We start from the raw sequence: 144,179 nt of genomic DNA on the forward strand, positions 1-144,179 counted from the left end.
CTGACAATTATAACCAGGTACCTCCATTGGGTTAACAGTTTTGGGTTGGGTTTGTGCTGTGGAGAAGGGTGGCTGAGTTCATATGGTGGCCATTGTGTAATGCTTTTGACTTAACTGCTCACACTTGTTTACAAGCCTCCCTTTGGAGGGCTCAATGTCTCTTAACAACCTTATCAGCATTTGCTTGGGTGGGGGAAGAGTTCCACCCTTCCTTTCTTTATTTTTTTTACAGTTATTTATCTGCAGTGCTAATTGCACTTAGTGGCTGGTATGCTGCAGTAATTGCTACTAAGATTGAAACTAGTCAAGATTTGTGGGTGAAGGAGGGGTCATTTAATCACTGGATAGAGGCAGATGCCTGTATTGCTAATTGAATTGTGTTTCATTGTTCTGTATGTGAACCAAGCCCTAAAGATGTTTATCTCCCCATTTTCTGTGGAGGGAATTCTGCTGCATTTAGAAATAGTTACCAGTGCTCTCTGTAAGCACATAACACTAGCTGCACTTTCTCTATCCCTCCCATGTATCCTTGGGACTTCAGCTATTTCTTAACCTTGGGAGAAAGAGGGGGGTGTTGTGGGTGCGGGGCAGAGAGAAAAGTGTTTGCAGTAGGAAAGGGACCACACAGTTACACCATTCCAGCTCCTGTACTGTGAATCCTGGGGTATAATCCTGAACCTGAAACCATCTTAGGCTCATCATACTTAGGAAGGAGAGTCCACACAGAAGTCAAGGAAATGCTAACATTGATTAAAAGTACTATATTAGGCAGGTAAGTAAAATATTTTTAAAAAGAGAGGGAAACCAACAAAACCTAATGTGACTGAATCCCTGAATGGCCAAATATTAATGCCTCTGCACCCATTTCCTTGTCCTCCAACTTGCAAGGAGCAGGGGACAATGAAGGATAATTGTTCTTGGGGACAAACCAGGATGTCTCTTGCATGGAATTTGGGGAACAAGCCCTCAGTTGGCTTCAGGGACTCCTGCAGGCTCATCATTCCCCTTCTGGATGCTCAGGGGGTTTCCCCTGGGAGGGATTTCAGGTGTCATTGTGTTTAGACCAGAACTTTCTAAATCCGCCCTCTTCCTTCCCCCAGTCTGTGTGGCCCTAGGAGCACCATTGCCTGAGAGCTAGCCAAAAACCGCACAGATATGGGAGCACAATGATTGTTCATTAATAATCTGCTTTATAGCTTCTGCCAAATGCATAACAGTGGCTCATCAACAATCAATAAAATCATTTATTTATAGAAGAAGCAAAGGGTCCTGTGGCACATTATAGACTAACAGACGTTTTGGAGCATGAGCATTCGTGGGTGAATACCCACTTCGTCTAAGTGGGTATTCACCCACGAAAGTTCATGCTCCAAAATGTCTGTTAGTCTATAAGGTGCCACAGGACTCTTTGCTGCTTTTACAGATCCAGACTAACATGGCTACCCCTCTGATACATTTATTTATAGCTGTGTCTTGCATGGGGCTAGGCTTAAAATTTAGAATGAGGCAACCAGAGCAAGAGGAGATATTGACAGGAAGCGTGGGTGTCCACTGTAACTTACCAGCCTCAAGTTCCAGCTCCTGTCATGGCTCAGACTCCTATTCAGGGGGCTTCCTCAACTGGTTCCTTTGGTAGAGATGCAGAATCACATGTTCCTCATCCTCCAGGTCATCATCCTCTGTGCCCCCTCATCGGCATCCCTTCAGACAAAGAGGCTGGTGAGGTTGTGGAGAGGGTCATGAGCCACTTCAGGATCTGACAACACCAGTCCCACTCATCAGAGAAAGGGAACGTATGAGGAGCCCTCTTTGAGCAACTCTTGAAGTCTTTTGCCCTCTAGTACAGGAGCCTCAGATGCATGATGCATTCCCACACGGGGCTGGAGTTCACACAATACTGACCTGCTCCAGCCTCTGAAATTTCCCTGTAGAGAGGAAGGTTCCCGCTGCTCCACGCAAAGCCATGAAGGACAATGTACTCCAACCACACACTGATCAGCACCCAGTGTGGTCAGCAGACCAGGCAGCTGCTCTCAGAGCAGGATCCATGTTCACCTGTATTGATCAGAAGAGTGCAGCAGAAAGCTGGTTTAATATGGTCAGGGCAGCTCGCTATCATCAGTGAAAATGGGGGATAGGGACCTTTGTAGATTGGAAAGGGTCAGGCAGAAAAGGGTTCAGTGCATTCTGGCAATGGGGTGGAGGCAGGGCCGGTGCAACCATTTAGGCGGACTAGGCGGTTGCGTAGGGCGCCGAGATTTGATGGCGCCAAAAAGCACCCCCAAATATTTTTTAAATGGTTGAGCAGCCGCTGCTGCTGGGACAGAGAGGGAGTCTGAGCTGCCGGCGGCAGCCGGCAGCCCAGGGTGTCCCCTGGGTCAGGGCACCTCAGCGGCAGCCAGCACTCCAGGGTGTCCCCAGGTCAGTGCGCCGCCGTGGCAGCCGGCAGCCCAGGTTATCCCCAGGGTCAGGGCGCCTCTGCGGCAGCTGGCAATCCAGGGTGTCCCCCGGGTCAAGGCGCCGCCGTGGCAGCCGGCAGCCCAGGTTATCCCCCAGGTCAGGGCACCTCAGCGGCAGCCCGCAATCCAGGGTGTCCCCTGGGTCAAGGCGCCGCCGCTGCAGCCGGCAGCCCAGGTTATCCCCCGGGTCAGGGCGCCTCTGCGGCAGCCCGCAATCCAGGGTGTCCCCTGGGTCAAGGCGCCGCCGCTGCAGCCGGCAGCCCAGGTTATCCCCCGGGTCAGGGCGCCTCTGCGGCAGCCGGCAGCCCAGGGTGTCCTCTGGGTCAGGGCGCCTCCGCGGCAGCCAGCAGTCCAGGGTGTCCCCTGGGTGAGGGCACCTCCATGGCAGCCGGCAGCCCAGGGTGTCCCCTGGGTCAGTGCGCCGCCCCGGCAGCCAGCAGCCCAGGGGCGGGGGTCCCCTGGCCCAGGGAAACCCCGGGCTGCCGGCTGCCACGGAGGTGCACTGACCCTGGGTCAGGGCGCCGCTGCGGCAGCCAGCAGTCCAGGGTGTCCGGAGAGGGCAGCAGGCAGCTCCCGTGGAGCTGCCGCAGTCGAGCCTGTGGACGGTCGGTTGCTCGCGCGGCTCCGATGGACCTCCCGCAGACATGACTGCGGCAGCTCCACTGGAGCCGCGGGACCAGTGCGTGGGGCGGCGAAATTGCCGTCCACCTAGGGCGCTCAAAACTCTAGCGCCGGTCCTGGGTGGAGGACTACTAAAACTTGAAACCTGGTACACACTCCTTACCCCCATCCACATTGCACACTGGTATGGGTATAGGGCCATGCCACAGCCTGAGAATGTACTTACCTACACCCCTGAGGTGTACTAGCTCACTCCCCCTCTACTCAGTGGTGTAGCCAGGTTCTAAGTGTAGGGGGAGCAAACATAAAAAAGGTGCCCCCCCCCCTGGCTCCTTCTCTGGCCGTGCCCTTCTTGGCTCCTCCTCTGGCCACGCCCCTGGATCCTTCTCTGGCCATGCCCCCCTTGGCTCCTCCTCTGGCCATGTCCCCTGGCTCCTCCCATTTCCCCCCAGATTAACCCCAAGGCCTGACTCAGGACTCCTGCAGGCTTCCTGGGAGTGTGGATACCCCCATCCCCCCATGGTCCCAGGAGAGTCTCTCCTGCCCAGCGCACTCTGCAGGTGTCCCCCGCGAGGCTGCGCCACCCGGTCCCACCTGTGGGGCCCCGTCCCCCCCGCCCTGGGCTCCAGGCTCCTGCACTGCACCAGGGCCCCCTGTCCAGACAGCGCAGCCTGTGCCCGTGCCCTGTGGGCCCGGTCCTGGGGAGCCCCCCGCCCAGACCCTCCAGTGCAAGGAACAGGACCCCCCCCCCCGCTTGCCTTCCATCCTGCGCCGCTGTCTGTCCCCTGCCTGCTCCCAGCGCTCGGTGCCCTCCCTCGCCAGCCAGGAGGCATTAAAGGTGCAGGGGCCCTTTCGCCTCCCTCTGCCTCCCTCCACCCACCGCATTAGCAAGGGGCAAGGAACGTTTGACCACCAAGCCCTGAGCCGCCGCAGGAGGTGGCTGCGGCGATGTTGGGGTCACTCTGAGCGTGGGGCGCGATGGCCGAGGAGCTGGCCCCCTTGCTCCTCCAGCCGCCTGCCACCCCACCCATGGCTCCTCCGGCCGTGCTGCCGCCACAAAAAATTCTAGTAGATTGCTGAGGCATGATTTCCCTTTACAAAAAACTTGTTGACTCTTCCCCAACTAATTATGTTAATCTATGTGTCTGACAATTCTTTGTGGGGATCAACAAGCATGTAGAAAAGGGGGATCGAGTGGATATAGTGTATTTAGATTGTCAGAAAGCCTTTGACAAGATCTCTCACCAAAGGCTCTTAAGCAAAGTAAGCTGTCATGGCATAAGAGGGAAGGTTCTCTCATGGACTGGTAACTGGTTAAAAGATAGGAAACAAAGGGTAGGAATAAATGGTTACTTTTCAGAATGGAGAGAAGTAAATAGTGGTGTCCCCCAGCGGTCTCTACTGGGCCCAGTCCTATTCAACATATTCATAAATGATCTGGGAAAAGGGGTAAATGGTGAGGTGGCAAAATTTGCAGATGATACAAAACTACTCAAGATAGTTAAGTCCCAGACAGACTGCGAAGAGCTACAAAAGGATCTCACAAAACTGGGTAACTGGGCAACAAAATGGCAGATGAAATTCAACGTTGCTAAAGGCAAAGTAATACACATGGAAAACATAATCTCAACTATACATATAAAATGATGGGGCCTAACTAGCTGTTACCACTGAAGAAAGAGCTCTTGGAGTCATTGTGAATAGTTCTCTGAAAACATCTACTCCCGCAGCAGTCAAAAAAGCTAAGAGAATGCTGGGAATCATTGAGGAAGGGATAGATAATAAGAAAACACCATAGTGCCTCTATATAAATCCATGGTACATCCATATCTTGAATACTACGTGCAGATGTGGTTGCTCTATCTCAAAATATGATAGAGGTCTATAAAATCATGACTGGTGTGGAGAAAGTAAATAAGGAAGTGTTATTTACTCCTTCTCATAACACAAGAACTAGGGGTCACCAAATGAAATTAATAGACAGCAGGTTTAAAACACAAAAGGAAGTGTTTTTTTCACACAATGCATAGTCAATCTGTGGAACTCCTTGCCAGAGGATGTTGTGAAGGCCAAGACTATAATAGGGTTCAAAAAAGAACTAGATAAGTTCATGGAGAATAGGTCCATCAATGGCTGTTAGCCAGGATGGGCAGCGATGGTGTCTCTAGCCTCTGTTTGCCAGAAGCTGGGAATGGGCGACAGGGGATGGATCACTTAATGGTTACCTGTTCTGTTCATTCCTTCTGGGGCACCTGGCATTGGTAACTGTCAGAAGAAAGGATACTAGGCTAGATGGACCTTTGGTCTGACCCAGTATGGCTGTTCTTATGTTCTTATGGACACACATACAGTTGCTAATGTACATGTAGCCTGCCGGAGTCCACAGTACAGCCTTAAAAGGGTTTGCTGGTAGGAGGTAGAGATACACCAGTAAAGCTCTATCAGAAAACCCTCCTTGAGGAAACACAGTTTTTACTGGCAAAAGAGTTTCCCAAGTGGGACATGCTATATAAGCAAAAGGACTTGTTGCCAGTATAGCTGCATCTACAATAGGGATTTTGCTAGCATAGCTGTGTTGGTAAGGGGTGTGATTTTTTCACACTTCTAACCAACTTGACTATGCTGGTAAAACTTTTAGGTATACACAAAGCTGGATGGAGGGGGGCGGGAGGGGTAAGGGTAGGGGTGTGGGGGGTGGATATAATAGGCCCGGCACTGCCGCAGCTGCTGGAACCCCGGTTGAGGAATTTTGGGGGGAAGTTTTTGTTTTATTATGCCCATGCAGGTTCTGGGGCAGCTGAGGAGGCAGTATGTGCTGTTCAGCTTCCTGGGTTCATCAATAATCTCCATGGATTCCAGAGAGATTATTGGTGAACCCAGGAAGTTGAGTAGCAAACAGGGGCTGCTCTATGTATTTTGCCGCCCCAAGCACAGCAGTCAGGCGGCTTTCGGTGGTGCGCCTGCGGGAGGTCCGCTGGTAACATGGATTCGGCAGCATGCCTGCAGGAGGTCCACTAGTCCTGTGCCTTTGGTGTACCCGCCACCGAATTGCCGCCGAAGCTGAAGGACCAGCGGACCTCCTGCAGGCATGCCGCCGAAGGCAGCCTGACTGCCGCCCTCATGGTGACTGGCAGGCTGCCTCCCCTCGGCTTGCCACCCCAGGCACGCGCTTGGTGTGCTGGTGCCTGGAACCGTCCCGGTAGCAAACATCACCTCCTTAGCTGCCCCAGAACCTGCATGGAGCATAGCAAAAGCTTCTTCTGGAGAGAGTCCAAGACACTTTTCCCTATGTGGTTTAGGGTCCTGAGAGGGCTCTGTTTGAGGATGTGGATGGGGATGCTCAGGCTTCCAGCCAGCCCAAGGCTCCTCTGGCCAAGGTGGGGGCACTCTGGCCAGGCTGAGGGCGGGGGTACTCGTGGCTCCTCTGGGTGGGGGGGCTTATGGCTTTCTGACCACAGGGGGCAGAAGAGGCAGAGCAGTGGGCTAGCCTCCACAAAACGGGGCTCCACCCGCTACCTATCGGTAGGAGTTGTTCCACTTTTGCTATATTCGTATAGATAAAGTGAAACAATTGTGGGTTGACAAGTCCTAGTTAAAACATTCCCACAATATCTCCTTATAACTCACAGTAATGTGTGTGATCCCCTGCTAATTTAAAGCCCAATCCTGCAAGCTTTCACTACCAGACTAAGGCCTGGTCTATGCTACCAAGTTAGGTCGACTTGTCTTGACCTATCTGTGAATGTGTCTACACTAAAATTTGTCGCCAGGCAATGTAAGCACTTCATTACAGTAATGCAGTAAAACAACCTCCCCAAACAGTGTTGAGCAAGGATCAATCTAAGGTCGATGTAGTATAATGCAAGTATAGACACTGTATGACCTCTGTTGACCCTAACAGTCCTAGTCCAGCAGCCATCCTGATTTTTAAGCTGACAGAGCCTCCTTAACAAAGCTTACTATATGTTAAAGAGATGAGGTGGGTGAAGTAATATCCTTTATTGGATCAACTTCTGCTGGTGAGAGAGACAAGCTTTTGAGTTTACACAGAGCAACTCAGCTGAATACAAGATGGAACATATTGTTTAGCATAAATAGTTAACACATATTTCAATCTGTCTCACCTTGCGTTTAGCTGTGATGCTCTGAGTAAGTCTCCCACACCTGGAGAGTTCTGTGTAGCTGGAAAGCTTCTCTCTCAGGTCCAATAAAAGATATTACCTCACCCTCCTTGTCTCTAACATTCTGGATTGACAAGGCAACAACACTGCATACTGTATGTTAAATACATTAATTTCACCTTTTATATTTTAAGGTTTCCCAACATAGTGTTTAAAGGAACTCCCATGTATTCCTGTTGGTAGACTGAAGGTTCTCCCGCTCTCGCCTTGTGTTTTGGCTTGACAAACAGGGTTCCCTGCTGTGAACTTTAGTGTGGCATGATAGAAAGGGCCAAATGCCAACAAATCAAGGATTGATGCAAGCTGCCCTGAGGCTGTCCCTGTGTACACACGCACAGTACTTAAATATAGCAAAGGCCCTTTCCCTTTCTAAATCTGCACTGGATTCTTACAACATCTACCAGAACCATTTTTTGAATAACATCTTATTGACAATGAGAAGATAGTGTTATGCTGAGGCACTGGTGACTGCATTGATCACAAACCTTTCTGATATACACACCCTTCACTTAACATACCTCTCAGGATGAAGTTAATCAGAAGCCTCCCCCTCCCACCTAAAACAAAAGCAGGTTGTAAACCTACTCAGGAGTTTAGGCTGAGTGGATGAAGGGCTTTTGTTGAGTTATGTGTGTGGGCTCATGTCTATCTATGAAGACAGAAAACACACAAAAACTGAGAACAGACCAGAACAGAGTGAACCCCTGGAATGGGTTACCTACGGAGGTGGTGGAATCTCCATTCTTAGAGGTTTTTAAGGTCATACTTGACAAAGCCCTGGCTGGGATGATTTAGTTGGGAATTGGTCCTGCTTTGAGCAGGGGATTGGACTAGATGACCTCCTGAGGTCCCTTCCAACCCTGATATTCTATGATTCTATGAAAGAGAGAGAGGCAGAGCAGAGGGAAAAGCCAAGACAGCCAAGCAGAAGCCTGTGAGCATAGTGTGACCCTCAAAACGGGGGGTCCTTTGGGAGCTGTAAGCTAGGAAACTGCTCCTCTTGATCAGCCTATTGATTGAATCAAAGTTACAATGTTTGCAGAGTCTGTAGTGACTGTTTCCTTTATCCACTTGACAACAACAACAACAAAAGCCATTACAGAATCTCTGTATTTTTCAGCTGTTCAGATTTTTTTTCCCAATTATCCATTAGGTGAAGATGACAACCTTCATTCAGTGCTGCTGTCATGAGTAATTGAGTAACAACAAATGTCACCAGAAGGCTACTGAACATTGATTTGTTGACTTCCCAATATGATTAGCAATGCGAAATTTATTAGGAGTCCTTGTTTGGGACAGCACCAAATTGGTGAGCCAGCTACTCAGTGAGCCAGCTACTCACTGGCTCACCAATCTGGACTTGGGTATTTGAATATTGTTAATCACCTCTTTTGCCATACAAAAGAAGAAGTTTTCCACCCAGGATAGTTCAATACTATTGTTACTGTTTCTAATACAATAGACCATAGAAACCTTACTAGGATTGGGGCCCCATTGTGCTAGATCTTTGAGTGTAAGTAAGATCTTAGAACATTTCCTTGAACCCTTATGCAATGCAATATATTTAGAGTTCTCAGATCAACCCAATTTGGAATTCTGAGTAATGCAATACTTAAAAAAATGTATCAGACTCTTTCAAAAATGGATATTTGTTATTTTTTGGAAGTTGCATAGTTCAAAAATAGCTGGTCCAAATAATCAAACACTTGGCAGCATGATCATTCTCTGGCAGGAGACCACACATGCGAAGTGTTTGTTAGAAAGAATATTTTGTGTGTGTGTGTGTAAACTATATAGTGGAGGAACCGTAATACTGCTTTGCACTTCTATATTAATTTGATTGGAGGATATCAAAGTGCTTTACAAACCAATGAATTAAGCCTCTAACTCTGTGGTGCGATAGAGGAGTAATATTATCCCCATTTTATAGCTGAGGAAACTGAAAACAGAGAGGTAAGTAACTCACAGCAGCAGAGATGGGAAAGGAACCCATTCGTCTTGATTTTCAGTTCTCAGGACACAATGCTCCTCCATTATGGATTCAGCAACACTTTAGCTGATAAACCATGGAACCATAGAATCGCAGGACTGGAAGGGACCTCAAGAGGTCATCTAGTCCAGTCCCCTGCACTCATGGCAGAACTAAGTATTATCTAGACCATCCCTGACAGGTTTTTGTCTAACTTGCTCTTAAAAATCTCCAGTGTCAGAGATTCCACAACCTCCCTAGGCAATTAATTCCAGTGCTTAACCTCACTTACAGGAAGTTTATCCCAATGTGCAGTCTAATCTGTCCTTGCTGTAATTTAAACCCATTGCTTCTTGTCCTATTCTCAGAGGTTAAGAAAAACAATTTTTCTCCCTTCTTGTAACAACCTTTTATGTATTTGAAAACTATGTCCCCTCTCAGTCTTCTCTTCTCCCAGTTTTTTCAATCTTCCCTCAAAAATCATGTTTTCTAAGCCTTTAATCATTTTTGTTGCTCTCCTCCACACTCTCTCCAATTTGTCCACATCTTTCGTGAAACGTGAACACAATATTCCAGTTGAGGCCTAAGCAGCACGGAGTAAAGCAGAAGAATTACAACACATCTGCTAATACAGCCCAGAATGATGTTTGCTTTTTTTCTTTTTTTTTTTTGCAACAGTGTTACAATGTTGACTCATATTTAGCTTGTAGTACACTATGACCCCCAGATCCCTTTCCACAGTGCTCCTTCTTAGGCAGTCATTTCCCATTTTGTATGTGTGCAACTGATTGTTCCTTCCAAGGTAGAATACTTTGCATTTGGCCTTACTGAATTTCAGGCTATTTACTTCAGACCATTTCTCCAGTTTGTCCAGATCATTTTGAATTTTAATCCTATCCTCCAAAGCACTTGCAACCCCTCCCAGCTTGGTATCATCCACAAACTTTGTAAGTGTACTTTCTACGCCATTATCTAAATAATTGATGAAGATATTGAACAGAATTGGATCCATAACTGATCTCTGTGGGACTCCACTTGTTATGCCCTTCCAGCTTGACTGTGAACCACTGATAGCTAGTCTCTGGGAATGATTTTCCAATCAGTTATGCACCGACCTTATAGTAGCTCCATCTAGGTTGTATTTCCCTAGTTTGTTTATGAGAAGGTATGGGAGACAGTATCAAAAGCTTTACTAAAGTCAAGATATACCAGGTCTATCATTTGCCCCCCATCCACAAGGCTTGTTATCCTGGCAAAGAAAACTATCAGGTTGGTTTGACATGATTTGTTCTTAGCAAATCCATGCTGACTGTTACTTATCACCTTATTATTGACTAGATGGTCACAAATTGGTTGCTTAATTATTTGCTGCATTATCATTCCTGGTACTGAAGTTAAGCTGACTGGTCTGTAATTCCCCTAGTTGTCTTTATTTCCCTTTTTATAGGTCAGCACTATATTTACCCTTTTCCAGTTCTCTGGAATCTCACCCTTCTTCCATGATTTTTCAAATCAGTAATGGCTCAGATAGCTCCTCAGTCAGCTCCTTGGGTGTTCTAGGATATATTTCATGAGGTCCTGGTGACTTCAAGACATTTAACTTGTCTGGCTAGTCTACACTGGCACCTCAATGAGGGGCGTAGCTCCCAGTGCTGGGGCACTGTTTACACTGGTGCTTTACAGAGCTGCAACTTGCTGTGCTATGGGGTGTGTTTTTTCACACCCCTGATTGAGAAAGTTGCAGCACTATTAATTGCCAGTGTAGACAAGCCCTATTTTTTAACTTGTTCTTTCCCTATTTTAGCCTCTAATCCTACCTCATTTTCACTGGCATTCACTATGTTAGATATCCAATCACCAACAACCTTTTTACTGAAAATTGAAACAAAAATGTTATTTAGCACTTCTGCTATTTCCACATTTTATGTTATTGTCTTCCCCCACTCAAACTGAGTAACAGGCCTACCCTGTCCTTGGTCTTCCTCTTGCTTCTAATTTATTTGTAGAATGTTTTCTCATTAACCATTATGTCTCTAGCTAGTTTGATCTCGTTTTGTGCCTTGGCCTTTCTAATTTTGTCCTTATATACTTGTGTTATTTGTTTATATTCATCCTTTGTTATTTGACCTAGTTTCCACTTTTTGTAGGACTCTTTTTTGAATTTCAGATCACTGAAGATCTGAAAGATAAAGTGAGAGGATCAGACAGTACACAACAAAACCTATAAGCCTGATTCTCCTCTCATGCCATTGTCTGCAATGGAGATACTCCTGATTCATACACCAGTGTAAGGGAGAGGAGAATCAAGCCATGTGAGGGGAAAAAAGATACAGATCAAAACTGAATTGAAGATGGAGCATTAAGGGCCTGATGCTGGTCTCCCTTATGCCTGTTTTACATCAGTGTAACACCACTGATTTTCATAAATGGAGTTACTCTTAATATATTATTTGGATTATTTTATTGTCTGGACCCATTGTGCCTAGAGACCCCAGCCAAGGACAGGGTTGCATTGTGCTGGATGCTGTACAAACACACAGTGAGAAAAAGTCAAGCTGGAAAGGGAAACAGCAGCCCAGAGAGCTGAGGTGACCTAAAGTCACAGTAAGTCAGTGGCAGAGCACAAACTGGAACCCAGGTGCCTTGACTTCCAGGCCATTGCCTGACTCACTAGACTGCCTTTCTGCTTACCTCTGTCCCAAGTGAGTGAAAACAGAACCAATCTTTAGGGCTAGATAAGGGATCAGATGATAAAGACATCAAAATGAGGCATTTTCTAGACTAAGAGACACCTTGTATGAGGAGACTCAGGTACCTGGGGAGGAGATGGGAAATTGCTTTTTCTGCTATGTGATTCCATTGTTAGAATAATCATTCAGCCCACTATTCTTTGTATGTCCCCCCTTTTCCACTGCTCCTAGCCTTCCAGCTCTCCCTGGGTACAGAGAGAGTATGGATTAGACATGCATTCTGGAAAACAGACTGTTCTTTGGTACAGTGTACTCTGAACCCACTACTGAGAAAAAGAGAATTACTCCGAGAAGGACTGGAATAGCTATTTATCCACAGCGAGGAACTGGTATTTGGGGGCAAAGGGAAGTTTTAATGTTTCCTTGGTACTGTAGTTGGCAGTATTTCTCTATATCCAACACTTCTTTTTTAATGGACTCTTTACTCATTTCTGTAGCTGTAATAGAGGGAGACAATTACAAAAACCAATGTTGGGATTAAAAGGAAATACAATTAAAATAAGAATGTTTTAAACCCTTGAATTTTAAGAAGCCCTCCAGCAATGGAGCAAGATAAGGACAGAATGAGTGTCCCAAATCCGGGAGGTTGATCTGAGTAGGAGGCAGTGGCTAAGTATTGGGAAGTATTTGTATTTGTGTTTAGCATTTTTCAGAGGGCAGACTGTTTGGAATCGTAACGATGGGGACATTAGCTTGTATCTCTTTCTGAGTTCAGTGAGTGCTCAACTTAATAAAGTGGAGTGACTGTATGGATGTTGAACAAGCTGGGGGAGTTAGCTGAGGTAATTGAATTGATTGGGCCCATCAAGAAAGTTGAGAGTGTGGAGAGGAGTTGAGTGATTTACTGCATGTACTTAATAAAGCCAGACAGTGATTAGCCTCTCTTAAAGATGTGATTTTAGGCCCCAGTGCCAGAAACCACCTCTTAACCCTGAACTCGCCAATTATCAATTTGTCTCTAATCGTCCTTTTTTCAGGGAAGGCTATTGAGAACATTATGTTGAGTTATCTCTGGCAGTACCTGCCATCACATGTAGCTTGGTTTTATGGTGGCTGGGTTAACCAGACATTGGCCACAAATGAATTCTTCATTAAATACATTAACAGTCCTATTCTGCAAGAAAAATCACAAAAGGGTTGTTGAGTAAGTGATTTAAGTCATCTAGACTTGGGAGAATCTTTCTCCTCTAAAAAGTCAATAGCCCAGCTTGTGACATCAATGACTGATACAATGAGAGTACAAACAGCTCATACAGCATCATATAAACATGATACGGTAGGTGCTAGTATTAACACATATTTTGCAATGCACATTTCCAGCATGGTAACAGAGAAGCCATTGTGCATATTGCTTGTTTGATAAGATATTACAAATCTTTGCCCTAAGTGCTATGTAAAAAAACAGCTCATTTAAATGTCTGTTTGTCCTGTAGCATCATTCCCAAGCAGATGGTTGTCAAACACCCCATCTGTATTTTCAAAAGAATTATGGGAGCTCCTGGATAATTACCCAGGGCAAGTTTCCGCCCTAAGTGCCCACACATATGCTGTTGGGGGAAGCAAGAGCCAAATGTATCTGGAGTTCACTCAGTCAAAATTGCTCTTGGTTGGGGGCTTCCAAGGAATAATTTTAAGACAAATGAAGTCTGAGACAAATGAAGAAGACATCATAGTAACAGCTCCCCAACTCTTTGAGAGAGTCCCGCATGCTCTGTGCCTGCCTCTAGTGAACAGGCATCAGGTAGTGTCCCTTTACATTTAAAGAGCAGCCCTCAATGTCTACTATATTTCCAAAGCCATAAGAACAGCAGTGTGTATACGTAGCTAGGCCTTGCATATTATACACAGTTATCTAGACCCCAGCTTGCCCATGTCTTTCCTTTGTGTTATGGTTGGTGTGTACACAGCAGAAGACACAACACTGGCCACTTCCGTAGGACAGTGGGGATATGGAAGGGGGACCATGATCTTGCCCCCCTTTCAGGCAGCTAACACCCACTGGGGCATTAGCTGAGTGCAAGCAGCATATGCCCCAAAGAGATTCTTGCCTGCCCCTGTGCAAGGAAGGGGTGGCTCCTGGCACTATCCCTGTCTCTTGTGAATATATGCAGGGAATGGCCTGAAATAAAGTCTGCAAATGACTCAAAAATTGTTCTTCTTTTCATCCCGGAGCTTCTTTGCAGACACGAGGAGTAGTACAGTGTCACCATTCATTCCTGTCCATGGCTTGTTCCTCCATTAAGCCCAGCCTGGTTATGTCCCCCCATAAGATGTCCATGTCTCACCATCTAGCTGGTGGTCAGCTTCAGGGGCGGCTCCAGGCCCCAGCACGCCAAGCTCATGCTTGGGGCGGCAAGCCGCGGAGGGGCGCTCTGGTGGCGCCGCGAGGGCGGCTGGCAGGCTGCCTCCGGCTGCTTGCCTGCGGAGGGTCCGCTGGTCCAGCGGCTTCGGTGGACCTCCAGCAGGCTTGCCTGCTGAGGGTCCGCTGGTCCCTGCAAGCCTGCGGGAGGTCCACCAAAGCCGCGGGACCAGTGGACCCTCTGCAGGCTAACCGCCGGAGGCAGCCTGCTTGCCATGCTTGGGGCGGCACAATCCCTTGAGCCGCCCCTGGTCAGCTTCTAGGTCAGACTGACCTTGGTTGTATTTGCATTATCTTCTTTGCCATATCATCTGCTTGTCTTCTACAGTGTCCCCACCATAAGAATCTTTCTGATTGCAGCCAATCCTATAACTACTCTCCTTCTAACTTCTTCATTTATCTTAAAATCATTCCATTTTACACCTGCCATCTTTTGAAGAACTTTCATCTCTACTATCTCCAACTTTCTGCTCTCTGTTTCATTTAATGCAGTTGCTTCCAGACCATAGAGCAATACTTTTAGTACGCTGGTTTGATATATTTTCACTTTGATACCAGACGTAATGTTTTTATCAATCCATAATTTCATTTTTTAAGCTCATCCTTAATGGAGCCATCAGTACTGGGAGGGATAGTTCAGTGGTTTGAGCATTGGCCTGCTAAATCCAGGGTTGTGAGTCAATCCTTGAGGGGGCCATTTAGGGATCTGGGGCAAAAATCTGTCTGGGGATTGGTCCTGCTTTGAGCAGGGGGTTGGACTAGATGACCTCCTGAGGTCCCTTCCAACCATGATATTCTATGTTTCCTAGGTACACATAAGATTCTACTTGTTCTACAATCTCCACTGTTGCTACATTTCAACACTTTATCCCCTAACCCTTTTCATAAGGCAACCATTTTGTCTTCTTGGCATTTACTGCAAGTCGACACAGATTTTGCAAAGTAGAGAAAAGTATCATCATTAATACAAGCACATCTGCCAACAAAGGTTGCGAGAATGGTAAATAATTAAAGGGGAAAGTCACTGATACAGAGTGATTTGGGTCACCAGGGCCGGCTTTAGGAAGTGCGGGGCCCAATTCGAACATTTTCGGCGGGGCCCTGGCAGGGATGACTAAAAAAAAAAAATGTAAAAAAAAGCCTTTCATTTCTTCCATGTATTATTTACTTTCCATAACTATATAAATAATACAATTATATATTATGTACATTGCATCATATATGCTGTTGATTGCTTATTAATGACCGCCATTTCACTTGTGTGGGTCCCTGCCACTCCCTGCAGGTGTGCATATGTGTGGGTCCCAGCTGCTCCCTGTCCCCCTCATTGAAGCAGGTGTGCAGGGTTACTGCCCTGGGAACTGCAGGGGAGCAGTGGACATGGGGCTGGCTGGAGGTAGAGCAGGGGCTGACTGGAGGTAGGGTCTAGCTGCAGGCAGGGCAAGGGATGCAGGGCTGGCTGGAGATGGGGGTGTGGGGTGGACTGGCTTCAGGCAGGGCCGCAAGGGGATGCAGCAGGGATTGAGAGGGCTGGATACAGAGGAGTGCAGAATTGGCTGGCTTCAGGCAGGGGAGTGCAGCGGGGTTGGCTGGAGATAGGGCAGGGGGTTTGGGGCTGGGTGTGGGCAGGGTGTGCAGGGCTGGTGCGGGCAGGGGTGTGTGGGGGCTGGCTGGCTTTGGGCAGGGCCACAGGGGTGTGTGGAAGGGAGTGGCTGGAGACAGGGCAGGGGGTTTGGCAGAGGCTGGCTGTGGGCACGGAGTGCAGAGCTGGCTGGGGGCAGGGCAGGGGATGCAGCAGAGACAGCTGGAGCCCCGGCCCTTTAAATGGCCCCCAAGCCTCCCGCTATCCCAGGGCTCTGGGGGTTATTTAAAGGGCCCAGGGCTCCCCTGCTTTTACCCTGCCCTGGACCTTTTAAATAGCGGCGAAAGCCCTAGAGAATACATGGGGGTGGCGGGGCTCCGGCGGCTATTTAAAGGACAGGGTGGCAGAGGCAGCTGGAGCCCTGGCCCTTTAAATAGCCCCTGGAGCCCCCTGCTATCCCAGGGCTATGGGGGCTATTTAAAGGGCCCGGAGCTCCAGCAGGGAGAGAGAGGCTGCGGGGCAGCTTGCCGCTCTCCGGCTGTGGCTGCGGCCGGAAGAGCAGGGCTGCAGGGCGGCTTGCCGCGCTCCGGCCAGGAGAGCGGGGCTGCTTACTGCGCTCCTGCCAGGAGAGCGGGGCTGCTTGCTGCGCTCCAGCTGGGGCTCCAGCCGGGAGAGCAGGGCTGCGGGGCGGCTTGCCGCGCTCCGGCCGTGGCTCTGGCCAGGGCTCTGGCTGGGAGAGTGGGGCTGCAGGGTGGCTTGCCGCGCTCCAGCTGGGGCTCCGGCTGGGAGAGCGGGGCTGCGAGGCGGCTTGCCGCACTCCGGCCAGGACAGTGGGGCTGATTGCTGCGCTTCGGCCAGGGCTCCTGCCGGGAGAGCGGGGCTGCAGGGTGGCTTGCTGCGCTCCAGCCGGGGCTCCGGCCGGGAGAGCGGGGCTGCGGGGCGGCTTGCCGCGCTCCGGCCGGGACAGAAGGGCTGCTTACTGCGCTTCGGCCAGAGCTCCTGCCGGGAGAGCGGGGCTGCTTGCTGCGCTCCGGCCGGGGCTCCGGCTCTCGGCGCGGGGCCCTCTTAGGCGCGGGGCCCAATTCCTGGGAATCGGTTGAATCGGCCTAAAGCTGGCCCTGTAGGTCACTTGGTAAGCTGGGCGAAAGCAATGTGTTTTCATATGGCCAATGTAAAGTCATACATCTAGGAACAAAGAATGTAGGATACACTTGTAAGATGGGGGACTCTGTCCAAGAAAGCAGTGAGTCTAAAAAAGACTTGGGGGTCATGGTGGATAATCAGTTTAACATGAGCTCCCAGTGCGATGCTGTGGCCAAAATGGAAAATGTGATCCTTGGATGCATATAGGGGAATCTCAGGTAGGAGTTAGGAAGTTATATTACCTCTATATTTTGCACTGGTGTGACTGCTGCTGCTGGAACAGTGTATGTAGTTCTGGTGCCCACAGTCAAGAAGGATGTTGATATATTAGAGAGGTTTCAAGCTTCAGAGAAGGGCCATGAGGATGATTAAGGGATGGAAAACATTCCTTCTAGCAATAAACTCAAGGAGTTCAATCTATTTAGCTGAACAAAGAGAAGGTTAAAGAGTGACATGATCACAGTTTCTAAGTGCCTACATGGGGAACAAATATTTAATAATAGGCTCTTCAATCTAGCAGAGAAAAGTACCACACAATCCAATGGCTGGAAGTTGAAACTAGACAAATTCAGCCTTGAAATAAAGTGTAAATCTTTACCCGTGACAATCATTAACCACTGGAACAACTTACCATGGCTTGTGGTGGATTCTCCATCTAGGGTAACCAGATGTCCCGATTTTATAGAGATGGTCCCATTTTTGGGGTCTTTTTCTTATAGAGACTCCTATTACTCCCATCACTGTCCTGATTTTTCACATTTGTTGTCTGGTATCAGAGGGTAGCCGTGTTAGTCTGGATCTGTAAAAGCAGCAAAGCTAGCACACATATATATACCTGCCCCTGGATATTTCCATTACATGCATCTGAGGAAGTGGGTATTCACCCACGAAAGCTCATGCTCCAAAACGTATGTTAGTCTATAAGGTGCCACAGGATTCTTTGCTGCATTTGTTGTCTGGTCACCCTATCTCCATCACTGATCATTTTAAAATCAAGATTGGATGTTTTTTCCAAAAAATATGCTCTAATTCATACCTGCACAACTTGTAAAGCGGCGAGGGCCACATTACTCCAAAGAAAACAGCTGAAACCCAAAACCTCCCGGCCACGCAGAAACACCCCGCCCCATGGCCGCCCAGCCCTGCAGAAACAAACCCTCCTTCCCCAGCGCCGCCCCACCAAAACAGCTGCGGGCCAAAAAGGAAGGTTGGGGGTGGGGAGGTGATACTTTATTTTAAATCAACCGGGGGCTCCCAACTAAAGAGGTGGCTGGGACCCCTCAGGGTCAAATTATAGGGCCCGGGGCTCCGGCGGCCGGGGGAACCCGGCAGGGCCGGTTCTAGGATTTTTGCTGCCCCAAGCAAAAAAAATTTGGCTGCCCCTTGTCCCAGCCCTGGGCTCCCCCCCGTACCCTCCTGCTGCCCCAGTCCTGGGCTCTCCCCCCACCAACCCACACCCCCTGCCACCCCAGCACTGGGCTTTCCCCTTTCCTCCAAACCAGTGTCCTCTTCCAACCTCGCTGCTGTCCCAGCCCTGGGAACCCCCCCACCAGTGCCCCACCACACACACCTCCTGCCGCCCCAGCCCTGGGTCACTGGTAACGCTCCCAGGGTGGGTCATTCAGCAGGAATTTTGGATGTGCACAAAACACAGACAGGACTAGTTCCCATATGGTTAGAGAGCTGCAGTAAAATGGAACAATTTTCAGCTTGCGTGATTGGAGGATATCTGGATGCATATTATAAGACTGTTCTCCATAAATGAGGAAAAATTGAGGTGCCTTTATTATTCTTCTGTTCCACTCTTTTTTTCTATAGGGAATTTACCAATGCAATATCACTGTCTTCCTTTTAAACAAACAAAAAGGCAATGGCTGTTGAAAACAGCAATTCCAGTCCTAATAAGAGTTTCTTGCTCAATTTTATCCTACTTTTTCTACAGCAAGTTACAGTGAATCAGTATATTTGATCTGGGAGAAATGAAGTAACAGCTGCCCAAACTGAGCTTGAGCACTCCTGAATTTTGAGGTGTTCAAATCTGGAAGGCAAGTGCTGGGGGAGGTGGGCGGGGGGGGGGGCTGTGGGCTCTGCAGGGGAGCATGGCAGCAACATGTCTGGAGCTGCATGGAGCCAGACACGCTGGTCTGAGTAGCACGGTAAGGGGGCTGGGGGTTGGAAAAGGGGTAGGAGGTTCCGGGGGGCAGTCAAGGGACAGGGAGCAGTGGGGGTTGGATGGGGCAGAGGTTCAGGGGGACAGTAAGGGGACAGGCAGCGGTTGGATAGGCATGGGAGTCCCAGGGGTTTATCTGGGGACAGGTAGGGGATGGGGTCCTGGGGGAAAGTTGGGGGGGTCTCAGGAGGGGGCAGTTGGGGACAAGGAGAAGGGAGGCTTAGATAGGGGCTGGGGTCTCAAGGGGCAATTAGGGGCAGGGGTCTCAGGAGGTGACAATCGGGGGACAAGGAGCAGCGGCATTTAGAGAGGGGGTGGGGTCTGTGAAAGTAGAATAAATTATATAGTAAGAATAGAAAGGATTAAAGAAATGTTGTCTGTACCTTTAAGCAAAATTGTTGGAATGTTGCAACCAGGTGTCAGGAATACAGACATTAACGTAGAACAATTGCACCGTTTAAGGGCAATTGGTGAAGCATTAGCCTTAGATCGATAACAGTTAGTAAGGAAATGGGATATGCATGCTGTGCCCCAGGTGAATTTTACTGTTTTGCTTTCTTTGTCCCTTTGTCTAATTCCTGCTCTTTTATCTGTATAAATAAGATTGTTTGGGCCTTGCATGGCCACTCACATATTCTGAATGTTATTGGCGGAGCGCTGTGCTAATAAACAGAGTGGTATGACAAATTGTAAGTCCTGATTCTAACTTTGACAATTTGGAGGTTCCACCAAGATGGCAACCGTCTTCACTGGGGCTGTGTGATTCCTGACCGTTTTTGTAGGACGACTGTGGCAGCCGGCACCTGGGCACTTGGCCCAAGCGGTCCTCCACTAGAGCAGAAAGGCGCACAGCCACAGTGAGGTCTACACCATTGAACCTGTTGGTTCCCACTCTGTTCTGGTAGGGATCCTGGGATCTGACATCAGGAAACTGGTCAGGTAATTATTTCTGTGTTTTGTCCCGACTGAGGACTGTCCTGTCTCTGTGTCTATCCGTCCTCCCTGTGGAGTGTTTGAATCTGGGTGCCGTCTCCGTCTGGGGATCGGCCGACCAAGGGGTTCCTGTCCCCGCAGTCTGAGTGAGTGAAACCTGCACAATCGCAGCACCGCACCTTGGGTAAAACCCTTAGTGTAAAAGCAAGGGCGATTGAGGCAGTAGCCTGTAGGCTCCTTTTGTGTGTTGCACTGGGCATCGCTCTGATGAACCCTAATTTCCTTCTTGTGTAATTGGTGTGTGAAGTCCTCCTGTATGGGTAACCAGACGTCTAAGCCGGGGCAGTTCCCTAAAGGAACTCCGGCTCATTTTATGTATTTTAGAAAGGGTCTGGACTCCTGTAAGTTTCTGGAAAAATGGTCTAGGCTAACTCAGGGAGATCCCAAAACTCAGTGGCCACTATTAGGATCTTGGGATAAGGATTGAGTAGATGTCTTAAAAGACAAACTTGGCCAATCTAAAACTAAATTGGCAAAAGGAGAGGTCAATTGTTTCATGCAATGGTGGGAAGAGGCAAATCGTAGATGGACAGAATCGAAACTTGCCTCTCTCAAAGATTCAAATGATAAGTTAAAATCTTTATTGAAAACCTCCTCTCCCACCACTAGACCGAGCGCTCCCCTTTACCCTGTTCTCCAAGCAGACCCCCCTTCATACTCCTGTCTCTGGGTGGAAAAAGACGAAAAAAACCCCTTGCTAGATTCCGGGGATGAGGATAAAGAAAACGCATTAATTGGCCTGACAGCCTTGCGTCAAATCAATAGACGGCCACCCACGCCCCCAGCTCAGGAACAACTGTCACCAGATCTCCCAGATCAGGAACAATTCCCAGAGATCTCCAGTTCAGACCCGTCCTGATCATCCGGTACTGCTGAGGCCCATTCCTCTGGACTCACTCTGCCTCGTAAAAGCTTGCGCTTGGGCCTTAAAAATATCCAGGCTCCCCTCCGAATCCTGCATACTGGGGGCCAGGACGGGGGTCCCACTTGGAACTATAAACCCTGGACTCGAACTAAGCTCCTTTCAATTATAAAAGGCTTTCCAAAGCCCCGAAAAAATCCTACCAAATTTGCAGAGGACTTTTTGTTAGTGTGTAATACCTATAAACCCTCTGAGGCAGACCTCCTGCAGTTGTGCAAGCTACTTGTAAGAGCCCCTAGTAAGCATGAAAAATGGCTCACAGCAGCAGATTGGCTCGCTGCTGACCGCCACTCTACTTTGCCAAACACTGGTCCTAATGCTGAATACAAAAAAAAAGTGTAAGGAATGAGCTAAAAATCTATTTGAAGCCATCCCTCGGGTATGGACTCCTAAAACCAACTGGACGGCCATAAATAGCTGTAAGCAAAGACAGGAAGAAAACCCGGGCGACTATCGCACTCAGCTAACTGACATTTTTCTGCAACATTCTAGTATACAGCAACCAGATACAAATGGACAGGGCGCCCTGGCTAGTGCATTTGTTAATGGCCTCTTGCCTGCTATTGGCAATTTGCTAAAACGAATAAATGTTGGATGGAAGACCGAAACCATGAACAAATTGCAAACAGTGGCAGAGCACTGCCAACGTACTTTAAAAGGAAAGGAAAAGCAATCAGCTCAGCAGTTAATGGCCTTGCAAATACAGCATTATTCAGGGCAGGGCAAACAGTACTGGGGACTGGGAAAATACCAGGGACGGGACGTGGTCGTGGGAGGGGACAGGGAACTGGATTTTCGGGTTATGGAAATGTTTGTAATTACTGTAAACAGCCGGGACATTGGAAAAATAAGTGTCCAAGCCAGCCTGGTAACTCTGTAAACAACTAGTTAAACTCCCTGCCAGCACAGCCAGTCAGCCCCCAGCCTTACTTTGTCCCACAACAATGACGGGACACCGGGGAACCTCAGGAAATTTTAGCCCCTTTACTACCTCTCACTCCCACGGGTGAGTGTGTGTTAACTATCAATGATCTTTCTCTCCCTTTCCTTGTTGATATGGGAGCTTCGCTCTCTGCAGTTCATACTACTGACCTGCCTGAGGTTCCCCGCTCTGGAAAAACCGTGTCCACTGTGGGCATTACGGGAGTCCCAACACCTTATCCCCTTTCAAAACCTCTACCGGTCCAGGTTGGTTCCCCTTTCTGTGAATCATGCCTTCCTTCTCTCTAATTCCACTCCGGTAAACCTTTTGGGTCGGGATCTGTTATGTAAGCTTGGCTGCACCATATACTGTTCCCCGGATGGGGTCTATTTACAAATTCCCCAGTCTTCCCTGAGTGATTCTGTAGCCTCCCTGCTGTCTGAAACGTCCCTTTCTATTCCAGTCCCTTGTTGCCCAATGGTCCCATCCCTTAAGCACCTAATTTCGCAGGTCCCATCCTCTCTGTGGCCAACCCATCCCTCTGAGGTGGGCTGCTTAAATACTGATCCAGTTTGCATTACTGTTAACTCTTCCAAATCCCTGCCTCGCCTATCCCAGTACCCTTTAAACCCTGAGGCAGAGGCTGGCATTGCTCCGGTCATAACTGCCCGGCAGGAGCAAGGCATTATTGTTCCCTGCTCCAGTCCCTGTAACGCTCCTATCCTCCCCGTTCAAAAAGCTGATGGCAAATCATGGCGATTTGTTCAGGACCTTTGTGCCATTAATCATATTGTCAGACCCGTTTTTCCTGTTGTCCCAAACCCAGCAACGATCCTGGCTTCTATCCCACCAGCTGCAATTCATTTTACTGTTGTTGATTTGTGTTCTGCTTTCTTTTCTGTTCCGGTTCACCCTGATTCCCAGTACCTCTTTGCCTTTTCTTACAGGGGACAGTAATATACATGGACCACGCTCCCTCAGGGGTATAGGAAAAGTCCATCTTATTTCTCCCAGGCATTAGCCCCAGACGTAGCTGACCTTGTTTTCCCATCTGGGTCCACTCTAGTCCAATATATAGATAATCTGCTCCTCTGTTCCCCCTCGTTATCTGCCTCATAAACTGATTCTTTAGTACTCCTTACTGCCCTAGCAAACAAAGGTCACAAGGCTTCTCGCTCTAAATTACAGCTCTGTCAAACCTCTGTCACATACATTGGTTTTCTCCTCTCCCAGGTTCCCGTACGCTTTCTCCCACCCGCGTCCAGGCTATCCTTAGCTTTCCCCGACCCTGCACTCCACCCCAGGTCCGAAAATTTTTGGGCATAGCTGAATTTTGCAGGCAATGGATTCCCCAATATGCCTCCCTTGCAAAACCTCTACAGGCACTCACTCGACTCTCTGTGCCTAATCCCATGCCATGGCCACCTGAAGCAGACTCTGCCTTTGTTTTCCTCAAACAAGGTTTGGCTTCTGCCCCCGCTTTAGGGCTGCCAGACTATTCTAAGCCTTTTACCCTTTTCTGCCATGAACAATCTGGATGTGCACTTGCAGTTCTCACTCAGGTGCACAGAGGCAAGAATCTCCCAGTAGCTTATTTCTCTGCCACTTTGAACCCTGTGGCCCAAGGCCTTCCCCACTGCCTGCGTGCTGTGGCTGCCGCAGCACGCTTAGTCAAAATGTCTGAATCCCTTGTCCTTCGCTCCCCCCTTACTCTCATGGTCCCTCACTATGTAAAAACTCTGCTGTTACAACGCAATACAAGCCACCTCTCCTCCGCTCGCCTTACCGGGTATGAACTTCTACTGCTGTCGGCCTCATGTATCACTATAAAGCGCTTTTCTCAGTTAAATCTTGCCACTCTCCTTCCTTTGTCTAATAACGGTGATCCTCATGACTGCCTTGCAACTGTCTCTGCTATCACCGTCCCGCGCTCTGACCTTTCTGATGTCCCTCTCCCTAACTCTGACCTTGTTTTATTTACTGATGGTTCCTGTTTTCGAGACAACCAAAGTCGTCTCCTTGCAGGATACGCTGTAGTGTCACTCTCTAAAACCCTAGAAGCTGCACCTTTACCTTCTGTAACCTCAGCACAAGTTGCTGAATTAGTTGCCCTCACCCATGCCTGCTTTTTGGCGAAGGGACGCTCTGCCACCATTTACACTGACTCTCGCTATGCTTTTGGGGTTGTACATGACTTTGGTACCCTCTGGCAAGCTCGGGATTTCTTTACCTCTGCCGGTACCCCTGTTAAGAACAGCCCCTATATCGCTGCTCTCCTGTATGCAGTTTTACTTCCCTCTGCCCTGGCTATTGTTAAGTGCCCTGGCCACTCAATAGCAGACACTGATGTTGCTAAGGGCAACGCATTTGCTGATGCCTCTGCTAAACATGCTGCAGCCATAGAACCTTCTCCAGATGCATTTCTAGGTTCCCTCTCTGTTTCTATACCACCACCGTCCCTCACTAACCTCACCCTGCTCCAGAACTCTGCCCCAGAAACCAAAAAAGATACCTGGACTGCCCAGGGTTGCTCTCTTCATCCTGATTCCCTTTGGCGTTCGCCCACTGGTACCTTTGTAGCCCCCTTTTCATTCTACCCATCGCTGGCAGCCCTGTTACACGGTGTTTCGCATGGCGGAAAGGAGGGAATGGTCTCTGCTCTAACTAAGGCAGGATGGTGGGCTCCCCATTTCAGCTCTTTTGCACCCCGCCACTTTGCTGCCTGCACCACTTGCCAAAGCCACAATATTGGTAAACCTGTAATAGTGGTTCAGGGATTCCGGGGCTTGCCCCAAGCACCCTTCTTGCATTGGCAACTTGATTTTGTACAAATGCCTAGGTGTCAACAATTTGAATTTATTTTGGCTATGGTATGTTTATTTTCTGGTTGGATTGAAGCCTTTCCTTGTCTCAAGGCTGACTCACTGTCAGTTGCTAAATGTTTGTTAAACCATATTATGCCTGCCAAGGGAATTCCTGCCACTCTGTCCAGTGACAGGGGTACACACTTTACGAGACAAATTGTTCAACACCTGGATTGTATATTACATGTCACACACCTGCTGCACAGTCCCTACCACCCACAAAGTGCAGGTGCGGTGGAAAGGCGAAATGGTGTATTAAAGAATAAACTTGCTAAGAATTGTGACTCCACAGGGTTAAGCTGGCCAGCAGCTTTACCGCTAGCCCTTATGGAAATGTGATCCACTCCATCCCAAAGGCATAAACTGAGTCCTTTTGAAATCATTATGGGACGCCCTATGCGAACTGTGCCTACCATTACTCCAGTCCCAGACTTAAACTTGACTCACAGTATGCTCCTTCAATATTGCAAGGGATTAATGCAAGCTGTAAGTCACTTCCATTCACAGGTTCGAGCCGCCTGGCCGACGGAACCCACCTCTGACGCCTGCCACAACCTTGAGCCAGGTGACTGGGTCTATGTACGGCATCACCATCGAAAACATGCCTTGGAACCTCGGTGGAAGGGTCCTCATCAGGTACTGCTTACTACCCAGACAGCTGTTAAGCTATCTGGCATTGCAGCGTGGATACATGCTTCACAGTGTAAGAAGACACCCTCCCCGGCGAACCAATCAACACCTCAGGACTGCGCAGAGTCAGTTTTGACTCCAGAAGAAGACATAAAGGAACAGCCTGCAATACCTTACAATCTACGCTCTCAAAAGGGTTGCCAGAAGCAGATGACGACCTAAAGCAAGGCCCAAGAAGCAGCAGTAGTGAGCCTACCACCTGGTGCCTGGTGGACATAAAACTGTGACTGCAGTTCTCTCAATTGAGGTTGTCAGAACCAGAAAGGCCTTGCCTCCAACATGCACCTCTGGTGGTGCCTATTCCTTGGCTGCTGGTATCTTAAGATCTGGGGAGCCCACAATGACAATTCTTTTATCCAGCAGCAAGTGTGGATAGCTCAGACCCTTAATATTTCTAAATGCTGGGTCTGCAGCCACATCCCAGCCCACTCTCAAGCTGCTGTTCCTGTCCTGGCTACCCATTCAATTCCCCAGACCTTACTGGAGGACCTCGTCCAATTACAAAACATGGAACAGCAATGACACTTGGGAAGCAGTGGGAATAAATGTATCTAAATGGATAAGTGTGGTGGGGGGAATAGGTCATTGGTGTTGGGTGTGTAATGGGACAGGGCTGGATCTGGGAAAAAGCTGTTGCCTTCAGCATATTGTGGCAAATGGTGTATGGGATTATTCAAACAAAACTAAAGAGTGGCGGGCTGGGTATGGGGATATGATTTTTTTCTCAACCTGGGATCAAACAGAAAAATCAATCTCATGTTCCTCCTACAGTAATCTCAGTAAAAATAATACAATCTTCCAATGCCATACAAATACTATCACTCCTCGTAAGGAGGATTACCCTGTGTCCTTTGGAGAATATTACTCCTCATTTGCAGATACCTATGTAACAAATGGATGCAATCGACCCTTCCCGGCCTTAATAGGCCATCATTGGGTTTGTGGAACCAAAGCTTATACTGTATTACCAGCTAACTGGTCAGGTATCTGTTATCCCGCCCAACTCTTCCCACAATTCCGGGTACTAAAGTCCCTCCCACGAGAACGCCTCCATTATTTCAGGTGAAAAAGAAGGGACTTACTAGATGCTGAATGGTATATACATAACATAAGCCCCTTAACTTGGGAAGAGGCCATTGGCACTTCCTTTATCCCACTTGGGGGAGTAATACACCACGCAAAAAGACTCCTAAGGTTACAAGCAGTGGTTAAAATAATGGCAAATGAAACCGGAGAAAGTTTAAAAACCCTGGCCAAAGAAACAGGGTGATCAGACAGGTGGCCCTTCAAAACCATCAAGCATTAGACATAGCACTGGCGGCCAAAGGAGGGACCTGTGCTCTCATTGGAAAAGAATGTTGTGTGTTTATATCTGACAATACCAATGAGGTAATAGATCGCGCTAGCCACTTAGAACAAATTGCATATCTTCCTCATGAAGAGCTGAGTTCTTTATGAAAGTGGCTAAGTAACCTGTTCAATTTCTCTGGCATAGGAAACTGGTTGTTTCAGGGAGCCCTAACTATCCTGTTTGGAATCTTAGTGATTTTTGTATGCTTTCAGTTAATCTCCTGTTGTATCCAGAATTGTGTCACCCAAATGACTGCCCCAAAACAGAGTGCTAATATGATGATTTTGAATATCACTGATGAACAAAAAGATAAGGAAGGGTTAATTTGTGGAACCCAGTAAGGGTTGGTCATGGCGTATGCCTGACCAAAAGGAGGGATTGTGAAAGTAGAATAAATTATATAGTAAGAATAGAAAGGATTAAAGAAATGTTGTCTGTACCTTTAAGCAAAATTGTTGGAAAGTTGCAACCAGGTGTCAGGAATACAGACATTAACATAGAACAATTGCACCGTTTAAGGGCAATTGGTGAAGCATTAGTCTTAGATCGATAACAGTTAGTAAGGAAATAGGATATGCATGCTGTGCCCCAGGTGAATTTTACTGTTTTGCTTTCTTTGTCCCTTTGTCTATTTCCCGCTCTTTTATCTGTATAAATAAGACTGTTTGGGCCTTGCATGGCCACTCACATATTCTGAATGTTATTGGCAGAGCGCTGCGCTAATAAACAGAGTGGTCTGACAAATTGTGAGTCCTAATTCTAACTTTGATAGGTCCTGGGGGGCAGTTAGGGGCAGGGGTCCCAGGAGAGAGGTATCAGGGGACAAGGACCAGCGGTGTTAGATAGGGAGTGGGAGTCCTGGAGGGCAGTTGTGGCAGGGGTCCGGGGAGGGGGCAATCAGTGGCTGCAGGCCGGGATTCAAAGGGCTCTGGGCTACCCACAGCCGCGGGGAGCCCTGAGTCCTTTAAATCCCAGCTACGGCTGGGAATCTCAGCGGGCAGCCCAGAGCCCTTTGACTCCCGGCCACGGCTGGAATTTAAAGGGCTTTCGGCTCCCCTCCGCTGCGGGCTGCTCAAAGCCCTTTGATTCCCAGCCGCTGCTGGGATTTAAAGGGCTCTGGGTTCCCTGCGGCTGCAGGCAGCCCAGAGCCTTTTGATTCCCGGCCGCAGCTGAGATTTAAAGGGCTCTATGCTCCCCGCCGCTGTAGGCAACCCAGAGCCTTCTGACTCCTGGCTGCGGCTGGGGTTTAAAGGGCTCAGGGCTCCCTGCAGTTGCGGGAAGCCTACAACTCTTTGATTCCCAGCCGTGGCCAGGATTCAAAGGGCTCTGGGCTGCCCGCAGAGCGCCATGTGCAGGGGATTTAGAATCCCCCCGTGCGCCGCACAGTGAGGCTCCGCAGGCCGCATGGCGCCCCACAGGCCATATGTTCTGCAGGCCTGCTCTAATTCAAACAGGAGATGTTTGAGGGAAGTTCTGTGGCGTGTGTTACAGAGGAGGTCAGACTAGATGATCACAGTGGTCCCTTCTGATGTTGGAATCTATGACTCTATGAAAATTTAGATCTGTGTCTTCATGTTGTTAACGTATGTTACAGCAACACAGAAACTTCAGACCAAATTCAGCCTAACTATAGCTTTCACTTTTTAACTTTCCACTACAATTCATAGTTGTGTGCCACCTACTGATACAACCAAGAATTGCTGTTCACTTATTAAATTTAAGTTATCTGCAGCAAGCAACAAACAGAAGAACAAAAGCTTACAATACTGGAGTGGAAAGTAGGTTATTTTTCAACATATAAAAGGCACTTGTTTTTAAAATAGAACTATGATCACATTTCCCAGTGCAAGAGACTAGCACAAGCTTGTGCACGATGGGGCACTTGTCTGGGGCACAGTGATTTGATAGATACCTGTGAAGCAAGCCAGATCTTAGGAAAGAAATTGCTTAGCACGACAAGAAAGGCTACTGAAAACCTCAGAAGTGCTTGTAATGGAGAAAGTAAACTTTTTCCATAAAGGTAGCTATGGTTAGTTAGAAAGCAATGTTGCCAACTCTCATGATCTTGTCATTAGCCTCATGATAATTATTGTTTTTTTAAAGCCCCAGCTCCTGGGATCAAGTGGATATGTGATGATTTTAGCTTTAATTTAAAAAAAAAAAATTTCTAGCCCTTGTGGCTGTGGAGAAAGCTTCAAAATGTGATCCCAGTACACCCTGAAGGCTCAAAAAGCAGAAGGCAAATAAAAAGAACTCCAAATCTATTAGTTTTACATGAACACATGATTTTAAAGTCAATCTCATGAGTTTTGGTGAGCCTGACTCATGATTTTTGAACATTTGGGGTTGGTGATACTGCAAAACACAGCTCTGTAACCACCTTTGTCTTATTCCATATTAATTCTCCATCAATGACTTCCAAAATAGAACTGCAAGCTTTGCAAGGCAAAACTGGATTTCTCTTAACTGACGGCAGTACAATCGCCACTTGGCAGCTGAAAAAAATCCATCTAAATTCCTCCTGCTCTAGTGTACACCATCTGCTCTGTACACAAGCTAAGGATTGTGTTGCTACTGTGGGAGGCACAACTGAATATAGGCTCAGTTCCCTCTTCCTGTGCTTCATTGACCTTGCCATATTGACAGTAGTAAACCCATCTCATTGTCAGTGAACTAAGCAGATAGCATGAGACTCAAAAGACTTATAGGTTTAACACCTCAATGTTCTGCACTTGGTTTTACCCTCACTCAACTCCTGTTTACTTTAATAGGAGTCATGCAGATAATACCCTGTGCAATGCTTTGAAAATTTACCTCATGGGGAGTGGATAATATGTGAAGTAACAAGGTGCCATTTCCCACAGAATGAGTTTTCTGACCATAACCACCCTGTAATGGTACAATTTAGGGCTTCACTGGATTGATGTATCTATTTACCAATTAATCTAACACTAAATCAGTTAAACTATTCAATCAAGCTATCCCAAAGGGTTCCATTTGCAGTGGTGCTGCTGTAACCTATTGACCCAAGATGTCTGTTGCTGTATAGTTTGGATATTTCCAGTAATTATCCCACTTTCTTCTGTTTCCATGTCTGCCAAAAAGTCATTTATTCTTTTTATGCACTTTTATTAGCCACTAGTATGTCTGATTAGGTTCTTTCATTATGTCCTAAAATAATTTCCTTGCCATACTCCTGGTGAGACTCAATTCAAGGAAGAGAAGGAGTGTTTAAAAAGGCACGTTCTGTTTCTAAATCAAACAGCTTGAGGATGTGCATTCCAAACTCGAAGGTTCAAGTGCGACCTCACTTAAAAACATCTCCAAAATCACTAGCCACCTGGCAAAGGGAGATGATATCTTTAAAATCAGAAGTCAAAGTACACATCAGACTCATTTTTCAGATGAAAAAAAAGAGAGAGGTAAGATACAAAAGTGACAACGTTACAGTGTGATTCTCCTTTCTGTCCAAAACAAGGTCAGAATTTTATGCTGGTGGTGCTAGACTCAAAGGTCCAGTAGATCTTACCTAGGGTGACCAGATGTACCAATTTTATAAGGACAGTCCTGATTTTTGGGTCTCTTTCCAGGCTCCTATTACACCCCACCCCCATCCCAGTTTTCACACTTGCTGTCTGGTCATCCTAATCTTACCAGTTGTCTGGTCTTCCACATAATTAGCTAGTGCCATGGGACAAGATAGCTCCAGAGACCGCATTATCCATGACATGGCAGAAATCATGTCTTCTATGTAGGGAGTTGCATAATGTTACCAAACCCCATTTCCCCCACCCCACCCCCAGAGTTTTGCCCATTCTGACATTTGTGTCAGAGGATTGAAATCTAGCCTTGACAACTTCAAGATGGAACATCAGGAATGGCAGGAGCTGAGTTCTGCCCGAATACCATCTACTCTTTGCTCAACTCCCAAAATGGAAATGGAATGGCAAAATATCACATTAAAAAACCTCCGAACAAGACACACAAGCAACAAAGCAAAGTAATTCTCTTGATACATCTCCCTGGAATCCTTCCCCTTCCCTTTCCCAGTTGCAGCTACCACTCCACCAACTCTGATAATCACTGTATTGGGGCTGATTCTCCACTGCCTTGCAAGTTGGGTAATGTTTTACCCCTTTTCAAAGCAAGTGCAAAATGCTACCATCCATTGGCCATTTACACCCATGTTGCACAGGTGTAAATGACTAAGCAAGTAAAAAGAAATGGAGGATCAAATCCACTCTGTCTAACTCAGGGCCTGAGCCTGCTTTCATTCAAATAAATGGCACCTCTCACCCCCTTGATTTAATAAAACAGGATCAGGCCCTTCATACTGTATTTCCTCATGGCAAAGGACTATGTAAAGTTTATACACAGTGCAATGCACAGCTGTGTGACCACATGGATAATAACAGTAATGGAGTCCTTCAGACTTGATGCAGGACTTTAGCTGAGAATCTGCCATAGCATCCATCTAAAGGAAGCAGTTCATTCAGATCACAAATTGGCCAAGCTTGCAGGGCCTTGCACTCAACTTGCCAGCATTTGTCTGTCTGTCTGTAGCAGGATAACTTTTGAACACCACATCCAATCAATTCCAAAATCTCAGGGAACATTCTAGGCATCAGTGAGCGGAATTCTATTGATCTGGGGGTGGGGGGAATAGAATACTGAGGAAAATACTGTAAATGGGGGATGCATGGAGTTGTCAGCTGTTCAGCAGAGCCACAGCTTCAAATACTCGAGCAATTGTCTGGAGATCAAATCATCAGTTGATGGCACCCATTAAACACCTTCATGCATAACAAGACCTCCTATTTCAACTCTGCCCATCCTCCCACTAGTGTGTAACATGTCCATGCCCTGAATGACTTATCTTCCAGATAGAAAACAAATAATTATGTTGGGGGAAGGGAAGAATGGAGCTCTGCACACATCCCCTGGCTTGGAGAGGCAGGGAAGAAGGGGAGGCTATGGTGTGGAGGGAGATTGGGGGACCCTAATGTGATGAATTGAGGGCACTGGCTGTACTACTCCTGAATCAAGAATTATTTTATGATCTTTTCTTCTTCACGCAGCGCACAGTCAACTTGTGGAACTCCTTACCTGAGGAGGTTGTGAAGGCTAGGACTATAACAGTGTTTAAAAGAGAACTGGATAAATTCATGGTGGCTAAGTCCATAAATGGCTATTAGCCAGGATGGGTAAGGAATGGTGTCCCTAGCCTCTGTTTGTCAGAGGACAGAGATGGATGGCAGGAGAGAGATCACTTGATCATTGCCTGTTAGCTTCACTCTCTCTGGGGCACCTGGCATTGGCCACTGTCAGTAGACAGATACTGGGCTAGATGGACCTTTGGTCTGACCCAGTATGGCCATTCTTATGTTGTATCATGAAATTACTGTGGCATGGAATGCCTATATGGATGTGAGCCACCATGAATTAACAGGGTTGTGTCATGTGTCTGCCAGGCTGGAGACAATGGTGAGCGATCAGCTCTCATCTAGTCAAAGTAAAATACCTTGGGACAGTGGATTTGCTTTGCCTGGGAGAAGACACACCTTGTCTGAAAGGCGAGGGGGTTGGAAGTACTGGAAAGTAACCAAAAGAGAGAAGAAGAAGAAGCAGGTGACTCTACCAGCAGTCTAGAAAGGGCTCGGGAGAGGGGAGAAACACCACAGTGTGGGGAGAGCCATTTTGCAGCAGATTAAGATGAGGGAGGCTGCTGGGGCAGGGTAGTCAATGGGGCAGAGGGCCTTACCTGCCTGACAGAAAAAAAACAAAAACAAAACATACAGAGGGTCTCACAAGGACTCACAAGGGAAGGGTGATCTAGTGACGGACATAGCGCTTAGGGTGTTCTATTGTTTTGTGTGATCTGTGCGTTATCTGTTAAGCGTGTGTATTGTCAGCTTCACAACTGTAGCACGCCCCCGAGAGAGTTAAGCTGGAAACCAGATGCTTCGCAAATCGTACCTCTGGGAGAGTGGTGTGTTTAGGCGGTTTGCCAGAGGATTCTGAAACTCAGCTGGGGGTGCCAGATAGAAAGTCTGCAGCATCCTGAGAGTGCCTGGGAACCCAAGATTGGGGCAAGGGCTAATGGGGCACACACAGCTCCTACTGGGAGGGAAGGAGGAAATGGTGGTACACAGCACTCCTGCCAGGGGGGTAGAAGGAATAGGCAATGTGAGGGGGAAGGGAGATGTACACAGAGCCACTGACTTGAGGGAGAAAATGGGGGACCTGGCATGTGGTGGAAGGGGATAGGCGTACATAGAGCCTCTGCCATGGGGTGGGAGGAATGGGGGACACACAGAGCCCTTGGCATGAAGGAGATGCTAAGCAGAGTTGCAGAGAGGCTCTGAAATAGAAGGGGAGGGGAGGGTGGCACACAGGGAGCTTGGGGGGTGGGGGAAATGGAGGCTGCAAGGGGCCAGCGGTGGATGCAATGAGCTCAGCCCACTGATGCTATGAAGTGCCTGGCTTCTCAACAGTGTCCTCAAACCACTAGAGATAATCTTGTAGGTTTAGAAAAGTTAATTTTCATGTGGTACAGCAGGTACCATCCAGGTAAAGGGCTTTATAGAGGGCTGAGTGGGGTGTCATCTTTCACCCATTTTGTATCCTTCATCCATTTTGTGGCTGCCAACACAGCAGCAGAAACCGCTCGCTGATGCAACATCTGAACAGCTGCATTAAACAGTTGTTGGTTTAGAGGAAGGAATTCTCTCACTTTGAAACCCTCTTGTACAAATATGACAGTGCAGAGGCTCAAAGTGCAGCTTGAGGGAGCTGACAGCACAGACACATCACTTCTTTAGGAGCCCAGACCTCTTTCTGCGTACCACGGGGAAGGAGCGGGTTTGGGTTCTTCCACTCAGACACGGCCCCAGACTTACCACTAAAAACAGATGTCTCTGTAAAAAGGCTTCACACCTGCCAAACCACCAGCCTCAAGCTTCCTTCCTTGTTTCTTCAGGCCTCAGAATAACGAGAGCATTTGAGCAACGTGCAGCATGCTCTGTGGTTTTCCCTGAAGACATGCTATCTAATCTGCTCAGAGCAAGAAATCCTACTGCAAGCCTGCTGTGATAGGAGAAAAAGAGGTCAATTGTGCAGGAATGTGCACTTTGTTCAGAGGGTTTCGCTTTTCAACTCAAAATGCTTAGAACAAGAGAAGTGTAGGTCAGTGTTACAAACCTTGCAGGAGCGGAGCTCAAATTCTACAAAATCAAAGTGGTTCTCCTCAGTCTTTTTCTATGGAGTGGCCTGCAAACCACGAAGACAGAACAACTGTGCTTACTGAAAGCTGTCAAGAGTCAGAATGTTATAACCGTGATTCTTTTTAAAAGCAACGGCATGAATTTTGAATTGTAGTGCTGGTTTGCTTTGAGTTCCTGTTTTTGTTAACATTGAGAAATGAGGGGCTGCAGCAGAAAGCCAAGTAATGTGCAACATACAGAATACAAAAGAAGGAAAATGGTGTAGCAGGACCATGTTGTACAGTGAGTTGACGAAAAGTAATCCAGAACAGACTAGAGAGCCAGAGAGAAAGGAAAGGAAACAGAATAAAGGAAATAAAACCCAAACTATAGCAAACACTGATTGTGCACAAAAGTCTAATAGGTCACAGTGAAACCTTGTAAAAATATTGCTTGTTTTTCTCTTTCTATATTTCATCATGATTAACTGGAAAAACACCCCAAACCCACCTTTGGTACTTCTTTTCTTCTATATAAATGCCCAGTCCTGTAACTGTTGGAAATCTTCCAGTAATTCCAGCGGTAGTTATGTCTGCACTGGACTGACAAACCAGAAACAAAGTTTTCCAAGAATGATTCCTACAACTTTTTATCCCAAAGATGCTGACTTTCAGGGCCTTATTCTAGAGAACCTAGAATTTACAGCTGTGATTACTGAAGATATGAAAAAAGCCTCCTTCTACCTTATTTTTCATAGAATAATTACATGTTTTCAGGAGCTTCAGTTCTTGATTTATATTTGGCCTTTCCCAAAGTTTGTCATGCTTCATTTCTAATACAGTGAAACTCTTTGCCTGAAATTTTTTTGCATTCCAGATTATGTACAGTTATGTCAGCCTATTTCAAAATGAGTCCATTTTAAATCATCTCTCTAACCATCTCTAGAATACAGTTTTAGTTAAACACACGAGTTCAATGTCATATAAAACAACCTTGCAATGGAGTGTCTTGTCTCTGCAATGGGAAAATCATGTACTGCATAATCTGCATGATGCTGCAGAATTGTTTCTTCAGAACTGTTTCAAGCAGTGTATGGTCAAATTTAGCAGCCATACATATACAGAGGAAGATGCTCGCAGCCAAATACAAGTGCACATAGTTCCTTTTTATTTGTGCACAACGTTCCTGGGTGAGTGTAAGTATCTGATGTGTAATATCATGACCAGCCTTCCTGGAGCAGTACATCACAAAAGTCCCTTCTTAACTACATTGGTTATTACAGTTAACTATTTATTAGAGTCAAAGAAGGCGTGTAATGCATGCAGTTCCTTTGTATTCTGGAGCGTAGTATCATGGTGATTATCCCAGATTAATTTGTTAGCTTACTTCAGCAACTGCTCCAATGGTCCATTGATTTTAAACAAGTTTGGCACAAACTTGGACAGGGAGGTAAACATGCCAAAGATTGTATTTAGCGACAGTTTATGGGGTAGTTCCATGTTCTTCACTTTAGTGACTTTAGATGAGCCCATCTACAGCAAGGCATTGTGCAAAATATCTTCCCTCTGGACTTATTATTTGTATTATGGTAGCACCCAGACGTCCCAGCAGAGATCAGAGTCCCATTGTGCTAGCCATTGTGTACATATGTGGTAAGAGACAATCCCTGCCCCAAAGAATTTCTAATCTAAGTAGACAACACTGACAGGAAAACAGATGCAGGGAAGTGAAGTGACTTTCAGATGATGCCATTCTCTGGGTTCAAACATCCCTGTTTTATCATGTGACTTCTGGAGGACAGTATGAACATTTGCATCATGTTCTTCCTTTGAACAGTCAGAGACAAGGAGATCATCAACAGTGACTGCAACTCCATTGAGTTCCATATGAAGCACCTAGGTATTATGGTGATTGGTGCAATATGAACAGATGATTGATAAATCTTGGCACAGTTTCAGGTAACTCCAGCTGCATCCCCCCCATGTGGTCCATTCCAGGCGTGCCCAGTCTGGTCTCAGGTCTCCATCAGTCACCTGTCTTGGGGTGGGGACACAGCCCAGAGCCCCAGAGCCCCTTGCTCTGACTGGAGGTGTTAATGCTCCACAGGCTCCTGCCATCTACTGTGATAGCTGTAGCCAGCCAGTCTACCTAAAGGAATCGCCTATCAGTCTTATGGGGCCCTAGCAGGCTAAAGTCATTCCAACCCTTCCTCAAGGACTGAGACCCCCTAGGACTGGAGGTCCCATCCCTTTGCTGGATTAGAAAGAAGGCTCTGTGTCTGTTCCAGCTCATCCTTATATACCAAAAGCCCTAATCTCTGGAGAATCCAGCTTGCTCTATGGTATATGCAAACCTCTCCAGGGGGTGGTACCTCGGCAGTTGTTAAGTCACCTTATCATCCCCTAGTGTTTTGAATTCCTAAAGAAGCCATTGTGACCCTTCCATGGAGCAGAACACAATCACACACAAGCAATTCATCATTTGAATACACAGGTCCCCAGAGATACTGCATGGGGTTGCAATGTCTGCCACAGATGTGTCTCATGAATCTGGCATTGGAATTTCCCTGGTGCTGAGATGTTGCATTAAAGATGGGCAAGAAGCTGTATCAGCCAAAATCTGATGAAAGTGCTAAGGGCTTGTCTACACACAAACCACTACAGCAGAACCGCTGCAGGGCTTCAGTGAAGAAGCTACCTACACACATGGGAGAACCCCTCCTGTCAGCATAGCCAGTGGTTCCCAAACTGGGGTTCGTGAAATATTACAGGGGGTTCTCAGAGAAAAATTCCCTAATGGTGGACAGAGCTGTCCCTAGGAACCCTGGGTGTAGCTAGCGGAGTTCAGTGGGAGCAGCTGCTTCCCCTCAGGGTGGCAGGTGCCGAAGTGGCACCTGCTGGCCGGCGCTGCCAGCAGCATGGCCAGAGGAGCAGTGAGGCGGCAGGCTGGCGCTGCCAGCAGCATGGCTGGAGGATCCGTGGGGCGGCAGCGGCAGGCAGGCATGGAAGCGGTGCCTGCCAGCCGGCTCTGGCAACAGCACAGCCAGAGGAGTCATGCGGGGGCAGCAGACGCGGCTGGAGGAGCGAAGGAGCAGGCTCCTTGGTTCAGGGCTTGGCAGCCAAGCACTCCCCCCGCCTCTTGATAATGCGGCAGGCAGGGAGAGGCAAAAGGGCCCTTATGCCTTTAAGGCCACTTGGCTGGTGAGCCCCACATGGAGCACGCCGAGTGCTGGGAGCAGGCCAGGGACAGGCGGCTGGGCAGGACGGAAGGTGAGCCAGGGGTGGAGGGGTCCAGTTGGGGGTGTGGCCAGAGGAGAAGCCAAGGGAGGGTGTATTTTTTATGTTTGCTTCCCTTACACTGAAAACCTGGCTACGCCACTAAGCACAGGGCCAGCAGCCCAGAGCCCCTGGACTTCCCAGAGTTAAGCAGATCAAAGCAAGCATATCTATCACACTGAGGATATTTAAACTTTAAGACTCCTTAGAAGAAATGGAAAGGGATGTGGGTATTTTTTGCTGTTTTTTAAAATTAAATAGGCAGCTAGTATTGTTTTTAAAATTATTATGAAGAACAAATTTAAGCTTTATTGTAACATGCGTTGTTTTCCTGGACTGCTCAAGACCTGAATGCTTGTGTAGGAGGAACTCATTGAGTTGGCTTCTTAAATACCTTCATGCTGTTTCACATCTGATACTCCTTGATGAAACATAAGAGCCTTGTCTTATAACAGGCTTATTCAAAGTGATACAAGATACAAAAGTGAGATCCTGGAAGAGTGTTGCTGTTTTCATAATATAATAAAAATACTGTAATGATAAATAATAATTAATAATAAATAGTGTGTAATAAGCATGTCATAAAAACAAATTTTATATTTCCAAGACCACTGCTTTTATAATTTATGCTCCGGTAAAAGAGAAAATCCCTTGAAATATTTATTTTTAGGAGGGGGTTTGCGAGACTTGACATTTTAGTGAAAGGGGTTCATAGGTTGTTAAAGTTTGGGAACCACGGGCATAGGCAATCAACCTCCCTGAGAGGTGGAATTCTCCTATTGACCTAGAACTGTCTGTACCAGAGGCTAGATAGGTTTAACTGCATTGCTCTGGGGGGTGTTAGATTTTTCACACCCTCTAAATGACATAGTTATACCAACTTAATTTCCTAGTATAGATCAGGCCTAAGTTATGATGATTTTTTCCACCCAAGTGATGTATTTATACAGACATGGATCTGCAGTATAGCCCTGGCCTTACAGTCTAATATGACAAGGAGCCACCTGCAACTGAAAGCCTGCAAAGCAGTCTTAGGGCATGGCTACACTTGTAAGTTAGAGCGCATTAAAGCAGCCCCGTGTGCTCTAACTCAGGACGCATCCACACTGGGAAGGCATGTAAAGCCCCTGGACTCAGCGGCTACAGCACTCCTGGTACTCCACCTCGGCGAGTGGAATAATGTTTGATGCGCCCCCGCTGGAGCACTGCAGCACCAGTGTGGACGCCCTCGTCTGTTAATGCGCTCTGATTGGCCTCCAGAAGTGTCCCACAATGCTTGTTCTAGCCACTCTGGTCATCACTTTGAACTCTACTGCCGTGCCCTCAGGTGACCAACCGTCAGACCCACCCTTTAAATTCTCTGATTTTGAAAATCCCTTCCTGTTTGCTCAGCCAGGTGTGGCATGCTGTCATTGAATCTTTCCAGGTAACCATGCCTCTACGCACCAGGCGAACCCCAGTATGGAGCAATGGCGAGGTGCTGGACCACATCAGTGTTTGCGGGGAGGAAGCTGTCCAGTCCCAGCTGTACTCCAGCCATAAGAATTACGATACCTTCTGGCAGATATCAAGGAACATGATGTAAAGAGGCCATGACTGGGACGTATTGCAGTGCAGGGTTAAAGTGAAGGAGCTGCAGAGTGCCTATTGCAAAGCCAACAATGCAAACTGCTGCTCCGGTGCTGCCCCCGTGACCTGCTGTTTCTACAAAGACCTGGATGTGATACTTGGAGGCGACTCCACCTCCACTCCAAGGACCACCATGGACAGTTCAGAGCCCAGTTCAGCAACGCAGGAGGAGAAGGAAGAGGAAAGCAGGAATGAGGTGCTGAGGAGGAGGAAGAAACCCCTGAATCCCTAGATGCATGCAGCCAGGAGCTTTTCTCAAGCCAGGAGCAAGGTAGCCAGTTGCGACAGCCAGTGCTTGGGGAAGGTCAAACACCTGAGGAGGTTCCCAGTAAGTGGCTTTTATTTTGGGAAGGAAATTATTCAGTGCGGGCTTTTGGGGTGAGGAGAGTTTGGGTTGCAGGCATGCCCAGATGCGGAATAGGGCGTTGATGTGCTCTCTCACACTGTGGTAATTAGCCTCAGTGAACTCTTCAAAGGTCTCATCCAGGAGTTGGGCAAGGTACTTGCGCAGGTTTCTTGGGAGAGTCACTGCGGTTCTTGTCCCAATCAGGCTAACGTGTCCGCACCACTGTGCTGGGAGAGGTTGGGAGACCATTGCTGCACACATGAAAGCTGCATATGGGCCAGGGTGGAAGCCGCATTGCAGTAGAAGACCCTCCCTTGCTTCCCAGGTCACCCTCAGCAATGAGATAGCTTCCAGGATGAACTCCTGTGGAAAATGTGGGGACAGTGGTCAGTATGGGGGCCCCCTGCAGTTGTTGGCTCTCCCCAGGGCACAGAAACCCAGAGGATAGTACGGCCGTGAAATAATCAGTCCCCCTTGACCCTGTGCTTACTCACCATTTTGGGGTTATGTGCGCTCGTTTTAGGATGGGCAAATTATGCTATTGTGTAGACTGTGCTTGCCCTTAAGTATGGGGGAATCATTGCTCTGTCTAGTGTGAACAATGCTGCCTCTGTTAAGTGTTGCATTTTGCCTTTACAGATGCAACCTTGAGATTTCAGCCGCCCGTGTTATCACCGCCGAAAGACTCCAAAGAATTAGGAAGAGGCTACGTAGAAGCAAAGAAGACATGGTGCATGAAGTAATGCAGCAGTCACTTAGTGAGAATCTAAAAGTGCAGGAGTGGAAGGAGAGCGAAAGGAGGATCTGCCAGCAGAATGAGGAGCACCGGCACAAAAGTGCAGTACTCTGGCAGCAAAGCACAGATAAGCATCACGGAGTGCCAAGCAGACTCGATCTAGGTGCTCGTAGCCATGCAGGCAGAGCATTACCATGCCTCCACTCCTCCCCTCCCCCATAGTCCTTGCCCCAAAACTCTTTCCCTTGTGCCCCCATGTCACCTCCAACCCACTTTCCCCAACTTCTGGGTTTTTACAGTCACCAGCTGCCTCCAACACTTGTAGCTTCACCACCCAGCCCTGAAAACTACAAACCTTACCCACTGCACTCAACCCCCATCACCATGCAGTATAGCCATCCTGAAGTGCAGCAGTCATTGTGCAGCACTCCAGACAGGAAGACTGAGTATGATAACAGGACATATGCAAATCTGTGATTGTACTGATCCCCATCCCATCCCCTTACCCTTTCTGTTTTCCAAGCAGTTGTATTTCTTTTCAATAAATGGATTTTTTGGCTTTGAAAACATTCTTTATTATTGCATAAAGTAAAAGATACCTTATCCCAGGAAAGCAACAGGCACTACAAGTCAGCGTAGCAAACACAGATTCCTACTAACATTGGAACTACTGCACTTCACTCCTGTGCAGGGCACCAGACATTACTGGTGGCTTTCAGCCTCAAATTGCTCCCTCAAGACATCCCTAGTCTTTGCAGCCCCATGCTGGGCTCCTCTGCTCTCTGTTCAAATTCAGCCTCCAGGTGTTGAACCTCCAAGTTCCATGCCTGAGTGAATCTTTCACTCTTCCCTTCACAAATGTTATGGAGGGTACAGCACGCGGATATAACCTCGGGGATGTTGTCATCGGCCAGGTCCAGTTTCCCTTATAGAGAGCACCAGCAGCCCTTTAAATGGCCAAAAACACACTCCAGTCATTCTGCCCTGGCTCAGCCTGTTGTTGAACTGCTCCTTGCTGCTGTCAAGGCCCCCTGGGTAGGGTTTCATGAGCCATGGTATTAAAGGGTAAGCGGGGCCTACAAGGATCACAATGGGGGCATTTCGACTTCTCCTACGGTGATCTTCTCATCTGTGAAAAAAGTACCGGTTTGCAGCTTCCTGAAGAAGGCCAGCATTCCGAAAGATGTGTGCGTCATGTACCTTTCTGGGCCAGCCTGCATTAATGTCAATGAAATGCCCACGGTGATCCACAGGCGCCTGGAGAACCATAGAGAAATGCCCCTTCCGATTAACATACTCGGAGGCTAGGTGGGCTGGTGCCAGAATTGGAATATGCGTCCCACAGAATCATAGAATATCGGGGTTGGAAGGGACCTCAGGAGGTCATCTAGTCCAACCCCCTGCTCAAAGCAGGACCAATCCTCAACTAAATCATCCCAGCCAGGGCTTTGTCAGGCCTGACCTTAAAAACCTCTAGGAAAGGAGATTCCACCACCTCCCTAGGTATTGGTAACCCATCTCTCGCCCCTCTGCAGTTAGGGAAACCCATTTGTGCAAAGCCTGCCACAATGTCATGCACGTTACCCAGAGTCACGGTTCTTCTGAGCAGGATGCGATTAATGGCCCTGCAAACTTGCATCAACATGATTCCAATGGTTGTCTTTTCCACTCCAAACTGGTTAGCAATCGATGGGTAGCCGTCTGGAGTTGCCAGCTTCCAGATAGCCACCATCAAGGCAGCTCTCAATCTCATGTCCTTGTGCCGCAGGATGGGTGCGAGCTCCTCACACAGTCCCATGAAAGTGGCTTTTCTCATCTGAAAGTTCTGCAGCCACTGCTCATCATCCCAGACTTTCAGGACAATGTGATCCCACCACTCAATGCTTGTGTCCCAAGCCCAAAAGTGGTGTGCCATGTCAGTGAGCATGTCCGTGAATGCCACAAGCAATCTCGTGTCATATGCGTTACTCGAGTCCATATCATTGTCGGAGTCTTCACTGTCATTTTGGATCTTAAGGAGTAACTCGAATGCCAAATGTGACGTGCTGGTGAGACTCGTCAGCATATTCCTCAGCAGTTTGGGTTCCATTCCTGCAGACCAAAAGGGAAGACAGAGCACACAGTACAAAAAAAGTTGAAAGATGGTGCCAAATATGGACTGAAGCATAGGGATTGCTGGGATGCAAACCGATGCATCACAGGAAATTGGGACATCCCCCGTCCTCTTCTCACAAGCCACAGTGCCCAAATGGGAAGAGATGCTCTGTGGGATAGCTGCCCATAATGCACCACTCCTAATGCCAGTGCAAGTGCTGCAGATGTGGCCACGCCAGTGTGCTTGCAGCTGTCAGTGTGGACAGACTGCAGCGCTTTCCCTACTCAGCTGTATGAAGGCTGGTCTAACTCAAAGTGCTCTACATCTGCAAGTGCAGCCATCCCCTTAACATTAGCAGTATCATCATCCAATAATGGGGTGTGGTTTTCTGGCAGCCTGTGATGTTTCCTTGCAAGGTTGTTAAGGAATAATAATAATATGAAATAAGAGAGTGTAAATGTGTGTTACTGATAGGTAGCAGATATGAGATTTGCCAGAACCAAAGTTGCAAATCTGAAGATTCCCAACCTTTGAGAAAATCCAGGTGTGACGCTGAATTGTGCAGCTCAGGCCAATCTGTAAGAAAGACAGCTAGATTGATGAACTACATGAACATGTACATTGCTTCCAAATATCATTTCAAATCTGGATTCCTAGATGTTCTTTAGCCTTTTCTTTAGTTTTACTCTATGGCTGTTGCATGTTAGTGCTGTCATAGGTGCTGACTTTACTTTTCCCCAGGGAAAAGGACTTTTACTCTACCCCTGCTCTGCCCAGAGCCCCAATCCCAATCCATCCCTTCCCCTAAGGCCCCACCTTCACTCTGCCTCTTCCCAGCCCCACTCTGCCCCCTCCCCAAGGCCTCACTGCTCTCCGCCCTCCCCCAAGCCCCTTCCCAAGCCACCAAACAGCTGATCAGCAGTGCCACCAAATAGCTGTGGCTGTTGGGTGCTGAGCACCCCCGGAATCAGCACCTACAAGGGCTATTGTCTCTTGCCTTGTCATGTTGAAGTATGTACAAAATACTAAATATTTCTAGGACATTAATTTTAGATTCAGCAGGAGGGATGTTCCCTGTTCTCTTTGAGAATTAGAGTGAATGGGGAGCTGGGTGAGTTTTCCCCAGAACATGGTGAGAAGGAGGGGACAGAGGGATGTTGATATTCAGATCACTCCACAGACTTATGGAGAGAGCAGGCATATCTATCCCACTGGAAGATGGAGAAGGATGGAAAAAGGAGATTCATGTGGCTCTGCTACTGGATCTATTGTTGTTATGGTAGTTCTGTGCTAATAGCAGGAGAGTTACAGCACTAGAATGGGACTATGGACAATATAATCTCAATTCATTATTTATATCCCGATGCTTCAGGCTGACATTTCTTTCCTCAGTATCCTCTGCTGTAATATGGGCCTTTGCGTTTCGCAGCCTTAGGATGCTCTCTCTAGCTGATTGAATCAAAAGTTTTTGAAGTTAAACAAGGATAAAAGTTAAATGTAGTTGCTTGGTTCAGCCAATCCGTTTTTCACATCTGAATCCCATTTCTTGGTGCTAATTCCTCTTGCTCATTCTTTATTTCAACTGTGTGGAATTCTCAAGACCTTTTTGACCCTGGTTTATCATTTCCTGCTGTTTTATTGCAAAGTCATATAGGATTCATTGGGCTGACATTTCCAAATCGCGTACACCTTTGATTGTATCAGTGACCAAAATATGCTTTCACATATGCCCTGGCTAGATCATTATAACCAAAGTCCTGTGCGCTTTGCAGTTTCACAGCTCCAGGCACCTGTCCTCTGACCCAGCAAGTCTCCCTTCAAATTTGTTAATTATTTACGTTTTTTTCAAAACATAACCTTTCTGTACTCATAAAACTTGCTCTGAGCAAGTGTCCCCTCTCATAAAATCATATTCATGCTCCCTTCATATGTTTCCTTTTTGCTCTCTCCTTGTCAGTTGGCACATCCACATCACATGCTGTTCCTCATTTGCTCCTGAAGGGTGGAATAGTCTCAATGAGGCCATCTATAAAGGTGAGTTACTCTTCTCAAAACGTGTAAGCTCAAAACATGTTTCTATTTTAATTAACATTAGAGTTTTACTTGTTTTGTAAGGCCAGATCTTCAAAAGTGTGTGTATGTGCACATTTGCTCACCCCCACAATACATGTATCATTGAGGTATTTGTGCTTCTAAACTAGGTCTGCATAAACGGCATATACATTTTTTGCACACGCTTTTGAAAATATGGCTCTGAATGTTTTATTGTGCCTCATGTTTAAAGCAATTTTTATGTACTTATAATGATTTTGTTTATTGCCACATTAGTAGAATATAGTATTACTAAAACTGGGGGATTGGATCCTCAGTGGCAACTATTTTGTGATCTACAATAACTTTCTGATCTTGCAACCCTGGGGCTGAACCAGCTCCTGGCATAATTTATAGCATCTTAATGACTGCTCCAAACTGTGCCAGCAGGAGTAGTCCTGGTCTCATAGGTAGGGCCCTACCAAATTCACAGTCTGTTTTGGTCAATTTCACGGTCACAGGATTTTAAAAATTGTAAATTTCATGATTTTAGCTATTTAAATCTGCCATTTCATGGTGATGTAATTGTCGAGGTCCTGACCCAAAAAGGAGATGGGTGTGTGTGTGGGTGGGGTGATACTGCTACCCTTACTTCTGCACTGCTGCTGGTGGCACTGCTGCCTTCAGAGCTGAGAAGCTGGACAGCAGCAGTTGCTGGCCAGGAGCCTAGCTTTGAAGACAGAGCCGCTGCCAGCAGCAGCTCAGAAGTAAGGATGGCATGGTCTGGTATTGCCACTGTTACTTCTATGCTGCTGTCTTCAGAGCTGGGCCCTCAGTCAGCAGCCACGACTCTCCAGTCACCCAGTTCTGCAGGCAGCAGCGCAGAAGTAAGGGTGCATGGTATGATGTTGTCACCCTTACTTCTATGCCACTGCTGGCAGGGCGCTGCCTTCAAAGCTGGACCCCCGGCCAACAAGTGCCACTGTCTGGCCGCCCAGCTCTGAAAGCAGCACAGAAGTAGGAGTGGCAATACCATGACTCCCCTAAAATAACTTTGTGACCCCCTGCAACTCCCGTTTGGGTCAGGACCCCCAATTTGAGAATCACTGGTCTCCCCCATGAAATCTGTATAGTATAGGGGAAAAGCACACAAAAGACCAGATTTCACGATGAGAGACTAGATTTTATGGTCCATGACATGTTTTTCATGGCCATGAATTTGGCAGGGCCCTACCCATAGGGATTGCTCCAGTCATGGAGCATTGGCTGGAGCACTGTACACTCTGTGGTCCTGCCTCCAAGACACCGCCAGCATGAGGGGAGTGAGAGGAGCCAAATCTGAATTCTGCAGCTGGGCTAAACTTTCCCCCCAGTATCTGGGCTCAGCCCTGGGACTTCCATGAGATCCCCTCTCCTAGGGTATGTCCACACTACCCGCCAGATCGGCGGGTAGCGATCGATCTATCAGGGATCGATTTATCGTGTCTCGTCTTGATGCGATAAATTGATCCCCGAAAGCTCTGACATTGACTCCGGAACTTCACCAGGGTGAGAGGCAGAAGCAGAGTTGACGGGGGAGCCACGGCCATCGATCCTGCACCCTGAGGACGGGAGGTAAGTCGATCTAAGATACGCAACTTCAGCTATGAGAATAGTGTAGCTGAAGTTGATGTATCTTAGATCCATCCGCACCCTCCAGTGTAGACCAGGCCCTAGGATGCTGCAGTATCAGAACTGTCTCACAGTCATTACTTCAGGCTTAGAGCTGGGTAGCCAGCAGGGTCTGAACACTCCCGGTCAGGGTAGGGTTATGGCAGGTGGATTTGTCCAGAGGCACATTCAGTGGAGCCATTTCAGAGCTTTCCCATCAACCCTTGTTACATCTCTGCAGGGAGACAGTAGTATGCCATGGTAAGTTGTATCAAATGCTGCAACAGGTCTACGAGGACTAGGATCGATGTCCTTCACATGCACCACTAGTGTTAAACTCTATACCATGACCTGGCCCGAACCCCAGCCGGGAGAAGGCTAAGATATGGGCACTTAATATGTGTGCTTGGACATGGTTCTTCACTAGTTTCTCAAGTAACTTGTTCAAAAATTGGAGGCTTGAGACAGGGAGGTGGTTTATGAGGTCTGCTGAGTCCACAGAGGTAAAATTGGCTGGGCTATGGCTTCCTTTAGGGGGGGATGGTAGGTTTCCCTCTTTAAAGCTGGAGCCAGAGCCCCAGATTCTGCAAACTCTGCTTAGTGCACTTCCCTAATCCTGGAGCCATCCATCAATACAACTTAGAGCAGCCTGAGGGTTTCTCCATAGCCTTTAAGGAATTGTTACACCAACTGAGGAATGTGGGGGAACACCCAATATGGTTCCTACACTGAGGTGTCTGTGGAAGGGGTATAGAGCAGTTACACTGGCTTTATGCTACACAGAGATTCCTCTATATCAGAGGAAATCGGCAGCTGGCCTGATCCCCTGGCTTTCCAGATGCAGGGGCCAATGATCTTGGTGTTGGTGTTGGTAATCTCTGTCAGTAGGGATGCTAAGGGCCCCTGAGTGCCAGTCATAAAGGACATAGGCCCAATTTCTTTCAGAAGTTCATTTGGATGAAGGTTATTTCCTCGCCAAGGGGAGTGCTTACTTCTCAACAGCTGCTAATTTTAGCATTACATAGTCAATCCTTCCCTGGTCCCATGCCCAGAGCCAAAAGCCCCAACTGGCATACTCACTATGCAACCAAACTGTCTCAACAGAATGAATCAGGGTTCCCTACAGCTAACTGACAGGCAAGAAACTCAAAAGGTGCTGCATAGCCCTAAGGAAACATCTCTCAGGCTGAAACTTCATTCTGGAGCTCAGCCAGGAGCCCATAAAGCCAAAGATTCCCACCCTCTCGCAAAAAAAATCACTTCCTCTTAAGATTGGAGGCAAAGCTCAAGGAGAAAGAGGACCCCATCTGACCCCACCCTCCCCGATTCTCCTCCAACACGCTGTTCTTCCTAGTGACTGGGGGCAGAGGGGAGGGGAACCAGGGTTTCTCCTTTCCCAGAAACAGCAGGGAGGAGAGACCAGGTTTTACTAGCATTGAAGAATGTTTCTTTCTTGGATACCGATGCGCTAAGAACAGCTGCTGACACTGTATATTCAAACTCCCAACCTATTAATTATTTGCTGAATGCCAACAGTGTGCTCACTGGCATGCAGTGCATGGGCCGGGCCCAAAAAGTTTCCATTTTAAGAAGGCACATGTAGGCAACAATTAAAGTGTTCAAAGCACAACTGGCTTTGGCTTTCGGTTTGGTTTCATACTTCTTGAACCATTCCGTCTCTAAGGGTGAGGCCACTGGTGGGCCCCAGGGGAGAAGGGGGCTTGGGGAGGGATTTGAGAGAGAAGAGGGTTGGGAAGAGCCTGTAGTGAAGCAAACTATTCCAGATAAATACTGGGGGACGGTGGGAACAGACATGACAATCTTGCTCTAAACAGTTACCCAGAAAAGACAGAGCCTTAGGGTGTGTCTGCTGGAGCTGGTGGTGTCATTTCCAGCTCAGGTAGAGATACATACTCTAGCTTTGACCGAGCCTGTGTGCTAAAAATAGCAGCTTAGCCAGGGCTGCACAGGCAGCAGGAAGAACTAGCCCCTTTAAGTATGTACCTGGAGTTTCAGATGGGGTTTGATCTATCCCACCACTCATAGACTCATAGATTCTAGGGTCAGAAGAGACCAATGTGATCATCTAGTCCGACCCCCTGCACAAAGCAGGCCACAGAACCCTACCCATCCACTTCCATAACAAACCCCTAACCTATGTCCGAGTTATTGAAGTCTTCAAATTGTGGTTTGAAGACCTCAAGCTGCAGAGAATCCACCAGCAAGTGACCCATGCCCCACGCTGCAGAGGAAGGCGAAAAACCTCCAGGGCCTCTGCCAATCTGCCCCAGAGGAAAATTCCTTCCCGAACCCAAATATGGCGATCAGCTAAACCCTGAGCATGTGGGCAAGACTCACCAGCCAGCACTCAGTAAAGAATTCTCTGCAGTAACTCAGATCCCATCCCATCCAACATCCCATCACCAACCACTGGGCATACTTATCTGCTGATAATCAAAGATCAATTGCCAAAATTAGGCTATCCCATCATACCATCCCTTCCACAAACTTATCAAGCTTAGTCTTAAAGCCAGATATGTCTATTGCCCCCACATATTGGAAGGCTGTTCCAGAACTTCACTCCTCTAATGGTTAGAAACCTTCGTCTAATTTCAAGTCTAAACTTCCTAGTGTCCAGTTTCTACCCATTTGTTCTTGTATCTACATTGGTACTAAGCTTAAATAATTCCTCTCCCTTCCTAATATTAATCCCTCTAATATATTTATAAAGAGCAAGCATATCCCTCCTCAGCCTTCTTTTGGCTAGATTAAACAAGCCAAGCTCTTTGAGTCTCCTTTCATATGACAGGTTTTCCATTCCTCGGATCATCCTAGTAGCCTGTCTCTGAACCTGTTCCAGTTTGAATTCATCCTTCTTAAACATGAGAGACCAGAACTGCACACAGTATTCCAGGTGGGGGCTCACCAGTGCCTTATATAACGGTACTAACACCTCCTTATCTTTGCTGGAAATACCTCGCCTGATGCATTAGCTTTTTTAACTGCATTAGCTTTTTTAACAGCCATATCACATTGGCGGCTTACAGTCATCCTGTGATCAACCAATACCCCAAGGGCCTTCTCCTCCTCTGTTGCTTCCAACTGATGGGTCCCCAATGTATATCTAAAATTCTTATTATTAATCCCTAAGTGCATGACCTTGCACTTTTCACTATTAAATTTCATCCTATTACTATTACTCCAGTTTACAAGGTCATCCAGATCTTCCTGTATGATATCCGGTCCTTCTCCATGTTAGCAATACCCCCCAGCTTTGTGTCATCCGCAAACTTTATTAGCACATTCCCGCTTTTTGTGCCAAGGTCAGTAATAAAAAGGTTAAATAAGATTGGTCCCAAAAACGATCCTTGAGGAACTCCACTAGTAACCTCCTTCCAGCCTGACAGTTCACCCTTCAGTACGACTCGTTGTAGTCTCCCCTTTAACCAGTTCCTTATCCATCTTTCAATTTTCATATTGATCCCCATGTTTTCCAATTTGACTAATAATTCTGCAGGTGGAACCGTGTCAAATGCCTTACTGAAATCGAGGTAAATTAGGTCTACCGCATTTCCTTTGTCTAAATAATGTCACCTTCTCAAAGAAGGAGATCAGGTTGGTTTGGCACGATCTACCTTTAGTAAAACCATGTTGTAATTTGTCCCAATTACCATTGACCTCAATGTCCTTAACTACTTTCTCCTTCAAAATTTTTTCCAAGACCTTACATACTACAGATGTCAAACTAACAGGCCTATAGTTACTCGGATCACTCTTTCCCCCTTTCTTAAAGATAGGAACTATGTTAGCAATTCTCCAGTGGTACGGTACAGCCCCTGAGTTTACCGATTGATTAAAAATTCTCGCTAACGGGCTTGCAATTTCTTGTGCCAGTTCCTTTAATATTCTCGGATGAAGATTGTCTGGGCCCTCCGATTTTGTCCCATTAAGCTGTTCAGGTTTGGCTTCTACCTCAGATGTGGTAATATCCAGCTTCATATCCTCATTCCTGTTTGTCATCCTTCCATTACCCCTAAGCTCCTCATTAGCCTTATTAAAGACTGAGGCAAAGTACTTATTTAGATATTGGGCCATGCCTAGGTTATCCTTAACCTCCTTTCCATCCTCAGTGTTTAGCGGTCCCACTTCTTCTTTCTTTGTTTTCTTCTTATTTATATGGCTATAGAACCTTTTACTATTGGTTTTAATTCCCTTTGCAAGGTTCAACTCTACTTGGCTTTTAGCCTTTCTCACTTTATCCCTACATGTTCTGACCTCACTAAGGTAGCTTTCCTTGCTAATCTCACCCTTCTTCCACTCCTTGTAGGTGTTCTGCTTTTTCTTAATCACCTCTCTGAGATGCTTGCTCATCCAGCTTGGTCTACAACTCCTGCCTATGGTTTTTTTCCCCTTTCTTGGGATGCAGGCTTCTGATAGTTTCTGTAGCTGCGACAAAGTAATTCCAGGCCTCCTCCGCATTTAGATCCACAAGTTCTTCAGTCCAATCCACTTCCCTAACTAATTTCCTTAATTCTTTAAAGTTAGCCCTTTTGAAATAAAAAACCCTAGTCCCAGATCTATTTTTGTTTATCCTTCCATCTAGTTTGAACTGAATTAGCTCATGATCACTCTAACCAAGGTTGTCCCCTACAATCATTTCTTCTATGAGGTCCTCACTACTCACCAAAACCAAATCTAAAATGGCATCCCTTCTTGTTGGTTCTTCAACTACTTGGTGAAGGAATCCATCAGCTATCACATCCAGAAAAATCTGAGCCCTATTATTCTTGATAGCACTTGTCTTCCAGTCTATATCTGGGAAGTTAAAGTCTCCCATGATCACACATTACCCATTAGTGTTTACTTCATTAAAAACATTAAAGAGGTCTCTATCCATATCCAGATCAGATCCCGGCTGTCTGTAGCACACCCCAAGCACTATCTCAGGGGAGGCTCTAGTAGCTTTCTTTCCCAGTGTGATTTTTGCCCAGACAGACTCTGTCTTGTCCATTCCATCACTTCTTATTTCTTTACAGTTAACCTCCTCATTGATGTACAATGCTACTCCACCACCTTTGCCTTTATTTCTGTCTTTCCTAAACAGCACATAGCCTTCAATACCCGTACTCCAGTCATGACTACTATTCCACCATGTTTCTGTTATTCCTATAATATCCAGTTTCACTGCCTGCACCAGTAGCTCTAGTTCCTCCATTTTGTTTCCTAGGCTCCTCGCTTTAGTGTACAGACATCTTAATTTTTGCCGTTTGGCTTCACTGACATTCTTTACCCTGTTAGGCACAGACATTCTACCACCAGCATCACCTGTTAGTCTGCTATCTACTACCCTTCCTCCTTATGCCAAATCTTCTGTCCACGGCTGTATCCCCTCTTACTTTGTTTACTTCCCTCTCAAGGTTAAATTCTGGCGTGGAGATCTCCTGGACCTCTCCCAACCATCTCCCCCAAATTTCTAGTTTAAAGCTCTCTTAATCAGGTCGGCGAGCCTCCATCCTAGAAGTCTATTTCCCTCCTTACTCAGGTGAAGTCTATCCCGAGAGAACAGTCTTCTGTTCGTAAATGCTTCCCAATGGCCGTACATCCCAAAGCCCTCCTTATAGCACCACTGCCTGAGCCATCTGTTGATCGCCATAATCTTGTTACACCTTTGTCGCCCTTCTCTAGGAACTGGCAGAATCCCACTGAAGATCACCTGAGCCTCGATTTCCTTAAGCGTCTTCCCCAGTCTGGCATAGTCTCCCTTGATACATTCCAGAGAGTATCTAGCCGTATCATTCGTTCCTACATGAAGGACAATCAATGGATTCTTCCCTGCTCCCGCTAGGATCCTTTTCAGCCTCAGGTCCACATCCTGTATCTTAGCACCCGGCAGGCAGCACACCCTTCTGTTCTCCCGATCACCTCTAGTTACAGGCCTGTCTATTCTTCTCAGTAAGGAGTCTCCAATCACGTAGACCTGCCTTTTCCTGGTGACAGTGTGGTTCTCTGGTCTATCCCCCGCACCCACTGGCTGCAAGTCCTCTCGATTCCTATTCCCCCTTGCAATCCTCCTGGGGCTCATATTTGGTGTTGCCTCCATTGACTCCTCCTCTCCTCTTGTAGGACTATCAGCTCTTCTCTTTTTCCTTGCCCTCTCTCCTTCAGCGGCCACCTGCTGTGCCCCTTCTTCATCTTCCAACTCTGCAAACCTGTTCCTGAGTTCTGTTTCTCCTTCACTGGCCCGTCTTTTCTTCTGCCTGGTTCTCTTAGTCACATGCTTCCACCGTCCACTTTCCTCACCCAGCAGTCTCTCCTCTGAATTCTTTGGTCCTGCTTCCATCTGCACGTCTGAGCTTATCCCTTCAGCCCCATCACGTCTGTGCTCCATCATCTGCTCAAACCCCCTCTTAAACTCAACCAGAGTTTCCACCTGCATCTCCAGTTCTCAGATCTTTTCTTCCATCAGCTCTATCAGGCGGCACTTCATGCAGACAAAACTCTTTTCAGGCACCCTCTCCAGGATCATGTACATGCCACCTGTGCAGCTGCCCTGAAACTGCAATTTTCAGCGTGCTCACTCACTCAGGGCTTGTCAATGATACTAATGTTGCCAAGGAAAAATCGACAAAAGCAAAGTCGCCAAAGCATGTCTACATTTGCTCCCTTTCTTGATAGGGCCACCTTTGTCAACAGTGAGAGCAATGGACTGTGGGTATGTATCTCACAGTGCCTCGCCACAACTTTCATCGCTAGGTGTTGTGGGAATGTGGAAATGGAGCGCGACGCATCCTTGGATGTGCAAAATGTACCTTCGTGTACTGTTTTGTGTCCCACCCCTCCAAAGGTCTCTGGCTTCCTTTTGTACCGTTCTTCCAACTGTCATTCTTTTGTAATGCATGCCAGCATCTGCAGTGAGAGAAGATGGCTCCCACACTTCTCTCTTATGCGCTGTTAACTCTCGTGAGGACATCGCGCATGGCAGCACAGTTACTCATAAAATTACTTGCAAAGTTACTGACAGAGGATGAATCGTAGGCACCCAAGTGTGATATGGACAGCAGCAATGTATCAGTGCTTTGTGCCTTCACAGAGCAGCTACATATGGTAGACTGTGACTTTTGGCCAAGGGAAACAAGCACTGATTGGTGGGAATCACACTTTCATGCAGGTGTGGGATGATGACCAGCGGATACAGAACTTCAGGATGCATAAAGCAACCTTCAGGGAGCTATGTGCTGAGCTGTCCCATGACCTGCAGCACAAGGACACCAGATTGAGAGCAGCCCTTCTGGTAGAGGAGCATGTTGCAATTGCTGTGTGGAAGTTGGGGGATCCAGGCTGCTACTGGTCAGTTACAAATCAATTTGGAGTAGGAAAATCCACTGTTGGGGTTGTATTACTCCAAGTGTGCAGGGCAATAAATCACATACTGCTGCAGAGGACCGTGACACTGGGAAATGTGCATGAAATAGTGGATGGCTTTGCAGAGATGGGTTTCCCTAACTGTGGTAGGTCGATTGATAGCACACACATTCCAATTTTAGCACCAGACCACCTTGCCTCTGAATACATCAATAGGAAGGGATATTTCTCCATGGTGTTGCAGGCGCTTGTGGATCACTGGAGGCATTTCACGGACACCAATGCAGGCTGGTCTGGAAAGGTGCATGAGACATGCATCTTCAGGAACAGAGGCCTGTAAGAAAGCTGCAGGCGGGGACCTCCTTTTCAGACCACTGTGAGGGATGTGGAAATACCCATACTAATCCTGGGAGACCCAGCTTACCCCTTCCAGCCCTGGCTTACAAAACCTTACACAGGGCATTTGGACAGCAGCAAGGAGCATTTTAACAACAGGCTGAGCAGGTGCCACATGGTAGTTGAATGTGCCTTTGGCCATTTGAAAGCTTGCTGGAGATGTTTAAATGGCAGGCTAGACCTTACCGAGGATAATATTCCCGTGGTTATAGCTGTATGCTGCACTTTGCATGATCTGTGTGAATCTAAAGGTGAAAAGTTTGCTCAGGTGTGGAGCACTGAGGCAGAGCACTTGGCTGCACAGTTTGAACAGCCAGATGCTAGGGCTATTAGAGGAGCCCAGAGGGCTGCTATTAACATCAGAGAGGCTTTGAGGAACCTCTTTGACAATGAGGGGCATTAACACGTCTGCTTTGGAGTTGCTTCCCTGGTGCATCCATGTACAATTTTGGGGCCCAAGATCCGTGCAACACAATGCTTTAGGAACCTGTTCCCAAGAGTGAACTGATTGCTATACGCTTTTGTAGATCACAGAATAAAAACGCTGTACCATTAAATACTCTAGCCTTTATTTATTGTTAAAAAGGGTAAAACTCACAACTGTGTGTAGCTCCAGCTATCATGAGAGGGGGTGGAGTGATGGGGAAACTCAGGAGTGCTGTGAAGTGAAAAGGAATGTGTGGGCACAGAGGGGGGTGGGGTTGGCAAAGAATTGTACATCTGCTGCAGTGGCGCTCGAACTCGGATCTGCTCTGTTTGCAGCTGTATCAGAGACTTGAGCATCTCTGTCTGATCCTCCATAACTTTTATCATCCACTCTTCTGCTTGACTAGCAAAAGCAGCATTCTCTTTTCTGTCCTGCCTTTCGGCTTCCCAGCACTCTTTCTGTTCCCTGGTCTGTCTCTGATAGCACTGTATAACCTCACGGAACATGTCTTCTTTGCTGCCCCTAGTTTTATTCTTATCTGCCAGAGCCGGCCCGTGTCAGTGCGTGGTGTGTTCTTCAAGGTCTCTGCTGAACAGAAGAGGGATTGTTACATTCCAGCAAACGATTGAAACAATTTAGTAAAAATGGCATTTTGCTAGTAGAAATCACTCTTTCAGACTCTAGGCAGAGCATCCCAACCATGGTGAGTTTCAGGAGTGGGGGAAGGCGGTTGTGCGTACAGACAAAAAGGTCCCAGCTTGCAGGGCACCTTAGCAGGGATCTCATTCTAAAATTATTCCATACTTTTTCACAGGTGACCAACCTGCTGGCTGACATCTCGCTGCTGAGGGTGACCAGAGAAACCAGAGCTCAGCTGCTGAATGCTTGTGGCTTTCACCCTGGTCTATATGCAGCTCAGCAATGTGCCACTTTGATCCTAGTTCCAGTGATTGCTAAACGGCATGGTGCAGTTTCCTACAATGGGGGAACTAACAAGACTGCAATCCCTTGGAATCTGCGGCAGGGGATTAACAAGTACCTCTTGGAAACTTTCCAGAGCCTCTCTCTGGAGGATTCCCTGCAGGTCTTGATATCCATCAACACCCTGCTTGGCCATGCAGATTAGCTACACAGGGCAATGTCCAACTCACAGAAAACACTACCTGCCTCCCACTTTTCGATTCCCTACATAAGCCACAGCAACTTACCCGGCATCTCATCTGCTTTCTGCTCCCCACTGAGCACTTCTGGAGTGGAGAAAAGTTCTTGGCTGCCTGCCCCACTGGGAGCACCACATCTTCTTCTAGCTCGACTCCTTCATCCACAATTTCAGCCTCTGGGTACCCCCCCTTTCAGCTGCATGCGAAGTATCCACTGGGCAATCGGCAATGGAGGTGGGGTCACCACCGAGGATAGCATTCAGCGCCTGATAGAAGCGGCAGGTCTTAGGTGCACCACTGGAGCAATGGTTCGTCTCCCATGCCTTATGGTACGCTTGCCTCAGCTCCTTTATCTTTGCTCTTCACTGCATCGTGCCCCCATCATAGACCTTTTTGCACAAGCTCCGAGAAGTTTACCTATATGTGTCCTGATTCCTACAGGTCACTTGCAGCTGCGACTGAACAGACTCCTTCCCCCATATACTGATCAGATCCAACAACTCAGCGGTGGTCCAAGAGGGAGCGCGTTTGATGTGATAGCCAGCCATGCTCACCTGGGAAGCTCCTCCGGGAAGCCAGCAAATAGGAAATGAGATTTAAAAATTGCAGGGCTTGCAAGAGGGAGGGGCAGGTTGGCTGCAGGGCAGCGGAGTTCAAACTGCTGACCAGAGTGGCAACATGGGAATTGTGGGATACTTTCTGGAGGCCAATAAAATAATAATAAAAAAAACCTGTGGTGTCTACAGTGGCTCTTTGTCGACAATAAAGGGAGGGGAAAAGACAAAAGTCTCTCACAGGAATGGAAGTTTTTTTCCACCAAATCTAGGCGTTTTTTCCCTAAAGAAGTGACCTTGCAGTGTGTACACTATCGCTGTTTTGTCCCCAAAAGGCAGTTTCTGGCAACAAAACTTGCCTGTGTAGACAAGCCCTCAGATGTAGCATCCATCCCACAGCTGGAAATTATGCCTTCAGCTCCAGCATAGCTATACCCTTAAAGCAGTGGTTCCCGAACTGGGGTTCATGAACCCCTGGGGGTTTGTGAAATGTTACAGGGGGTTCTCAGGGAAAAATTTCTGAATGGTGAACAGAGTTGTCCCTAGGAATCCCGGGCAGCATGGGGCCAGCAGCCTGGAGTGCCTGGACTTCCAAGAGCTCAGCAGATCAAAGCAAGCCTATCTATCACACTGAGGAGATTTAAACTTCAAGACTCCTTATAAGTAATGGAAAGGGAGGTGGATATTTTTTGATGTTTTTAAAATTAAATAGGCAGCTAGTATTGTTTTTAAAATTATTATGAAGAACAAGTTTAAGCTTTGTTGTAACGTGCATTGTGTGTCTGGACTGCTCAAGATCTGAATGCTTGTGTAGGAGGAACTCTTTGAGTTGGCTTCTTAAATACCTTCATGCTATTTCACATCTGATACTCCTTGATGAAACATAGGAGCCTTGTCTTATATCAGGCTTATTCAAAGTAATACAATCTATGAAAGTGAGATCTTGGAAAGAGTGGAGCCATTCTCATAATGTAATAAAAGTACTGTAATGATTAATAATAAATAGTGTGTAATAAGCATGTCATAAAAACAAATTTAATATTTCCAAGATCACTGCTTTTATAACTTATACTCAGGTAAAGGAGAAAATCCTGTGAAATATTTATTTTTAGGAGGGGATTCGCGAGACTTGACATTTTAGTGAAAGGGATTCACACGTTGTTAAAGTTTGGGAACCACTGCCTTAAAGGGACCCATCAGTGTAGGACTTCAGGATCCATGGCTTTCCCAGTTGTTTAAATCGACAAAAGCACTGGTGGTTGCTGGAATCTGAACAGTTATCTGGGGCTGAGTGTCTGCTCTCAGTCAGATTGGTCAGTGAATGTGTCAGAGGACTGTTCCCCCTTACTAACACTCAGTGGGAGTGTTTGGTTGCTAGCTCCCAGCACTAAAAAGGGAGGGGTCAATGGGAAAATCAGGAGCCTGAGACTGACAGTCTGCAGGATCAATATGGAGAGGCCAATGCTCCAGATCAGCCTGATTGACAGGGCGGGCAGGCTAATCAAGGAGTCAGGAGGCCAGGGGGGTCCCGTCCTCTGTGTGAGCTGGAATTGTCTGAGTTAGATGGAGTGAGGCCGAGCTAAGGAGAGAGTAGGGGCCCAAGCTAAGCTGCTGGGAGCAGAGCTGCAACCCAAAAAGCCAGAGCACAGCCCAGAGAGAGCAGACCTGCCCTGGGAGGGGAGCTGCAGCCACCAGAGCCAGAGGGGCCAGACAAGCAGCCCAGGAAGCAGGTGAGAGCTGAGAGAGAGTCACAGAAGCAGCCTGCAGAGCAGACCTGCCCTGGGAGCAGAGCTGTAGCAACTGAAGCCAGGGAGGCCAGAGAAGCAGCCCAGGGAGCTGAAGGCAGAGCAGCAGCAGCAGCAGCTGTGCTGAGGCAGTGTGGAGCTGGGGCTGGAGCAGTCCGGAGCTGGGTGCAGTGTGCAGCTGGGGAGAGCGAGGGGGACCCTGGGCAGTGGGCCCAGCACAGGGAGACGCCTCAGCCAAGAGGCTCTGCAGGCCAGACTTGGAGGGGGATCATAACCCTGACAGAGCAGGGGTGACACTGGGGAGAAGGGTCCTGCCACCCAGAGCCTGAGAGTGTGTGGCCACCGCCAGAGCAAGTGTCCAACCCGCAGCGTCCCTGCAGCACAGCCAGGGCCTGAGAAGGAGGCCTGGGACCTACAAGGAACAGACTGTGAACTGCCCTGACATTCCAGAGAGACTGTTTGTGATGGTCCCTGCCACAGACCGGGGTGATGTGTTTTCCTTTAACCTTTCCCATTTTTCCTTTTTCTTTTTCTTTTTTTAAATTAATTGTTAATTAAATAACTTGTATTTGCTTTAAATTGTATGATGTGATCAGTGGGTCAGGGAAGTGTGCAGTGCAAAGAGAGTACCCCGGAGTGGGGACACCCTAGCCCCTGTCCTGAGTGACCACAGCAGGGTTGGGGGTTGAGCCCCCCAGGAATCCTGGGCCCAGCCTTGTTGAGGTTACGAGGACTCTGCCAGAAAGGAGAGTGGAAAGGGAGTCCTCAAGGGCAAGGAGGCCTCTGGGTAAAGGAAGTGGGAGCAAGGACTCAGATCCTTTCGCGAGCCCACTTCACCGGGGTAGTGCAGAAGCCAGGAAAGTTCCCCACAATAGCGGGACCATTCCCCCGCTTACAAATGCACATGAGAGACTATCTATTCACTCAGCCTGCAGGTCCACTGGCAAAAGAGGTCTTATTTTGTGGACCTTAACCTTTGTTGAAAGTTGCACTGCACTGGCTTTGGGTGCACAGTTTAGTAGATTATGCCTGGGACTCAATACATTTAGGTTTGATGCCCTGTTCTCCCACAGACTTCCTGTGTGCCTTCAGGCAAGTCACATGATCCTCTTTGGACCTCATTTCCTCATCTGTCAAATGGAGATAATAGTTCCTACCCTTCCTACCTCACAGGAGTGTCATGAGGATCACCACAGTAAGATTGTAGGGTGCTTAGATACTACCATGAGACTGGGCCACATAAATACCTAAAAGATAGAAAAAGAAACATCTTAGATATCTCTGGATAAGCTCCCAAATCAGTAGTGAATTTTAAAATTTAACATTTTCTGTTACGTTTTCACATATTCTGCCCTACGCTTTTCTGACTCAAGCCATTCATCTGAGCTGCACTGCTTAAGAAAAATCAATCATTACATAAGGGTGATTGGCTGTAGAGGGCCAGTCTCCTCTGCAAAGGGCTCAGCACCTCACAGGATCAAGCCCTAGAAGTCATGCATCTGAGCTTCCATCATGTAATTTTACATCCCATACAAATCTTGTTTTTAAAAAAAAAAAAACAAGAGGAAATAATATAGGGGGAAAAAGTGTGTCAGATTACTTTTTTGTTTTATTCAGACAAATATAAATGTTTTAAAGTGTGAAATCTACCTTGCTTCGTTGGATTGTTCTCTGACAGAGTTTTGAATGTTATAGTTCTTGACATCTGATTTGTGTCCATTTATTCTTTGGCATAGAGACTGTCCAATGTACATGGCAGAGGGGCATTGCTGACACATGATGGCATATATCACATTGGTAGATGTGCAGGTGAATGAGCCCCGATGGTGTGGCTGATGTGATTAGGTCCTATGATGGTGTCCCTTGAATAGATATATGGACAGAGTTGGCAACGGGCTTTGTTGCAAGGATAGGTTCCTGGGTTAGTGTTTTTGTTTCAGTTACAAACAACCTCCATTCCCGAAGTGCTGGTAACTCTGAGGTTCTACTGTAGTTTGTTCACTTGGAAGGGCTTTGTATTCACACATAAGTTTTTTTAAAAGAGCATTATTTGGCATGGGGGGTTGCAGCTTTTTTGTCTAGTGTAGAGTCCACTTATCACTCAGTTCCCACCCTTGTGGCCAGGCATGGTGCTGCAGCTCTCTCATCGGGCTAGTACCCTCTGTCGGCGGTCGCTCTAGTACTGTGGTGGCTTCTCTGCCTGGTAACTCATCCAGTGATTCCCCCCCTCAGGCAGGGCCACCTAGAGGATTCAGGAGGCCTGGGGTCTTCGGCAGCAGGGGGCCCCCACTTCGGCGGTAATTCAGCAGCGGGGGGTCCCTCCACTCTGGGATCTGCCACCGAAGTGCCCTGAAGACCCACGGCAGGGGCCCCCTGCTGCCAAATTACCGCCGAAGACTTGGCACTTCGGCTGAAGACCTGGAGCGGAAGACACTCCAGGGTCCCCAGAGCAAGTGAAGGACTCCACTCCAGGGACCCCAAAATACTCTTGTGGGGGCCCCTGTGGGGCCCAGGGCCAATTGCCTCACTTGGCCCCCCCTTCTGGGCGGCCCTGCCCTCAGGCCAGGTCACAATTTTTAGTCCACCCCTTTCCAGGCCACAGTTCCATACTAAAAATCCCCAAAATGTATAACTCAAAACAGATCCTTCCACCCTCTGACTCTTCCTCAGTCAGTCCTCAGTTCAGCCTGCTGCCTCCTTCCTGGGCCTGACAACCATTGTGGAAGACTTATATGCCACTTCCTTGGAGCTAGCAGGGGAACCCAGTCCCACCTTCTATTCCAGGTTCTGGCCTAGGGCCCTTTACCCATAGTGCAATTTACCCTGGGCCACATCCTACCTAACCTCTTTACTTCCCCTCTGGATCTCCCAGCCTCCTTCCTGTTTGACCAGGGTCTTCTTCAGGTCTTCATGCCTGGAGAGCTTTTCCTAGAGTCTTCCCTGCTTGATATTCCTACCTGACTCTCTCCCCAGCTGCATTTCATCATCACTTAAGCCTGGCTTTTCATGGGGAATGGCCTGATTTCCCCTTAAGTGGGGCTCACTCTGCAATCTGGTTGGCTCTCCAGCCCACTAGGCAACCACCCTACAAAGTCACAAAGCCAAATCCATCCACCCACATGACTGCCAATGCAGATGCATGAGCCTGCTCATATTAATGACTGTTATCACGGAGCTAAGCAGAGATCCTCCAGGCTGCCAGCTAGCAGTTTGAACACGGCACTGGCAAAATTAATGGATGATAAAAGAGGAATCAAAGGAGATGGTTAGTTTGACCCCGAGCCCCACAATTCCTGAAATTCAGAGAAAAGCCACAGACCATAGAACGAGGCAACAGAACACAGCCCCAGGGGATATCTGCCCGGAATGCCCAGCAGTTAATTCAAACAAACACAGAGCTGTGTGAGCACAATGATTAACAAGTACCTTAAACTGGCTTAAAGTGGGGTGAATGCTGTCATAAACAGATAGCTAAGGGTTAATGTCTCTTACACCTGGAAAGAGGTAACCTGAAGCACCTGACCAGAGGACCAATCAGGAAACCAGACTTTTTCAGGTCTGGGTGGAGGGAAGTTTGTGTCTGAGTTCTTTGTCTTGTGGCTATCTCTCTCTCGGCTATGAGAGGATCTCTGTTTCCTGCCTTTCTAATCTTCTGTTTCCCAGTTGTAAGTACAAAAGATCAGATAGTGATTTATATGTTTTTTTGTATTTACATGGTATAGTTGCTGGAGTGCTTTGAATTGTATTCTTTCTGAATAAGGCTGTTTATTCATATTTCTTTTAAGCAATTGACCCTGTATTTGTCACCTTAATACAGAGAGACCATTTTTATGTATTTTTCTTTCTTTTTATATAAAGCTTTCTTTTTAAGACCTGTTGGAGTTTTTCTTTAGTGTGGAACTCCAGGGAATTGAGTCTGTGCTCACCAGGGAATTGGTGGGAGGAAGAAGTCAGGGGGAAATCTGTGTGTGTTAGATTTACTAGCCTGACTTTGCATTCCCTCTGGGTGAGGGGGGAAGAGAGATTAGCTCTCGGTATTTCTGTTTTCCAAGGCTGGAAACGGGGAGGGTGGAATCCCTCTGTTTAGATTCACGGAGTTTGCTTCTGTTTATCTCTCCAGGAACACCTGGAGGGAGGAAGGGAAAAGGTTTATTTCCCTTTGTTGTGAGACTCAAGGGATTTGGGTCTTGGGGTCCCCAGGGAAGGTTTTTGGGGAGACCAGAGTGCCCAAAACACTAATTTTTTGGGTGGTGGCAGCTTTACCAGGTCCAAGCTGGTAACTAAGCTTGGAGGTTTTCATGCTAACCCCCATATTTTGGACGCTAAAGTCCAAATCTGGGACTAGGTTTATGATACGGTGGCAGCGGTGGGATAGATAGAATCCAGAAGCCAGTAGGAATATTATATTTTTCTATTCTCTGCTAGGGGCTTTTAAGCAGAGAGAAACAGTTTGGTTTTAAAAGGGAACCAGAGAGAATTTTTTTTCTCTACTCTCTCTTGCAGTTTCTGGCTTGCATATTAAGCAAGAAACCATTAAGGAGCTATTACAGGTCTTTTGTCAGACAATAGCACTCCCATTAGGAGGCAAATACCAGCACTATACACATGCAAATAAAGTGGTTTTTCTGGTTTACTTTACATTGAAAAGATTAGCTAGAGGAAGAAAGGGAAAAAGGCACTGTTGCTAGGCAGACCCCAGGAGACAACAGAGCCTGCAGTTCAGGCAATAAACACCAGAGGGCACCCCAACACAAGAAAACAGGAACCATGCCTACCAAGACAAAAATGGAGGCCGAAGAACAAATCACAGACGCCGAGCACAGGCGAGAGATGGGAAAAAACAAACAGGAATTAGAAATAAAACAAAAAGACATGGAGATGAAAGAAAGAGAAGAACAGATCAAGCAGGCAGCCCATAAAAGAGAACAAGAAGCCAAAAATGCAGCCCACCACAGAAAACTAGAAGAAGAAGAGGTGGCCCACCGCCGAGACATGGAAAAACAACAAAAAGAAAGTGAAGAGAAGGAAAAACAGAGAAAACATGAACTGGACTTAGCGCAAGCTGGGCTGCATGCGCCAGCCAATCCCAACAACCCTTCGCCAATTATGGTTCCACATCACAGGAAATTTCCCACCTACAAGGCAGGTGATGACACCGAGGCCTTCTTGGAAAATTTTGAAAGAACCTGTCTTGGGTACAGCATCCCTGAAGACCAATACATGGTAGAATTGAGGCCACAGCTCAGTGGACCTTTAGCAGAAGTGGCAGCTGAAATGCCTAAGCAGCAAATGAACGACTATAAACTTTTTCAAACCAAGGCCAGATACAGAATGGGGATAACCCCGGATCATGCCCGTCAGCGTTTCAGAACCCAAAAGTGGAAACCAGATGTGTCATTTCCCAAACACGCCTACTACGTTGGGAAAAATTATGAGGCCTGGATATCAGGACACAATGTTAAATCCTTGGAAGAACTGCACCTCCTCATACAAATGGAGCAGTTCTTGGATAGTGTTCCTGAGGACATAACACGGTACATACAAGATGGAAAACCCAAAAATCTCACCGAGGCGGGGGAGATTGGAGCCAGATGGATGGAAGTGGCAGAAAGCAAGAAAGCTACTGTCAAGGGGAACGAATACCCCAGGGGGCACACCGACCATAAACCCTACAACTGAGGGCAGCCAAAAACCCCACCTACAACCCAAGTAAAGCCCCAGACACACTATTCTTCCACGTCACCAGTCTCCAGTAACTCACCTCGACCCAGTGACCCATCAGATGGAAGATGCTTTAAGTGTAATGAACTGGGACATATCAAGGCCAACTGTCCAAAGAACGCCATCCGAGTGCAGTTCATTACACCACCATCACCCAAAAGATCCCCAGGCCCAGATGCCTCTCAAATACCCTTGGAGCGAAGGGAAAATTTGAGAGTGGGCGGAAAGAAGGTTACTGCATGGAGAGACACGGGGGCAGAAGTGTCAGCTATCCACCAATCCTTCGTAGACCCCAAATTCATCAACCCAAAGGCCCAAGTGACAATTTACCCCTTCATGTCACAAGCTGTAGACTTGCCTACAGCTCAACTGCCTGTCCAGTACAAAGGCTGGTCAGGAATGTGGACTTTTGCAGTCTATGACAATTATCCTATCCCCATGCTACTGGGGGAAGACTTGGCCAACCAGGTGAGGCGGGCCAAGAGAGTGGGAATGGTTATACGTAGCCAAACCAGGCAAGCTTCCAGACCCATTCCTGTTCCTGAGCCGTCCACAGAGGCCCCGTCTGTGTTACCTAAAACCCAGACAGAGGTAGTGGACCCGGATTCCATGCCAACCACTGAAACAGCCACAGCACCAGCAATTGCAACCACATCTTCAAACTCAACGCCAGAGGGCACCAGCGAGCCGGAACTGGCAGAAGCAACAGATAGCCATATCCAAAAATCTCAGCCAGAGCCTGAAATACCCTCAGGTGCGCCAGCGGAGAGCGGTTCACCAGTAACGGAAACAACCCCATCACCTACATCGCTTCCAGAGGGACCAAGCCCAAGTCCACAGTCTGAGGAAGAACTGGTGACCCCAGCCTCAAGGGAACAGTTCCAGACTGAGCAGGAAGCAGATGACAGCCTTCAGAAAGCTTGGGCGGCGGCACGAAGCAGCCCACCGCCTCTCAGCTCTTCTAATCGATCCCGGTTTGTTATAGACCAAGGACTTTTATACAAGGAGATTCTTTCTGGTGGACACCGGGAAGAATGGCAGCCACAAAAACAGTTGGTGGTTCCAACTAAGTACCGGGGGAAGCTCTTAAGCTTAGCCCATGATCATCCCAGTGGCCATGCTGGGGTGAACAGAACCAAGGACCGGTTGGGGAAGTCCTTCCACTGGGAGGGGATGGGCAAGGACGTTGCCAAGTATGTCCGGTCTTGTGAGGTATGCCAAAGAGTGGGAAAACCCCAAGACCAGGTCAAGGCCCCTCTCCAGCCACTCCCCATAATTGAGGTCCCATTTCAGCGAGTAGCTGTGGATATTCTGGGTCCTTTCCCAAAAAAGACGCCCAGAGGAAAGCAGTACGTACTGACTTTCGTGGACTTTGCTACCCGATGGCCGGAAGCAGTAGCTCTAGGCAACACGAAGGATAACACTGTGTGCCTGGCCCTAACAGACATTTTTGCCAGGGTAGGTTGCCCTCCGACATCCTTACAGATTCAGGATCTAATTTCCTGGCAGGGACCATGCAAAAACTGTGGGACACACATGGGGTGAACCACTTGGTTGCCACCCCGTACCACCATCAAACCAATGGCCTGGTGGAAAGGTTTAATGGAACTTTGGGGGCCATGATACGTAAATTCATCAACAAATTCTCCAATAATTGGGACCTAGTGTTGCAGCAGTTACTGTTTGCCTACAGGGCTGTACCACATCCCAGTTTAGGGTTTTCACCGTTTGAACTTGTGTATGGTCACGAAGTTAAGGGGCCATTACAGTTGGTGAAGCAGCAATGGGAGGGGTTTACACCTTCTCCAGGAACTAACATTCTGGACTTTGTAAGCAACCTACAAAGCACCCTCCGACACTCCTTAGCCCTTGCTAAAGAGAACCTAAAGGATGCTCAGGAAGAGCAAAAGGCCTGGTATGACAGACATGCCAGAGAACTTTCCTTCACGGTAGGAGACCAGGTTATGGTCTTGAAGGCGCAACAGGCCCATAAGATGGAAGCATCATGGGAAGGGCCATTCACGGTCCAAGAGTGCCTGGGAACTGTGAACTACCTGATAGCATTTCCCAATTCCTCACTAAAGCCCAGAGTGTACCATGTTAATTCTCTCAAGCCTTTCTATTCCAGAGACTTACAGGTTTGTCAGTTTACAGTCCAGGGAGATGATGCTGAGTGGCCTGACGGTGTCTACTATGACGGGAAAAAAGACGGTGGCGTGGAAGAGGTGAACCTCTCAACCACCCTGGAACGTCTGCAGCGGCGACAAATCAAGGAGCTGTGCACTAGCTTCGCCCCATTGTTCTCAGCCACCCCAGGACGGACTGAACGGGCATACCACTCCATTGACACAGGTAATGCTCACCCCATTAGAACCCCACCCTACCAGGTGTCTCCTCATGCCCAAGCTGCTATAGAACGGGAGATCCAGAACATGCTACAGATGGGTATAATCCGCTCATCTACCAGTGCATGGGCATCTCCAGTGGTTCTGGTACCCAAACCAGATGGGGAAATACGCTTTTGCGTGGACTACCGTAAGCTAAATGCGGTAACTCGTCCGGACAACTATCCAATGCCACGCACCGATGAGCTATTGGAGAAGTTGGGACGTGCCCAGTTCATCTCTACAATAGACTTAACCAAGGGGTACTGGCAAGTACCGCTAGATGAACCTGCCAAGGAGAGGTCAGCATTCGTCACCCATGCGGGGGTGTTTGAATTTAATGTCCTTCCTTTCGGCCTTTGAAATGCACCTGCCACCTTCCAGAGGCTGGTAGATGGTCTACTAGCAGGACTGGGAGATTATGCAGTTGCCTACCTCGATGATGTGGCCATTTTTTCAGACTCCTGGCCCGAACACCTACTACACCTGGAAAAGGTCTTTGAGCGCCTCAGGCAGGCCGGACTAACTGTTAAGGCCAAAAAGTGTCAAATAGGCCAAAACAGAGTGACTTACCTGGGGCACCAGGCGGGTCGAGGAACCATAAACCCCCTACAGGCCAAGGTGGATGCTATCCAAAAGTGGCCTGTCCCAAGGTCAAAGAAACAGGTCCAATCCTTCTTAGGCTTGGCCGGGTACTACAGGCGATTTGTACCACACTACAGCCAAATCGCTGCCCCACTGACCGACCTGACCAAAAAGACCCAGCCAAATGCAGTTAACTGGACTGATGAGTGTCAAAAGGCCTTTACCCAACTTAAGGCGACGCTCATGTCTGACCCTGTGCTCAGGGCCCCGGATTTTGACAAGCCATTCCTAGTAACCACGGATGCATCTGAGCGTGGTATAGAAGCAGTTCTCATGCAGGAAGGACCGGATCACAACTTCCATCCTGTCGTGTTTCTCAGCAAGAAACTGTCTGAGAGGCAAAGTCACTGGTCAGTCAGTGAAAAGGAATGCTATGCCATTGTGTACGCCCTGGAAAAGCTACGCCCATATGTTTGGGGACGGCGGTTCCAGCTACAAACTGACCATGCTGCGCTAAAGTGGCTTCATACTGCCAAGGGGAACAACAAGAAACTTCTTCGTTGGAGTTTAGCTCTCCAAGATTTTGATTTTGAAATTCAGCACATCTCAGGAGCTTCTAACAAAGTAGCTGATGCACTCTCCCGTGAGAGTTTCCCAGAATCCAGTAGTTAAAAAGTGTTCTTAAAATGTAGAAGTCTGTTAGTTATATACTTAGTGGTATATGTAAAGGTGCATGTGTTGTATTAATCTGTTTATTTGAAAGTTCTAGGAGGAAATCGCCGCCAGTGAGCTTCCCCACTGTCTGCAATTTGGGGGGCGTGTCATAAACAGATAGCTAAGGGTTAATGTCTCTTACACCTGGAAAGAGGTAACCTGAAGCACCTGACCAGAGGACCAATCAGGAAACCAGACTTTTTCAGGTCTGGGTGGAGGGAAGTTTGTGTTTGAGTTCTTTGTCTTGTGGCTATCTCTCTCTCGGCTATGAGAGGATCTCTGTTTCCTGCCTTTCTAATCTTCTGTTTCCCAGTTGTAAGTACAAAAGATCAGATAGTGATTTATATGTTTTTTTGTATTTACATGGTATAGTTGCTGGAGTGCTTTGAATTGTATTCTTTCTGAATAAGGCTGTTTATTCATATTTCTTTTAAGCAATTGACCCTGTATTTGTCACCTTAATACAGAGAGACCATTTTTATGTATTTTTCTTTCTTTTTATATAAAGCTTTCTTTTTAAGACCTGTTGGAGTTTTTCTTTAGTGGGGAACTCCAGGGAATTGAGTCTGTGCTCACCAGGGAATTGGTGGGAGGAAGAAGTCAGGAGGAAATCTGTGTGTGTTAGATTTACTAGCCTGACTTTGCATTCCCTCTGGGTGAGGGGGGAAGAGAGATTAGCTCTCGGTACTTCTGTTTTCCAAGGCTGGAAACGGGGAGGGTGGAATCCCTCTGTTTAGATTCACGGAGTTTGCTTCTGTTTATCTCTCCAGGAACACCTGGAGGGAGGAAGGGAAAAGGTTTATTTCCCTTTGTTGTGAGACTCAAGGGATTTGGGTCTTGGGGTCCCCAGGGAAGGTTTTGGGAGGGACCAGAGTGCCCCAAAACACTCTAATTTTTTGGGTGGTGGCAGCTTTACCAGGTCCAAGCTGATAACTAAGCTTGGAGGTTTTCATGTTAACCCCCATATTTTGGACGCTAAGGTCCAAATCTGGGACTAGGTTTATGATAAATGCATATCGGTTTGATATAGTTAGACTGATGCACTTGGAGTGAACAGCTTAATGAGATGCAACATCCCTGTGTAGACAAGCACCCCAACTGTAAGCTCTTTGGCGCACGAGGGCCCCAATCCTGAATGGGGCCTCTGCACACTACTGGAATATAAGTGTTTACTCACTATAATTAAATCCTGTGAGCACAAGTGTGCCTTTAAGTTAAGAGAGAGTTCTCCAGTCGGCCCTTCTGGAGGTACCTGATCTGATTTTCTTCTCATTTACACCAGTGGAGTTCACAAACACAAAGGAGAGGAGAATCAGATCTGTTGTGCCTCAGACAGGTAGAATGTCTCCAGGAGCACAGGGAGAGCATGAGTGATGTGCCACCCTTTGATAAGTAAGAGATTCTCCCCAAATCGCAGTCTAAAGCTTGCCTTTGACTCAGTTTCCCTCTCACCAATAGTCAGTCACCATCTTCCAGTGCTTTTTAAGTTGCTGAGGTAACTAAATCATGAAAGTCCACCCCTTCCAGAGTAATCAAAGTCCCAAACAAAAACAAAAGCACAACCCCCCAACCTTCTGTCCATATCTTCATGCCAGGCACAACCCTTTCACTTCCCCTCTGTTTCAACAGACCTCTGCCCTTCTCCTCGGCCCAGCTTCTAGCCTCCTAGCCCCAATCATTCTCTTTGCCTTTCCCATCATTGGTAGAGGTGGCTCCACTGCCTCACAAACTGGCAGCACAACAGGAGCCTGCACCACCCTCTGCTATGAGTTTGTGACCCAAGAAATCCTAAATAATTGAACTGTCTGTCCCCCATTACTTAACTGCCCTCTCTCCTGCCCAGGGCCTCTTCGCTACATTCCCAGCCTAGGCCTCTTCACTGTTCCTTTCCTGGCTGGTCTTCCACTCTTTCACAGAGCACTGACTCCCGTCCTGCTCTCCGTGGAGTTTCTCTCTGATTAAGTCACGCGATGACCCCCATTAAAGTGCCTGTGTAACCATGTGACTAATAGGGAGATATTTGTTTAAGAGACCCATTGCGGGGAGGTAGGAGTGAGTTGTCTCTGGGTCGTTGTTGCTATGCTAATAGGGTGACTAGATGTCCCGATTTTATAGGGAAAGTCCCGATTTTTTGATCTTTTTCTTATATAGGCTCCTATTCCCCCCACCCCAGTCCCGATTTTTCACAGTTGCTGTCTGGTCACCCTATATGCTAAGCACTCCATATCCTGAAGCTTCTGGAATTGGGTGTGATAGTTTTGAGTATGCTCCAGTAGGTTCCCTGTTGCTTGGGTCAGACTCCTTGAGGGCAAGCAGTCAGGGCAGCTGCTTTGCAGAAGGCCATGTGCCCTGTGTGAGTTGGGAGAAGCTGAGCCAAGGAGCAGAAAGCAGGCTGTTGTGCCTAACTCCGAAGCATCTTGCAACAGGGTTTTCTTTAAATCTATACACTTAACTGAGTGATTAGTTAATCAGTTGGCTGACTGTCTAGCAGTGATTTCAGCAGAGGAAAGGTCTGCATGGATTCCAACTGAAAATTCCTACACGTAAGTGGAGGGAAGATGTTGTTTTAGACTGAGCAGACTCTATAGATTTGTTTCAGAATAGCAGCCATGTTAGTCTGTAGCCGCAAAAAGATCAGGAGTACTTGTGGCACTTTAGAGACTCAGGGTATGGCTACACTTACAGTTGTACAGGGCTGGGAGTTACAGCTGTCTTCATACAGCTGTGTAGGGAAAGCGCTGCAGTGTGGCCACACTGAAAGCTACCAGCACTGCAGTGTGGCCGCATTTGCAGCATTTGCAGCGCTGTTGGGAGTGGTGCATTGTGGGCAGCTATCCCAGCGTTCAAGTGGCTGCAACGTGCTTTTCAAAACAGGGGGGTGGGGTGGAATGTGACAGGGAGCGTGGGGGAGACAGAGAGAGTGGATTTTTGGAGCTGACACTGTTCTCAGCTCCCTTCCTTGCAAGATCTAAGGACTGGAAGACACACAGCACCTACCTTGAATCATTTTAAAAGTTTTGACCCCTTCCCCCACCCCTCTCTTATTCACTAAATGCAAATTATGCACTCCTAAATAGCCGTCAGACCACATAAGCAGCTGCTCAACACTCACTTCCCCCTCCCCCTCTGCCATGTGAGCGTGCTGTTTCTCTCTTCAAGCAAACAGCTGTGAACATTCCAAAGCAATTCCCCTGCCTGCCTCCGCTCGCTCAGCAAACAGGAGCTGTGTTTGTTTTTTAAATAAGCAGTTCAGGGGAGCTCGGAGTTCAGCCATTCTTCCGATTTGTTGTGAGCAGGCATTCTGGGATACCTCCTAATACCCTGGAGGCCAACAACAGTGCTTTTGGTGGCCACACTTGATGAGCAGCGCTGCATCACCAGCGCTGCAATCGTTACACCCCAAGCAGACCAGGTGTACAGCCAGCGCTGCAGCCAGGGAGTTGCAGCGCTGGATGTGCCTTGCAGGTGTGGACAGTTACTAAGTTGCAGCGCTGTAAACCCACCACCAGCACTGCAACTCTCCAGTGTAGCCAAGCCCTAATAAATTTGAGCATAAGCTTTCACGGGCCCACTTCATCGGATGCATAGAATGGAACCTGTAGTGAGGAGAGGGGTGTGTGTGTGTGTGTGTGTGTACACACACACACACACACACACACACACACACACACACCATGAAAAGGTGGGAGTTACCCTACCAACTCTAAGAGTCTAATTTAATTAAGATTAGCTGTTATCAGCAGGAGGAAAAAAACTTTTCTAGTGTTAATCAAGATAGCCCATTTCAGACTGTTTGACAAGAAGCTATGAGGAAATAGATTCAGTGTGTGTATTGGGTCAGCCATTCCCAGTCTCTATTTAAGTCTAAATTGATAGTATCTAGTTTGCATATTAATTCAAGTTCAGCCGTTTCTCTCTGGAGTCTGTTTTTCAAGCTTTTCTGTTGCAAAATTGCCACCTTTAAGTCTGTTACTGAGTTACCAGAGAGGCTGAAGTGTTCTCCTACTGGTTTTTGAATGTTATAATTCTTGATGTCTGATTTATGTCTATTTATTCTTTTGCGTAGAGGCTGTCCAGTTTGGCCAATGTACATGGCAGAGGGGCATTGCTGGCACATAATGGCATATATCACATTGGTAGATGTGCAGGTGAACAAGTCCTTGATGGCTGGCTGATGTGATTAGGTCCTATGATGGTGTCACTTGAATAGATATGTGGACAGAGTTGGCATCGGGCTTTGTTGCTAGGTTCCTGGGTTAGAGTTTTTGTTGTCTGGTTGCTGGTGAGTATTTGCTTCAGGTTGAGGGGCTGTATGTAAGCGAGGTCAGGTCTGTCTCCCAAGATCTGTAAGAATGAGGGATCATCTTTCAGGATAGGTTGTAGATCTTTTATGATATATACCTTCAAGTCAGCAGCACCTTCCTGTGATACCTAACCATCCAAAGATTGGTTAGGTGCAGCTTTGCCTGGCTCCCAGTGGTGACATGGAGGTATTGGTCACACAGGACCCCACGGCCCCCTATTGAGCAATGAATCTTAATGCTCCTCCTCCACTCTCAGAGTATGCACCAGCAAGGGTGCTAGACTTGTGCCCCTGAAACCAAAAAGTGCATTTGGGCCCCACTTGTGCATAAGTGTCATCACAGGGCTGCGTAATAGTAAGCCCTATGTAATGTATGGCATCTCTCTGACCTGTTTTATGATATGAGGAAGAGGAAGGAGCTCTATGGAACTCTATAGAGAAACTTGAGCTGTTCTGTGTTTGTGTGTATGTCTGCTTCAGTCTCATCCTATAAAATATTACCAGAGGGCCGAAAATATAACAGATCTCAGCTAACCAGGCTCGCACAGAATAAATGCAAGGTTTTTCTGACTGAAGTAGGTAGCTGTGAAGAAACCAGAAATAATAGCGCTGCTCGAAGGCTTTGCCAAGTCCCAGGCAAGAATTCTAAAGCAAACTCTCCATTCAAATAAAAATAAAATCAATAAATAGACAGTGGCACAATGGATGGCAGAAGGTTGTGTGGTTCTTGCGATTGCTGTCTTTCATATGAAATGGAATGTAAAGAATTGTTTTGCCTTGGCCACACACTGTGAGGCTCCTCCCGGCCTCCAATCATCCCAGGTGGGAGATACTGGAAGCTGTGGATGTGTACACAATGCGTGGCTCTGACAAGCAAAGGCATGAGAGTGAAGACAAGTTGGGGAAATGAACATGGGTCCCATCTTGACCAACTGAGAAGTCAAAGCATGTGGATCCCATAGTGACTGGTGCTGTAGAAAGCCCTGAGAAGTGGGAAGCTAAGAACAGGAAGAGGAGTGGTGTTGGCACACAGCTAGGCACAGGAGATGTAGTGGCAGGTGTACACAGCTAGGCACAGGAGATGTAGTGCCTAGATACCAGAGGGATGGGCACCCTAGAAATAGAGAGAGTTCAGAAAGACTAGGAAAAATGGAAACTCTCTGAATAGTACTCATATCACAGTCAACTAAATCAAATATGATAGAGTAGGTACAAGTTTTGTAAACCAGATCTAGGAGACTTTTTGGTAAGACAAGGAAGCCCTTACTTCTCAAAGCTGGGCTCTCTCAGTTCGTATCCAATCCCATTGCCCTGGATCCATTGTGATCACCAATATCAGGAGTAAACAGTGGGCTGGGCAATCAAGAGGGGAAAATAAATGAACCCGGCCAGGATCAGCCCTCTTTACATTTGCCAAGCTACATCTGTATACATGGTGGATTTCAGTTCAACAGTTCCCAAACTGAAGATGACATAACGTCATAACCAAGGTCATTCACGTCTCTGCACAACATGATAAGGTCTGTCATGACCCTGTCCCAGGAGACTCAATGTTCTAGGATGGAATCTCATGCCCAAAGAAGGCAAGCTGCAGGAGGAAGTGTCTGTATGGGTGTTTTATAGATCCTGCCCCCTGGGATCCTCCCCAGGCTCCTGCTGCAAAAGTTGTTCTCTCCATAAGGAAAAAAAGACGACACTTTTTAAAAGGAAAACCTAGATTCTCCTTTCCATTCTGATTCTGCCAAGCCAGGGGGCTTGGAGACATGAGCTTTGCAGGACCCAAAAGCTACCACCCTGCCACAAGAGATAATGCTGCCTGGTCTCCACACAGTTATTCTACCCCTATAACTATCATAGTTGAAGTTTTCTTTTAACCACTGAGGACAGAAGTAGTAACAGAAGTTAAATTGCATGAAGGGAAATTTAGGTTAGATGTTAGGAAAAACTTCCTAACTGTCAGGGAAATTAAGCACTGGAACAAGTTACCTAGGGAGATTGTAGAATCTCCATCATTATCTAACCTGTTCTTCAAAACCTCCAAACTCCTGTCAGGGATGGTCCAGATAATACTTAATCCTGCTGCAGTCGCAGGGGCCTGAACTAGATGGCCTGTCTAGGTCCTTTCCAGTCATACATATCTGTGATTGCTATAACTGTACCAGTAATATGCTTTTACTGTAGACATGGCCTGAGTGTATCTTGCTAATTTCAGACCACAATGATAAAGGCTATTAAATGGGGGGTGGGGTGGCATTTTTACAGCATTAACCACCACCATTATCTGCTCCTATGAAGGCTAAGTTTTTCAAAAATTAACATCTATAATTAAGATAACTGAATAAGTAGGAATGACAGAATATACCCCTGTATTAACACCCTACACACTATTATAATAATGTTTGTGCAGAGTATGCCTTATTTGGTATTTGAAAACTCATAATTTGCTGGTCTTTATTGTCCTGGTAAAATTTGTGTGGCAGCATTGTATGTGAAAGATTCCCTTCTGTGATGTTAACACATGTTCCAAAACCCACAGTCCTGCCCAAACTGAGTTTGGCAAACAGATCTGACCTAAACAAAGGAATGTGTGTTCTGCTTAATTTGCATTTAAGCAGTAAACAGAGTCTTCAAGCAGGAAGGGAAACAAAGGAAGCTCAAACAGGTAAGAAAAAAGCAATAGAGAGCATCCTTCCCCATAGACTTTTTGTTTCCTGGTACCCAGCTGGAAATGTTTTTCAAGAGGGGGACTGAAACTATAAAAAGGAGGGACAAACACCCTGCCCAAGGCACCCCTCTCTCTCCCTCCCCATCACAATCACTGCACCTGAAGCAACGTAGGAAGCCTCCATTGGACTCTGAGAGAAAGGGTCCTGACCTACAGGATTTGGCCAGTAAGACTGCTGAAAGCATGTGGTGAGAAAACTTTGCTTGGAATGTAACATACTTGGTTAAGTGAGGCAGCGGTAAGCGTTTTATCTTCCTTTTTCTTGTAACCATTTCTGGCTTGTATGGCTCATTACTTGTACTCACTTACAAATCTCTCTCTTTGTAGTTAATGATAACTTGTTTTATCTAATTCAGTGTGTTTAAGTTGAAGTGTCTGGAAAACTTCATGTGTGGGGTGATAAGTTGTGGGCATATTATTCTTTTAAATAAAGGACTTGTATTGTCCAAGAAAGAGCTTGGCAGTACAGGACATACATTTCTGGGAGGGGGGGTAGGGGAGATCTAAGACTAGGGGTGTGTTTGGTGTCACCTTGAAGTTTGACCAAGGCTGGTCAGTGCCAGTGTCACCCAAGTGTGGCTGGCAGGTTGCAGTTATACACAGACACTCAGGGTGTTGCTTTCATGTTGGAAGGCTGTTTGTGAATACTCCAGGTAGGAGCTGCTTCAGCAAGGCATTGTAATGGGCATCCAAGGTTGCAGGGATACAGCTGCACATTAGTCTGGATTATACCTTAGTATTTCACGGTAGAGTCGGTAGAAAAACAGTAAGAATTTCCCATGACAAACATTTGTTGGTTTTGGTTCCCCTGCAACTTTGGAAACAAAATTCTTCATTCACAAAAGTCAGGCAATACGATTTTGAAAAGCCATTTTCCATTGAAAAAGCTTTGACCAAAAAAATGTTGACCAGCTCTATAAATACATTACCTATTTTTCCAAGAAGTACTGTCACCCAGCAGCCCCTATTACCTTAGAGCGGGACTGGCTCAGTACTGACAAGGAAGTCAACTAGCAAATCAACTAGCAAATCAATATCACTTCTTGCAGAACCTAGGTATTGGTGAGAGGCCTTTCATCCAAGCACCTACTCCCCAAGTCTATACTCTCAGATGCATTACGGTAAAATTGGACCCTGGTGCCAAAAATTTTGCCCAGGCCAAAAACACCCAGTGGCTCTTCTCCTAGCTGAACAGACTTCCTTCCAACAGTCCCTCCCAAGATGGACTCTTGCCATCTTTCACTCCTGAGACCTTAATCTTCCTGCCACATAAGGCAGCCCAACACCCTCCAGCAGGTAGCTGGCTAGCAGCAATCAATTAAGTCACGCCCTGCTGCCCACAATTGGGTCGGGCAATGATCTTGCCTTAATCTTCCCCAGTCCAGCTCAGCTGGTGAAATCTGACAAGATTATAACCAAAGGAGTTATAGCTCCAGAGTAACGTCGCCTCAGGCTTTGTAAGGTCCTGAAATGCAGCAGCGCTAACAGCTCTGGCAGAGTTTGAGAAGTCCCAGTGTGCTTCAGAGAAAACAAGAGGAATGCTTCTGAAGAGGTTATTTTCCCTTCTGGCAAGCAGCAAAAGGGCCCCACCCTAAACTCACTCAGTTGTCATCACTCCTGTCTTATATGAAAAAACTCACTAACATTTGCTACTGTATCTTGTCATTTGTGCCACGTGACCCAACCTTGTGATTATGTTGTTGTTACTTGTTATTTTAGAAGAGAGGGATCAAATTCACTGTGGCTGTAAAAGCTTGTGTAACTTGTCAGTGCAATTCACCGCCCTGACAAGTTACACAACGAGTCGTGGAGTCTGTCACTGCCCCAGGGCATCCTACGTGTATGTACCTTATCTCTTGCCAGCTTTTACAATGATTTTAAAAAGTAGTGACTAGGCTCATTTTTCTAAACATGGGGACAATTCTTTTTAGACATGTAAGATGCACTGCAAGGAGCCTGTGTTAATAAAGCAGCATCTTCTGGCCTTTACTCAGTTTGGCCCTTGTTGCCCCAGTGTACATTGTACAAAAATGACTGGGCACCAAGTTTCAATCCAGTAGTTTCCCCAACATGGTTAAAACACTTGCTTTAGTCTTGCAGTGTGCACAGAGCTGAGCCCTGTTTAAATTCTGAATCACGTGACATGACTGGGCATTGCAGGGCTGTATGGTTTGGAGACTCTGTTCATTCCCAGCTACCCAGAAGGACCATTTTGGTGGACTGCCATATTGTAACTGGGTCCCCCCGGCTTGTGATGGCATTTTGTACAGCATGGATGGGACCTACAGAAGGGTGCCATGGAGCCCTTTCGTAAGAGGACAAATATTAAAAGACAAAAACAAAAACAAAAAAACCCACCAGAATTCCCTTTTACTGGAGACTTAGGTGCCTGCTTTAGATGGTGTCTTGCAATGGTCACAGTGATCAGAAATGGGCCAGATATGATTCTGACACTCCTCTCAGGTCCCTTCAGTTCCTGTCAAACTGAAACTTGCATTGGACTAGCTTCCTAGGTCCAGCCAATGTGCATTTTATATATGACCTGGGCAGGAGGGAAAGGTGACTTTAAATCACTTTTATGATCCTTTAGTCCTGAAGCTGGTCTGGGACTGGTCCAGTATCTGGTGTAAGTTCAAGTGTTAGGTTGCTTACCCACAGCTGTCCATGGTCCCAAGGGGTTTTTCCAGCAGCTCCAGATCATCCAGGTGTAGCTTTGGCCTCATGGTACAGGGATGGGGAAATAGGAACTGCTCTGTCAGCCCTACTATAGGTGAGGATTTCTATACACAAAGGCTTTGCGCTGCTGGATGGAGCAGGGACCAGAATCTGGCCCTATGTTTTTAGATATTATGATTGCAAAAACCTGAATGTGAAGCATTGCACTGTCTCTTTTTCAGTGTGGAGGTAAGGGAGATGCGAACTACCCTCATTCACCACAGTGGAGCATTAAGACTGAAGCCTAATGGTGAAGTGTGAATGTTGTTAATCCCAAGGTATGGCTACACTTGAAATTTCGAAGCGTGGCAGCGCTTTGAAGTGTAAGTGTGGTCGGAGCGCCAGCGCTGGAGAGAGCTCTCCCAGTGCTGCACGTAAACCACATCCTCTATGGGTGTAGCTTGCAGCGCTGGAAGCTGCGCTCCCAGCGCTGCGGCACTGATTACACTGAGGCTTTACAGCGCTGTATCTTGCAGCACTCAGGGGGATGCTTTTTCACACCCCTGAGCGCAAAAGTTGCAGTGCTGTAAAGTGCCAGTGTAGCCAAAGGCCCCAGTCACTGTAGCAGAAACCTGGAGTTGATGTGCAAATCCATTGTAGACAGATATCACATAAAAGAGCAATGGAAGAGATGAGGGGAGCAATTCAGCCCCCAGTCACAGCAGGATTGCTCCCTGGAATATATTATCCAGTGCTTCGTCCAGTCCTGTTTTAAATAACCCATTTACCAGGTGTTCAGCACTTCACTTGCGAGACTAATCCCCAGGCAAATAAACCTCATTTCTAAATTTTATGTTGGGACACAATATTTCACCTATTGTTACTTAAAGTCCAGCAGCCCCATTGCGCTCTCAAGGAAAGGTAAAGGGGGCATCAACCATCAGAGGAGGGGGTAGATGGGAAGTACAGTAGGTGGCTTTCCCACTCAAGCTCTCTAGAGCCTCAATTCAGGCCTTGCCAGGGATTTGGCTTCATTTACAAAGAACAAATAATATCATAACAAATGCCAGCCCAAGCTTTCTCCTGCACAAAAAAAGGGATCCTTGTCTAGACCTGTGCTACTGACCCATGAGCCCATGCTGTCCACAGACCTGTGCAGAATGACTGAGAAGTCTATAACCTTCTGTAATCCCAGCCCCATGTCATGTGACTTCAACTACTGAGCCAAGATCAGTATTTCTGACTAGGAATATGCTGTCTTCGTAGGACATTCTGTTTTGTTTCTTTCAAATATAAAGCGCTGAGGCAAATAGCTGAGAAACAGCTTGTCCAGTCATCAGTATGTTTCCAGCTCTCTTACTTTGCTATATGTGCACCTCTATTTTAGATGGTGACTGCTTGACAAGGATATTTATAAACAGGCCAGCATTTAGAGGGTAGCACGTTTTGATTGGTACCAGTGGGATACTCAGGCCACTTATTTATGTGCCTAAATACAACTTTGGTGTCTAACTTTGTGGTCAAAATTTTCAAACTTGTGCCCCAAACGTATATGGTAGAATTGTGAAGTATTACTTCTGCATTCCCCTAGTGCTTGGTTTTACTGTATTCCTACCTTACCTTTCAGTCATATGCTATGTGAGGAAGAGTCTGCTTCTCTGCTGCCCTTGGAGAGGGAGGGGCAGGGGAAAGGTAGTAACACACAAAAATCTATAAATGCTCCTCTGCCTTACGCCTGAGCACTGGAGGTTTGACTGTAGGCGACTGAAAAGAAGGGTACCTTGTAAAAGATTAAATTATCTGCAGCCACTTAGCATGATCTTCCTTGGCAGGTCACTCATCTACTTACGTCCTCCTCCAGGCTCAACCTTTTATACTGCGTTCACTTGAAACTTCCTGCCCTCACCTTCAAGAACAGAGCCATATAGAGCCTCTCTTACATCCACGTATCTTATCTCCTTCATCCTACTCTCCCACCAACTATATCAGTGCCCACCCCACACTCATTTCCATGTATGGAATTCCCATATACCCCAATTCACCAAGCCACTGGCACAAGAGTGCTACATATATATGTAAATGTTAGTTAGTTAAGAATGGCCGCTGCTCAAGAATATGTAGTATAGTTCCTGAGTTTTCTGCAAATGACTTCCTCTGGCAATCTGGCATATCATCTTTCAATAGCTACCACCTTCTCATTCAAAACTAATGATATCTTTTTTGGATGAGATTATAAATTTGCTTGATAAAAGGTAATAATGTTGATGTAGTATATTTAGACTTCTGTAAGGCATTTAACTTGGTATCACGTGACATTTTGATTAAAAAACTAGGAAGACATAACGCTACCATGGCACATATTTGATGGACTCAAAGCTGGCTAGCTGATGGGTCTCCAAGTGCATTTGTAAACAGGGAACCATCATTGAGAAGGTATGTTTCTAGTAGTAGAGTCAAGCTGCGATCTGTTCTCGGCCCTACACCAGGGGTTGGCAAACTACGGCCCGCAGGCCACATCCGGCCCGCAGGACTGTCCTATCCGGCCCCCGAGCTCCTGGCCCGGGTGACTAGCCACCGGCCCCTCCCCCGCTGTTCACCCTTGCCTGCAGCCTCAGCTCGCTCGCTCCGCCGCTGGTGCAATGCTCTGGGTGGTGGGGCTGTGAGCTCCAGGGGCATCACAGCTGCAGAGCCCGGCCTGACCTAGTCTCTGTGCTGCGTGGTGGCAGCTATGCGGCTGTTGCGCCACCAGCACTTCAGGCAGTGCAGTAAGGGGGCAGGGAGCAGGGGTGGTGGTGGACAGAGAGCAGGGGAGTTTGGGGTGGTGATGGTCAGGGGGTGGAGGTGTGGATGGTGATCAGGAGGGAAACAGGGTTGAATGGGGGCAGGGGTTCCAGAGGGGGCAGGGGTGGCAGTCAGGAAGGAGGGGGGGGGTTGGATGGGCCAGCAGTGGGCAGTCAAGGGCAGGGGTTCCGGGGACAGGGAGAAGGGGTGGTTGGATGGGGCAGAGGTCCCAGAGGGGGCCATCAGGAATGAGAGGAGGGGTTGGATTGGGCAGTGGGGGTCCTGGGACAGTCAGGGAACAGGGAATGGAGGTGTGTGGATGGGGCAGGGGTCCCAGAGGGGCCTTCGGGAAACAGGGGGGGTGGCTGGGGCAGAGGTCCCAGGGGAGGCAGATGGGAACAGGGCCACAACCCCTCCCCTAACTGGCTCTCCATACAATTTACGAAACCCAATGTGGCCCTCAGACCAAAAAGTTTGCCTGCCCCTGCCCTGCACTATTTAACATTTTTATCAATGACCTGGAAGAAAACAAAATCACCACTGACAAAGTTCGCAAGTGACTCAAACATTGGGGAAGTTGTAAATAATGAAGAGAACAAGTCACTCAAATGAAGTGATCTGGATCACTTGATAAAATGGGCACAAACACATAATGTGCATTTTAATATGGCTAAATAGAATTATGTACATCTACGTGGGCCATACTTACAGGATGGGGGACTCTATCTGGGAAAGCAGTGACTCTGAAAAAAGATTTGGAATCTTGGTCGATAAATCAGCTGAACACATGTTCCCAGAGGAACACTGGGAATGTCTGCACTGCAATAAGACTCCTGTCAGGTGACTTGGGCTCACGGTTCTTGGCCTAAAGGGCTGTTTAACTGTGGTGTAGACATTTGGGCCAGGGCTGGAGCCCAAACTCTAGGACTCTGTGAGGGGAGGAGTGTCTCAGATCTCAGGTTCCAGCCCTAGCCTGAACACCTACCCTGCAATTAAACAGCCCCTTAGCCTGAGCCCAAGTCAACATGGGTGTCTAATTGCAGTGTAGACATACCCTAAGTGGCCAAAAGGGCTAATGCAATCCTTGGATGCATAACCAGGAGGATCTAAATAGGTCATTTTACTTCTTTATTTTGCATTGGCACAACTTCTGCTGACATACTGCACTGACTGTGGTGTCCACAATTCAAGAAGGATCTTGATAAATTGGAGCAAGTTCAGAGAAAATCCACAAGAATGATTAAAGGATTAGAAAACATGCTTTAGAGTGATAGATGCAAGGAGCTCAATCTGTTTAGCTTAACAAAGAGAATGTTAATGGATGAATTGATTGCAGTCTGTAAGAACTTACATAGGGAACAAATATTTAATAATGGGCTTTTCAGTCTAGCAGAGAAAGGAATAACAGTCCAAGGCTAGAAGTTCAAGCTAAACTGGAGGAGAAATTAGGTGTAAATGTTTAACAGAGAGTTATTAATCACTGGAACAACTTACCCAAGTTCTCCATCACTGACAATTTTTAAATCAGTATTGGATGCTTATCTAAAAGATGTGCCCTAGGAATTACTTTGGGGGAGTTTTGTGTTACACAGGAGGTCAGACTAGAGGATCACAATAGTCCCTTCTGGCAGTGGAGTCTATGAAATCCCTGCTAAGATGCCCTTCCTCTGAAGTGTTTATAATAAGAATAAGCAACATAAATATTTACAATAGAGCTGGTTGACATTTTCCAAATGTCATTTTCAAAAACATTACAAATTTCAACACAAAATGATTTTTGTGAAAAATTTGCACTTTCAACCTTCAAATTCACTGTTTCATAATAGTAGGTTATGCAAACTTCAAAGCAAATGGAGAGACAAAGAATCCAAATCCTTCAAAAGCTGTCCTCATGCCTAACTTAAAACTGTTACCAAAGGTTACATTTTCACTGCCCCAGAGCCTAACTATGCAGCAGTACGTAGCAACGCTGAGAGATGCCCATTTAGAACCAAGCATCCAGAATCTAAATTGCAGCTCTGTTGCTATAGCGCAGTTGGTCAAATAAAAATTCTGTTCACAGAGAAGAGCCAAAAACAGTTTTGATTACAGCCTCAAGGGGTATTTCTTGGCTCAGATTTCTGGATGTTTTAAGCAATATACAGCTCTACAAGTTTTTAACAACATTTGAAATATTTTCTTATTTCGTATTATCTGAGAATATGTGAGATGGAGACTATTTGCCTTTCCTTCACAGCTAATTATGATTATTAAATCACAGGAATGAAGACATGTACATGAGAATTTATTATATCAAGGCTCTTCGCTTTAACATGATTTCCAAACGAGCAAAGTATTTTCACCTGCTTTAGTCCACTTTTTAATCTGTCTTCTCTTATAATTGTATTTACGTGCAAAGGTTTCGTATTTTTTGTGTGTAATAATTTACTATTCATTGCAGTAGTAATATAAAGGTTCTCATTGCCATATTATCGGGACACTTAAACAAATCCCTTCACTAGTCTAATTGTCTTAGCTTCAACTTAACTTCCTCACCTTTACCTGCAGCTCCGCTGTCCTCTCTTCCTAAGCTCTTTGCTTTTGTTTCTTCCACCCTCATCTTCTCACTGCCTTATGCATGGAAACCCCGCCCCTTCCTACTCACTTACAGTGCCCTCATCACAGCTTTATTTTAGCCCCTCACAGTCATTAATGGTGTTTGATTCTTACAATATCCCTGTGAGGTAGGGAAGGGCTAAACCCATTTTACATATAGGAAACTAAGGCCCAGAGCAGATTAAATGACTTGCCCCAGGGCACTAAGGAAGCCTCTCTCTGCATCAGGAATTGAATCCAGATCTGCTCAGAGCCAGAGTCCAATCCGTTGGACCATCATTCCCACATCTATGGGTGCCAAATGAACATCTCTTAATTCAGCAGTTTCCTCCTCAAAACCTACCAATGTTAATCCAGCAAGGGCTGCATGTTCACCAGAGCAGGAGGTGTAATTTCCAGCTTGGGTAGACATGCACAGTAGCTTTGATTGAGCTAACACACTAAAAACAGCAGCATAGCCACACTAGCTTGGGCGGCAGGATGGGTTAGTTGCCTAACTACGTACCTAGGGCCTTGGACAGGATTGTACACTGGGCAGGTATCCCCCGTTCCACTATCTGTGCTGTTGTGGCTACCCTGCTATTTTTAGTGTGCTAGTTCCATCCAAACTAGAAGTAAAAGTGGTGGGGTCTCCCAGGGAACTTGATGACACAGGGGATTGAAAATGAACTATGGAGTTTTTCATCTCTAGCTCACTGGATTCAGTCTATCCTATGCTGATGATTACTATTGTTTTACCAACTAAGAGGAAGGGTTAACTCATGATTAAATTTCTGGGCCAGTGATCAGGAGGTGTAGGATCTATTCCTGGCTCTGCCACAGACCTTCTGCGTGATTTAAGGCCAAACACAGTTTCCCCATCTCTGAAATGAGAATACTACTTCCCTACCTCACAGGAGCATTATGCAGCTAATGTTCTTCATATTCAGATATTAAAGTGTTCAGCCTATAAGTATCTACATAAAATAAATAAGGGTCAAATTTTCAAGGGTGTATAAGTGACTTAGGCACTGAGGACTTTCAATGAGATTAAGACTCCAAAGTCCCTGAGTTTCCTTTGAAAATGAGACTTAGGAGCCTAACTCACGTAGGCACTTTTGAAAATTTTACCCAAAGTCTGATGGATTCTGCAAGTGCATTGGTTACATCAGTCCAATGCTTGGAGGACAGGAACCCCACCATCCAGTTGGCACCCCTGAGGGCAGTCTCAGTAGAGAGGCCAAAGACTGAATGAGCAGAGATGGCACTACCTTCTCACTCCTGCAGGTGGCCCCTTGAACATTAGGTTTGGGAGGTCACTCTGGAGAAACTTGACCTACTGCTGGACTTGTGCTGTAGCTGAAGAGAGGACTTTGCTCACCTAGGCTTTTAGCCTGTCTCCTTTCATCAGCACAACATTTAAATTCAATCAAGCTGAGATACCCCTTTGCCCCATGTGATATTTTAAATCTTCTTCATTTTCCTACTGAGTGATAAACCAGTGCACTTGGTCACTGCCCACTCTGAAAATGTGCTTGTTTGTCTGCTATCCTGCCCTTCCACCAGCGGTGTACCTATCTTACACACCCATTGCGCCTTGTCATAAATCTACAGTGTGAGCTCTCTGGGCTGGAGACCACCTTATTACTTGTGTGTATAGGGCCCAGCAAAGTGGGGCCCTGATCCTTGACTGGGGCCCTTAGGTGCTCTACTCTAATATATATATAATAAAAACTAGTAATCTGGGACCCCCGATCACTGCTCTAATAACCCATCACAGGTGATATGAAAGCTAGAATACACTCTGGCTCCTAACTCAGTTTAATTCCAAGATAAACATACTCTTCTCCTGGCTGCCAAAAGCATACAGAATAAAATCTTATATGCAAGGAACAATGCCAGTAGCATAATTAAACTTCAGAAGCATCTCAGTGGCAACCTCCAGGGTGAGACTCAAGAACTTTTCCTTCCCTACAGATGTTTTGTGGTGTTTATACAACATTGTTGGGTGTTGGGTTACATAGAGGTTAAAGGTTTCCCCTCTCTTCATGGCAGTTCAGACATTTTATTTAAAGGACAAAACCTGGCTGCCTGTTAAGAATGACATTTAAATTATTTCCTACAGAGCCCTTAACAGCAGAGTAGCTGTACAACCCCAGAACAAAAGGATAGTCCCTGCCCCAAAGAGCTTTCAATGTAAGTAGAAGACAAGAAACAAGCAGATATAGACAGAGACTGGCATGTAGAGCCAAGCATAAAACACACCTGTTCACTCTGGCTTTCCCTTAATAGTATCCTCGTTCACATACATTAATTCATTAAACATGCCCTGATCCTGCTTCTAGGGGACAGCATGGAAGAGCGAAAGAATGCACATCTTTTAAGTAATAGGAGGTGTTCAGATACTAAGGTATTGTGGACCATTTCAGTGCCTGCCTGCCTGGATTGAGAAAGAAAGAGAAGTACTAGTGTGTGACACTGGCCAAGGCTGTAGGCATTGGCTAAGAACTGACAGACTCATAGCTGGAAACCAAACCAGCTCACCTGTATGTTATTTTGTTCAAAATAGGTATTAGTCTTACAAGAATGTATTTAGTGTTTAGACTCTATGAAATGCTTGTAAGTTGCTGCCTGCATTAATCTTGTTTGTAATGCCTATATCCATGCTATAAGGAAAGATGTAAGTTTTGCTTTATAACTTTGAAAATGTTTGCTCTAAATTTGTAAACCCAGGCACGGAAATCGTCCCCCCACCACCACCCAGGCAGGAGTCCTATCAAGATTAAATGGGCCATTAAGGAACATCACAAAGGATTGGTGAATGACACACCTTGTCTCATGGACTGAAAGGCCAAATGTAAAATAGGGTCAAAATACATTTTTTCATTTCTTTAGTGTCTCTGGCCCTGTGAGAGTTCAAACAACAAACTAAAGCAGAGATCCCCAGTGTCAGCCTGGGTCTACCCTGAATGGACAGATTACTACATCTCTGTCACCTTTAGGGACCATAGATAACTCATTTGTGTGTATGTTTGCTTGCTTTAACCTGCAAATAACTCTCTTATTTCTTTTTCCTAGTTAATAAACCTTTGATAGTTTATTACAGGATTGGTTACAGATGTTGTCTTCAGTGTAAGATCTAGGTAGTAATTGATCTGGGTAAGTGACTGGTCTCTTGGGAGTAGAAGCAACCTGAATCTTCTGTGATTTTTGGGGTAAGTGACCATTTATCACTGTTTCCAGCTTGCCTTGATGGTAAGATAGATTGGAAAGCCCAAGAGGATTGTCTGTGACTAATACAATGATCAAGGAGTATATTTGTTACTGTGTTGGTAAAATCTAATTATAGAACATACAACCAGCTAGGGGTGTCTGCCCTGTTTTTGACTGTGTGCCCTGAGGTAGGCAGTCAGTCATGAGACATTTCAGCCATTGTGACATAGTGAAAGAAGTTCTTCAGAAGGACTGCTTATCTAAAATGTCATGCCTCCAAATGTTGTGTTTCTGTAACATCAGGGGTTTCAGATTATAGGCTCATATCCTCAGCTGGTGTAAATTATAGTGTTATATCCTCAGCTGGGACGCAGCTGCATTGAGGTAACCACTGCTGGATTCCTTCTCACCACCAAAGGAACTGACCCATAAGTGTAACAATGCAGGTCAACGTATGTCTTATTTTACATATTAGAATTACTGTACTTAGTAAAAAGTTTCAGAATCCAATTTCATAGATGCACAGATTGCATTAATCTTTTGTAATAGCTAAATAATTCCATTTTGAAGACAAGAACAAGACAGAATATTCTCTGGTGGTTCAAAATTACCTAAACCAGCCTTAAAATCCTAACTAATGAACTCCTAACAATGGAATTGATCGTATCTCTTCAAATAGTAACTCTGAGAAACTTAAATGAGCTCCTCCTTTTAGAATATCATGTAGTTGTCTGGGCTTGTCTGTTAGAAAGCAAGCACAGACTGACTTTACCTTCAAACAAACACTCCCACATCTCACAAAGTGATTTTGTGTCTTGTGGAATGATAATTCAGGTTATCAAAAACAACTGCAGACTGACTTCTAATTTGAATGCCTCCTTGTATCTGGGCCGTTTGCCTTAATATGGCTGCTCTCTTTGGCCATGTCTTGATGGGTGAGAAGAGTGTGGTTTTTCATTCATGCCCGCTCCATTGAGTTAGCATCATGTGATTGAAAAGCCCTCTGTGATAAAGTTCCTCCTCTACTTTGGTGGGTCCTGCGCTTACTGGTGGATTTGCTCACCTCAGTGATCTTCTCCTCTGGTGGAACCCACAGTCTGGCTCAACTCCTCCTGTGTTTGATCAGGAGTTGGGAGGTTTGGGGGGGAACCTGGGCCCACTCTCTACTCCAGGTTCCAGCCCAGGGCTCTGTGGATTGCAGCTGTCTAGAGTGCCTCCTGTAACAGCTGCATGACAGCTACAACTCCCTGGGCTACTTCCCCATGGCCTCCTCCAAACACCTTCTTTATCCATACCAGGACCTTCCTCCTGATATCTGATAATGCTTGTACTCCTCAATCCTTCAGCAACTCGCCCTCACAGCTCCTTGCACCTCTTGCTCCCAGCTCCTCACATGCACCCCTCACTGACTAACTGGGAGGCTTTTAACTAATTCCAGCCAGCCCTTGATTGGCTTCAGGTGTCCCAATCAATGTAACTATCTCCACTGCCTTCTAGAAAGATCTTAATTGGCCCCAGGTGCCTTGATTAATCTGGAGCAACTGCCATTTGGTTACCACAGTACCAGGGATTTGTTTAGCCTGGGGCTAACATACCTGTTCCTCACTACTTTACTGTAGCCATCTGGCCTTGCCCCATCACACCTCTCAACACTTAAGTCAAGTCTCTGGCTAAGGCCAGTTCGACACTGGAAATTTTTGCCTCTATAGCAATGTCGGTTGGGAGGGGTGTTATTTGGTGACATTTTTATACCTGCAAAAGCCCAGGTGTAAACACATATATATCAACATAAACATGCTTTTGCCAATATAATTCATTTCAGTCGATGAACCTATTTAAGCTATACCCACATAACCATCTTTTTTTACTGGTATAATCCATGTCTACACTAGGAGGACTTGCCAGCATACCTATACTAGCATAGCTAGCCTGGGAAACCTTTTAAATGCAAACTAGACCTAACATGTTTCAAGTTGTTACTGGCTGTGTTGCAGGTTAGGCGCTCCCTTAGACTACATAGTCAGCTAATACGACTTCAAATGTATGAGGAAATCACTCCTCAGATTCCACACAGGAATATCCCACTGGGGTAGGAAGTCTTCCCAGCAGGAGCAGGACCCAGCGTAGCTGGTGCTATGTTCCCCATAAAAGCTTTTGGTATGTGGGCATCAGAAGTGACTGATAGCTGGGAGGCATGCCTCAGTCCTATCTCATCTTGAGTGGCAGCGACAAGAAGGGACCATTGCATATTGGGTGCAAATTAGGGCAGCCCAAGGAACTGCTCTAACCTGTGAGAAGGTCCTCGGGGTGGAGGAGGCACAAGGTACCCCTCCATGATCTCTGTGCTCAGTGCTGACGCAGGGCTGAATCAGCAGCTCTTGATTTCAATGGGAACAGCACTGGGCCTTTAATATACAACCAAAAAGAACAAACCTCACCTATAAGATTTTCCAGGCTATTCTGTTAATATTTAAGATGCTGTTTAATACTTTTTAGAATTCACTTTCGCCTCAGAAATATAGACAAGTACAGTATGTGCTGCTCTGTGCTAAATACTTGCACAGTAAGTACAAACAGATGTTTGAAGATATGCTTTGAAGCAAAATTTTACCCCCCAGATTCTCTCCTAGGAATTTTTAGAAACAAAATACATGCATGAACCCTGGCTAAAAGACTTGAAGAGCTGAAGACCAGCAATGTTGGTGCAGGGGGATGTGCCGGAGCAGCAACTGATGGAGCAGAAGCACATGCTCATATCTCCACCACATAAAACTCTTTATAACAGTGCTTAGGCATCTTTCCATCACTAGTTAATTGGCTAAAACTCATCTGCAGTTTGTGTGTAGATCTTTCTGGGAACCTTTTGAGCATTAACACCTCTAGGCCAGATTCTGCTTCTTTAACCATTGAGAGTTATCACCAATACACAAGGAGTCCCATTAATGTCAACAGACAAGATGCTACTTGTTGTGAAAATGGCTGGTAAAATATGGTCCATGTGCACGGATGGATCTGACACACGTCAGTTCTGTTGACTGCATAGACAGGTATTAAGTAAGGGTGTTAAATATTTAGATCCCAGAGGGCTCTAGAGACTCACAATCAGGGTCCCATTGCGCAAACTTCTGTACCTGCATTAAACAGGACAGGTAGTCCCTACCTCAAAGGGCTCACAATCTCATGTCAAGATACAATAGGGGACAGAAGGGACTGCAAGAGAAAGATGACAAGGTAATGGTGAAACAAGCCAACGTTGCACAATCAGCAGTAGTCATCATTTGGAAGGCCAGGGTGAGGACAATCCAGTGCATTGCAGTAGGTCTTTGGTTTTGTCCCTTCTGGCCCCTTCTTTGGTCCAGTGGCTGGGCATTAACTTAGGACTTGAGAGACCTGGGTTCAAGTCCCTGCTCCTCCACAGATTTCCTGTGTGATTTTGGGCAAGTCACTGAGCCTCGGTTCCCCATTTATAAAGTAGGGATAATAGCAATTCCTTACCTCACAGGTTGTTGAGAGGATAAGTACTTTAAAGATCGTGAGGTGCTCAGAAGCTATATTAAAGGAGGCCAAATAAATATCTAGATAAATTCACTCTTTTATCTTTCTACTGTATACAATGGACTATAAAGTAACTCTTTTAAACATCAGCTATTCTAAGTGCTCTAAACAGAAAGTGATGCTAAGTCTTAACTATATTGCAGTGCTGGTGCACTACTATACATCTTTCTACCATATACCTTCAAATATTTTCCCCTTTGAATTTTTTTAGTTTCCCTTTCCCTGAGAAGCCTTGTTCCATGCTTGTGAAAATCCATTTATTTTTAACTCTAAGACCGTTCTTCTTCCCTTTCTCACCCACCACACTTTTTCCTCTATCCAGATTCTACCTCACCCTTTGCTTGCGTTCCTTATCTGCTTTTCCCTTCAGTAGTCCTGCCCCCTCTCCTTGAATTCTCTTCCTCCAGAGCGTTTCTGTGCCTCATTTCCTCTCTCAGTCGCTCCCCATTATGGCAGAAAGGATGGTGTCATAAACAGATTAAAAAAGTTAATAGCACAGAAGTACTTTATATCTCTTTGACTGTAAAGGGTTAACAAGTTCAGTAAGCCTGGCTGTCACCTGACCAGAGGACCAATCAGAGGACAGGATACTTTCAAATCTTGAGGGAGGGAAGTTTTTGTGTGTGCTGTTAGTTTTTGGTGGTTGTTCACTCTGGGGGTTCAGAGGGACCAGACGTGCAACCAGGTGTCTCTCCAATCTCTCCGATACAGGCTCTTATAGATTCAGAATAGTGAGTACTAGATAGATAAAGCGTGTTAGGCTTATGTTTGTTTTCTTTATTTGCAAGCATGTATTTGGCTGAAAGGAGTTCAAATTGGTATTTTGCTGAAAAAAATTTAATTTGTACTTGTATACTTAGGCTGGGAGGGTGTTCCCAGTGTCTATAGTTGAAAGACCCTGTACCTATTCCATTTTTTTTTAAATTTACAAAGATAATTTTTACTGTTTTTTCTTTCTTTAATTAAAAGTTTTTCTTGTTTAAGAACCTGATTGTATTTTTATTCTGGTCAGACCCCAGGGGACTGGGTCTGGATTCACCAGGGAATTGGTGGGGAGAAAGGAGGGAAGGGGGAGAGAGGCTAAATTCTCTCTGTGTTAGGATTACTGTCGCTCTCAAGGAAAATCTGGGAGGGGAAGAGAGAAGGAGGGGGGAAGGTGCATTTTCCTCTCTGTTTCAGGATTCAAGGGGTTTGAATCACAGTGATCTTCCAGGTAACCTAGGGAGGGGAAGTCTGGGAGAGGCAACAGTGAAGGAAAGGGTTTACTTTCCTTGTGTTAAGATCCAGAGGGTCTGGGTCTGGGGGGTCCCCGGGCCAGGTTTTGGGGGGACCAGAGTGTACCAGGCACTGTAATTCCTGGTTAGTGGCAGCGCTACAGGTTCTAAGCTGGTAATTAAGCTTAGAGGAATTCATGCTGGTACCCCATCTTTTTGGACGCTAAGGTTCAGAGTGGGGATTATACCATGACAGATGGCCTGGTAGATAAAGCACAGGTATGGGCCTCAAGAGACTGGGGCTCAATCACTGTTCAGCCATGGACACCCTGAGTGGGTGAGTCACTCAGTCTAATTTGGGTCTTAGTTCCCCATCTGTTAAGTCAGAGGAACATGCGGGAGGGTTGTGAGGATCAAATACATTAATGATCATGAGATACACTTAAATACACTGGGAGCGAGGGCCATATAAGTACCTAGGTACAGTTCTTCTAACCCAAGCAAATGCCTCCATTTACTCAATCCCCACTTATGGAGCTTTAGGGAGGGCATGATGGAGAAAAACCTCTCCTGTTCTTAGGGTAGCAAGTTACTGCTACCTGCTTCTTTGTGGACAGCAGCAAGGCCGGGCAGAGCTATCTTGCCATTTCCCCTAAAACGGTGTCTGCAGAGGGCATCTTCTCTGAAAACATCCCTCCATTGCTTACATCCGTGCAGCTGGTGGCAACAGTGTGCATGTTTGTGTAGACAAGGCTGCAGGAGTCTGTCCTGTCATCACAGCTGCTCAGAAAAACTCTTCATGGCATGATGGTGAAAATGCTGATGCCGTCTCTTCTGTTAACTCCTTATTCTAGTACAACAAGGCAGGAATTAAACAGGAAAAGGGGACAGCAGATCACATTCCACCTTGTGTTTATGATTTTCAGTTCAATTCCATTCCCTTGTTAAGCAATAACTCCCTGCTAAAAACAGTTTCCTCTGTCAAGCTGTGACTAGTTTTGGATACTGGCAACTTGATCTAAGGTCTGCGTGACATGTTCACACACTGTAGGACAATATCAAACACCAGAGCACAGTCTACTTTTAGGCCATTTCCTCTTTCAAATTGGGGAGCCAGACATCTAGATTCATATTTAGGCATCCAAATAACAGTGAGCTGATTTTAAGTGGTGCTGAGCACCCACAAAAGACAGGCCACTTTTGTTTAGTCCTTATTTAAGCAGTTTAGGTGCCTAACTTTGGGCATCCCAGTTTGAAAACTTGGGCCTTATTCTCCGCTTCAGGGCACATTCAGTGATTTCACTGAGTAAAACCAGAAAAGTGTGCAATGGATTGATATAATATCACTTGCGTAATGTGCTGGGCATGTATTGACCCCCACTGGTTTATGGGTTAATTTAATCTAAAACAGGAGTCCTTCATTTCTAGCCACACTATCTTTCTAAATAAAGTGTCTCCTCATAAACTAGACTGAATATTTCCCTCGAACAGTGTATCCATAGTTCACTCCCTAGAAATCGAGAGCTCGCCCAGTGTGCTTTATTCAAGTGTGCTGCACATGACAGCTGCTCTGCATAACTGGGAACCATAGTCTGGTTTTGGGTTGTGACAGGACAGCTTGGACTTTAAATCTCATAAAATAGTGAATGACCGATTAAGATTTAAACACAACTGTATTAAAAATTTGGCAACCACTCCAGGAGCAAGTTAATTCATTGGTTGCAGTAAATATCATTAGACAAGCCTGACAAAAGAAAATGGGAAGCAGCTGGGGAAAAAAAAAGTTGGAAATGAGTTGCAGAAGACTTCTAGTGGACCATGGGGCCCCAGGCTTTAGAGACCAGACAGGGCAGACTGGTGAAAAGAAATAAAAGTCTGAGTGATAGGCAGGAACTGCTGGCTATCCCACTGATTGATATTAGAGGGAATAAACTTTACCATTCTGGGGACAAGTTCAGATACCACAGCTATGATATTTAGAGCTTCCTGGAAAAGGATGTCTCCCATTTATCCCCAGTCCTGTCAGGAGCACATCATATATTCTCCCTTCATCCTGTTTAATAGGAAACTTTCATCCACTATTCTCCTAATTCTCTCCACAAACACACCAGAGGTTAATTCCTGATCTCAATGAAGTTAATGGCAAAACTTCCACTGATTTCAATGGGGCCAGCCTTTCACGCAAGGTCTGGGCATGATACCTATTCTTACCAGTCCTTACTTCATCCTTTCTGGAACTGAACTCCATAGCTGGAATGGCATAGGAGTTTGGGGCATGTGAGAGAAAGCATCTTGAGCCTGTAGTTTCGGTACCCCAGCTGAACAGCTTTACAGGAAGCCTGAATTTTTCTGAAGCTAAGTTCTGCTAATGAACATGCAGAAGAGAAAAGGAGCTAGTTTGTTTTGACCTATTGAATAAACTATTTCAAGAGTCTTTTCTACCTCCTATGAGACAAGTTCTGATCTTACTTGCAGTGGTTTTAGGAGTAACTCCACTGAAGTGAATGGTGTTACTCTAGATTTACATTGATCAGATGGAGCAGAATGTGATCACATGTAAAAACAAGGCAAGCAAACTAAGCCATGGAATTCAAACTGAGATAATAATGAAAATTCCCATCCCAGCAACCACCTGGCAAAGTCTACAGGTGGACATTGTGAGTTTAGTCACAATGGTACAAAATCTGCCGGGGTTGCTGGAGGTGTATTTACAAACACCTCCTATCAACCAAAGGATTGTTATACTGCCCACTCCCTGCTGCAGTAAATCACCACTTCCAGAAATACTGCATCCCAACTGACTGACAGGGGCTGACATACTTCCAGAAGTGCCAATTATGTGCAGCAGGGAGCAATGGTCAAGCCAGAAACGAGCCTTTGCTAACTCATTGGCAAAGCTACGTTAAAGCTACAGAATCATTTGTTTGGGAAAGGACTTACAGCAAATCATCTTGACTATCTCCCAGCTTCCTGGCAGAATTAGCTTTGGTACCTGTGATCCCTGGTACATTTGTTTCAAGTCTAGCCTTGCTCATTTCCAGTGCAGATGATTCAAGACAGCCTTAACAGTTCCAGAGTGCAACTATTCTTATGCAAGGAGGGGGGGGAAGTTATTTTCCTAATATTTAAGCTGAGTTAAGCACATATCACTCATCAGTGAAGTGCCACACCCTGAATTCTTACCCAGTGCTCATGCTGTTCTGTACAAATGGTCTTCCACCATGCCCAGGCCCATGGTATATGAGCATCTGAAATCAGTGGGCATTTGACCTGCTTAAGGATTGTGTAAAAACTAACTAAAGACCTCAGCGTTTGTCCCATTTAAGAATGGGATCTACAGGTGCTCAAAAAAGGTAGCCTAACAAGCCCCTGCAAGCAACAGTGACTTCAGCCATCTGGAGGATGTTATAGGGCAGAAAACAATCAAAGCCAAACAAAATAAACATACTTTATAACATGCCCTGAAAACAGGCAGGTTAAGCCTCAGGAGAAGAGACCCAGCTACTACTCCACAGAGCAAGTTCTGCCACCAGTCCCTGAAGTGTCACCCTTAGGAAGTGAGAGCAATTTCTCTGATGAGACACAGGGCAAGAGGTGGTCCCTGAAGTAACTGGGTCCCAGACCATTAAAGGCTTTAAGGACTTAGTCAACACTTTCAATTGCACCCAGAAGACAATGAGTAGCCGGTGCTGCTGGACACAGGTGGTTGTGCACCCATAACAAGCTGTTCCATATAGAAGATGAGAAACTATCCTTCACTGTCCCAAGCTTGGAAGTCTACGCAGCAACAAAACAGCCCTGCAAGCCCAAGTCAGCTGGCATGGGCCAGTCAGGGGGTTTTCTTTGCTATGTAGAGATACCCTCAGATAGATGTGCCTTACTGTAGGCTCTGATGGTCTGACCTGAGGGAAAACTTGTTCCAGAGCTGAGGAGTCCCTGACAAAGAATGGTCTACCACGAGGCTCTGTTAAGTTGAGGAGCATCCAGCTCACATGCCTCAGCTGGCTGCAACTATGGTAATATTACTTAAGTAAATAACATTTAAAAACAAACAATGTGTCAAACATGGCCTTTTAAAAAACAGATGTTTGTATGGAAAAATCTATTTATTCTAATATTTTCCTCAGTGTTCTATTTATCTGCTTCTCCAACAGCATCTTCACACCAACTTCCATGCAACCTCACGCTCATCTATGGCACATTGTTCTTGAACTGGTCCATAGGGCCACCCCATTCAAGCCCTCCTGAAGACTCACTTCTTACTGTGACACCTACAAGAAGTTAATCAAGTACAAATGGCTAGATCAAGGGCCAACTGGATAGATTATACAAATTTCATATATATATATTTATATAATGTACGTAGAACTATGTGAAAGTAGAATGAATTATATCGTAAAAATAAGAATGGATTAAAGAAATGTTTTATGTACCTTTAAGCAGAAATAAGAAATGTTGAAAATACAGGTGCCAGGAAAAGAAACATTAGACATAAACAATGGTGCTAATGGAGAAACATTAGCAGAAGATCGGTAATAGTTAGTAAGGATATAAGATATGCATGCCTACCCCAGGTAAACTTATCAGATTCTGCTTCCTTTGTTATCTTGTTAAGTTCTCACCCTTTTATCTGTATAAATAAGATAGTTTGTGTCTTGCATGGTGCTCACATTATCTGGATGTTATTAGCAGAGCGCTGTGCTAATAAAACAGAGGGGTCTGACAAATTGTGAGTCCTGAATCTAACTTTGATAATTTGGAGGTTCCACCAAGATGGCAACCATCTTCACTGGGGCTGTGTGATTCCTGACCATTTTTTTTGGATGACCGTGGCAGCCAGCACCTGGGCATTTGGCCCAAGCGGTTCTCCACCAGAACAGAAAGGCGCACGACCACAGTGAAGTGTACGCCATCAAACCTCTTGGTTCCCACTCTGTTCTGGTAGGGATCCTGGGATCTGACATCAGGAATCTGGTCAGGTAATTATTTCTGTGTTTTGTCCCGACTGAGGACTGTCCTGTCTCTATGTCTATCCATCCTCCTGTGGAGTATTTGAGTCTGGGTGTCGTCTCTGTCCGGGGATCAGCTGACCAAGGGGTTCCTGTCCCCGCAGTCTAAATGAGTGGAATCTGCACAATCACAGCCACATCGCACTTTGGGTAAAACCTTTGGTGTGAAAGCAAGGGCGATTGATGCAGTAGCCTGCGGGGTCCTTTTCTGTGTTGCACTGCGCATCGCTCTGATGAACCCGAATTTCCTTCTTGTGCTATTGGTGTGTGAAGTCCTCCTGTATGGGTAACTAGATGTCTAAGTCGGGACAGTTCCCTAAACGAACACTGGCTCATTTATGTATTTTAGGATGAGTCCAGACTCCTGTAAAAAGGGTCCGGACTCCTGTAAATTTCTGGGAAAATGGTCTAGGCTAACTCAGGGGGATCCCAAAACTCAGTGGCCACTGTTAAAATCTTGGAACAAAGACTGAGTGGACATCTTGAAGGACAAACTCGGTCAACCTAAAACTAAATTGGCTAAAGGAAAGGTTAATTGTTTCGTGCATGGTAGGAAGAGGCAAATCGTAGGTGGACAAAATCAAAACTCGCCTCTTTCTAATATTCAAATAATAAGTTAAAAGCTTTATTAAAAGCCTCCTCTCCCACCACCAGACCGAGTGCTCCCATTTACCCCTTTCTCAAAAAAACCCACCCCGGAACGATCCAATCCCCTTCATATCCCCATCTCATTGTAAAAAGGACAAAAAGCCCCTTGTTCTGTTCCCCTTTGTTGTCTGGCTCAGAAACTGATTATTTAGTGTTCCACTACCAGTTCAGCAAGGGGGGGGGAGCTCCTCAACTAGCCCCCACCCTTCCTGGTCCCTTTCCTTAAACATTTCTTTCAAAATTGTGAAATGACCACAATATCATTCACAAACGGTTCATTGGGAAAAGTAGGATCAGGCCCAGACAAGCAGGCAAGCAACAGGTAAAGAAACTGAAAAACAGGTTGGAAGCCCTAAGGACATAGTGTCAGGAGTAAGAAAAGCAGTAAGTGCAGGCATGAACCCATGGAACAATACTTAAAATAGTCAAATTTGAGTTCATGAAGGTGTCATTTTGGGAGATAAACAAGTGATTTAAGGAGAAAGAGTGAAAAGTTAACTCTACGGAGGCTGGACAGAATTAAGCAGTTAAACTTTGTGAAAATGTTAAAAAGGACCATGTTGAAGAGAGAGAATGCTTGGTTTCTTTGCAGCCATTCTGAAGGAAAAATGGGCCTTTTTCCAAAAGAGGGCCTGTAAATAATCCAGATATGTATATACAGCTATGTAAAAACAAAGCAGTGTAAAGGAATATTAAGGAAAAGAAAATGTGTATGTATCTGTATGTCTGTGAAAATATGTAAAGTTCTAAGAATCTAAACTAGCACATCTGGTTTGTAAAACTCCCGTTTTGTAGCTGTAAGATAAATTGGTTTTGTTTTTGTTTTTAATGCCACTAAAAATTCATTTGACTCTTTAATTCAAAGTTGCAAAACTGACAGACCTTTTTGCAAGACACAGGTGATTAGTGTTGTTTGGCTTTGGGATTTAGCATTTAACCCTTAAGGGGTAACTTGATTCTTTATAAAATTTAAAATGTTTTTAAATAAAGACCAAGTCATGGCTGCAATAGGGCAGTCAAAATCAGGAGAATAGGGAGAGATTCTAGAGTCTTTTTGTTTTGTTGGTTGTCTTTTTTTGTAACAATAGCAGATAAGAGCTGTAGTGAAAGAATAAGAAATTAACAGTGACCCTCTGAAGCAACAGCAGAGGTGAGGTGCACAAAACAAAAAGAAGTAATGTTAAAAACACTTAGGGCTTGGCTACACTCAAAATTTCAAAGCGCGGCTGCGGAAGCACTGCCGCGGCCGCCCTTTGAAGTGCGAGTGTGGTCACGGCGCCAGCGCTGGGAGAGAGCTCTCCCAGCGCTGCATGTACTTCACCTCTCATGGGGATTAGCTTGCAGCACTGGGAGCCGCACTCCCAGCGCTGCAGCCCTGTTTACACTGGCGCTTTACAGCGCTGTCTCTTGCAGCGCTCAGGGGGGTGTTTTTTTCACACCCCTGAGTGAGAAAGTTGCAGCGCTATAAAGCTCCAGTGTAGCCAAGGCCTTTGCCTTAAAATGGCTCTGTGTAATCAGACTGTCACTTTAATAGAGTACATGAAAACTCTGTAAGAACAAAAGAAACAGTTACACCTTATGTAAAAATTGATATGGCTAATGTTTTTTTAAAAAGTTATAGTATAGAAGGAATGTGTATTTTCCCTAGGACATGTGCAGTGTATATTGTAGAAAGGAGTATAAGAAATGCAAATGAAATGTGCTACTGAATTAAAATCCTAGTAGGGCTCCAAAAAGAGCCGCAATAGGCTGTGTTTTCTTTTTCAGATCCCTGTGTGTTAAGACAGTCTCTGAGCTCTGCTAATGGCTTTGAATCCAAAAGCCAACCCTGTGTTGATGCAAATTACCTAACTGACAAAGAAAGCTGAGAACTGCCAGCACAAAAGAAGCTGCAAATAAAGAAAATACCTGGTCAGCAAACAAATTGCCTAAATAAAAGCCATGGTATAACAAGATACCTTTAATAGATCTGATGCTAATGTTATTGTTAATATTAAACATTGAAATAACTTTAATGTTAGTAAGTACCCCTGTAACAGAGTGTATGATTTTTGGAAAAATCCTTTAAGGTAATATGGTAATGATGCTTCTCAGCTATTACCTGTGAATAAACAAAGCTTAACACAGCAGGAAAAACATTACAAACTTTCTCTGCTATATAAGAGGAAAAACTTGAGGTACACCACCTCATGAATTTAATAACTAAACAGTGGAATAATTTCCCCATAACCCTTAAAAAGTAGAAGCCATTAAAACCTGCCTTGCCTATAAAAAAAACACAACACAGGAAAATATGGGGGTAATTCCTCTGTTTTGCCTGCAATCAGCAAGGGTATTTGTAAAAAAACGGAATCTTTAATCAATAATCAATGCCACCCCAAAAGAGGTAGAAAACTGTTATTTTTGTCTTTCAGATAATCCAAAGTACTGTATAATGGGCTGTGTGTGTTAATTCTTGGGGGAAAGTGTTTAAAAAGTGTTAGCAACTCACCAGTAGACAAATGTAAATGTAAAGTAAGTACTGTGTTTACCAGTAATCACATTTACTATTTGCCACAACAACAACAACAACAACAACAAAAAGTCTCAGTTTACTGTAAGCACTGATTTAGTTCTCTATCAGTCTTGGCATTGAATGGCAAACAGTTACCAATTACACTGGTCTACAATTTTTGAGAAATCGTCTGCTTTAGAGATAAAATGTGATATTTATTATGTATTTTGATGTGCTGAATTCAAATATGACAATTAAAACAACTGATTGGCTACTGTTTCTAAGATATTTAAGTTTTTACATTTTATGTCTATGTATATTGTGTAGATAGTAGTTTTAATCATAAATTGTAAACCTAGGTCTTTTCATGTGTTTATGGTTGCTTTACATGATCATATTTCACCTGTCCTGTTTATGTAACATTTTAAAAATCAGCAAAAGGGTTATATAAATAAAAAAATTATTATGAAACAAAAGGCAAAAAACTATTATGTACATAGTTTAGTCCTATTCAGTGTCTACTCAGCGTTTCTTGGCTTGTCTCTTGTATTCATTAAATGGAGCATCTCTTGTCACTGTCCAGCAATAGTCTGCAAGCATTGATGGGCTCCATTTGCCCTAATAGCCTGCCAGGAGATTCCACTGCTGTAGTCTGGAGCCCAGCAGCTCTGCCTTACTCTTGGGTAGTTCCAAATCCCTGACAAGGTCATTCAGTTCACCTTGTGTTATGAGGTGTGGTTCAGAGGAGGAGGATGGGAGAAAATGTGGGTCCTGTGACATTGATGGTTCAGGACCAGACGTTTCATCCTCTTCCTCTTCCTCGTCTGACTCAAGTAAGAATGATTCTGGTGCATCAGGAACCGGCAGTCCTTCTCCGTGGGGTACTGGGCGTATAGCTGATGGAATGGTTGGATAATGCACAGTCCGCTTTTTCTTCTTTGACACACCTTTCCCAACTGGAGGCACCATGCAGAAGTAACAATTGCTGCTATGATCTGTTGGCTCTCTCCAAATCATTGGCACTGCAAAAGGCATAGATTTCCTTTTCCTGTTCAACCACTGGCGAAGATTTGTTGCACAAGTGTTGCAGCATGTGTGTGGGGCCCACCTCTTGTCCTGATCTCCAATTTTGCAGCCAAAAGAAAGGTGATAGGCTTTCTTAACCAGAGTGGTTATACTGCGCTTTTGGGATGCAAAAGTCACTTCACCATAAACATAGCAGAAGTTATCTGCACTGTTCACACAAGTACGAGGCATCTCTGCTCTCTTTGGCTAAACAGAAATGTGTCCCTTTGCAAAATCAAACACTGACAAATAAGAGAGCACAACACTGTAGGATTTCTAGAGCTGATATAGGGCAATTTGTTCAGCAGAGTGATGTAAGCTTCATTATGATTGCATCATCCATGACTTCTAGGAATAACAAGATGCAATTCATATCTTGTATGATGCAATACCAGCTTCAGATTGCATCATTCATTGTTTTGCCTCAAAAGCAAGTACTGTCCAAACCCAGTCATAGATGTATTCATAGATCCAGTCAAAGATGTATTTTAGTCATTTCTGGTTTAAATTGAGATCCCTTCCCTTTATAACTCACTTATCCTCCACCATTCCCAAGTCAAGGGTCATATATACTGACCCAATAGCATATCTTGAAAACTAGAGCCGTGGCCAAAGAAACAGGGGCAATCCAACAGGTGGCCCTCCAAAACCGTCAGGCATTGGACATAGTGCTGACAGTCAAAGGAGGGACCAGTGCTCTCACTGGAAAAGAATGTTGTGTCTATATACCTGACAACACCAATGAGGTAATAGATCGCACTAGCCACTTAGAACAAATCACATATCTTCCCCATAAAGAGCCGAGTTCTTTATGGAAGTGGCTAAGTAACCTGTTCAATTTCTCTGGCATAGGAAACTGGTTGTTTCAGGGAGCCCTGACTACCCTGTTTGGAATCCTAAAGATTTTTGTATGTCTTCAGTTAGTCTCCTGTTGTATCCAAAATTGTGTAAGGCATGCCATCCAGGTGACTGCCCCAAAACAGAGTGCTAATATGATGATTTTGAATACTGCTGATGAACAAAGAGATAAAGATCGGTTAATATGTGGAACCCAGTAAAATGTTGGTCATGGCGTAGCTTGACCAAAAGAAGGGATTGTGAAAGTAGAATGAATTATATTGTAAAAATAAGAATGGATTAAAGAAATGTTGTATGTACCTTTAAGCAGAAATAAGAAATGTTGAAATACAGGTACCAGGAAAAGAAACATTAGGCATAAACAATGGTGCTAATGGGGAAACATTGGCAGAAAATCAGTAATAGTTAGTAAGGAAATAAGATATGCATGCCTAGCCCAGGTAAATTGATCAGATTCTGCTTCCTTTGTTATCTTGTTACGTTCTCATCCTTTTATCTGTATAAATAAGATAGTTTGTGTCTTGCATGGTGCTCACATTATCTGGGTGTTATTAGCAGAGTGCTGTGCTAATAAAACAGAGTAATCTGTAAAATTGTGAGTCCTGAGTCTAACTTTGACAACTAGCAGTATGTGTGCTAGTCATCCCCACGAACCCTCTGCTTGACTATTTCATTCCCCCTTTTCCCCTCCCTCCATCTGATTCAGGAAAACCTTCCTATTCAGGAAAACACTTAACCATGTGCTGAACTTTGAGCATATGGTTAAGTGCTTTCCTGAATCTGGGCCTCAAACCGTAAGCTCTTTGGAAGGACTGAAATTCCTCTTGACTCTTTGTACAGCACCTAGCACTTTTTGCACACCATGGTAACATGAATAAATAATAATTTCAGAATTGTTACTGCTAATAATCAAGTGTGAACTGAAATACAACACAGCTTAACTGCTGGGTCCTTGGGGAAAGAGTTGGCAGTTAGGAAACCAACATCTTTTTACTTATAAGCTAAGCACATTTGCTATAGAGTTACCAGTATATAATATGGAATACCTTAATGCCATATTCATAAGAACAGACATACAAACAGACAGAAAAGGTCCATCCAGCCCAATATCCTGTCTTCCAACTGTGGCCAATGCCAGGTGCTTCAGAGGGAATGAATAGAACAGGTAATCATCAAGTGACTCATCCTCTGTCGCCCATTCCAAGCTTCTGGAAAACAGAGGCTAAGGACATCACCCTTACCCATCCTGGCTAATAGCCATTGATGGACCTATCCTCCATGAACTTACCTAGTTCTTTTTTGAACCCTGTCATACTCTTGGCCGTTCACAGGGCCACTTTTCAGAGGGTAGCTGCACATTAATGTTAATGGAGTTCACATTACATTAAAAAGAAAACCAGTGTGTTTTCCTCTTTAACCACTAGAACATAAAGTGTCTGGGTGAGTAATCGACAGGTAGGAAGCAGATCTAAGATCCTAACCCCGCTTTCAGTCTGGTCTCCCTGTGGTGGCAAAGGGATTGGAGCAAAGTAAAGGAGCTCCAGGAGTCCTGGATTCAGCCAGGGAGGATTTCCCTGGCACGGGTACAACAAAAGACAATTTCAGGCTATCCTCTGAGGACCCCCTCGCAAGCCCAGAATCAGGAGGGTACAGGGGTGGCTTAAAGTCCTGTTAGTCCCCCACACACACTCCTCCTGGGCTGAGAGTTCTGTGCTGTGCCGGATATCATCTCTGCAAAGTGAAGGTGTGGTTGTAGCACAGGAAGACTAGCTAACAGGTAAAAATAGCAGTAAAGACGTGGTGGCATGGGCTTGTATGCAGGTTTGCCACCCAACTATAGACTTGGATTCATACTTGGATTGCCAGCCTGCACTGAAGCCCATGCCACCATATCTTCACACTGTTACTCGTGCTGGCTAGCATGGGTATGGCTACCTGTGCTCCAATCATACCATCACTTGCAGTGAAGACATACACTTAGAAGCCCAGAACAGAATCTCACCCCTAGGTTCTATTCCCAGCTCTGACAGACCTGGGTAGGTAGTTCATATAATTTCTGGCCTCAGTTTCCCTTTCTGGTAAATGAGGCTTGTAATGTTTAGCCACTTTTATAATGTGCTGTGTGATTTTGGACAAAAGCGGCAAGTGCTGTACAAAACATACGTTATAAAAAACAAACAAACACCAAACTCTCTCCCCCTGTGAAGTTATTTATTTTTCTGCCTAAAATGACAAGCAAGATCCAGTACAGTGTTACAGGCCTCAGGGAAAATGCAGATCACATGCAACGGCTGAGACAAAGAAAGGAAGGAGAGAATGTTTTGACTTCTGTAAGGGGAGGGAAAAAGGGAAAGAGAAGTCTCTTAACGTGACACTTACAAACAGTCACTCCTGACCTAACTTTCTTGAACATCAGACCTGAAACATCAGCACAATTCACTCAGAGTTTAGAGGAGTGGGCCTTGTTCAGTGGCAATCTACATCTGTCCAAAATAAATTCAATCTATTTCAAAATGTGTATACAAGATTAAAAAAAAAAAAAAAGACAAAAAGTAGTTCTGCTGTGTGGAAGTTGTATTTCAGTGATTTGTTACTGCTGTGAAGCTTCTGTAGAATTGCTCATCCTTGACACACTATGTAAGAGCCAGTACTGTATTTTTTCCTGTTTAACGGAAAGTTGTAACCCTACTTAACCTTTCTTTTTCTAGCTGCCAACACTGGGTGGCACTAAATAACACCTCCTGACGTTTACAAAATCAGCTCTAAATACAGCACTTGCAACACAGACTTTTGGTTTCAGCCTATCCTACCAGCAAATGGTTTTGTTTGAGAAACTTTTTGATCATATGGTTGTTACAGTAGAAACATCTGACTCACATGGCATATTTTGTAGTTAGTTGGTTTGTTAGACTGCTCCTGAAGAACTCTTGCTTCAGCAGTCTTGCTGGGAATGGGGAGGGCAGGGGAGTAGGTGGGAGGAGTGACTGTGCTGCCTGGGCTTTAAAGTTACATTTCCTGTACTGAGTTGCTGAAATACTTTAAAAAATGTCTTGCTGGATGCTAGAGACAAACAATCTCCCTTAAATACTTCAAAAATAAATCAACTTTAAAAAGAACTGAATCAACTGATTTTACTTCCCAAAGTTAGTGTTTATGGTACAGATGCTGAAACTGCCTATCTTATAATATAGTAAAGGCCTGCAGTTCTACTTTGTTACTCAGTCACGTCACTGAGCTATGCAGTTGTGAAACTGGAGGACACGAGGGTTACCAGATAGCAACTGTGAAAAAATGGGACAGGGGGTGGGGGGTAATAGGCGCCTATATAAGAAAAAAGTCCCCATAAACATGACTGTCCCTTTTGAAACAGGACATCTGGTCACCCAAAGGAGCACAGTGGGGAATTGGGCCCCCAGAAGGACATTTTCAATAGAAGTTCAGCTTCTGTCTTAAATGCTGCCCTACAGGTTAAAGCCACAGAATGGCAAACTTGTGAAAGTGTTATTTTGCGGTGATAATAAACTGACAGCATTTTGTGTGTAAAGCTCCCCTTCTCCCTGCTGAGGTGAAGTATAGTTAAAATGTAATAAACATTTAAAACAAGATAATAGGCATCAAAGTACTCAATGCTGAAAGCAAGTGGAGATGTCTATGACAAACCTGATATGAGGAAATTAACGTCACTAACCAAAGCTAGTCTCAAAGGGTCAAATCTTCTGGCTAATATTAGGCTCCCGTGAGCCCCAGGCTGTCTCCAGCCTCTGCACAAGACTCCCACAGCAACCTCTGAAGGATCAGAGATCGGTGACTGAGGAAGGGTAGACTAGGACAAGGGGCCACTGGAAGACACCCCACCCCTACACAGGAAAAATTGGCAGGGGGCTAGTACAGCTTGGAGCTACACTAAGGGCCTGATCCAACTCCCAGTTAAATCCAGGAGAGTCTTTCCATTGACTTCCAAGGTAGTTGAACTAAGCCCGTAAAAATGGGATTGCAAGGGCAAAATGACTCCAATAGACTCATGCTATCAAGTAAACAGGGAGAGCTCTAGGGTCAGAGGCACAAGGTCTTCATGCAGAGGATCCTGGCCTCGCAGGGAGCTGGGGTTCATTGGCAAAACTGCTCCCATTCAGTGGGAGAATGAATCCTGCCTCCCAAGGGAATAAATCAGGGAGAACTCTGTGACAGGAGTCTTCCAGGTTTCTCCACCCCTCCAAGAATCTTTCCCATGATCCAGCCCACATTGATTAGCTAGACACTGGCTTCTAAAGAACAGATTAATGACATCATCTGGGAAATAGAAACAGATGTACCATCTGTTCTGTGGTATATAGTTTTGAAGGGCGGTTTTGTTAAAACAAATACTGCTGTTCTAGATGTCAGTATTAGACTCTGCTTGACTGTAACACAGAACAGCTTCTTGCTCTCCCCCAGAAATCAAAACCCCCTCTAGAATACAAACCAAGCCAGGGGTATTCATGATCAGTGGACTGATGATGTACTTCTGGACAATGGCTAGACTATGGCCCTGTCTATACAGACATTTCAGCCACTGATATCTACATTAGAGCTTCACAACAGTGCAGCTTCCCTAGCGGTTAAATCCCAGGGTAGGCAAGACCTATGCTTCAATCTCAACTTGCATATGTGTTTCACAGCATCTTTCTCCAATACAGACAGACATTGTCCTTTCTTTGAGGCCCACACTACTTTGAATACAATTGTCAGGATTAATCCTTTCAGCTTCCATTGTGACACAAAGTACCTACTACAGTAACCCCATCTACCATCATCCATCACCAGTCAGGCAACCATGATCATCTCATTTTCTTCATTTCTATTTTCCTGTTTTCTCCCCTTACCTTTCCATCTTAACATTTTTCCACTGTCTTACCTTAAAGGACTTTTAGCAGGTTCAGTAATTTTTTATGGAAATATATCCTTCCCCTGCCCCCATCTCTCAGAGGGTTTGAAACCTTCTCCTGCTGGTATCTATATCCCCCTTTGTTCCTTATACTGCATTTTTCAAACCCTAAAAGGGCTACGCCAAGCGTGGGGTGTGACGTTCCCACCTGGTGTTATCTGGACTGGTGAACTGCTAGGTCACTCCAATCCTTGACTCTGGGAGCCAGCCTTACCTTGCTCTTCTGTAAGAACCCCTACTCCTGGGCTGTTCATGCACAACCTCTGGCATGTAAGCTGCTCCTTGGATTGTGCAACCGAATGACACTAGCCAATGTCTCCGGTCCCAGACAACCCTAGGAACCTTCGTCTTGCAGTGTCCAGTTATGCCCGCTGGACATTGCAAGCTTATATGAATTCATCAATTTAACAAAGAAATTGATATGTACCAGGCTTGTTATCCTAAGGGGAGTCTCTGACACACTTCAAACCAAACACACTGCTTCAGGTAGGATAAACAAACAGATTTATTAAACTACAAAGATAGATTTTAAGTGATTATAAGTCAAAGCATAATAAGGCAGATTTGGTCAAATGAAATAAAAGCAAAATGCATTCTAAGGTGATCTTAACACTTTCAGTGCCCTTACAAACTTAGATGCTTCTCCCCATGGGCTAGCTGGTTGCTCTTCAGCCAGGCTTTCCCCTTTGATCAGTGCTTCAGTCACTTGGTGGTGGTGTCTATAGATTTGGGTGGAAGAGAGAGGAAAAGCACGGCAAACGTCTCTGCTTTTATCATGTTCTTTCTTCCCTCTTGGCTTTGTCCCTTTTCCCCTTCAGAGTTGGGTGAGCATTACCTCATCACAGTTCCAAACTGACCAAATGAAGGGGGGTGACTCACTGAGAGTCTAACAGATCCTTTGTTGCTGCCTAAGCCAGTGTCCTTTGTTCCTGTGAGGCTGAGCTGGGTTTGTCCCATACATGTCCTGATGAGGTGTGAACTGCCCCTCTGCTCTTGGAGAGTTTTTGCCTGGGCTTATTTTAAGCCATGAAGACACATTTTCAGCCTCATAACTATACACATGAAATTACAACCTATAACATTACTGTAACAACAATGCTCAGTGCATCATCAGCCTTCCGAAGACACCTGACATGACAACCTTTGTATTGGATACCACACAAGAATGAACATAGGGGTGCTGGGTGTTCCCCCGAAGTACAGAGCGTCACATTGGGGTGGGCTGGTCACTAGACAATACTGCTTTTAAGGGACAGACTACCCCAGGACAGTGACCTTTTGCATGTGAGGTCAATGCGATACTACAGAACAGCATCCACAAGGAACAAGAGGAAGCAGAAGTAGATGAGCCTGCCACTTCTTCCTGTTCCAAGGTTCTCATTTAACCAGAACACATCTCAACAAACCCACAGGCAGGGTCAGGGACATGTCTCTCCATTAAGGAAGGCATAGCTGTCCCAAGCACCCCCCCCCCCCATTTTTTTTTTTTTTTTTTTTTTTAAATACACAGACCTCTCCACAGAGCTGATTCAAAAAAGATTTTGGCAAAATATTTTAAGGATTTTTCAGACAAAACAAAGTCCAATACCTCCTCTTCTTCTTCAGAGCCCAGGAAGCAGAAGGGAAAAGTCCTAGTGGTACATATAAAAATAAAAAAATCTAAAAAATCTGGATTACACTTCCCCATAATCTGAGGAACGAGAACCAAGTGCCTGGAGAAACACTTCCTGACTAACATATATTTGACACTGTGGCAAAACAATTGATCAATCCTTAGCCCTGTGAACTCTGCCAGAGTAATCAGTGTCCAAGTCCTCTACCATAACATGTTTGTCACCCAGTAACAAAAAAAGATTCTGGTCTCCTCTGTTAGGTCATAACGAATAAAAAGGAGAATGGGTGTTTCCTGCAAAGGCAGATGCATAAATAGACTAATAATTATGTTTTAAAAAGTCAATAAAATAAATAACCTTATATCCAGATTCCTAAAGGGGATGTCACATAGCTCACTGAAGCAAATTAGATTCTCATTCTCACAGAGGGAGATTTTTCCAAAGAAATTACAGAAGAAAAGCTAGAAAGAAATATGGGACTTTTCAGACATTTACATGAGCCTTAAAACAGCGGTATATCTTCACTGCAGAGTTAGCTTGAGCTCTTACCTGGGCATTGCCCCTAATCCTCCACACACAAAAACCTCTCATCTGTATTTGGTGGTGCCTTAAACTCAGGTGGGGGTGTGATTAGAACCCAGATTCCACTTTCACTTGGGGTGAGAACCTGCCCACTTTGCCGTAAGGATGCAGGCTAAACCACCTGAGTATGATAGTCCTCCAGTGCCTTTCCACAGTTCTCCCCATGTGCCCAGAAAGACAGACATGTTCTCCCACAATTCACTAGAAAATAATCAGAGTGGATCAGTTTACTGCATCACAAAGAACCATGGAATTTACTCCCCCAAAAGTCATAGTGACACAAGCAGGGGAGTGCAGCCCCAGCGAGGTCACAATTACTCAGGTAGGGCTTTCCCTGGGTGTTTCTTTAAAATATAACATCTGAAGATCTACAGAAATCAGCAAAATATGAGGAGAAATACAAATCCATGAAATCAATGAATTTTCCATAATTTTTCATTTCCATGTTTGTCATTTTAAACTGTATCTACACCGGTAAGGGCCCAACGCCTCACATTTGCTCCCTATTGCTATAACTTTTCCTCAGATTATTTGCTTTTGCTCTTTTCCACCAGAAACTTGAAGGGAAAATGGCTAGTTTAGACAAACCGTGATAGGACAAAATCTTTCCCCAGATATTAACTGATCCTTGCCTTCAATCTTCCTTTACTAGCTACAACAGATCCCAAATCCGAATTATACATCATTAGTAGTAACTAAAACTGAGATTTTCGAGTTCCCCTGCCTTGCCTTTTACCTCTTTGTTAGTTAAACCTGGTGAAAACAAGTCTAGCTGACACAGCGATAAAATGGATCTGGCTATGGGAGTCAACTAGGACACTTACCGGACTATTGTGACAGCCACCATCTTGGCCAACAGAGGGCCCTCCAGAACCAGATACATGAGTTTCTATAGCTTGAGCTAAAGAGCCAGTGTGTATAGCTGACTGCTTCTACAGATGCATCTTCTGTGAAATGGGCACAGAAAGGAAAGCGTGACATGGACTGAGCAGTGGGTTACACTTCCATCAGTTCAGTAAATATCCTCAATATATAGAAAGTTATCAAGCACCTGCTGTATATCTAGCCTCCCATCCTGAACACGGATTGGCTCCATTTCACAGACTTGGGCTAAGGATGTATGGCTTTCCTGCTCACCTGCTGCTTTCAAAGGTGACCTGCAAAAGGAAGAGAAAAAAATTAGGCTTATTGCCATTTTTTTGTTTCTTTACGATGGATAACAGACCTTCATATTTTTGCTTGGGGGAAGATTATTTTTAAGTTTGTTTGTTTATTGCTTGTTCTTTAAATTAGAACAGGGGTCAGCAACCTCTGGCACGCAGCTAGCCAGGGTAAGCACCCTGGCAGGCCAGGTCCGTTTGTTTACCTGCGCGTCTGCAGGTTCGGCCGATCGAAGCTCCCACTGGCCGTGGTTCGCCGCTCTAGGCCGATGGGGGCTGTGGGAAGCAGCGCAGGCTGAGGGATGTGCTGGCAACCCTTCCTGCAGCCCCCATTGGCCTGGAGTGGCGAACCGCGACCAGTGGGAGCAACGATCGGCCGAACCTGCAGACACAGCAGGTAAACAAACGGGCCCAGCCCGCCAGGGGCTTTCCCTGGCGAACCACGTGCCACAGATTACCGACCCCTGAATTAGAAATTCAAGTCCTGTCTAGTCTGGAAGATTCTATGATGACTGAAGAGTGATGTAATAATTTCACTCAAAGTCAAGAAAGTGAAAGTTGAGCAACTGAGAGAAACAATTTTTAAAATGCACTGAAATAGTGTAAACGTCTGTCCAAATGAGTGCAGAAGGAAATTTTAATTGATCTTAGATTTTCTTCAGGATACTGGACTAAAGCAAACTCTTGCTGAATATCTGAGGGGAGGAGTTACACTGCCACCTGCCACCAGAATACCGGCATGTTCTGAGTTAGAAAAATGATAATCAAGACATTTTCTGATAGCAGCCACTTGCCCCTAAACCTTTGATAAATCAAAATGTAATATTGGTCTGTTTTAAAATGTAAAGCACAAAGAAACTACTGTGTCTTTTGTATGATTATCTCATCAGTACATCTCTACCTGCCAAGACACATATGTGGGGCACACTGTGTGATAAAATCCCCAAATGAGGGTGTAATCAAGCCAGGCATCTCCTCAGCTTCAAAGTAAGCACTGTGTCATGGTATAATTCCCCACTTTGAACCTTAGCGTCCAAAAGATGGGGTACCAGCATGAATTCCTCTAAGCTTAATTACCAGCTTAGAACCTGTAGCGCTGCCACCAACCAGGAATTCCAGTGCCTGGTACACTCTGGTCATCCCCCCCCCCCGACCTTGCCTGGGGAACCCCAAGACCCAGACCCTCTGGATCTTACCACAAGGAAAGTAAACCCTTTCCCCCACTGTTGCCTCTCCCAGGCTTCCCCTCCCTGGGTTACCCTGGAAGATCACTGCGATTCAAACTCCTTGAATCTTAAACAGAGAGGAAAATGAACCTTCCCACCTCCTTCTCTCTCACCCTCCCAGACTCTCCCTGAGAGAGAAAGTAATCCTATCACAGAGAGAAATTAACCTCTCTCTCCCCCTTTCCTCCTTTCTCCCCACCAATTCCCTGGTGGATCCAGACCCAGTCCCCTGGGGTCTCACCAGAATAAAAAAAAACAAACAATCAGGTGCTTAAACAAGAAAAGCTTTTAATTAAAGAAAGAAAAACAGTAAAAATTATCTTTGTAAATTTAAAATGGAATAGGTACAGGGTCTTTCAGCTATAGACGCTGGGAATACCCTCCCAGCCTAAGTATACAAGTACAAATTAAAATCCTTTCAGCAAAATACAAATTTGAACTCCTCCCAGCCAAATACACATTTGCAAATAAAGAAAACAAACATAACCTAACTCACCTTGTCTACCTAGTACTCACTATTCTGAACTTATAAGAGCCTGTATCGGAGAGACTGGAGAGAAACCTGGTTGCAGGTCTGGTCCCTCTGAGCCCCCAGAGTGAACAACAACCAAAATCTAACAGCACACACAAAAACTTCCCTCCCTCAAGATTTGAAAGAATCCTGTCCCCTGATTGGTCCTCTGGTCAGGTGACAGCCAAGCTCCCTGATCTTGTTAACCCTTTACAGGCAAAAGAGATATGAAGTACTTCTGTTCTATTAACTCTTACTTATCTGTTTATGACACACTGCCATTCCAAGTATCAGTCAAAGAGGATTATTTCTTTAACAGCAGTTAACAAATAAATAGAAAACAGTCTTAACTCTGTCCTTGGCCCCAGCATCCAGGACCACTCCGCCCAAGGGTCTCTAGCACTTCAGGTCTTGACAGCTTCCTAACCTCAGCCAGTTCTGCTCCCTTCCTGGAACAGCAACCCTAGGGCTGTCTCTCTTATCCCCGGGTCCCTTGCTCTAAGAACTCAGAATAAGCATTAACTCCATTCCAGTGTGGCTTTCCCACCCTAGGGCTCAGCCTGTCTCATTCCATCTCCTCCAGATGCCTATTAGCAGCCCTTTATAGGCCCAGGTGTAGCCCAGCTCTCTTTAATTAGCTGGATTGGGATCACTTGCTCCAGTCCAGGGAAGCTGGGCTTAATCTATCCACAGGAACCAGCTACCCTGTAACATACGGACACAAAAAATATTATGCAGGGAAACTAAAATCCTGTGGGATTTATTCCTTTGTAAATAACTGCAATTTCATCATTCTTTGTTTTGGATATAAATAATTTTCAACAACACAAACTGAAGGGACATCACATGTGTGTGGAAGAAGTATGTTTGGGCCTAAAATTAATGGTGTCCCTCAAAAGGAGGGACTTTTGAGTTGTACAACAATATTGAAGGCAATGGTACTAAGAACATCTTGTTTTTCATATGTTTACAGTGAAGCTTTTCCCGTCTTTTAATTCAACAGCTATGGAACTGTTTAAGGAATATACTAACTTCCCTATTGGTTGGAGTTTCTCTGAAATTTGCACTTAGGTTGTATAATCAAGTTATGCCACGGACACATAGAAAGAATGGCTAGATGATCTTTATAGATTTTTGTTTAAAGCTAATAAATAAATAGAGTATAATACATTTTGACGTTACAAAACATTTAGATATTCCAAGCGCAGAACATAGAATCATAGAAATATAGGGCTGGAAGTTTCTTCAAGGGGTCATCTTGTTCTGAGAACTTATATTTTAAATAGGTTGGACTAAATTACATTATCATAATCCAAGTTCTAATCAAGAATCAGTGCACCATGTTTTAAAAGTGTGCGAATGTAAGCAAAAAACCCTTTACAGTTTTTTCAGTTATCAGCCTCATCTGTTTGACTACTAAATGTTCTCAAAGGAAAATTACAAATAGGCCTCTGATGTTCTTCAGCCAAATTAAAACATAGGGGGCCTGAATCTCCTCTGATTGCCACCTTGCGTAGCCATTCACACCAGTGCAAAGTGGGAAGTAAAACACTACTACACCAGTGTCATAAACAGATAGCTAAGGGTTAATGTCTCTTTCACCTGAAGCACCTGACCAGAGGACCAATCAGGAAACCAGATTTTTTCAACTTTGGGTGGAGGGAAGTTTGTGTCTGAGTCTTTGTTTTCTGTCTGCCTGCTTTCTCTGAGCTTTGGAGAAGTAGTTTCTGCTTTCTAATCTTCTGTTTCTAAGTGTAAGGACAAAGAGATCAGATAGTAAGTTATATGGTTTCTTTTCTTTGGTATTTGCATGAATATAAGTGCTGGAGTGCTTTGATTTGTATTCTTTTTGAATAAGGCTGTTTATTCATATTTCTCTAAGCAATTGACCCTGTATTTTGTTACCTTAATACAGAGAGACCATTTGTATGTATTTTCTTTCTTTTTATATAAAGCTTTCTTTTTGAGACCTGTTGGAGTTTTCTTTTCTGGGAAATTTCAGGGAAATTGAGTCTGTACTCACCAGGGAATTGGTGGGAGGAAGAAATCAGGGGGAGATCTGTGTGTGTTGGATTTGCTAGCCTGATTTTGCATTCCCTCTGGGTGAAGAGGAAAGTGCTTTCGTTTCCAGGACTGGAAACGGAGAGGGAGAGTCACTCTGTTTGGATTCACAGAGCTTGTGTCTGTGTATCTCTCCAGGAGCACCTGGAGGGGGGAAGGGAAAAAGGATTATTTCCCTTTGTTGTGAGACTCAAGGGATTTGGGTCTTGGGGTCCCCAGGGAAGGTTTTTCAGGGGGACCAGAGTGCCCCAAAACACTCTAATTTTTTGGGTGGTGGCAGCAAGTACCAGGTCCAAGCTGGTAACTAAGCTTGGAGGTTTTCATGCTAACCCCCATATTTTGGACGCTAAGGTCCAAATCTGGGACTAAGGTTTGACATGGTGTGCAGTGGTGAGATAGAAGCCAGTAGGAATATTATATTTTTCTTTTCTCTGCTAGGGACTTTTTAGCAGAGAGAGTTTGGTTTTAAAAAGAAACCAGAGAGAATTTTTTTTCTGCTCTCTCTGGCAGTTTGTGGCTTGCATATTAAGCAAGAAGCCATTAAGGAGCTGTTACAGGTCTTTTGTCATGCAATAGCTCTCCCATTGAGAGTCATTACCAGCACTATATACATGCAAATAAAGTGGTTTTTCAGGTTTACTTAACATTGAAGATTAGCTAAAGGCTCTGTTGCTAGGCAGACTCCAGGAGGCAACAGAGCCTGCAGTTCAGAAGATAAACACCGGAGGGCACCCCAACACAAGAAAACAGGAATCATGACTTCTAAGGCAAAAATTGAGGCCTGAAGAACAAATCAAAGAAGCTGAACACAGGCGAGAGATGGAAAAACACAAACAGGAACTAGAAATAAAACAAAAAGAGATGGATCTGAAAGAAAAGGAAGAAAGCATCAAACTGGCAGCCTACCAAAGAGAACAGGCAGCCAAAGAGGCAGCACACAAAAGAAAACTAGAAGAAGAAGAGGTGGCCCACCGAAGGAAACAAGCAGAAGAAGAGTTGGCCCACCGCCGAGACATGGAAAAACAACAAAAAGAAATGGAAAAACAACAAAAAGAAAATGAAGAGAAGGAAAAACAGAGAAAACATGAACTGGACTTGGCAAAAGCTGGGCTGCATGTGCCAGCCAACCCTAACAACCCATCGCCAATTATTGCTCCACAGCACAGGAAATTTCCCACCTACAAGGCAGGGGATGACACCGAGGCCTTCTTGGAAAATTTTGAAAGAGCCTGTCTTGGATACAGCATCCCTGAAGACCAGTACATGGTAGAATTGAGGCCACAACTCAGTGGACCTTTAGCAGAGGTGGCAGCTGAAATGCCTAAGCAGCAAATGAATGACTATAAACTTTTTCAAACCAAGGCCAGATAGAGAATGGGGATAACCCCGGGTCAGGCCCGTTGGCGTTTCAGAACCCAAAAGTGGAAACCAGATGTGTCATTTCCCAAACATGCCTACTACGTTGGGAAAAATTATGAGGCCTGGATATCAGGACACAACATTCAAACCTTGGAAGAACTGCACCTCCTCGTACAAATGGAACAGTTCTTGGATGGTGTTCCTGAAGACATCACACGGTACATACAAGATGGAAAACCCAAAGATCTCGCTGAGGCAGGGGAGATTGGAGCCAAATGGATGGAAGTGGCAGAAAGCAAGAAAGCTACTGTCAAGGGGAACGAATACCTCAGGGGGCACACCGACCATAAACCCTACAACTGAGGACAGCCAAAGACCCCACATACAACCCAAGTAAAGCCACAGACGCCCTATTCTTCCACCTCACCAGTCTCCAGTAACTCACCTCGGCCCACTGACCCATCAGATGGAAGATGCTTTAAGTGTAATGAACGGGGACATATCAAGGCCAACTGTCCCAAGAACACCATGCGAGTGCAATTCATTACACCACCATCACACCAAAGATCCCCAGGCCCGGATGCCTCTCAAATACCCTTGGAGCGAAGGGAAAATTTGAGAGTGGGCGGAAAGAAGGTTACTGCGTGGAGAGACACGGGGGCAGAAGGTGTCAGCTATCCACCAATCCTTTGTAGACCCCAAATTCATCAACCCAAAGGCCAAAGTTACAATTTACCCCTTCATGTCACAAGCTGTAGACTTGCCTACAGCTCAACTGCCTGTCCAGTACAAAGGCTGGTCAGGAATGTGGACTTTTGCAGTCTATGACAATTATCCTATCCCCATGCTACTGGGAGAAGACTTGGCCAACCAGGTGAAGCGGGCCAAGCGAGTGGGAATGGTTACACATAGCCAAACCAGGCAAGCTTCCAGACCCATGCCTGTTCCTGAACCATCCACAGACGCCCTGTCTGGGTTACAGAGACCCAGACAGAGGTAGTGGACCCGGATTCCAGGCCAACCACTGAAACAGCCACAGCACCTCCAGTCCCAGGCCCGGAACTGGAACAGCAACCAGCACCAGCAATTGCAACCCCATCTTCAAACTCAACGCCAGTGGGCGCCAGCGAGCCACAACTGGCAGAAGCAACAGACAGCCATATCCAAAAGGCTCAGCCAGAGCCTGAAATACCCTCAGGTGCACCAGCTGAGAGCGGTTCACCAGCAACGGAAACAACCCCATCACTTACATAGCTTCCAGAGGGACCAAGCCCAAGTCCACAGTCTGAGGAAGAACTGGTGACCCCAGCCTCAAGGAAACAGTTCCAGACTGAGCAGGAAGCAGATGACAGCCTTCAGAAAGCGTGGGTGGCGGCACGGAGCACCCCACCGCCTCTCAGCTCTTCTAATCGATCCCGGTTTGTTATAGACCAAGGACTTTTATACAAGGAAATTCTTTCTGGTGGACACCGGGAAGAATGGCAGCCGCAAAAACAGTTGGTGGTTCCAACTAAGTACCAGGGGAAGCTCTTAAGCTTAGCCCATGATCATCCCAGTGGCCATGCTGGGGTGAACAGAACCAAGGACCGGTTGGGGAAGTCCTTCCACTGGGAGGGGATGGGCAAGGACGTTGCCAAGTATGTCCGGTCTTGTGAGGTATGCCAAAGAGTGGGAAAGCCCCAAGACCAGGTCAAGGCCCCTCTCCAGCCACTCCCCATAATTGAGGTCCCATTTCAGCGAGTAGCTGTGGATATTCTGGGTCCTTTCCCAAAAGAGACACCCAGAGGAAAGCAGTACGTACTGACTTTAGTGGACTTTGCTACCCGATGGCCAGAAGCAGTCGCTCTAGGCAACACCAGGGCTAACACTGTGTGCCTGGCCCTAACAGACATCTTTGCCAGGGTAGGTTGGCCCTCCGACATCCTTACAGATTCAGGGTCTAATTTCCTGGCAGGGACCATGGAAAAACTGTGGGAAACTCATGGGGTGAATCACTTGGTTGCCACCCCGTACCACCATCAAACCAATGGCCTGGTGGAAAGGTTCAATGGAACTTTGGGGGCCATGATACGAAAATTCATCAACGAATTCGTATGACAACCAGAATGATAGTACTTTACACCCACTTTACACTGGTGCAAATAACTATAGCAGTTACAGGGCAACAGAGGATCAGCTCCACCAGTTTCTATAGGACTAAATAGATATTTGTCAGATTCATTCTGTCAGTATCAGATTCCCCTTTTGTTTATGCCTTTGTCATTTATTTGACTTCACTGGAAATACACAAGTCTGAACACACAATAGCTCCATGGGCTCCAGTGGAATTTCTCCCTATGTTCACAATTATAACTGAGATTAGAATTGGTTCATTTCATTCAGTGGTTATCACTTGGTATGTTATTTCACTCTATTTAATCTATTTTGTAACACTAACTAAAATATTATTATTAACCCTCCCAACAATATTTGTTATGTTTGCTGCTGTTTTATCTCTCATTCAATTTAAATAACAAGTGAACCACAAAATTATTAAACATTCTGGACACTGAGATATGCCATTTCATTAATATCTCTGTCACTGCCAGTTTAAAGGCTCAGAGTCTGTGGTTCAATTTGTCAAATGGAATAATTATTAAATACTTTCAATTATCCTGATAATGCTGATTTTGTTGTTCAAAAATATATTATACTACAAAGTATTTATTATACTAATTTACATGTAAGCTTCCACATATAGGTCTACATATTCATAGCAGCAGCAAGATAATGTATTTATTCTTTTATGGAAGCATAAAGTGTTTTAATTCTGCGTTATAAAGATAAATACTCACAATCAGTTTTCCCAAAAATCAGCAACCAGGAAAGTAAAACACCCACTCATCCATCAGCAGAACAATGTAATGTTTGGCTTTATCAGTGTCAGAAACCATAATCCCAATCCCGCTGTCTTTGATATCAATGGAAGTTTTTTGGACCAGGATCTATCTAGCTATCTAGGTACTTGTCTGGTCCCCAACATTGTAGCATCTATCTAAGCACCTCCCAAAGTATAATTCCAGCCTAGAGCCACCACTGATGGATCCATTGAAGAGAAAGCTCTTGTAAGAGCTCAGAAAACAATTTTTATTCTCCTTTTTCCCCTTTATTCCCTCTCATTTTTATACAAAAGATGCTGCCAATGAAATGAATGCTAAATTCAGGCCCCAGTCATGCAATGGAATCTGTTATCATGGACATCTGAGCATAGACACAGGCTTGCTGTGGGTCACCATATGGACACAGAAGTCTTCATTACTGGATCCTAATGCATGATTGGGGTCTAAGTTACCATTCATTGTCCTGTAGAATCTTCTTTATGAAAGGAAATAAAAGGAAAGCAGTGAGAGGAGAAAGGGTTTTGAACTATTTTACCAACTTTCTTTCCAAAGGTTCCAAGAGTGGTGGTTCTAGGTTGGAATTTTAGGTGGGGCACAGGAGCCTTCCTTAGCTGCTCTACTGCCACCAATGCTGCCTCAGGCCTTGGCTACACTGGAGAGTTGCAGCGCTGGTAGTGGCTTTACAGCGCTGCAACTCACACACTGTCCACACTTGCAAGGCACATACAGCGCTGTATCTCCCTGGCTACAGTGCTGGCTGTACTCCACCTTGGCCTGGGGAATAACAACTATAGTGCTTGTGATGCAGCGCTGCTCCGCCAGTGTGGCCACCAAAAGCGCTGTTATTGGCCTCCAGAGGTATTCAGAGGTATCCCAGAATGCCTATTCAGCCACTCTGCTCATCAGTTCGAACTCTACTGCCCTGGCTTCAGGTGACCCGCCCTTTAAATGCCCCGGGAATTTTAAAAATCCCTTTCCTGTTTGCTCAGCCAGGTGTGGAGTGCAATTAGTGAATCGTTCCAGGTGACCATGCCTCCATGCACCAAACGGGCCCAGCATGGAGCAATGGCGAGTTGCTGGACCTCATCAGTGTTTGGGGGAAGGAAGCTGTGCAGTCTCAGCTGTGCTCCAGCCGTAGGAATTATGATACCTATGGGCAGATATCAAAGACCATGCTGGAAAGGGGCCATGACCAGGACGCCCTGCAGTGCAAGGTTAAAGTGAAGGAGCTGCGGAGTGCCTATCACAAAGCCTGCAAGGGAAACCGCCACTCTGGGGCTGCCCCCATGACCTGCCGTTTTTACAAAGAGCGGGATGCGATACTTGGGGGTGAACCCACCACCAATCCGAGGACCACGATGGACACTTCAGAGCGGAGGGAGGAAACCAAGACTGAGGGTACTGGGGTGGGGGGAGACACCCCGGAGTCCCTGGAGGCATGCAGCCAGGAGCTCTTCTCAAGCCAGGAGGAAGGTAACCAGTCACAGCAGCCGGTACTTGGTGGAGGACAAACAGAGGAGCGGGTTCCCGGTAAGCAGCTTTTATTTTCAGGATGGAAATTTTTCAGGAGAGGAGGGAGGGTTAGGGCTGCATGCATGCATGCCTAGATGTGGAATAGCGCATTGATGTGGTCTATCACATCGCAGTAACTGGCCTCGGTAATCTCCTCAAAAGTTTCAGCCAAAGCGTGGGCAATGAGCTTGCGCAAGTTTATAGAGAGAGCCACTGTGGTCCTTGTCCCAGTCAGGCTAACGCGTCCGCGCCACTGTGCCGTGAGGGGTGGAGGGACCATTGCAAGACATAGGCAAGCTGCATAGGGGCCAGGGCAGAATCCACATTGCTGTAGAAGACCCTCTCGCTCTTCCCAGGTGACCCGCAGCAGCGAGATATCTTCCAGGATTAACTCCTGTGGTAAATGTTGGGATAGTGTTCAGTGTTGGTGCCCCTGCAGCTGTTTGCTTTCCCCAAAGCACAGAAACCCCAAGGACAGTAGAGCCCTGAAGCAATCAGTCCCCCTTACTCACCATTTCGGGGCTCCCGTGGGTTATGTGCGCTCTCTTTGGGATGGGAAAATTATGCTATTGTGGAGAATGTTACTTCTTCACTGTGTGGGAATAGCTGTCTGGTATAAACAATGCTGCCTCTGTTAAGTGTTGCATTTTTTGCCTTTCCAGAAACAACCTTGAGATCTTGGCTGCCCATGTTATCAACAGCTCAAAGACTACAAAACCTCCGGAAGAAGACACGAAAAAGCAAAGAAGACATGCTGAAAGCAGTTATGGAGCACTCTGTCACAGAGAATCAAGAAGTGCAGACCTGGAGGAAAAGGGAAAGCAGGATCTGCCAGAAAAATGCAGCGGACAGGAAGAAAAGCACAAATCAGCTGATAAGCATCCTAGTGCGCCAAGCGGACTCTATCCAGGTGCTCGTAGCCATGCAGGCAGAGCACTGCCACACCCGCCCACCCCCATCCCAAAGCTCTTTCCCTTGTGCCCCAACATCAGCTCAAAACCCACTTCTCCAGCATCCAGGTTCTTACCACCACCAGCTGCCTCCAACACCTGTACGTTCACCAACCAGCCCTGAGAACTACGACTATTACCCTCTGCACTCAACCCCCATCACCACGCAGTATAGCCATCCTGAAGTGCAGCAGTCATTGCACAGCACTCCAGATAGGACATATTCAAACTTGTGACTGTACAGTTCCCCACCCCACCCCGCTGCCCTTTTAGGTTCCCAAAAAGTTGTGTGTCTGTCAATAAAGTAATTTTCTTTTCAATAAATGAATTCTTGGCTTTGAAAACAGTCTTTATTATTGCAGAAAGTCAAAGATACCTTAGCCCAGGAAAGAAACAGGCACTGCAAATCAGCTTAGGAAACACAGATTCCTACTAACATTGTAATCACTGCACTTCACTCCCGTGCAAGGCACCAAACATTACTGTTGGTTTTCAGCCTCAAATTCCTCCCTCAAGGCATCCCTAATCCTTGAAGCCCTGTGCTGGGCCTCTCTAGTAGCCCTGCTCTCTGGCTGTGCAAACTCAGCCTCCAGGCATTGAACCTCGGAGGTCCATGCCTGACTGAATGTTTCACCCTTCCCTTCACAAATATTATGGAGGGTACAGCACGCAAATATAACCGCAGGGATGCTGCTTTCCCCCAAGTCTAGCTTCCCATACAGAGATCACCAGCGCCCCTTTAAATGGCCAAAAGCACACTCCACAGTCATTCGGCACCAGCTCAGCCTGTAGTTGAACCAGTCCTTGCTCCTGTCAAGGTTCCCTGTGTACGGTTTCATGAGCCACGGCATTAACAGGTAAGTGGAGGCTCCAAGGATCACAATGAGCATTTCGATGTCCCCTACTGTGATCTTCCAGCCTGGGGAAAAAGTCCCAGCCTGCAGCTTCCTGATCAGGCCAGTGTTCCGAAAGATGCGTGCATCATGCACCTTTCCGGACCAGCCTGTGTTAATGTTAGTGAAAAGCCCACGGTGATCCACAAGCGCCTGGAGAACCATGAAGAAATACCCCTTCTGATTAACGTACTCGGATGCTAGGTGGGATGGTGCCAGAATAAGAATATGCGTCCCATCTATCGCCCCTCCACAGTTAGGGAAACCCATTTGTGCAAAGCCATCCACAATGTCCTGCACTTTCCCCAGAGTCACGGTTCTTCTTAGCAGGATGCGATTAATGGCTCTGCAAACTTGCATCAACATGATTCCAACGGTTGACTTTCCCACTCCAAGCTGGTTCCCGACCGATCAGTAGCTGTTTGGAGTTGCCAGATTCCAGATTGCAATAGCCACCTGCTTCTCCACTGGCAGGGCAGCTCTCAATCTCATGTCCCTGCGCTGCAGGGTGGGGGCAAGCTCAGCACACAGTCCCATGAAAGTGGCTTTTCTCATCAGAAAGTTATGCAGCCACTGCTCGTCATCCCAGACTTCCATGATGATGTGATCCCACCACTCAGTGCTTGTTTCCCGAGCCCAAAAGCGGCCTTCCACGGTGCTGAGCATTTCCGTGAATGCCACAAGCAAGTTCGTGTTGTACGCGTCATGCGACTTGCTATCATTGTCGGACTCCTCATCACTTTGGATCCTAAGGAATAGCTCAACTGCCAAACGTGATGTGCTGGCGAGACTCATCAGCATACTCCTCAGCAGTTCGGGCTCTATTTCCCACAGAAATTGCGCTGCACAGAAACCGTTGAGAGAGTCAAGATGGTGCCAAACGTGGATGGAAATACAGGGATTGCTGGGATGTGAAGCGATGCATTATGGGGCGTTGGGACAGGAAGCAGAATGACCCGACCCTCCACTCCCTTCCCACAACCCACCCCGCCAGAATGGGAAGAGGTGCTCTGTAGGATAGCTGCCCATAATGCGCCACTCCCAACACCACTCCAAATGCTGCAAATGTGGCCATACTGCAGCACTGGTAGCTGTCAGTGTGGCCACACTGCAGTGCTTTCCCTACAAAGCAGTACGAAGACAGCTTTAACTCCCAGTGCTGCACACCTGCAAGTGTAGCCAAGCCCTCAGTCTTCCAATGTGAGCACCTGGCAATAGTGCAGATTTCCTTCCAGGCATCCTGCTGCTGCTGTTTTATATATGTGCAAACTAAAACACAGAAAAGTTAAAGCCAAAATTTGCAAGTGCATGCCTAAAGTCAGTGCTTAAAATGGGGGGGAAAAGAGTCATAAAGGGATGCATCCCCAGTCAAAAAAAGGTAATAATAAAAACAAACTGAGTGAGCACACTTTAAGCACTGTGGTCCAGAACCACAAAAATACTTGGGCACCTAAATCCCAGACTTAGACATCTTAACTCCAAATTTGAAGGCCCACAAGTGTAATTGGAGCAGGACCCTGCATCTCCCACGTGGGTGCCCTAGCAACCAAGTTATTAAGTCATTTTCACATTCTTTCTGAAAAATGTTGGTCTGAGTGACTTGCTCATGGTGACCCAGCAAGCCAGTGGCTGAGCAGCAGTTCTCCTGACTCTCTGTGCTTAAAACAAGACCAAGATGTGGTGCCATTTTACTCTTCTTTACAGCATACTTGTGCTATCCTATCTAAACCCGTTTAAAGCACAAAGCCTCCCCAGTTCTCAACAGACTCGTCCTTCAATATCATATTGAAGTTTATCCAGGAGCATTAGTCTTGGCACATTCTAGTTATCTACTGAAGTGTGTGATTGCTGGGAAGAATAGGCCAGCTTCCCTTCTCTGCTAGACATGTTATTACAACCAGACTAGTTGATCACATATTGGCAGCTTCCTCTGAGTAACAATTATAACAAGACAGCCTTACAACTCTCTTTTAAGATAGCATTATTTACCTATCTCCATTTTATAGATCATGAAACTGAGATATGGAAAAATTAATTTGCCCATGATTAGAATTCAGGAATTCCTAATTTCCAATCCTGTGCTAAGCCTGCTAGGCCATGCTGGAAGGATCAGGGCAGAGACATTTTTGCTCAACCTTCAGTATGAGAGAGTCCTCTCTCCTGGGCTCATTTTGACCCTTTAGTTGAATCGTCTCTTTTACAAGATGCAGTGCATCTCCTCCATGTTAGACCCAGGCCTGCCGTATTTTTGACAGGTCATGCCTCCCATTTCTACAGCTGCAGTCCAGGCTTTCTGAAAAAAGGTGAAGCCCTGAAGACCATGAAGAAGGCTGTTGTCAGACCATCTCAATAAGGCATCAGTAGGTACACATACCCTATGGCATACAAAATAAGTTCAATTACATTGAACAGTTGGTAACAACTTTTGGTCAATATCGACATGGGCAAGGTTTGAATCAGTGACCAAGGCCATGTCTACACTAAGAAATTAGGTCAAATTTATAGAAGTCATTTTTTCAGAAATCGTTTTTATACAGTCGATTGTGTGTGTCCCCACAAAAAATGCTGTAAGTGCATTAAGTTGGCAGACTGCATCCGTAGTACCGAGGCTAGTGTTGACTTCCAGAGCGTTGCACTGTGGGTAGCTATCCCACAGTTCCTGCAGTCTCCATCGCCCATTGGAATTCTGGGTTGAGATCCCAATGCCTGATGGGGCAAAAACAGTGTCGCGGGTGATTAATAAAAAAAATAAATAAAAATAAAATTCTAGGTACATGTCATCAGCCCCACACACACACTCCCTCCGTGAAAGCAATGGCAGACAATCATTTCACACCTTTTTTCCTGGGTTACCTGTGCAGATGCCATACCATAGCAAGCATAGAGCCCACACAGCTGACGGTCACCGTAAGTCTCCTGGGCGCTGGCTGACGTGGGACTACATTGCTACACAGCAGTAGCTCATTGCCTTTTGGCAGCAGATAGTGCGTTATGACTGGTAGCCATCATCATCATACTCCTGGGTGCTCTTTTAGCTGACCTTGGTGAGGTCAGTCAGGGGCACCTGGGCAGACATGGGAGTGACTCAACCAGGTCATTCCCATCTTCTGCTAAGCACCCAGGAGATGACGATGGCTAGTAGTCCTACTATACCGTCTTCTGGCGAGCAGCCAGATGATGATGGCTAGCAGTCATAATGCAGCATCTTCTGTCAAGCACCCAGGAGATGATGATGGCTAGCAGTCTTAATGCAGCATCTTCTGCTAAGCACCCAGGAGATGACGAGGGTTAGCAGTTGTCATAACATTTCTTCCCAGATCTGGACCTTAGCGTCCAAAATATGGGTGTTAGCATGAAAACCTCCAAGCTTAGTTACCAGCTTGGACCTGGTATTGCTGCCACCAGCTAGGAATTATACAGTGCCTAGCTCACCGTAGTCTCCCCAAAACCTTCCCTGGGGGACCCCCACACTCAGATGCCTTGAGTCTTACAACAAAGGGAAATAACCTCCTCCCTTTGTTTCCTTGTTACTTCCTCCCAAGCTCCCCTCCCTGGACGACCCTAGGAGATTCCCTGCTTCCAGTCCTGGAAACACAAGGACCGAGAGATCTAATCTCTCTTCCCCCTCACCCAGAGGGTATGCAAAGTCAGGCTTAGTAAATCTAACACAAAGAGATTTTCCCCCTGACTTCTTCCTCCCACCAATTCCCTGGTGAGCTGCAGACTCAATTCCTTGGAGTCCCCACTAAAGAAAAACTCCAACAGGTCTTAAAAAGAAAGCTTTATATAAAAAGAATGAAAAAGGACATAAAAGGATCTCTGTATTAAGGTGACAATATACAGGGTCAATTGCTTAAAGGAAAAAAATGAATAAACAGCCTTATCCAAAGAGAATACAATTTAAACCATTCCAGCAACTACACACATGTAAATACAAAAGAAAACAATATAAACCTATTGTCTTACTATCCTTGTACTTACAACTTGGAAACAGAAGATTAGAAAACCTGGAGATAGAAAAATCACTCTCAGAGCCGAGAAGAGAACAGACCAAGAACAAAGGACTCACACCCAAAACTTCCCTCCACCCAGATTTGAAAAAGTCTTGTTTTTCCTGATTGGTCCTCTGGTCAGGTGTTTGGTTCCCTGTGTTAACCCTTTACAGGTAAAAGAACATTAACTCTTAGTTATCTGTTTATGACAGCAATCGAACTGCACCTTTGCTGCCAGCCTAAAAATGTAAAAGATAGATGGAATGGATCAAAACAAGAAATACACCAGAATTGTTTTGTATTCATTTGCTTCCTCCCTCCCTCCCTGAAATCAACGGCGTTCCAAACCCAGGGTTTTGAGTTCAATCCTTGAGGGGGTCATTCTGTGTGACAGTTGTTTGTGTTTCTCCTTGATGCGAAGCCTCCACCTTTGTGGACTTTAATTCCCTGTAAGCCATGTTGTCAGTTGCCCCTGCCTCCATCAGAGCAGACAATCATTTCATGCCCTTTTTCAGCCCAAACACCATAGCACTGGGATCATGGAGCCCGCTCAGATCACCACGGCAATTATGAGCACTGTAAACACCACACGCATTATCCTGGAGTATACGCAGAACCAGAACCTGCCAAAGCAAAACCAAGCAAGGAGGCGACGGCAGTGCAGTGAGAAGAATGATGAGGACATAGACTTCTCACAAAGTACAGGCCCCGGCAATGTGCATATCATGATGTTAATGGGGCAGGTTCATGCTGTGGAATGCCAATTCTGGACCCAGGAAACAAGCACAGACTGGTGGGACTGCATAATGTTGCAGGTCTGGGACAATTCCCAGTGGCTGCGAAACTTTCACATGCGTAAGGGCACTTTCATGGAACTTTGTGCCTTGCTTTCCCCTGCCCTGAAGCACCAAAATAGAAAGATGAGAGCAGTCCTCACAGCTGAGAAGTGAGTGCTGATAGCCCTGTGGAAGCTTGCAACACCAGACAGTTACTGGTCAGTCGGGCACCAGTTTAGAGTGGGCAAATCTACTGTGGGGGCTGCAGTGATCCAAGTAGCCAACACAATCAAAGAGCTCCTGATATCAAGGGTAGTGACTCTGGGAAACGTGCAGGTCATAGTGGATGGCTTTGCTGCAATGGGATTCCCTAACTGTGGTGGGGCCATAGACAGAACCCATATCCCTATCTTGGAACACCATGCCAGCAAATACATAAAGCTAAAAGGATACTTTTCAATGGTGCTGCAAGCACTGGTGGAGCACAAGGGACATTTCACCAACATCAACGTGGGATGGCCAGGAAAGGTACATGACGCTCATGTCTTCAGGAACTCTAGTCTGTTTCAAAAGCTGCAGGAAGGGACTTTTTTCCCAGACCAGAAAATAACCATTGGGGATACTGAAATGCCTATAGTTATCCTTGGGGACCCAGCCTACCCATTAATGCCATGGCTCATGAAGCCATACACAGGCAGCCTGGACAGTAGTCAGGCGCGTTCAACTATAGGCTGAGAAAGTGTAGAATGGTGGTAGAATGTGCATTTGGACGTTTAAAAGCACACTGGCGCAGTTTCCTGACTTGGATAGACCTCAGCGAAACCAATATTCCCATTGTTATTACTGCTTGCTGTGCACTCCACAGTATCTATGAGAGTAAGGGGGCGATGTTTATGGCGAGGTGGGAGGCTGAGGCAAATCACCTGGCCACTGATTACATGCAGCCAGACACAAGGCAGTTAGAAGAGCACAGTAGGGCACGGTGTGCATCAGAGAAGCTTTGAAAACCAGTTTCATTGTTGCTTCACATTCATGCATTCTTTCTTAATTCATCACACAAATAGGGGGAAAACTGCCAAGGTATCCCAGGAGGGGTGGGGGAGGAGGGAAGGACAAGGCCGCACTACACTTTAAAACTTATTGAATGCAAGCCTTTTGTTGCTTGGGCAATCCTCTGGTGTGGAGAGGCTGGGTGGCCAGAGGCCCCCCCACCACGTTTCTGGGCATCTGGGTAAGGAGGCTATGGAACTTGGGGAGGAGAGCTGTTGGTTACATAGGGGCTGTAGTGGCGGTCTGTGCTCCTGCTGCCTTTCCTGAACCCCAACCATACGCTGGAGCATATGAGATTGATCTTCCAGCAGCCTAAGCATCGACTCTTGCCTTCTGTCAGCAAGCTGACACCACCTATCATCTTCAGCCTGCCACTTCTCCTCGCATTCATATTGTGCTTTCCTGCACTCTGACATTGTCTGCCCCCGCGCATTCTGCTGTGCTCTGTCAGTGTGGGAGGACAGCAGGAGCTCAGAGAACATTTCATCCCGAGTGTGTTTTTTTCGCCTTTTAATCTTCGCTAGCCTCTATGAAGGAGAAACATTTGTAGCTGGTGAAGGAAAAGGGAGAGTGGTAGTTAAAGAGACACATTTTAGAAAACAATTGATATAATTCTTTCATGTTAAACCTTGCTGTTCACATTACACATCACATGTGCTTTTGTTACAAGGTCGCATTTTTCCTCCTGTATTGAGAGCCTGCCGGTTTGGTGTGAGAGATCACTCACGCTTCACCGCTCCCCACCCACCCCGCGCGGCTAACCACGGAACATTTCTGTTCAGCCACAGGCAAACAGCCGAGCAGGAACGGACACCTCTTAATGTCCCCTTAATAAAAGCAGCCTATTTCAACCAGGTGACCAGGAATGATATCACTCTCATGAGCATAACACAGCGAGATAAAGAATGGATGTTATTTGAATGCCAACAAACACTGGGACCATATGTTGCCATGCTTTGTTATGCAATGATTCCAGACAACGTGCTACTGGCCTGCCTTGGTAAAGTGTCCTACCATGGAGGACGGAATAAGGCTGCCCTCCCCAGAAACCTTTTGCAAAGGCTTTGGGAGTACATCCAGGAGAGCTTTATGGAGATGTCCCTCAAGGATTTCCGCTCCATCCCCAGACACATTAGCAGACTTTTCCAGTAGCTGTACTGGCCGTGAATGCTAGGGCAAATTAATCATTAAACACACTTGCTTTTAAACCATGTGTAAAATTTACAAAGGTACACTCACCAGAGGCCCCTTCCCTGCCTTCAGGGAGCACGCCTTGAGTGGGTTCGGGGGTTACTGGCTCCAGGTCCTGGGTGAGAAACATATTTTGGCTGTTGGGGAAACCGGTTTCTCCCCTTCCTTCTTGTGAGCTATCTTCCTCATCCCCAAAACCTGCTTCCATGTTGTGTGATTCTCTACTGACGGAGTCAAAGCACAGGGTTGGGATACTGGTGGCTGCACCCCCTAGCATGGCATGCAGCTCATCACAGAAGCGGCATGTTCAGGGCTCTGATCCAGAGCGGCCATTTGCCTCTCTGGTTTTCTGGTAGGCTTGCCTTAGCTCCTTAATTTTCACGCGGTACTGCTTTGCATCCCTGTTATTGCCTCTGTCCTTCATGCCCTTTGAGACTTTTTCTAATGTTTTGGCATTTCGTTTACTGGAACAGAGTTCAGCTAGCACAGATTCGTCTCCTCATACGGCGAGCAGATCCCATACCTCCCATTCGGTCCTTGCTGGAGCTCTTTTGCAATCCTGGGACGCCATCATGGTCACCTCTGCTGATGAGATCTGTGTTCACCTGCACCTTGCCACGCTGGCCAAACAGGAAATGAGATTCAAAAGTTTGCAGGCCTTTTCCCGTCTACCTGGCCAGTGCATCTGAGTTGAGAGTGCTGTCCAGAGCAGTCACAATGGAGCACTCTGGGATAGCTCCCGGAGGCCAATACCATCGAATTGCGTCCACATTACTGCAAATTTGACACAGCAAGGCCGATTTCATCGCCAATCCCCTCATCGGAGGTGGAGTAAAGAGCCCTTTAAGTTGAAAAAGAGGGCTTTGTCGTGTGGACGGGTGCAGGGTTAAATCGAGGTAACGCTGCTAAATTCGACCTAAAATCGTAGTGTAGACCAGGCCCTAGAAGTGAAAGGCTCTATATCCTATTACAGATTCCCAAAGGAAGTTGGACATGTTTTTTTATTAAATCAAGCCATAGTTCTCAGATAATTTGTTTTTGGACATAGGAACTGAATCTTATGTTTGGTTTCCTGCCAAACACAGGATAGTACATGAAGGCAAGGAATACATATATTTGAACTGCATCTTTGTGAACTGGCTGTTAGATAAAATTAAAGAGATATTTATAAAGAATCCTCTGATGGTGACACAAATGGGGATGCTGACAACATGTATTTTTGGTGTTCAGATGTATAATGTTTTTCATTCAGATTTTTTATAATCTATAGTAGGCTATTTCACTAACTGAACTTGGCATAATGCCTAATATCTCATGATAAACCTATTTATTTACTTAATCCAGGGTATTTAGAACATTGGATTTAGGTTTTATTACTCCCCTTAACATTACACCTCTATTTAGTGATGTTAGTATATTGTGGCTGTTTTGTTTAGTTTCAATAAATGTTGTTCATAGTAACATTATTAGGGAGAGGAAGATTGTAGCTGCTGGACTACTGCTGTGTTATGGACAACATAGACTCCCATGAGGATTTGTTTATTCAAACTACAGGGAATGGTGGGCCAAAATTTGGTTCTCAGTTGTAGTGATGTAAATCCAGAGCAACTTTATAGAAGATTATGGAATTACTCTTGATTCACACCAGTGCCAACTAGTAGCAGAATTTTGTCATAGTGTCATTTCTTTTGGGGCTATATTCAATATTACAGAAAATATTCTTCTGGGGGTCTGAATGTGACAGTTCTGGTTGTCCTGAGTGTGATGTCACACTCAATATCAAATGGGAAATTTTTGCTTTGATGATATGGTGTAAATTAAGCAAAAAATGTCAGCCTTAGTTTAGAATTTCCTGTTTGTTTGTTTTTCAGTTTGTGTCACCTACTGACCATGATTATTTGGGGTCCTTTAAGATTTTATTCGTCTTCAAAAGTAGAAACATACAAACTAGACTCAGTTGACCCTTAAAGCCAAAGCTTCAGGTTCCAATAAATTTCACATATACCAAAACAGAAACCATAAAAAAATTAAAATCAACATGTGTGGCTCACATATTCTACCTGGATGCTATTTAATAGAGTTATAATATTAGTGGATAAAGGGAAAGGAGTAGACATAATGTATTGTTATTTTACTGTGGCATTAGTTAGGAGACTTGAAAGGAGGATTTCATGAAAAACTGTGAGGATCTGGGAGTAGTAAATGGGCTTGTAACATCTCTAAACCATTTCAGAAGACATTCTGGTCTATGTTGTTACATAACAAGCTGCCCCAAGGACAGCTGCCAAGCCAAGCTATGCTGTCCCATGAGCCAACGAAGAAATGGACTGTGAATGAGAATCATAAATTTGCTCCTTAGTTTTCCCTTGCAGGTTGCTATTGGTCTATATCAGCAGTGGGTTATTTCCCTCCTCACACCGGCTCAGCTCTGGTGGCTGGTGTTTTAGGGGCAGGTTTAAGGCTGCTAATCATGTTAATTCAAACTTGTCCCTTTTCACAGGATGGGGAGTAGTAGACCATGGATATTCTTCCCACCACCACATCACATGTCTATTCTTTCCTCTGGACCACCTGCACACCTGTTGTCAGTCTGTCTTCAACCTTCTAGTCCAGTTATCACACAGTCCTATCTCTCTACTTTCTACAGACTAATTAGTGGATAGATTCAGTGGATAAATTTGAGTTTAAATCCAGCTTCATTTCTGCTTTGCAGTTCACCTTTAAACCGAGTACTTTCTGGGTCTTTTTGCGGTTTTAGAGTCACTGGATTTAAAATGATAAAAGCGGTAGTGGAGTGCCTCTTTTGGTCCTGCTTTGAGCAGGGGGTTGGACTAGATGACCTCCTGAGGTCCCTTCCAACCCTGATATTCTATATGCACTCAGGGCTGGCCTTACCATGAGGCGAACTGAGGTGGCCGCCTCAGGTGCCAGACTGTGGGGGGTGCCACTAGGATCCAGAGTGTAGAAAATTGTGCCTGCTGCCAGTGCATGTGTATTCTCTCTGCTCTAGATGCAGAGAGATGGTGGAGTGCTGTGCTGGAGGAGGGAGGGCACAAAAGGCATAACAGGCAGGCAGGAGAAAAGGTGAGAAGGAACAACAGAAAGCAGCAGGAGCTGCAGGGAGAGAGGAGGAGGAGCCTCTTATGTACCTCTCTAGCACCCCCAGGAGCCTGGACTGATTAACACCAGCTTCTTGGGGAGCTTCCTGTTTCCTGCTGCTTCATTGAACCCACTTGAGGAGAACAGGCAGTTAACTGAAGTAGTAGGAGCCAGATAAGCCCTTAAGACACTGATATCTTCCCTCACTCAGGCCCTGCTACCAGCCTGAGTATTTGTCCCCTTCAATTGAGTGTTGAGAGCCACTATAGCTGGCACAGAACAGCAGTCATGAGTGAAAGAAGAAAACGCCCCTCCGGGACAGCACTCAGAAAAGAAAGCAATCAGAGGAAGCTCTTCTATCTAAGCAGGAAGGAGCTCTCCCGAGATATATAGGCACAAATGTTCATGGTGAGCCTTCCGGCCCCAGTGAGGATGTGAGTGGTGAGGAGATGCCTGATCTTCCAGTTAGTCAGAGTGCAGGTGATCTGGCAGCTACTGCAGCATCCATAACTCCATCTCAAATGGATGTAACCATGCACATTCCTGAAGAAAAGTGTAGATCACAGAAGAGTGTGGTGGAGGCACAAGAAACAGCTGCTACTGAATTAAGTTCCTTAAGTCTAGATGATCCAGGACTGAACCCACTTGAGCAGGAGCATGAGAGACTTCCTTGTACTGCATGGGCCACAGCAAGTGAAAAACTTCACATTCCCCAAAGATAACGAAAATAGAAGTTTCCATCCAATACATTACTGGCATCAAATCCCCAATGATAAAAAGCAGGAAGGACATGGCTTATGTACTCAAAACCCCAGAATGCTTCCAGTCTAATGTTAGAGACTCATTGGGTTCTACAGGAACAAAGGACTGGAAAAATCTGGCTAGAAATATGGCATGCCATGAGGAGGCAGCAAATCACCAGAGAGCATTCCATAGGTGGAAAGAGCTTGAGATGAGACTAAGGTTAAAGACCACCATAGATGATCAGCTTCAAGAGAAGATTGAATCAGAGTCTCTTTACTGGCAAAATGTTCTGAAAAGGCTCATTGCCATTGTGATGATGCTTGCTACCCAAAACCTAGCACTGCGTGGCACTTCAGATCAGCTGTATGTGCCAAACAATGGAAACTTCCTTAAAATTCTGGAGCTGATGGTTGAGTTTGATGCTGTACTCCAGGAGCACCTAAAAAAAGAGTCACCACCCAAGAAATGTACACATACCACTACCTTGGAAAAAATTCAAAATGAGATCATGCAGTTACTGGCAACAAAAGTCAAACAGAAGATTGTGGCAGATCTGAAATTAGCAAGATATTACTCTGTTATTCTGGACTGCACACTTGACATCAGCCATATGGAACAAATGACTTTAATGGTGCATTTTGTAACAACAGAACCTAGTGAAAATGTCCCTGCAATGGTGACGGTCAGAGACATTTTCTATAATTTATTGACATTGATGATACTACAGGAGCTGGTATGACAAATGTGCTTCTTAAAAAGCTGTAAGATACAGGAAGTGCGATAGCTGACATGAGAAGTCAGGGCTACGATAATGGTGCCAAAATGAGAGGAAAGAACAGAGGAGTGCAGACACGGACCTGAGAGTTAAACCCTCGAGCTTTTTTTGTCTTGTGCAGCTCTCATTCATTGAATTTGGTGGTCAGTGATGCAGCATCAGCTTCTAGTGAGGCTGCCGAATTTTTCAATGTAATTCAAAGCATCTACGTATTTTTCTCTGCATCAACTCATCGATGACAAATTTTGAAGCAACATCTGGGAACATCCTCTCTGACACTGAAACCACTGAGTGCCACACGATGGGAAAGTCGAGTGGAGGTGATAAAGCCTGTCAAACACCAAATTGGGAAGATAGATGATGCCATAGTTGCCATTATGGAAGATAATGCTATGACAGGAACTGTTTGTGGGAGAACAGTGGCAGAGGAAAATGGAATCACCAGAAACATACATCACTTCAAATTTCTGTGTGGCTCAGTGTTGTGGCATGACATACTGTTTGAAATAAATATTGTAAGCAAGAGACTCCAAGGTGTTGACCTTGCTATATCTGGAGCAATGGAACAACTGAACAAAGCAAAGTCATCCCTTATCTGACTGGTAAGACTGTAGGTATTTCAAAATGTTCTGAAGAGTGCACAGAAGGTGGTAGAGGAACTTAACACTGAAGCTATTTTCCTACCCATTCAAGAATACAAGAGTCACCAAAGAAGATGACATTTTGATTATGAGGCATGGGATAATCCCATAAGAGACCCCAAAGAACAATTCAAACTTTAATTCTTTAACCAGGTGCTAGATTGTGCAATATAGTCAGTTGAAGAATGTTTCATGCAGCTCATGGAACACAGCAGTATATTTGAGATGTTGTATGATATTCCAGAACTCCACAGTATACCTGAAGACCTACACCAGCAATGCAGGACACTAGAGACAGTGTTGACACATGATGACATGTGCAATATTGATGCAAGTGATTTAGGTGATGAATTGAAAGCCCTTTCAAGATACATTTCAGCAGGATCAACTCTAAAGGCTGTTCTGGAATATATGTGCACAAATAAGAGGACCACCCTCTTTCCAAATGCTTTTGTTGCTCTGCGCATACTTCTAACACTTCTTGTAACAGTTCCCAGTGGAGAAAGCAGTTTCTCCAAGCTGAAGTTAATAAAAACACATCTACTCCACAGTGACACAGGAGAGGCTGGTCGGCCTTGCAACCATCTCAATAGATCATGAGCTGTCCCAGATTGTAGACCTTCAGGAAACAGTTCAAATCTTTGCAATCAAGAAGGTATGAAAAGCACCACTTTGATTATTCAAACAGATAAAAATGTCAGTGTTTACTATGCAGACAAAAAAAGTTATCATTTGCTGTTCAGGCATTTGAAAGTTAAGTGTTACTTAAAAGTTTTGAACAAGGCATTTTAAGTTGTTAGTTCTCCTTTATTGGAGTAGATAGCAGAGCAGTACCAAGGCAGCAGAATTGAGACCTTTCAATGTTTTTGCCCAGGCGAGAGGGTATGGGGGCATCATTTGAGTTCCCCGCCTCAGGTGTCAAAATGTTGTAGGCCGGCCCTGAGTGCACTGTTTAGAAGTCCAGCCTGTAGGGAAGTGGATGGCTTGCAGGACTGGTACTGAGATGTAGAGCCTTTCACCAATAGGTCATTGATTCAAATTTGACCCAGGTTAATTGTGGATTTAAAAAAAAGTTACCATTTTAGGTTCAGCAGCCTATGTGAAATTAGGTTAGTATTCTCATCTCAATTCTGAGTGGTAACAAAAACCACTCTCTTTGGCACTTGAGTGTTACCAACTGTCACAATTTTATTGTGAGTCTCAAAATATTTGGTGTTTTTCTTAAAATCTCAGTTCCTGCAGTCATGGCATGATGGGAGAATCTCAGCTCTCTCTTTTTGAGGAAAGCAAGTTTCTAGCACTCATGGTTGGAAAGAAAAGCTTGAACACATGACCCCAACTGCCTCCTATACATTCAAACAATAGGAAAGGAATAAAAAGAACAAACATTCATTATTTAAAAAATCTTAATTTTTATGACAGTTTAATGATTTTTTAACACATTTGCTTTGCCAATAAGCAGCATGGCTGTCTCAAAAGAATGCCCATTCAAACATTGGCCTGTGTGAGGAAGCCTGAACTACTGTCTTGCTCCATTTGGTGGTCTCCCCAGCTCAGGATTGAGATATTGGCATGCCAGTGTGGAGAAACTTGTGCTGATGGAGATTGCATTGCATTTGTTGTGAGGATAAATACAGGACTTCACTCACCAGGGCCTTCATTTTGGCATCTTAAATGGGTTATTTAGGAAGGAAGAAGGAAGTCCCACCCCCTTTGCTGAAGAGCTTCAGATATGCAAAAAGTGCATTTGGTCAATAAAGAAGAGGACAGCTGGAAAAAATTGCATGTTTTACAGTGACTGGCTGCCAAGCAGGCCTGTAAGGCCTCAAGTTTCATTTTTAGAGTGATGGCAAAAAGAGACAAAGGGGTTGTCTGCTTCATCTGAGACTAGGACAGATGTAGGGATGCAAGCACAGAGGAAAAAAGTAGAAAAGAGCTTATGACAAAACAAGTGAAAAGTTATTTAGCTAGAAATTGGCAAGTGTATCCCAGGAAAAGGTAAGTGCCATTGAAATATATTGGTATAAGAATTTAGATTAAGATGACATTTGTTTTTTAAAAAAATGAGAAAAAAATTATGGTTCCTGTGGTCCCCACATCTGAAGATAACTATCTTCTAATGTGTTGTACCTTCTACAACATTTAATGAACAGAAAATCCTGTAAAAATGAATTACTACAAGATGAAGAACTAATTGGCACCAAGGTTGGCAAAAGACAACTGGGCATTTGCCATTTCACCTACCATGTAATCAATAAGTTGCAATGCACCTGGAAAAGTTACTGAGAGGAAGGAACTTGAATGATCAGGAAAAAGACGGTTACTCACCTTTGTAACTGTTGTTCTTCGAGATGTGTTGCTCATATCCATTCCAGTTAGGTGTGCGCGCCGCGCGTGCACATTCGTCGGAAAACTTTTACCCTAGCAACTCAGTGGGCCGGCAGGTCGCCCCCTAGAGTGGCGCCGCCATGGCGCTCCATATATACCCCTGCCGGCCCACCCGCTCCTCAGTTCCTTCTTGCCGGGTACTCCGACAGTGGGGAAGGAGGGCGGGTGTGGAATGGATATGAGCAACACATCTCGAAGAACAACAGTTACAAAGGTGAGTAACCGTCTTTTCTTCTTCGAGTGATTGCTCATATCCATTCCAGTTAGGTGAATCCCAAGCCTTACGTAGGCGGTGGGGTCGGAGTGAAATGTGGCAGAATGAAAACTGCTGAGCCAGAGGCTACAGCCTCTCTTGACTGTTGAACCAGGGCATACTGCGAAGCAAAGGTATGGACCGAGGACCAATGGAGCTGCGCGACAGATCTCGTGGGTAGGAACACGAGCCAGCAAGGCGGCAGATGAAGCCTGAGCCCTGGTAGAGTGTACGATGATGTGGCTTGGGGAAATATGAGCCAAATCATAACAAGTGCGGATGTACGCCATCACCCAAGATGAGATCCTCTGAGAGGAAAACAAGCAAGCCCTCCCTTTGGCCCGCTACCGTGACAGAGCTGGGGCACCTACGAAATGGTTCTGTCAGCGCAATATAAATGCGAGCACTCCACAGATGTTCAAGGAGTGCAATGGTTGTGCCCATTGCGTTGAGCTGTGGGTAACATGAAAGGCCGAAACCACCTTAGGGAGGAAAGCCGGGTGCGGTCATAACTGCACCTTGTCTCTGTGAAACCTAGTGTACGGCGGAACCACCATAAGAGCTCTGAGCTCGGAGACCCGTCTGGCCGATGTAACAGCTACGAGGAAAGATGTCGTCCAAGACAAGTATAGCAGAGGGCCAGTCGTGGACGGCTCGACTGGGGGAGACATAAGTCTGGTTAAAACTAGGTTGAGGTCCCAGGTTGGGGCTGGGCGGCGCACCCGAGGGTGCAAGCGCTCCAAGCCCTTGAGGGACCTTGAACCCATAGAGTGTGAGAACACGGAACGTCCACCTTAGCCTGGCTGAAAGGTAGAGATGGCTGCTGAGTGTATCCTCAGCGATGATACCGTCAGGTCCTGCCGCTGAAGGCCAGAGGCAGGCCAAATAGAGGGGATCGAGACCTCAGCAGGAGCAAGATCGAGCGTATTGCAGCTGTAGAAGAACGCTTCCACCTGGCCCGGTACGTAGACCAGGTGGAAGGCTTCCTGTCACCCCGGCTCAGTTACACAACAGCCACACCGTGAGGCGAAGAGGCTGCAGGTCCGGGTGACGAAGCCTGTCGTTGCCCTGAGTGATGAGGTCTGGGTGGGGTGGCAGGGTAACTGGGTCTGTTATTGACAGGCCGAGCAACGTGGTATGTCAGTGCTGCCTGGACCACTCTGGAGTGATCATGATGATGCGCGCTCTGCCCCTGCGGAGTTTGAGCAGGACCTAATGAACCAGTGGGAACAGTGGGAAGGCATAACGAAGTTGGCCTTTCCCCGGCAACAGGAATGCGTCCAAGATCGATCCCGAGGAGAGACCTTGGAAGGAGCAGAACATCTGGCATTTTCTGCTCTCGCGGTGAGCGAACAGGTCTATGTGAGGAGACATCTCCACTTCTGGAAAGCAGAACGCCTCACAAGGGGCAGAGTGATCAGTCGTAAGACAGGAAAGACCTGCTGAGTCAAAGCGCCAAGACGTTCCAAACGCCTGGGAGAAAGGACGTCACCAGCTCCATCGAGTGGGCCATGCAAAAGTCCCGGAAATGGATGGCCTCCTGACAAAAAGGGGGGGAGGACCATGTCCCTCCCTGGATATTCATGAAGCACATGGCCATTGTGTTGGCTGTAAACACCGAGATACAACGGCCTCGCAGCTGCCGCTGGAACCCCTGGCACGCCAGGCGGACTACTCTCATTTTTGGGGCATTGATGTGGAATGCCAGCCCCCGAGAAGACCAAAGGCCTTAAGCTCAGAGGTGACTACCATGACCATCGGCTCCCTGTCCGGGTGGTACGCCGAGGTGAGCCGGACTTGGAGAGGACGGAGGCGGAGCTTGGCGTGTTTGGTTACAAACTTGCGGGCAACCATGGACTCAGGAGACTGAGACAAGTACGAGCCGAGGTCGTTGGGAAAGCCTGCAGACCTCAGATGATTGTTGCCATCACCTAAAACCGCAGTTGTGATAAGCAGGCTCCGGCTAGGTAGGAGACCAGGATAGCCCTTAGGAAGTCCAACCTCTGCGTGGGAACCAGAGTGGATTGCTCTATAGTAATCATCAGGCCTTGACCTGTGAATAAGACCGTGACGATGCCCACGCGCTGAGTGGTTTGTGTCTCAGAGTCTCCTCGGATAAGCGAATCATCCAGATACGGAAAAAACGCATATCCGACATCAGCGAAGGTAGGTGGCGACTATGGCCGTAAACCAGAAGTACTGACAGTTGGCTAGAAAGCAGAGGTATCTCCTGTGCGGAGGGAAGATGGCGTTGCGAAAGTACGCGTCCTTCATATCCAGGGCGGCATAGTAGCCCCCAGGAGGCAAGGATGGAATAATGGTTCCCAGGGATACCGTGCGGAACTTCAACCTTATCCTAAACCGGTTGAGTCCGTGCAGGACTAGGAAGGTCTGAGACCTGCGTTCGAGTGGGGGACTAGGGCATAATGGGAGTAAAACCCCTTGCCCCTTTCGTCCGCTGAAGGGGGACAGGGCTGGAACAAATTAGAGGTGGTACCTATGCTCCACCGTGTGCAGGACCCAGCGATCTGAAATTAACTGGGGCCACGCCAGGAGAAAGCGGGATTGGGATCCCGGCCTGTGACTGGTACACCGCCCTCAGGCGCACCTTGGAAGGTTCGTCTTTGGTCCCAGTGGTAATTGCGAGGGACCTTGACCTTGGCTCTTTAGGGGTCCTGACGTTCGTCTGCGACCACCTTGGCCTCGCCGTTTGCCAAAGTCCTGTCTCTGGCTAGGCACAGAGTATGGCAGCTGGGGACAGAAAAGGCCTGCGTTTGGTCGCTGGCATATGCATGCTGAGAGAGCACATTAGGACCTTATTGTCCATCAGGCTTCGCAGCCTGGGGCTGTCCTTGCCGCGAAGAGGCCTGTACCAACAAAGGGTAAATCCTGAATGGCATACTGCAGCTCTGGCCGGAGGTTTGAAACCTGAAGCCATGAGATGCACCTCATGGCGACACCAAAGGCCAGAGTCCTGGCTGCAGAGTCTGCTGCGTCCAACGAGGCCTGGAGGGACGCTCTGGGTACCTTTTTCCCCCCGTCCTCCAAGACGGCAGCGAACTCTTGGCGGGAGTTGTGAGGGAGAAACTCCATAAACTAAACTACCTTCACCCAGGTGCTACAATTATCGCAGCTAAGCAAGGCTTGTTGCTTTGCTACCCAGAGCTGCAGGGCCTCTGCAGAGTACACCTGGCGGCCAAGCAGGTTCATTCGCCAAGCCTCTTTCGGTTTCGGGGCTGGCGCCCGCTGGCCATCGTATCAGAATCGTGGTCCTGAGCATAAGATCTGCGCATGTGGGATGACACGGATGCGTGTCCGGATGACCATGGAGGTACTAAAAGAAGGCACAGGCAGAGTCTCTGACTCTATCGGACCTTGCCCAACTCGGCACCGGGGACCGGCACCGGGAGGCGCACCGGTACCTGGAACGAGATCCAGACCCGCAACCAGAACGGTGCCGGGAGGTCGACCGAGATCTCGAGGCTCGGGGAGAGGCTACAGGAGTCAAGGTACCTGTCGCGGTGCCGGGAGTCGGAACGGTGCCGATAGCGGCTCGGCGAACGGGATACCAACCGGTGCAGCGAGTGCGACCAGTACCGATGAGGAAAACAGCACCGGGACTGTAAGTGGTGTCGGGCGTGCCGACAGGACCTGGAGTGTCTGCGGGACCGTGATCATGAACGGTGCCGCTCTGCTGTGCTGACAGAGGACGGTCACATGAAGAGACTGTATTACCGCACTGGCGGTGCCGGGGTCAGGCAGCATCGACTCTGTCATGGCAATGAGATCCCTCGCCGCTGGTAATGTCTCCGGCGTGGAGGGAACAGCAGGCTCAACCACAGTGCATACTGGGGAGCTGTCAGGCACCGGATTCAACGGCCCTCATGGGACCGGGATCGACGGTACCGAGGTCATCAGAGCTTCGGTAGGTGTCGGTGCCGGGCGATCCGAGTTAGATGAGCTGTCTGACTACGGTGCCATCGGCACGGAAGCAGCAGGAGCAATAAGCTCAACCACGGCGCGTGCTGGGGAGCAGTCAGGCACCGGATTCGACGGCCCTTGGACTGGAATCGACGGTGCCGACGTTGTCGGTGCCTCCGAGGTGTCGGTGCCGGGCAATCCGACTTAGACGAGCTCTCTGGCTGCGGTGCCGTTGGCACGGAAGCAGCAGGAGCAGTAGCTCAACCACAGCGCGTGCCGGGGAGCCGTCCGGCACCGGATTCTACGGCCCTTGTGAGACCGGGATCGACGGTGCCGACGTCGTCGGTGTCGCAGCAGGTGTCGGTGCCGGGCGATCCGACTTAGACGAGCCCTCTGGCTGCGGTGCCGTTGGCACGGAAGCAGCAGGAGCAGTAGCTCAACCACGGCGCGTGCCGGGGAGCCGTCAGGCACCGGATTCTACGGCCCTTGTGGGACCGGGATCGACGGTGCCGACGTCGTCGGTGCCTCAGCAGGTGTCGATGCAGGGCGATCAGACTTAGACGAGCTCTCTGGCTGTGGTGCAGTTGGCACGGAAGCAGCAGGAGCAGTAAGCTCTACCACGGCACGTGCCGGGGAGCTGTCAGGCACCGGATTCAATGGCCCTGGGGGACTGGAATCGACGGTACCGATGTCGTCAGTGCCTCTGCAGGTGCCGGTGCCGGGCGATCCGACTTAGACGAGCTCTCTGGCTGCGATGCAGGTGGCACGGAAGCAGCAGGAGCAGGGGGCTCAACCACGGCGCGTGCCGGGGAGCCGTCAGGCACCAGCAGGAATCGTAGGCTTTCTCGACCTCGGAGGAAGGGAGCGGTGCCGAGTCGACTTCGGTGCCGGCGACGGCCGGTGCCGAAAGGCCGTGGCAGTACCGGCGAGGTCCGGTGCCGAGGAGGCGCTTCTGCCAGCCGCTTGATCATCGCTCGGCGCCCAAGGTGGAGGGGTAAGTGAAAGTCCCGCTCCTTTTTGTTCTCGGCTTAAAAGCCTTGCAAATGGGGCACTTAGCTGTCAAGTGTGATTCCGTGAGGCACTTCAAACAGGAGCCGTGTGGATCTCCCTTCGGCATCGGCTTCTGGCAGGCCGAGCCCATTTTAAAACCCGGTGAGCCGTGCATGGGCTCTGGCACCAGGTTCATAGAAGGAACTACTTCCTGAACCCCGCTAACAATTACTAAACTAACTATGTTAGCAAAGAAAACGTATAAGTATACAAATATATATATAAAAGGATTATAACTGCATAACTATATACGAGAACTACGAGTAGCTAGGGAAGTGGAGGTCAGCTAAGCCGCGCTCCACTGTTCCAACGACCGACACGGGCGGTAAGAAGGAACTGAGGAGCGGGTGGGCCGGCAGGGGTATATATGGAGCGCCATGGCGGCGCCACTCTAGGGGGCGACCTGCCGGCCCACTGAGTTGCTAGGGTAAAAGTTTTCTGACGAATGTGCACGCGCGGCGCGCACACCTAACTGGAATGGATATGAGCAATCACTCGAAGAAGAATTATGTGATAACTTTGGAGCCAGATGCTTCTCCACACTTATGCTGAAGGAGAGGATCAAAAGCTGGAGGAGCTGAGAAGTGGTGTACAGAAGTGGGGAGTAGAATATTTCCCCTTGCCACCAGAAGTCCCTCTGCTGGAATATTTCCTGTAGGTTCTGTGGACTGGGAGGAGAAGAAAGGATGGAGATGAGGAAGGAATTGAGTCTGGGGGATTTCCAAATGGAAATTAACTTTTAACTTATGCTATATCATTCTAGACCAGGGGTTGGCAACCCTTCAGAAGCGGTGTGCTGAGTCTTCATTTATTCACTCTAATTTAAGTTTTAGCATGCCGGTAATACATTTTAATGTTTTTAGAAGGTTTCTCTCTATAAGTCTATATTATATAACTAAACTATTGTATGTAAAGTAAACATTTTGAAAACCTTGTTTAAGAAGCGTCATTTAAAATTAAATTAAAATGCTGATCTTATGCTGCCGGCCTGATCAGCTTGCTGCCAGCCTGGGGTTCTGTTCACCTAGGCTGGCAGTGGGCTGAGCAGGGCCTGCGGTTGGGACCGTGGGACCCCAGATCTGGAGGGGAGGCTTCAGGGGTCAGGACAGAAAGCTGGGGGAGGGATTCAGGGATCAGGGCAGAAGGCTGGGGGAGGGTGCAGGGCAAAAGGCTGGGTGTGGGGGGGGGGGTTAAGGGTTAGGGCAGAGTGCTGAGGGTGTGGGGGGGTCAAGGCAGAAGGCTGAGGGTGTGGGGGAGGTAGAGGCAGAGGGATGGGACTGTGGGGATGCAGGGCAGAAGGCTGGGTGTGTGTTGGGGTGGGTTCAGGGCAGAGGACCTGGGGGTGTAGGGGGTGCAGGGCAGAAGGCTGAGTGTGTGTGGGGGGGTCAGGGCAGAGGACTGGGGCTGTGGAGGTGCAGGGCAGAGGGTTGGGTGTGTGTTGGGGTGCAGGGGTTCAGGGCAGAGAGCTGGGTGGTGTGGGGGGGTCAGGGCAGAAGGCTGGGGTGTTTGGCTCATAAGGGTGCTCCCAGACCCCTGCCCTGAGCAGCTCATGGCAGGGGAGTGGAAGAGATATGCCCTGTTCCACCCCCTTCCCCCAGGCTCCGTCCCTGCCTCTCTCTGCGTCCTCTACGGAGCTGTGTACATGCTGCTGCTCTTCCTCTTCCCTCTTGCAAGGGCCATCAGCTGATTGGCGCAGGGTAGGAGAGGAGGTGAGAGCACCATGCTGGGAGGGAAGCTTGGTTGCCACAGAACCAAGCTTCTGTCTCCTGCCCCTGCAGGGGAGAGTGGTGGGCAGGGGGGCCGAGTTAGGCTGGCAGCCGGGACTGCGGTAGGCAACTGCATGCTGCTCAAAATCAGCACACGTGCTATAGGTTGCCGACCCCTGTTCTAGGCCCTGAGAGTCTACACTGTTCTAAACAGATTTAATTCCTCCTCTGCACTTTCCACTCACTTCAGAGGGCTCTGCAGGCACTAGGTGGAGAGCCAATGGCAGCATGCTTCTGCAAGAAGAGCTTCGGGTTTGGGTGAGTTTCCAGGCTATGCCTCTTCACTCACGGATGACATTAGAAGCCCTTCCTTGTGAGGGGTTGGGAAGGAAACGGCAAAATGAACCTCATGGAAGTTCCAATCTTGAAAAATAAAGTGTACCTCACCTTTCCACCTGACATTTCCCCCTCACCAGGTTTTTCTGCATGAGAGAATGATCAAGTCATTTATGAAAGTAAGAACATGATTATGAATGGCATATTAACATTAAATATATAGTCCTAAAGTTTACTGTCAGTCACTGCTTAGTGTAAACTCACATTAAATTAAAATCATGTGCATTAAATGGATACTAATCTAGATTAAATATAGATTGAGAAGAATCATTTAGAACACTGAATGCATTATAAAAAGCAGTGTTATAACAATTTTATTGAGCAAAGTTTTTGAAAGTGCCCATTTTAACCCACTGGTTCCTATCTGTCATTTACTTTCTAGTATGACATTGGTCTGGGACTTTGGCAAAAGTGCCAAAGGCAAGGGGTTCAGTGTAAAGGTCCGTTAAAATGAGGGTTTTACCATGGCAGAATATAGGAAATTCAAGATTAAAACTCATACACAACTCCTAACTTGGGCCACTGTGAGTGGAGGTATGTGGAAGGAGGAGTCAATGACAAGCAATAAATCCATAATAGCAAGTGTATTTGTCCCACTTTATTTAAAGGCAATTTTTGTGAAAGTTGGGGGGGTGCCTGTATGGGAGAGTTGTTTAAAAATAGAAACAAAACTTTTGTAGAAGGCTATAATATATAGGAATATATTTTTAAATTACTCAAAAAGCATTTACTTCATTAAATATTTACCTATAAGCATTTATAGCAACCAATATTCAAGTGTATAGTTTAATACAGCCATCCATATTTTTAAGTTATAACCCCCCTCCCCCAAGTGGTTTTCATTGAACTTGTTATATTGTTAGTGTGACAAAGTTCCTCCTCTACCTTGGTGGGTCTTGCACTTATTGGCAGATTTACTCACCTCAGTGATCTTCCTCTCTGGTGGAACCCACAGTCCGGCTCAACTCCTCCTGTGTCTGATCAGGAGTTGGGAGGTTTGGGGGGGAACCCAGGCCCACCCTCTACTCCAGGTTCCAGTCCAGGGCGCTGTGGATTGCAGCTGTTTAGAGTGCCTTCTGTAACAGCTGCATAACAGCTACAACTCCCTGGGCTACTTCCCCATGGCCTCCTCCAAACACCTTCTTTATCCTCACCACAGGCCCTTCCTCCTGATATCTAATACTGTGCACATCCACTCCCACACCTCACTGACTAACTGGGAGGCTTTTAACTAGTTCCAGCCAGCCCTTGATTGGCTTCAGGTGTCCCAATCAATGTAGCTATCTCCACTGCCTTCTAGAAAGATCTTAATTGGCCTTAGGTGTCTTGATTAACCTGGAGCAACTGCCATTTGGTTACTATGGTCCTACTGGCATCCAGCGGGGGTGGGCGGGCAAAGCTCGCCCACTTCTAAAGGACTTCCCCCCAACCTAAGGGGAGGACCAACAGGTCTGGGACACCAAGTAATTATGGGGGACAACTAATGAAAAAACAGGATCGGGAGTGAGGTCATAGGGCTAAACGAAGGGAACCTGATGGGGACACCGAGCAGAGAACCCCGGACAACGCCCATTGCTCCTCGAAGGCGTCAAGGGAGCCAGTGGACGACGCCCAGAAGAACTCTGCCCGGATGCGTGAACAGACGGAGGAATGGAAATAGGCCCTACAGTCGCAGGAAATCCCGTCGGCCAACCTCCTCTCCCTGGTGTTGTAGATGGCCAGTTTGGCCAGGGCCAAGAGGAGGTTGAGAAGGAGATCCCGCAACTTTGTGGGGCCACGGATGGGGAGCGTGTAGATAAAAAGGTGAGGGGAAAAGTGCAACCAAAAACACAAGAAAATATTCAAGAGGAGCCGGAACAGGGGCTGCAACCTGGCGCACTCCAAATAAATGTGCGCCAAGGTCTCCTTCTCACCACAGAAAGGGCAGGTGCTAGGGACAGGGGTGAACCGCGCCACGTACACACCCGTGCTCACGGCCCCGTGAAGGAGCCACCAACTGATATCCCCGACAGGCCTCGGGACCAGGGCAGAGTACAAGCTGGCCCACCGGGGCTTCTCACCCTCGAGAGATGGCAGAAGGTCCTGCCATTTGGAATCGGGGCGGGACGCGAGGGTGAGGTAGTGAAGGGTATGGAGCACGAGCATGTACAGATGTTTCCGTGGCGTGGTCTAGAACAGAACCAGCTGCAGATCATGCAGCCGGCTGGCAGTGAAAGGGTGAGGGGACCGATTGGGTCCACGGGGCAGGGGCCCGATAAAAATGTCCACGGGGCCTGGGATGGAGGGTGGGCGGGGCGTGCCCTCTCGCAGGACCCGGTCGAGGTAAGCCTGAGCAGCAGGCAGTAAAGCGGCCTTCACCTCCTGAAGTACACACTGGGGAGTACGAGGTCTGGAGAGCCCCATGCGCTGAGCGAGCGTCAGGGGATCCAGCCAGTCTCCCCGGTC

Source organism: Gopherus evgoodei, chromosome 1, assembly GCF_007399415.2.
Source record: "Gopherus evgoodei ecotype Sinaloan lineage chromosome 1, rGopEvg1_v1.p, whole genome shotgun sequence".
Taxonomy (NCBI): domain Eukaryota; kingdom Metazoa; phylum Chordata; order Testudines; family Testudinidae; genus Gopherus; species Gopherus evgoodei.